General features: G+C 39.2%; 1 protein-coding gene and 2 long non-coding RNA genes across 7 annotated transcripts in view; 1 reads left to right on the forward strand and 2 right to left on the reverse strand.

Annotated features, from left to right (window-relative positions):
• The first annotated feature begins 4,995 nt into the window (after nt 1-4,995).
• LOC137617045 (uncharacterized) lies at nt 4,996-55,380 on the forward strand. Of its 4 annotated transcripts, XR_011039555.1 has the most exons (9): nt 4,996-5,116; nt 5,217-5,356; nt 10,825-10,941; nt 11,223-11,423; nt 23,762-23,932; nt 24,156-24,356; nt 50,564-50,783; nt 51,750-51,972; nt 55,244-55,380. It is a non-coding gene; the product is annotated as an uncharacterized lncRNA (long non-coding RNA). The 4 variants fall into 4 exon arrangements; XR_011039554.1 differs by lacking the exon at nt 5,217-5,356; XR_011039556.1 differs by lacking the exon at nt 5,217-5,356 and having other exon boundaries at nt 55,241-55,375.
• Nucleotides 55,381-55,528: 148 nt separating this feature from the next.
• Nucleotides 55,529-87,757, reverse strand: LOC137617336 (uncharacterized). 2 transcript variants are annotated; one of them, XR_011039622.1, is made up of 5 exons: nt 87,276-87,757; nt 79,877-80,119; nt 79,120-79,322; nt 63,911-64,059; nt 55,529-56,613 (listed from the first exon to the last, which is right to left on the reverse strand). It is a non-coding gene; the product is annotated as an uncharacterized lncRNA (long non-coding RNA). The 2 variants fall into 2 exon arrangements; XR_011039623.1 differs by having other exon boundaries at nt 63,964-64,059; nt 87,276-87,755.
• Nucleotides 87,758-95,739: 7,982 nt separating this feature from the next.
• LOC137617719 (paxillin-like) overlaps nt 95,740-113,149 on the reverse strand; it is a 204,877-nt gene continuing 187,467 nt past the window's right edge. Inside the window, exons 11-12 of the mRNA XM_068347716.1 lie at nt 101,837-101,957; nt 95,740-100,335 (exon numbers count right to left, since the gene is read on the reverse strand). Coding sequence (XP_068203817.1) covers nt 100,190-100,335; nt 101,837-101,957 — 267 coding nt within the window. The 3' untranslated portion in view covers nt 95,740-100,189. The remainder of the gene's footprint in view (nt 100,336-101,836; nt 101,958-113,149) is intronic.

Below are 113,149 nucleotides of genomic sequence, written 5' to 3' on the forward strand. Positions count from 1 at the left end.
TGTTCTACTTTAATAAACCCTTTTCAGTGTGATGAATATATTTCGATAGCTTTTGGATTTTGTTTATGTCCATCACTGTTTTATAATCCTTTCTATAACATCTGATTTCATTTTTTTCTTCTTTTTTCTATTCTTGGATATATTCACTTTTAGTTTATCAGCTTTGCAAACTGATTTCGATTTCATTAAATATTCCATATTTTAATGAATGATCATTAATTTCCCTTGCTTTTAAACTTTCTCACAAAATTGTTTAAATTTTTCTTAAATATGAATAGGTTAACATTTTTTTCTTGTTTCTAAATTTGGTTCAGTATTCAGATCTGTGGCTCTTTGAAGCATCATCACACCCTCCGGCTTATTTTCATGTTGCCATTTACAAAAACCTAAAAGCAGTCATAATTTTCTGGGTTTCAAAGCAGGTGCCAAAAAAAAAAAATAGTTCATGAAAGCATATTTATATTTGGATCAGATAAAACGTTAACCATAGCAACATTTCAAATTTTTTTTAATGAAATTCTCCTTTCATGATCAATTCAGCATTATATCTTTTGTTATTGTTTTCGTTATCATTGTTAATAATAAAAAAAATTACATAATTTCCTCACGTAACTATCTCGTTTTAATGTATTTTTTTTAATACAAGTCCAAACTAATATGATATACTATATGAAAATATACTTTCTATTATATTTTCTTTTTCCTCTATAATCTTCTTCTCTCATAAAAGCTTGTCTAATTTGGATGAACAAAGTCATAAAAGTCTACACCGGGCCTTTTATTCATTTTAATGCATTACCACTTTTCCAGACCTCTTCCGGGCAAGGTCCTATGTGAACAAAAGGCTGGATTATTCTAAAATATTCATAAAGTTATTTTCTTCAAAAAATAAATTAAAACAGAATCATTAAGCAAGCTTGTAGCCCTTCAGAATGCATTTAATGTTTTTTTTTTTTTTTTAATAATGATAATTATTAAGTAACCAGAAGGTAGTATTAACAAACTTAATATTATATTTTCATTAAAGAAAATTTAATTCCAATTACCCTTCATCAAAACTTGCCTGTTATTTCTCCTACATTAAAAACACTATTCATCTATAAATAGAAATGAAGTTGAAAAGAACAATTGTTAAATGGTGAATCGGGTGACAGGAGAGAGAGAGAGAGAGAGAGAGAGAGAGAGAGAGAGAGAGAGAGAGAGAGAGAGAGAGAGAGAGAGAGAGAGAGACTATGACTATGACTATGCATCATAGTCATATAAATAAACAGGAACATCACTTTGGTTTTTTCAACTCTAATATTATTCTTAATATCAATTGAAAGAAAGAATACCATTAAGAAAACACTAATTGCTTCCAAAAGCCTCTAAAAACCTTACTTTGGTGCAATGTTAATCCTTTTTCAATACAATTTCAACATTCGATTTAGATACATCTTTTCCAGAATCATAAATTATTTCAAATCCTACATCACACTTGAAATCTTCATTCTATTAATCTTTGGCACCGTCGTTTAACGAGTTTGTTATGCATATTGCATAAGATTTTTCATTATTCTGACCATCCTATACATTCAGATCCTCCTGGACAGTGCGAGTGTTCATAATACTAGGCAGGCAGTTAATTCTAATAGTCAGGCCTTCTCCATCATGAGGCTCAATACTTCACAGTATTCTAGAAGTTTTGTTCCAGCTGTAACCAAGTTGTGGAATGATATTCCTAATCGGGCTGTTGAATCGGTAGAACTTCAAAATTTCAAACTTGCTGCAAATCCTTGTATGGTGAACAAGCTGACATAAGTCTTTTTATTGTCTATATATGAATTATCTGTTTTAATGTTTTCAATGGTTATTTTTCTTAATATTCTATTATAATTTTTCTTTACTTATATCGTTTATTTCCTTGTTTCCTTTCCTCACTGGGCTATTTTTCCCTGTTGGAGCCTTGGGCTTACAGCATCTTGCTTTTCCAACTAGGGTTGTAGCTCGACTAGTCATAATAATAATTATAATAATAATAATAATAATAATAATAATATAGACTGTAAACCAGTAAAAATCTATACCATATTTTTTTTATTAATATAACTGCTTTAATCGTAAATATCATCCCATATACCAAACAACATTGGGTTATACGTCTTATTGCTAACTATTCAACCATATTCAACAATTCTAAAATCAAATACTCCCAAAATAGTGGATGAAAATTAAGCAAATTGCAATAAAATTAGTCAGAACAAAACAAAATATGTGAAGGGAATATCCACTTTAGTTTACCTTCCAAAAATAGTGATACCATTTTCTATGAAGCAAATACAATACTTAGAGAAAGGGAAGGTTAAGTTATTTTGAGAGTACAACAAAGTCAAGGTTGCTTTCAAGTCTGATTTATCGTAACGAAATTCTCTCTCTCTCTCTCTCTCTCTCTCTCTCTCTCTCTCTCTCTCTCTCTCTCTCTCTCTCTCTCTCTCTCTCTCTCTCTCTCTCTCTCTCTCTAAATAGATCAATTACAAAACGAAGGCCATATTCACCTTTCATGATTTTCTAACTTTTATTTGATATCTTTCGAATTGTTCACTTTTGTATGTCCCTCCCATTTGTGGTGGCCTATTGGAAACGCTCTTGCCTGGTGATCTGCCAGACTGGGGTTCAAGTCGCGCTCAAGCTCGATGGTTTCTTGTATTGTCTGCAACCTCACCATCCTTGTGAGCTAATGATGTGGCTTTTGGGGGTGCCTATAGATGTACCTGCTAAGCCATCAGCAGCCATTTCCTGGCCCTCCTTGGTCCTAGCTTTGGGGAAGAGGGGCTCGGGCACTGATCATACGAGTATATATGTATGGTTAGTCTCTAGGGTATTGTCTTGCTAGGGCATTGTCACTGTCTTCTACATCTGCTATTCATGAGCGACCTTTAAACCTTTAACACCAAGTTCACTAAATAGACTACTTCAGGAGATTTTTTCATCATGTGGAAATAAATTAATCTTCAAAAATAAATTAATATTACTCTACATATTTCTATGCAACCTACTTTAAAAAATAAAGAAAAAAAAGAAAAAAATATATACCTCATCTTAAAAACAAGACAATAACTTTTGACTTGAAAATGAGTCATCACGTGTAGCCTACCAGTGAGTTATTTCTATCAAGATTTTATATCATTTTCGGTTTTATTACGTCACTGATATTTATTCTCGTGTTTAGAGAATGTGTATTTATTTTCCAATTATTTTCTCGTATTGCAACAATACACAATTGCGTATCTGCCATGGAATTACAAGATTGTCCTGTTCGTATTAAATTAAGATTTACCAGTTACTATTGCCATTAATTTTGTCCTTTTTTTCACTCCATACATATCCTAGGCTGTCAATATTGTCTTCCATTACAAAGACAACTTCAAAGTCTTTGTAAAATACAATTTCTAGTTTTCTTGAATTATTGTCTTTGTTTTATGTCTGTCTTGGAGTAAATAAATTGATAAGTATGGGCTATATTCATGTTTACTCATTTTCATTTGATTTTAAAATTATTTGACGTTATCAATATTGTTTATTTTGTATTCCCCCAGTCATATAGTTACCAAAACTATTTTGCCAAAAACCCCAGGAAATGTAATAATTCTCAGTAAATCACTAAGTAATTTTCTAAATTTAATTTTAATATGGTTATACTTATATAAATGTACATCACTTGAGTGGAAAGATATTTTTCCTTATTTAGTAACAAAATTAAAACAATAGACTTTTAAGGAGGATGATGTCATGTACCAAATATGCCAGTTACTATTTAATATATTTTTATATATATTTATGTAGCATTTTTTATATTATTTTTATATCCGATAAAACATTATATATTTCTGATAATATTCGAAATAATGTAAAATCACTCGCTTTTCTAAGGATTGTGAGATTGTCACCCTCGAAGTAAATGTAAAGTTGCCAGTTTCTATTTTTTGTTTAGTTGTCAGATTTACCAATAGATGTCCTCAGCTTGTACTTTTTTGTCTTTATTAAGCAGAGTTCCTTTTAGTATTTAATAGGTAAGATATCCATCTACCTTGAGTGATTATCTCTTTGATATAGCTTTCATTGGATATAGAAACTAACGGTTATATAAGATATTCATATTTACCTATATTTTTATGTATTGTTTACTTTTTAACGTCATTCAAATAGTTATCTTTTGTATTTCCCTCCATTTTGTATACCAGAAGTATTCAACCAAAAACCCTATAAGATATATTAACTATCTTCTTATTACAAAGCAATTTGCCAAATCTTATTTTGATATATCAATATTAATACACATGTAAAACGTGTGGAAGAGTAGAGAAATATTGTTTGCCTATTTGAAAAATTAAGACAATAGGTTTCTAGTAAAGACGATGTTTATTTAATAAATGTGCCAATTATTATCATAGATTTAGGTTTTTAGTAAGTTTTTGTCAATTTCTGTATAGACAGTAAACCCAGATTTATTTTTTTATTAATTTGTTATATGTAAATCGTATAAATTTACTATTATCAAGGAGTTATGAAAAGGGTGTTCATTCTGAAATGGTCACCTTTATCGTCCTTGTTGTAGAATGAAAAGTTACCAGTTACCCATTTGTTTGTAGTTGTCTCAATCCTCCACAGATGTCCTCAGCTGTAGCTTTTGGTTTTTAATATGCATATAAATTCAAGGTATTTTGTTCAATATCTAGTTTAAGCGAATAACTACTTTTATATTAGGTCCATCATTAAATAGAACATTGGTCCTTAAGGTTATTTTCCATAATAATATGCTTTGTTTGATATACCAGACGTCTTTGAAATTGGTCCTTTTTTGTATAATTTTTCATCCTTTTTGTATATAAAAACTATTTCCTTATTAATCCTCTAATAGATTATTTTATTTTCAATATAATACAAAGTTATTTTTTTAGTAAATTGATTCGAATATGTAAATTTTTCTTTCGAATTCTTATACATCTGGCAGATCGCCAGGCAGCTGACTGTCAAGTTTTCTATGATTGTCACACTCCTTTCCCTTCGAGGCAACGATTCCCATTCTCCTTTACATCAGCAACAAGGACGATTGTGGAAGATTTATCTGATTGATCGGGTAATTTACATTGCTTAACTTTCTGTAATTATGTTACCAACATTGTGTTTGTTGCTTCTTTCGTGGTAGGTTGAAATTTTACCAAAATATAACCTTTTAGTGTAAGATGTGTCTGCCTGTCTGGCCTACAAGTGTCATGGCTACCGTGTTCACGTCTGCAAGTTCTTCACCCAGAATTGTGCCCTTAGATGCTGTTTAAAGTAAACGAAGACTCCAAGTTACTCGGGAAATATGAATAAGGTAAATTATAGGCTATGTGCTTTTAGAATTTTATTAGGGTCTGCAGTCCCATAACCAATTCTCTCGCCATCTTGAAAGTATGGTAGGCTACCACAGTCCAAGTATTTTCGGTATTTTCTTCGCCTGTCCCACATTGACTTAAATATCTGAACATTGGTTGAGTATGGATATTTGTGTGTGTTTAATCTTGAGACTTCATTTTGGAGAGAAGACCTATCATTTGTTGATTGAGTGACGTAAATTTATTCTACTGGTGAAGTTAGTAAAGTAACCTAATCATGGTATAAAGTATGTAGACTTTTTAGGTTGTATTATACGAAGTTAGTTTGTCTGGAGCCTTGCTTGGAAGTTAACAAGGTCTAAGTCTAGAATAATGAAACTTAAACCCGATTAGGAAGGTCAAGGATGATGAGCGAGTTATAACTTTACCTGTGCACCATACAAAAACCTTGGTTCAATGATTACGAACCCCTTTTTATATGGTAAGTTTTAGGACATAAACCCAGATGTAACTATTATGGTACAGTACTGTAAACCCGGTAGGACGTTAGTTTATTTTCCAGTATTAAAAGGACTTTAATGTAGATATAGATGTACTAGAATTTATCTGAAATCAGTAGTCTATTTGCTACCAATTATTAAAGTTTCCTATATCTGATTGGTGTCACTAGGTTAGGGTCCCTATTGGATTCTTTTTATATAAGCCATGAATTGTGAACATGAAATCCAGAATCTTTTTGGGATTTCCACATTGATTTGTAAGAACAAGGATACTGCTGTTATTTTTGTTGTAAGGTTTACCAATTGGCTTGAGTTTTGGAACTTCGATTTTATTCAATAAAGCTGGCTTCAAGAAATAACTTTAAATATTACGGTCAATTTGTGCATTGTTGACTCTTCCTGTAGGCCCTATTTGTAGATTTAATTCATTGAAGTCCCTTGTTTGGTTTTGCGACAACTAGCTTCAAATGATTTTTTTTTTTTTTTTCCCCTATTTAGTCAACTGATAGGAATGACCGTTAGCATTTTATGCCTCCCAATGCAAGTGGAAGATTTAATCCTCACCTAAAATTTAATCTCCATCACCAGCCTCCTTTTCTGAATGTTAGGGTATCAACCCAAGCCTAAGACCCCGTGTGGTTTATTGAATTGTTTATATATGTTGTAGGTTAGGATACGGAACAGTGTGGAGTAGATAAAGTAAGGAGGAATACACCTAAGTTAGGATATCCTGCATCCATGTGTTTAATTTACTGTCTTTTTTCCTCCACCCAATACTCTAATTTCTTACTGTTGGTATGTCCCCTCCCCCCCTCCACTAATTTTGTTCATGTGGTCATGTATCTCAAACTATTCCTTAACGGTAAATATTTGTCGTAATTTAAACCCCAACTATTTTGTCAGCAGAAATTATTTTAATGTCGGAAACTCATCCTTGTTCTAAACTGCAAATTTACCGACGCCACTAACCTCACTAAAGAGTAAGGAGACAACGACCGTGGGTGTGGTGAGGGAAATTTGTTTGTCATGCTTACAAATGGCATTTCAATGAAGAGGATGTATTTACTTGAATTTCTATCGGAGTACTTGCACCAAATATCCCTTTCTGACCATGAATGTATGGGTAAACCACTCGTTTGAGCTTTCTGACTCCCACCCATATAAGGAAGATTATGAAGGATACCAGGGTTTCTAGCTGAGAAAACACAAAGTTAATTTGCTGTAGCATTAGTGGTCAGAAATGCATAATAAACTAAAGATATCCAGTTGGAAAAATGTGGTTCATGCACTTGACATTAAAGACCTGTATCATGATTTCTGGTAATTTATATCGCGCCCCTCAAATGGATTTTGTATTGTAATTAAACATTTTCTTCCTTTTTTTTATGTTCTGGCGAAAGGTACATGAATATGCTATGCATGCTGACCACGTGAGTCATTATTTTGGTTATGATTTTTTGTTATTGGGAGAACAACAGTGGCTTTATACTGAACAGAATGTTTTAAATGTTATAGATTATTGAAATGGATGAAATTTCACTAAATATCAAAAGTAGATTGAACTCCCCTTTTGGAGATGTCTAATTGTGACAGTAGTCATTCTGAAAATGAAGGACTATTTTAAAACAACCAGGAACTTTTTTCCTAAATACTTCAACTCCTAATTGGTTAAAAAATAGTTGCTGGTTACATCATACAAAAAACAGAACAGCTGCCTAATGTAAATGCAAAAACGCAAAAAATACATGCGCAGTAAGTAACAAATTTTATTCATTATGTATGTTGTTATGCCCCGGTCCTTTTTAACCACACTGAGAAAAATGCCAAAATATCTAGGACTTTGTTTTCAAGTAAACCAATTCAAGTGTCTGTTTTGGGCCGAGTACTCAAACTTCAGAATATTGTATTTGGTCATGTTCTCTTATCCGAAGAATAGAAGAATTCTTCCTTGTCCGAATCCGGGAGCTGTTATTTGCTAAAAGTTTTCAGTATCCCCGAAAGTATTGGATATGTTCCTGTTCACCAAATTGAGAAAAATCGTCCTTTCAAATCAGTTTCGTGAGCCACCCGTTGAGATACTACCGCCAGAGAGTTATTGGATTTTTTGAATGGCCAGACAGTACTACATTGGATCCCTCTCTCTGGTTACAGCTCATTTTCCCCTTGCCTACACACACACACACACACACACTAAATAGTCTGGTCTATTCTTTACATATTCTCATCTGTCCTCATACACCTAACACAGATTACCAAACAATTCTTTACTTAGGGGGTTACTGCCCTGTGATTGTTCAGTGACCAATTTTTTCTTGGTAAGGGTAGAAGAGACTCGTTAGCTAAGGTAAGCAGCTCTTCTAGGAGAAGGACACTCCAAAATCAAACCATTGTTCTCTAGTCTTGGGTTGTGCCATAACCTCTGTACCATGGTCTTTCACTGTCTTGGGTTAGAGTTCTCTTGCTTGAGGGTACACTCAAGCACACCATTCTATCTTATTTCTCATCCTCTTGCTTTGTTAAAGATTTTATAGTTTATATAGGAGATATTTATTTTAATGTTACTCTTCTTAAAATATTTTTTCTTTCCTTACTGGGATTTTTTCTCTGTTGGAGCCCCTGGGCTTATAGCATCCTGCTTTTTCAACTAGGGTTGTAGCTTAGCAAGTAATAATAATAATAATAGTAACTTGTCCATTTCTTATGGTGAATTCCAGATTTGCTGAAATTAAGGTATATGCTGTGTTATCCCGGATGAATGGTTACCCTCCTATGTATGTTGTGAACTTGTATACTTAATTCTTCAATGCTAATTAGGAGTATTTTATATATTCAAATCTATGCTTTTTGGGTGCTACCTTGCGAGTTCATTTCTGGCTGTCTACGTTGTGATGCAATAAAGGCTTTACTTGTACATAAGTGAAAGCTTATATGGTGTACTTTTGGTCCCTATGTCTGCTCGCTTGTTTGCTTTCAGCTATACTTATGTTCTTAACCTTACTTCCATCTTGCTATTCAACCTCTTGACAGTACTGTACTTCAAACTCAACATCAAGGTTTTCCCCCCCAGTTTCAAATAGGTGCTAAATGGCTTCACTCTACCCAATGCTAGGTATTGACCAAAATTCTCATTTAATCCAATCCAATCTTTCTTGATGCTGGAGTTTAAAGCAGCCATTAGTGGCTACAAAGTGAAGATGCCCATGTGTTTCCTTTAGGCTACCTTAACCTATGTTTAGGAAATCAGAAACACTACCCTAGGGCAGGTAAAATCTGCGTACATTTCTTTTTGTCTGAAGGTTAATGACGACCGAGAAAATAGGTGCTAAGATTTCTAAATTCTGGGGGCTGTCCATCACGAGGCTCAATACTACACCGTAGTCTAGAAGTTTTATTCCAGCTGTGACCAAGTTATGGAATGATCTTCCTAATTGGGTAGTTGAATCAGAACTTCAAAAGTTGAAACTTGCAGCTTATGTTTCTATGCTGAATAGGCTGTCATAAGTCCTTTTATAGTTTATATATGAAATATGTTTTAATGTTAATGTTTTATAAATTTTGTTTTAATGGTTCTATACTTTTATCCGATGTTTCCTTATTTCCTTTCCTCACTGGGCTATTTTTCCCTGTTGGAGACCTTGGGGTTATAACATATTGCTTTTCCAACTAGGGTTGTAGCTTAGCTAGTGATAATAATAATTAGTCAAGAATGTATAGCGTGTTTGGGAAATCCTAGCACTGCAACTTTGGACATTGGCCCACAAAATGAGTGACTTATAACTATATGAAAATTAAAGTTACTGTATTTACGAGACTATCATTTAATATCAATGAATAGTGTTCATTTCATGGTGATTTTGAGTAATCTGAGAAGGTTGACTATTGGGTCAGATATGACAGTCTGTCTAATTGTTTTGGAAAAGATGTTGAACCCTTCCTATTTTGTTGATGTTTATCGCTTGAATTTTGCTTCAATTTAAGAAAAGATTGAAATTTCCTCATTAACATAGTCAAGCAGACCTCATAAGGTACAGAAATGCTTCATCAGCCTAGAAGAGAATTTATTTTCAGCCAAGTTATGTGAGAAATTTTATCAATCATTGAGCCAAGCATTTTTTGTTTTTCTTTTTTTTTGAAAGTCTGATGCATAAAGGTCAGGCAAGAGAAAATTATACAGAAATAATTTAGTGGCCTAAAATGTAAACCGATCTCCACTCAGTTTGTCTGGGTGTCCTATGTAACTCCTGTCCTGGTTATTATAAGCTTACAAGCTAAGACAGGATGTTGGTTTGTTTAAAATTACAAAGTTTTAACCTAGAACTTGTACTTTCTTATGCCGAGTGTCGGCTTATATTGATTTATAGCATATTATTATTAATTGTTAAGCTACAACCCTAGTTGGAAAAGCAGAATGCTATAAGCTCAGGGGCCCCAAAAGGGAAAATAGCCCGGGCCTTGATATTTTGTCAGCTCCCTTCACTTTATCACAATCTTATGCCAATTCCCTACACTAAGATCCACACAATTTATCACCATGTTTTAACCAAATATTTTTCATTATCAGGATTGTGCTATTGGGTTTCACAATTGCTTAGTCAACTTATTCTGGGTTTTCATGTTTTATCCACCCGTTTTAACATTTGAAGCTTGTGATGCTCTTATACAGGTTGCAAACTTGTGTAGCGCCTAATTTTATCCAAATAGCTCGGACTATCTTTAAAAAACCAAGGTCCCCATTTCTTATGATACTGTATACAGTATACTGTGTGTTTTTGTAATATGTACTTGTCATCTCTGTTTAAAGACACTTTCGGTGGATTTTCGCCAAATGAATGTTAACCGTTTTTTACTTTTTATCTGCCTCTCCTCGTATATTTTCTCAAATGTTTACAGTAAATTTAAAATAGTGTCGCTTTAGTTTTTTAAGTTTCATATAAAAAAAGATTTACTGTATTATTTGTATTTTTCAGATTACCACTCCAACCCAATTAGGCACTGCAGTGTTGTTTGGAAATCCTGCAAGTCACACAAGATTTGCTGCTGCCACCACCAAATGAGTAATATCTTTTAGTAGGTGGTACCAGAAGGTAATGTGGTGTTAGCACAGACTTGGGATTATATTTTGCTATTTATTCTAACTGATCAGGTAGGATAATTATGCATATATGTACAGTTGCATTATTGACACATTTATGTGTGGTGTATTATATTAGTTGAAAACTCTTCCCAACTTTAAACAAAATCTTTGGTTCACTCTTGTTATTATTTCATGCTTATACTTTGTTTCTAGGTTTGTGTCTCCAGACATTGAGGTATTACAATACTGTACTGAATAACAAAATGAAACTGAGTAAGTCCTTGCTTTTAGGTAAATTGTGCATCCTCTTGGAGCAGGACACGTTCGCATGGGAGCATCAAATAAGAAGTACAATCACACCTGAAAAAAAGTCGGCGTAAAATGAGCGCAAACGGCAATGTTCGTCAATGTCTATGGCAATCGTGAGGAGGAAAGAGAGAAGGCAATTGCTCTCTACAAGCTTAAGAGACAAAGTGACTAGTTCACCATAACGTGAGTATACTGCACATACAGGTGGCTGGTACCCCTAGCCACCCTCACACTGGGTAAAGTTGCCACCTCGCACCGAAAAGTCTAATTGGCAAACCTTCGAGGTTTGCCAAAAGAATATCCGTTATAAGTAACGTAAGGTTTGTATTAGTTAGGGAAGAATACTAATTATCTACGAATCTGTCATTTTGCATACAGTTTTTAGGTAGGAACAAGTGAGAGAGCTCAGTCCATGGCTTGAAGGCAGGAAATTTAGACTTTGAGTTATACCAGTTTTGTTTATGTGCATTTTAAAAAGTTTATACAGTAGATTTGTAAAAAGAAAGGTGCTCTAAGAAAGTGGACTGATGTTTAAAGTGTGTGATTTTTGGCACTTGTCAACATGAGAAAATTATTTTAAACATTAAACTTACCCGCTGGTTATATAAAAATAGCTTTAGTCCTCTGACGTTCGGCAGAAATTCAAAACTCGCGGCAATCGCAGATAGAGTAGCCAGGTGTACACTAGCGCCCTCACGCGAGCTACACAGAACCATTCCATGAATCTCCAGATTTTCCATGCCGGTCACATCGGCAACATCATTGGAATTCACTCGTGATTAACCTGGATTTTAGCAGTTATCTTGATGTACTCCTAAATATGGTTATTAGCATTCGTTTATTTTGGTTTTGTTTGGTATTTGATTGCTATGTTATAGCTTAAAAGGTAGGATTAGAAGTATTTTCAACCTACTTTAAACTGACGAAAGCATGATGGCGGTAGGTAAACACCCTACTTAAATTATTGTAAGTAGGTCAAGGGCAGTAGCTTTTCAACGTCCAGATCTCAGCATTGATGATGATTCTTTAACTCTGTATGACTTTAAATTTTAGGTTCGAATCTCGACAAAATTGAGTTTTGAGAAACATTTTAGGTCTGTCTGTCTTCAATTGCACAAAAAAATTTGCTTCTTTAGAAAGTCTTTCAAGAATTTTGGTGATCAATCTATTCTGATAAAGTGTTTTAGTTCTTTCATTCTACCTTGTTTTGAGTATTGTTCCCTGTCTGGTCTCCAGCTGCTATTTCTCATCTTAAGTTGTTGGACAGGAACTTACGGTCTATTAAATTTCTTATCTCTGATCTAGATATTAATCTCTGGCACAGTTGTTCAATTAGTTCGTTGTGCATGTTGCATAAGATATTTCATAAATCTGATCATCCTTTAGATTTATATTTTCCTGGACAATTTCATCCTGTTTGTAATACTAGGCATGCAATTAATTCTAATAGTTGGGCCTTCACCATGAGGCTCGATATTACACAGTATTCCAGAAGTTTTATTCCAGCTGTGACCAAGTTGTGGAATGATCTTCCTAATCAGGTAGTTGAATCGGAAGAACTTCAAAGGTTTTGTTTTGTTAAACAGGCTGACATAAATCTTTTTGTAGTTTATGTACAAAATATGTTTTTATGTTACTGCTTTTAACACTTTATTTTAATTGTTCATTATTTTTCAATATTAATCTTACCCGATAATCATGTAGCTGTCAACTCTGTTGCCGACAGAAATCTACGGTCGGGATACGCCAGCGATCGCTATACAGGTGGGGGTGAACACCACAGCGCCATCTGTGGTCAGGTACTCCAGTACTTCTTGTCAACACCACCTCAATTTTTCCTCTGTCGTGCCTCCGGCTAGACCTACATGGATACGCTGTTGATTCTGGAGTTTTTGCTCACGATTTGGTGATGTATTTGCTCTAGAGTTTAGCTTTCGCTATTCAGGAAGTTTTATCATTAGCTTAGCTAGCTTTTGGAATTAATTTGATTAATTATGGCGACGAAGAGAGTATGAACTCTTTCACTTTTAAATGGCCGACCCTTCCCTTAGACGGAAGTGTTGGTGTCTAAGAGAGTATAGACTCTCTTTCTTAATTTTGCTTAACAAAAGTTATAGATTTATTTTATATCTCTCCGCCTTTTATAGGCCTCTTCGATTAACTTCCTTTTATTATAAACTTATTAAAATTAATTTTTATATTTGTTTATATTCGACCTTTCCTAATAGTAGGCGGTCTTTTCTTGGTACCGAAGTTAATTAACATTGAGCCCGTCATTTCGTTTTTACCTGTTAACATATTATGCTATTTTAATGTTTTTGAAAGAATTTCTTTGATAGTCTCGTACTGTTTTCAAAGTTGAACTAACGTTTTGTTTTGTCTCTGCAGTTGTTGACGTTCAGAACGTTCAACTTGCGCTCTATCGTTACGATAGAGAGAGAATTTTCACGGTGTCACGTTGCAGTAAGAGTAAACCGATTCTAGCGTTTTGTTCATTCTTTCTTAGCTTAATGGTTTAATTCTAATAAAGGAACTTTTTATTTGGGAAATCTTTCAGTTTTTTTCCTTTAACAATAATATGTTTTAACGATATATATAATTGGGCTCATCTCTCAGGTTCTAAGTCAAGAGAGAGAGAGAGAGAGATAGAGACGGAGGGAGAGAGAGGAGGATAAACGTTTCGTTCAAGCGAGTAACGTTGTTATCGTTTTTGCTCTTCTCCCTAGTCTCTTAAGGGGAAGAAGGTAAACGTTTCTAGAGTTTTATTCTTGTTCTCAAGCTTTATGCGGTGAGAGATTTTAAACGTAGTTTATTTGATCTAGTGTTTAGTCTCTTTCCAGCCACTGAATTATTTATCTTTCATTATATTTTTCTGTTACATTGTAATTCTGTTTTCGCAATTACTAACTTTTAAGGAAGGATAGAATTGAGTGTTTCAGGTACAAACCACTTAAAGTTTCGAGTTCAGTGAAATAAGTGCAAACAGAAAATCAAAAGTGATAAAGTGATAAGCGCAAAGTGTTACAGTGTTGCGTTCGAGGGTTCGTCTGTTCGTGCCAGTTGTTCGCCTAGTCTGGGACCTCTTACAAGCTCCCAAGCCCAGGGGAGAAGTAATGTCGAAGGACTTATGGGTTCAGCAGGCCTTGATCGACGAACAGACGTTTCCCTCCGTGGTTTCGGGTGTATCTACACACGTTGCCGACGTGATCACCCCACCCACACAAAGACGAGAGAGCCCTTTTATTCCTCGTCTGCGGAAGAGGTTTCTCGCAGAAACCATGGACCAAATCTTACAGCTTTTAAGTGCAAGTCGGTCCCTTCCGCGCAAGTCCAACTCCTAGGTGTAGCCATTAGCACTGGGTCAGTTCGGACTTGCTGCAGTACGACAACTGCACACCTCCCAGAGAGGCAAGGTGGTATCGCAACAGGCAGTAGCTCCGTCTGTTGCCGCACCAGCTGTTTTAGACCCTCAGTCTCAACGGACAGTAGCTCCGTTTGTTGTTGTCTTTCTTAAACTCTAGTGGTCTATGCTGCAGACAATGCAGTCTCAGCTTGCGGTGTTGATGCAGGAGTTTCAGGCAGAGAAGGTTAACACACCTCCTCCTGCGAGCGCTCCTCCACCTCTACGCAGTCCAGCCTGCCAGACGTATGATGTTGAGGTTCCTCAAGCTACCTCCATGCGTGAGCTGCCGCATTGGGAGTTGCCAGATACCAGCTCTGTGCAGCAACCTCCACTTTCCTTGAGGCAGGAGCCTCTTGCCACGCGGCAACCTCCTCAACACTTGAGGCAGGAGCCTTATGCTTTGCAGCAACCTCCTCTACCCTTGAGGTAGGAGCCTCATGCGTTGCGACTACCTCCTCCATCCTCGAGGCAACAACCTCTTGCGGTGCGACAACCTCCACCATCCTCGAGGCAGCAACCTCAACTCCACCTCTGCGCAGTCCACCCTGCCAGACGTATGATGTTGAGGTTCCTCAACCTACCTCCACGCGTGAGCTGCCGCATTGGGAGTTGCCAGATACCAACGCTATGCAGCAACCTCTTGCGTTGCGGCAACCTCCACCATCCTTGAGGCAGCAACCTCGACTCTTGCGGCAGCCACCTCCACTCTTGAGGCAAGAACCTCAACTCTTGAGGCAAGAACCTCAACTCTTGAGGCAAGAACCTCAACTCTTGAGGCAAGAACCTCAACTCTTGAGGCAAGAACCTCATGCTTTGAGGCAGCCGCCTCAACGCATGCAGCAACCGCATTCTTCACAGCATGAGCCTCTCTCTGCGCAGCTACCTCCTCAACCCTTGAGGCAGACGCAACTCTTGAGGCAGGAACCTCACAGGAGCCTCATGCTATGCGGCATCCTCCTCAAACCATGAGGCAGGAGCCTCATGCTATGCGGCATCCTCCTCAACCCATGAGGCAGGAGCCTCATGCTATGCGACATCCTCCTCTACCCATGAGGCAGCCTCATGCTATGCGGCATCCTCCTCAACCCATGAGGCAGGAGCCTCATGCTATGCGGCATACTCCTCAACCCATGAGGCAGGAGTCTCATGCTATGAGGAGCCTCATGCTATGCGGCATCCTCCTCAAACCATGAGGCAGGAGCCTCATGCTATGCGGCAACCGCCTCAACCCATGAGGCAGGAGCATCATACTATGCGGCATCCTCCTCAACGCATGCGGCATAAGCCTCTTCCCTTGCAGCTTGAGCCTCATCCCATGCAGCATGAGCCTCATCCCATGCAGCATGAGCCTCATACCATGCAGCATGAGCCTCATCCCATGCAGCATGAGCCTCATCCCATGCAGCATAAGCCGCACGCCATGCAACATGCTCTGCTTACCTTACAGCATGCTCTACATACAGCATGCTCTGCATACAGCATGCTCTGCATACCTTACCGCATGCTTCTCAGTCACACATCTTTGGTTGTTGCCAACTCACTAGACTGTCAAGCAGTTTCATAACGTTGCCTTCTAGTCTGCTGCTTTTGCACCAGTGAACCCCTCACTGAGAGAACTTAGCTTTTCTCGGATATGGTTCCTGTAGATGAGAAAGTGCTATTCTCCCTCCTTCTGATATTCCCTTGAGGACTCTGTCATTTGGAGAGGAGCCTTTAGCTGCGTAGCCTCCTATGGACTTTTATTTAAGCATAACATGCTTCCAGGGAAGGTAATGGTTCCACTTCAGTCGCTAACCCCGTCTGTTACCACACCTGCTCCCATAGACCTTGAGCTGTGTTGCAAGATATGCAGTCCAAGCTTAGTCCTTGTTAGAGGATTTTTTGTTTACGGAGTCAGTGTGTCACTGGGAAGACGTTCAACAACCAGCAGAAGTGACTTGTTGTGACGCAGTGCGGCAACCTCAGCAACCCGATAAGGAGTTGTCTGTACGACCCAGACAGTCTAGACAGCTTCGGGTTGTCACTGTACTTCCTCGCTTCCCCATGGTTGACAGTTCACAGACTGTGCATCAGTACCATGATCTTGTGTCCGGCTCCGTCAGACGACTAGCTTTTAAGAGCTCCCACAAGTCGTCGCTGTCTGGAGATTCTCAGATGGACTATGGATCTGACCAAGGAACTGGGCCTCCTGGTCAATTTTGAGGAGTCCCAGCTCGTCCCATCCCAGACCATTGTCTACCTGGGTATGGATCTTCAGAGTCGAGCTTTTCGGGCTTTTCCGTCGGCCCCAAAGATCTACTAAGCCCTAGTTTGCATCCAGAGCATGCTGAGAAGGAACCGATGCTCAGTCAGGTAGTGGATGAGTCTAACAGGGACACTTTCATCGCTGGCCCTGTTCATCGAGTTAGGGAGACCCCACCTCCGCCCCCTTCAGTATCATCTAGCGGCTCACTGGATTAAGGACATGACGCTAGAGACGATCTCGGTTCCTGTTTCCGAAGAGAGGAGGTCTACTCTCACGTGGTGAAAGAACAGCTTTCTTCTCAAGGAAGTCTACCTTTGGCTGTTCAGAAACCTGACCGCCGTCTCTTCTCTGACGCATCAGACACGGGCTGGGGTGCGACTTTGGACGGACAGGAATGCTCGGGAACATGGAATCAGGAGCTAAGGACACTTCACATCTTTTGCAAGGAGCTGTTGGCGGTTCATCTGGCCTTGATAAACTTCAAGTCCCTCCAGCTTAACAAGGTGGTGGAGGTGGACTCTGACAACACCACAGCCTTTGCTTACATCTCCAAGCAGGGAGGGACTCATTCGTGGAAGCTGTTCTAGATCGCAAGGGACCTCCTCATCTGGTTAAAAGATCGAAAGCTCACGCTGGTAACGAGGTTCATTCAGGGCGATATGAATGTCATGGCAGATCGCCTTAGCCGGAAGGGTCAGGTCATCCCCACAGAGTGGACCCTTCACAAGAATGTTTGCAGCAGACTTTGGGCCCTGTGGGGTCAGCCAACCATAGATCTGTTCGCTACCTCGATAACCTAGAGGCTCCCGTTGTATTGTTCTCCGATTCCAGACCCAGCAGCAGTTCACGTGGATGCTTTTCTGCTGGATTGGTCCCATCTCGACCTGTATGCATTCCTGCCGTTCAAGATTGTCAACAGGGTACTTCAGAAGTTCGCCTCTCGCAAAGGGACACGGCTGACGTTGGTTGGCTCCGCTCTGGCCCGCGAGAGAATGGTTCACAGAGGTACTGCAATGGCCGGTCGACATTCCCAGGACTCTTCCTCTAGGAGTGGACCTTCTACGAATACCTCACGTAAAGAAGGTACATCCAAACCTCCACGCTCTTCGTCTGACTGCCTTCAGTCTTTCGAAAGACTCTCAAGAGCTAGGGGCTTTTCGAAGGAGGCAGCCAGAGCGATTGCCAGAGCAAGGAGGACATCCACTCTCAGAGTTTATCAGTCTAAAGGGGAAGTCTTCCGAAGCTGGTACAAGGCCAATGCAGTTTCCTCATCCAGTACCACTGTAACCCAGATTGCTGACTTCCTGTTACATCTAAGGAACGTAAGATCCCTTTCAGCTCCTACGATTAAGGGTTACAGAAGTATGTTGGCAGCGGTTTTCCGCCACAGAGGCTTGGATCTTTCCACCAACAAAGATCTACAGGACCTCCTTAGGTCTTTTAAGACCTCAAAGGAACGTCGGTTGTCCACTCCAGGCTGGAATCTAGACGTGGTCCTAAGGTTCCTTATGTCATCAAGATTTGAACCTCTCCAATCAGCCTCTTTTAAGGACCTCACATTGAAAACTCTTTTCCTCGTGTGCTTGACAACAGCTAAAAGAGTAAGTGAGATCCACGCCTTCAGCAGGAACATAGTTTTCACATCTGAAACGGCTTCATGTTCCTTGCAGCTCGGTTTTTTGCTAAAAACGAGCTTCCTTCACGTCCTTGGCCTAAGTCGTTTGAGATCCCAAGCCTGTCCAACTTGGTGGGGGACGAACTGGAGAGAGTACTTTGCCCAGTTAGAGCTCTTAGGTACTATCTAAAAAGGTCATAACCTTTACGAGGACAATCAGAAGCCTTTTGGTGTGCTATCAAGAAGCCTTCTCTTCCAAGGTCTAAGAACTCAGTTTCTTACCTATTCAGGCTCCTGATTAGGGAAGCACATTCTCATCTGAAGGAAGAAGACCTTGCTTTGCTGAAGGTAAGGACACATGAAGTGAGAGCTGTGGCTACTTCAGTGGCCCTCAAACAGAACCGTTCTCTGCAGAGTGTTATGGATGCAACCTATTGGAGAAGCAAGTCAGTGTTCGCATCATTCTATCTCAAAGATGTTCAGTCTCTTTACGAGAACTGCTACACCCTGGGACCATTCGTAGCAACGAATGCAGTAGTAGGCGGGGGCTCAGCCACTACATTCCCATAATCCCATAACCTTTTTAACCTTTCTCTTGAATACTTTTTATGGGTTGTACGGTCGGCTAAGAAGCCTTCCACATCCTTGTTGATTTGGCGGGTGGTCAATTCTTTCTTGAGAAGCGCCGAGGTTAAAGGTTGTGATGAGGTCCTTTAGTATGGGTTGCAGCCCTTTATACTTCAGCACCTAAGAGTCGTTCAGCATCCTAAGAGGACCGCTACGCTCAGTAAGGAAGACGTACTTAATAAAGGCAGAGTAATGGTTCAAGTCGTCTTCCTTACCAGGTACTTATTTATTTTGTTATTTTTGAATAACTAATAAAATAAAATACGGGATACTTAGCTTCTTTGTTAACATATATGCTGGTCTCCACCCACCACCCTGGGTGTGAATCAGCTACATGATTATCGGGTAAGATTAATATTGAAAAATGTTATTTTCATTAGTAAAATAAATTTTTGAATATACTTACCCGATAATCATGATTTAATTGACCCACCCTTCCTCCCCATAGAGAACCAGTGGACCGAGGAAAAAATTGAGGTGGTGTTGACAAGAAGTACTGGAGTACCTGACCACAGATGGCGCTGTGGTGTTCACCCCCACCTGTATAGCGATCGCTGGCATATCCCGACCGTAGATTTCTGTCGGCAACAGAGTTGACAGCTACATGATTATCGGGTAAGTATATTCAAAAATTTATTTTACTAATGAAAATAACATTTTTCATCGTTTTTCCTGTTTCCGTTCCTCACTTGGCTATTTTTCCCTGTTGGAGCCCTTGTGCTTATAGTATCCTGTTTTAACAACTAGGGTTGCAGCTTGGCAAGTAATAATAATGATAATATACTGTATTCTAGAAGTTTTATTCCGTCTTGAACCAATTGGGAATTGAGGTTCCTGATTTGGCTGTAGAATTGGTGGAACTTCGAAGTTCAAACTTGTTGCAAACGCTTTTCTGTTGGGAATGTTTTTTAACATTTTATGCTTCCTAATGCAAAATGTCGGAAGATTTAATCCTCGCAAGAAATTTAATCTCCATCATCCTCATTTTCTGAATGTTAGGGTATCAACCCAAGCATAAGGACCCATGCGGTTTGTTGAAGAGTTTATATATGTTGTTGGTTTGGTTAGGGAACAGTGTAGGGTAGATAAAGTAAGGAGGAATACGCCTAAGTTAGGATATGCTGCTCTATGTGTTTTATTTACTGTCTTTTTTTTCCTTCCGCCCAATAATCTAATTTCCTACTGTTGGCATGCCCCCTTCCTCTAATTCTGTTCATGTGGTCTTTTATCTCTGAAGCTACAGTACTATCCATTAAAATTTAGATCAGAAATGTTTGAAACCCCCAGCTCTTTTGTAAGCAGGAGTTATTTTAATGTTGGAAACTCATATCCCTGGTCTAAATAGCAAATTTACTGACGCCACTAACCTCGCCAAAGAGTAAGGAAATGGCGACCTTGGTTGTGGTGAGGGGAATTTGCTTGTCATGTTTACAAATGCCATTTCACCTAAGAGGATATATTTGCTTTAATTTCTTTTGGAGTACTTGCACCAAACATTTTTCCTACTTTTTACATTTTCTATCCATTTCTGACCATGAATACACGGGTAAACCGCCCTTTTATGAGCTCTCTGATCCCCACCTATATAAGGGAAATTATGAAGGATACCAGGGTTTTTGGCTGGGGGAATGCCAAAAATTAATTATTTGTAGTAGTGTTAGTGTTCAGAAATGCATAATAAACTAAAGATATCCAATTGGAAAAATGTTTCATGCACTTGGCATTAAAGTTTCATCATTGTAGGTAATTTATATTGCGTCTGTCAAATGGATTTTGCATTGCTCGTTATTAAACATTCTTGCTTGTTTTTCTGTTCTGACAAGAGGTACATATGCTACGTATGCTAACTGCCCGAGTCTTTTTTTTTTTTTTTTTTTTTTTTTTTTTTTTTTTTTTTTTTTTTTTTTTTTTTTTTTTTGAGAGCAACAGTGGCTGTATACTGAACGGAATATGTTTTAAATATAATCGGTTATTGAAATGGATGAAATTTCACTAAAATCTAAGTATATTGAACTCCCCTTTGGGAGATGTCTAATTGTGACTGTAGTCATTCTGAAAATGGAGTGTTGTAAAACATCTAGGAACTATTTGCATAAATACTTAGCTCTAAATTGGTTAAAAAGTAGTTATTGGTTACATCATACAAAAAACAGAACAGCTGCCAAATGCAAATGCAAAATACGCATATGCAGTAATCCACAACTAGTCTCCCAAAAGTAGAAAATGCATTTAGACAAGGAAATGGTGTTAAAATTTTATTCATTTGATATGTATGTTATTATGCCCCGGTCTCTTTTAGTCATCCAAAGGAAAATTCCAAAATATCTAGCACTTGTCCATTTCTTATAGTGAATTCCAGATTTGCTGGAAATTAAGGTATCGTATACCGTGTTATCCTGGATGAATGTTTACCCTCCTATGTATGTTGTGAACTGATATACTTTATTCTTCAAGGCTAATTAGGAGTATTTTTATGTATTCAAGTCTTTGCTTTTTGGGTGCTACCTTGAGAGTTAATTTTCTGGCTGCCCTCGTCTTGATGCAATAAAGGTGTTACTTGTACATAATTGAAACCCTAAATGGTGTATTTTTGGTCCCTTGATATATTTACTTTTTAGCTTTTAGCTATACTTCTGTTCTTAATTCCTTACTTCCATCTTGCTATTAAGCCTCTTAATAGTACTGTACTTCAAACTCAACATTAAGGTTTTCCCTAGTTACAAGTAGGTGCCAAATGGCTTCACTTTACCCATTGGTGGGATTGACCCAGATTCTCAAATTTAATTCAATCCAATCCTTCTTGATGCTGGAGTTGAAAACAGCCATTAATGGTGATGAAGTGAAGATGCCCATATGTTTCCTTCACTCATAGACATAAAGCAGTACTTTAGGCTACCTTAACCTATATTTGGCAAACCAGAAACACCACCTTAGGGCAGATAAAATCTGCGTACTTTCTTTCTGGCTGAAGGTTAATGACCACCGGGAATATAGGTGCTATGATTTCTAAATTCTGGGAGCCGTCCATCATGAGCTTCAATACTACACAGTACTCTATAAGTTTTATTCCAGCTGTGACCAAGTTGTGGAATGATCTTCCTAATCGGAAAGTTCAATTAAACTTCAAAAGTTAAAACTTGCTGCTCATGATTATATGTTGATCAGGCCGTCATAAGTCCTTTTATAGTTTATATATGAAATTTGTTTTAATGTTGTTAATGTTCTGTAAATTTTATTTTAATTGTTCATTACTTATATCCTTTATTTCCTTATTTCCTTACCTCACTGGGCTAGTTTTCCCTGTTGGATCCCTTGGGCTTATAGCATATTGCTTTTCCAACTAGGGTTGTAGCTTAACTAGTAATAATAATAATGTCAAGAATGTATAGTGTTTTTGGGAAACCTAGCACCGCAACTTTGGACATTGGCCCACTTATAATTATATGAAAATTGAAGTTACTGTATATACAAGAGACGGTCATTTAATATCAATCAATAGTGGTCATTTCACGGTGATTTTGAGTAATCTGAGAAGGATGACTATTGGGTCAGATATGACAGTCTCAGTCTAATTGTTTGGGAAAAGATGTTGAATCCTTCCTATTTTGTTGATGTATATCACTTTAATGTTGCTTCATTTTAAAGAAAAGATTAAAGTTTCCTCGGAAACATAGTCAAACAGACCTCGTAAGGTACAGAAATGCTTCATTAGCCTAGAAAAGAATTTATTTTCAGCCAGTTATGGGAGAAATTTTATCAATTATTGAGCCAAGCATTTTTTTTTTTTTTTTACGAAAGTCTGATGCATAAAGGTCAGGCAAGAGAAAGTTATACAGAAATAATTTAGTGGCCTAAAATTTAACCCAATCTCCAGTCAGTTTGTCTGGGTGTCCAGAGTAACTCCTGTCCTGGTTATTTTAAGCTTACAAGCTAAGACGGGATGTTGGTTTGTATAAAATTACAAAGTTTTAACCTAGAACTTTTACTTTCTTATGCCGAGTGTCGGCTTATATTGATTTATAGCATATTATTGTTATTAATTGCTAGGCTACAACCCTAGTTGGAAAAGCAGAATGCTATAAGCCCAGGGGCCCCAAAAGGGAAAAAGGGCCAGGCCTTGATATTTTGTCAGCTCCCTTCATTTCATCACAATCTTAAGCCAATTCCCCACACTCTAAAGATCTACACAATTTATCACCATATTTTAACCAAATATTTTTTATCAGGATTGTGTTATTGGGTATCACAATTGCTTAGTCAATTTATTCTGGGTTTTCATGATTTATTCTATCCATTTAAACATTTGAAGCTTGTGATGCTCTTATGCCGGCTGCGAAGTTGTTTAGAGCCTGATTTTATCCAAATGGCTTGGGGTATCTTTAAAAAAAAAAAAAAACCAAGGTCCCCATTACTTATGATACTGTATACAGTGTATTTTTGTAATATGTACTTGTCATCTCTGTTTAAAGACTGTTACAGTTGATTTTTGCCAAATTAATGTTAACCGTTTTTGACACTTTTTATCTGCCTCATGTATATTTTCTCAAATGTTTACAGTAAATTAAAACTGTGTCACTTCAGTTTTTCAAGTTCCATAGACAAAAAGATTTACTGTATTTTGTATTTTTCAGATTACCACTGCAACCCAATTGGGCACTAGAGTTTGGAAATCCTGCAAGTCACACAAGATTTGCTGCTGCCACCACCAAATGAGTAATATCTTTTAGTAGGTGGTACTAGAAGGTAATGTGGTGTTAGCACAGACCTGGGACTATATTTTGCTATTTATTCTAACTGAGCAGGTAGGATAATTATGCATATATGTAAAGTTGCATTATTGACACATTTATGTGCAGTATTTTATTAGTTGAAAACTCTTCCAAGCTTAAAACAAAATCTTTGGTTCACTATTATTGATATTATTTCATGCTTATACTTTTTGTTTGAGCTAATGTCTCCAGACATTGAGGTATTACAATACTGTACTTTATAACAAAATGAAACTGAGTAAGTCCTTACTTTTAGGTAAGTTATGCATCCTCTTGGACCAGGGCATGTTCGCATGGGAGTGTCGATGAAGAAGCACAATCACACCTGAAAAAAGTGTCGGCGTAAAATGAGCGCAAACAACAATGTTCGTCAATGTCTGTGGCAACCTGGAGGAGGAGAGAGGAGAGATAATTGCTCTCTACAAGCTGAAGAGAAAAGTAACTAGTTCACCACTCAGTAAGTGTATATATACAGGTGCTGGTACCCCTAGCTACTGCCAAACTGGGTAGGGTTGCTACCTCGCACCAAAAAGTCTAATTGGCTTCCTTCCAGATTTCCTGAAAGAATATCCATTGTAAGTAACGTAAGGTTTGTATTAGCTAGAGAAAAATACAAATTCTTTGCGAATTTGTCATTTTGCGTCAGTCTTTAGGTAGGGACAAGTGGTGAGAGAGTCTAGCCCACAGCTTGATGGCCAGAAATTTAGACTGAATTATACCAGTTTTATTTATGTGCACTTAAAAAAGTTTATACAAAAAGTTTGTGAAAAGAAAGGTGCTCTAAATTGTGGACTGATGTTAAAAGTGTGATTTTTTGCACTTGTCAACATGAGAAAATGCACATAAATGGTTTTGTTAGAATATCACTCGATAGCAATTATGCTTTGTATTTTTATTAAGAATGGCAGTTGATTTGAGTTATAATTTACACTAAAGCAGCATCAGGTAATTGCTAATATTGGTTTGGTTCGTAGCTGGAATACAAACCACGCTATTTATTAGGGGTTATACTTTCGGCGGAGCTGAAATGACGAGCCATTAAAATTTAGCGAGGGTTAACTACCCACACTGCTAGTTAGCGATGGGTAGCGGGGTAGCTTGCTACCACTCCCGTTCACACACCTGTGATTTACCCCACTTTACTTTTGGCTTGGATAGAGAGCGGTTGTTTCTGCTCTCCCTCCTCACCTATTCTAGACTGACATTAATTTTTGTCTTTTAACTTACTTTTTCTTATACATGTATGTATATGAAAACATTCTTAATGTTTATGCATATGTGTATATAAATGTGATAAGTTAACTTTTCAGTGTTTGTGCTGTGCGTGCGATACATATACGACAACGACACTTGCGTACATTACCACCGGAACAAGGCCAGCTCAGTTCCACGTCGTGGGGAACGACCTCTCCCCCTCTGGTCCATCGGTCTACCTGTCGGCACAACCGTTAACTCGGCCTCCGCAAGGGAATAGTCATCACCTGGACCCTTTTCATTCTACTTTTGTTTTTGCCTTTTCCATTATCCTATGGGAAACATGGATTGCTGAATGAAGGGAATGTGGCCTCTCAGAGATTGACTACGGTCTTTCTCTTCTTAAGGTCGTTCACCTTCCAACAACAGTGTACTATTGGGAAAAGCTCCTTTCCCGTTCGCGGGTTAGGTTGCGCTTCCGATTGTTTGTCTCGATTATTTTTAGGGAGATTATGATTGTAATTTTATCTTTTCAGCTTATGTCCGTAGAGAATATTTCCCTTCACTATAAGTGAATATTCTTAGCTGATTTAAATAATTGTAATTCTGTTTTTTAAATATTAAACTTAGCCGGTGAATATATAATAGCTGACATCTCCGACGGCTCGACAGATTCCAAAAACTCGCGAGCGATCGCCGTGAAGGTTGCGGGTGTGACCACCAGCGCCGACTATCGGCCAGATACCGCATATACTTGTCAATTTCTCCAGTTCTTCTCTGTCGGTCTTGTCGACAAGTTGTTTCCGCTCGCTTTATGACCTCGAGTTTTCGACCGAATTGGTGAAGTACTTGGTTTTGGTTTTATTGCTTTCGCCGTGTTGGATTATTCAATACTATCTTCAAAAGAAATGCTTTTGAAAGGAGAGGAAAAGTGTTTTGCCCTTGCTTTTTTTTTTTAATCTCTGGTTTTTCCATAGAGAAAAGATGGCCGACCCTTCCCTCAGTGTACGGAAGTGTGTTAAAGGCTTTTAGTAATTATTTTATCACTTTATAAATTATTGTTGATATTTATAGATTTACCTCTATATATTTTATATTTTATATCTCACCCGCCTTTATTAGGCCTCTTCGATTAGCTATCCATTTATACTAAACATCAAGATAAATTTTATGTTTTTGTTTATATGCGGCCGTTACCTATTCTTGGTAGGCGGTCCTAACTTGGAAAACTAAGTTAAACAACGTTGAGCCCATTCAACTTTTATTTTTGTTTAGTTTAAAACAGTTGTTCTGTAAGAGTGATGAAATGAATATTTTTTAGAAAATATTTTAAGAAATATAATCTTTGAATAGTCTTCGTGCTGTTATTTCAAAGATGAACTAACGTTTGGTTTATTTATGCTACGCAGTTTGCGCTCTATCGTTACTATAGAGAAAGAGAGAATCACGGTTTCACTTTGCAGAAAGAGTAAATCGATTTTGACGTTTTGTTCATTCTTCTTTCAAACTGAAGTGTTTTAGATACTAATTTAAAGGAACTTGTTAATTTTCAATTTCTTAATCCTTTCAGTTTTTTCCTTTAGTCAAATAACCTGTTATTGACGAAGGGTGAGTGGGCCATTCTCTTGTGAGTGACAAGAGAGAGAGAGAGAGAGAACGATCCGATCTTTATTCTCGTCCCAAGTCTCTGTACAAGGAGTTTGGGAGCGAGTAACGTTGTTCTCGATTCAGTTTTTTTTTACTCTCGTCCCAAGTCTCTGTACGGGGAGAGAGGAATGAATGAATGATTTAAAGTTTTCAGGCATCCTGACATCTAGGGAGAGAGGATAAAACGTTTTAGTTTTTATTCTCGTCCCAAGGCACTGTACGGTGAGAGATTGAAAACGTAGTCCTTAGTGAACTAGTGTTTAGTCTCCTCCCCAGTCACTGATCTTTTTAACTTTATATATTTCCGTTTTATTCAATATATATATGTTTATTGATTTTTGCATGTGTTTCATTTTGTACTAATGTGCTTACATTATACGACTCGTTTCGCAATTCTAACCTTTTGATGTAAGGGAGAATTGCGTGCTTCAGGTAGAAATCAGTTTTATTCATGTCTAATGTGAAATTATTGAAAAATACGATATCAGTGAAGTAAGTGCAAAAAAAAAAAAAAAAAAAATGTTGTGTTGCGGAGGGTTCGTTTGTTCGTGCTTGTCACTTGCCTAGTCCGAGACCTCTTTCAGGCTCCCCTGCACCAGGGAGAAGGAATGTCGTAGGACCTAAGGGAGTGAGGAGTGTAAACCAACGAACAGACGTTCCCTCAAAGGTATCAGACGTTGCTCGGCAAGCACGTCCTTGCAATAAGACAGGAGAGACGAAGTTTCTGGAGAGGGAGGTCTCAACCTTCCGGACTCACCAGTGGTAGCTTATACACCCCCCCCTGGAACCCCCCCAAGCGGCGGCGCGAGCCCCAAACCACGCCCCCTTGGGCGGAGTTACCAGGGACGAGCGGGTTGACTCGGCAATGGAAGTCACATTTCTGAAGTTGACTTCGGCACAGAACGTTCTCCTCTTTTTCCCTCCCGCTGCTCCCAACATTTGCTGATTTTCATTATTCTGCACTCAGCAACCAGAGTAATATCTCAGCCCACGGCTTAATTATGTCTAGGCAAATTCTTACCTCCGCGGAGGTGCATCGGCTTAGCGAAGACTCCAGCGGAGAGGAGAACGTAATCAGTAACGAAAAAAGCAGCTGATTTAGACTAATGACGTCACAAATGCAAATGGCGGCCCCCATACGTAAGCTTGTTATGATTTGAATACTTAGAGCAGGCACTTCCGAACATAGCGTAAGTAGCTTAAGCAAAGCATGTGCATGATTACTACACGATTAATTGGTATAAACAAACCAAATACTCCAATTTTTATATGTTACAAAATTATAATTAAGCACTCAAAACAAATTGCTTGCCTGACACATCAAAAGCACGCAGCTTAATAGGTAGTAAGCTAGACCACAGGTAAGTTCGAGCTTACATTTCTTGCTTTAAACCTATCGACACTAGCCTAGGCCCTGGGGGGCTATCTGATAAGGGTTACATATGAGGCAGGTCTAGTTTATTAATAATAACAGATTTAAACTTATCATTCACTTAAATATGGCACTGAATTAACCTAAGAGGGCTATTTGAGTCGTGAACCCCATTGCCTGACTTCAGCCTTCTAGGTCCGCTGCTGTCCATATTTACTATACCTGTTGAACAAAATTTCAATTAATCTATGGTAAATAAATCACTGATATTAAACATTCATCTCGGCAGAAGTGGTTCACCTGCTAAGAAGAATGAGGCTCCCCCTCCTACTAAGCGCTCAAGACGATCACCTGAATTACCTGAAAGTGCAAATTTAGACCTCTTTTCCTTTTATAATAATGGAGATGAAAGTGATTACGAAGATTTCAACCTTCTTACCTTCAATAAACCCATTCCTTCATATATTTCCACCAATTTCAAAGCTGAACCATCTTTTCATAGAGAAGGGAAAATTCAATTGAATAATTCACTAGTAGCATTAACTTTCAGTGAAGGCCATAGTGATAACCGGGATAAATTCTTTGTTAGTAGTCAAAATAAGGAGTTCTCAGACTTTTAAATTAATTAATACTCCAAAGTTGAATTTCTGGCCTGAAGGTAAGGTATTTGATGACAGTTATAAGAGAAAAATTTTTTATGACATTGAAAATATTAAAATGAGTATTTCTGCCTTTCAAGGGCATGCAGCACTGGCACACATTGTATACCCCTCCAAAGTAAATGACATTGATTTTTTGTCCAAAATTATTATTGGTCCCCTAAGGAGGAGCATAGACCTCATACAAAATTTGATAAGAAATTTCAGAAGCAGAGCACTTCCTAGATACCTCAAGGAAGAAATAAGAGATCTTATAATCAAAGCAGACATTAAAGAAGTTTGGAATTTAACTGAAGACCAAAAATCAGCCATTGCTGCCTGCTTTCACAAAGGTCCCCTCCTCAGAGGAGGGGCAGCAAACTTCAGGGGTAGGAAATTCAACTTCGGGGGCAGATTACAGGGGGGGGAGGTCACAAAATGGACAAGCTAATAGTTCAGGAGCCAGAGAAAAGAAAGACCCTAGAAATTGAGCCATGCTCCGCACCAGTTCAAAGAGATTTTTTCAGCACCAGTATTCTATGCACCAGTTGATAACGATGTTTACTCTGCACCAGTTAATAATGAGCTTTGCTCAGCACCAGTTAATGAGCTTTGCTCAGCACCAGTTAATAACGAGCTTTGCTCAGCACCAGTGGTTAATGAGCTTTGCTCAGCACCAGATAATAACGAGCTTTGCTCCGCACCAGACCATCATGACATTGGGCCAAATGCTATAAATCAAGATAGAAGTAGAGAGACCTTGCCTTTGGCCTCAAAACCAATGAATAACTCCTCCCAGAGCCCCCCAGAGAATAGGATAGGCAAGTCATTATTGATGAATATTGATAGTTGGAGAAAGCTTCCTAATGCCTCTTTTGCTTGTAAAATTATCAATGAAGGGGTGAGAATTCCGTTTAATAATAAACTTAAAGCCCAGAGGTCATTAAAAAGAACAGGTAAAGATAGATTTTATTCAATTAACAAGCGTAAAATATTGGAAAGTGAATGTGACAGACTGCTAAAACTAGGTGTCATAGAGCAGATCCCCAGAACTTCCTTTTACTACTCCAACCACATATTTTATAAATTCAAACCAGATGGAACAGTACGACTAATCTTTGACATGAAGGTGCTCAACACCATGATTAAAAAACCTTCTTTTACCATGCTCAAGGCCAATACTATATTTCCCTATCTACATCTAAACTCTTGGGCCTGCAAACTAGATTTAAAAGATGCTTATTGGCACATTCCATTACATGCAAGTAGCCAGAAATTTCTAACCTTCAAACTAGGTAAAAGGAAGTTCAAATGGACTGTGATACCCTTTGGACTAAAGACAGCACCTTATATTTTTTCAAAGATAATGTACACAGTGATCAAGTATATTAGAACTTCATATAACATCTTAATATTCAATTATCTTGATGACATTCTTATATTAGCAAAAGATTATGTAAAATCTAAAAATCACATTCAGCTAGTCATTAAGATCTTGTCAGACTTAGGATGGAATATCTCACTTAAAAAATCTACAATTGAACCGACTCAAAGAATTGAATTTTTAGGAGTGCATTACAATATGATTAAGAAAACTATGAATCCCAGTGGGAAAAACATAGAGAAGTGTGTCGAATTGGCCAAAGCTTTCTCCAACTCTGTTAAATCCGACCTGCATTCCTATCAAATGTTAATCGGAGCTTTAAATTTTAGTGCATCCTATACAAGCTTGAGAAGATTCCATCTTAAATATCTCCACAGATACCACAGTTATTTTAATTCAGGGTACAAAATCATTCCCCACACCTTCTAAAAATACCTAAAGCCATGGGAACAGAGACAAATGTACAGAGAGATTAACATTCCAAAACCACAGATAGATGCAGAACTTTTCACTGACGCTTCCAACCAGGGTTGGGGAGGTGCATTAGTAATAGCGGGTAATATGCTCTCAATAAATAGAACTTGGACAAATGAAGAATCCTCCCTTCACATCAATGTAAGAGAGTTATTAGCTTGCTTCTATTCTTTGGAACACTTCATCACAAGGTTATACAACAAGGTAGTCTTAATACATGTTGATTCAAAGGTTACTAATTGTTGGCTAAGGAAACAGGGTAGTATCAGAAACAAGTTAGCCCATGAACTAGTCAGGAAAATACTTAGTACCATGAAGGATCACAACATACAGATAAATTCCAGATGGATCAGGGGAGTAAGTAACACCATCGCTGACTCACTTTCCAGGGATCTGGGTTCCATTCACACAGAAACTTCCCTCAGTGACAGTCTATTCTCCTTAATCTGCTCTGACTTCAATTTCACCCCGGAAATAGATCTGTTCTCAAATGGCTTCAATACTAAGTGCAAAAAGTTTTGTTCATCTCTTCCAAACCAAAAAGCCATCAGCAATAATGCACTTACGATTAGCTGGAAGGTATCAACACCTCTCTATGCCTTTCCACCAGGATTCTTACTACACAAAGTAGCTTTTTAAATCAATAAAGAATGCAATAATAATATGCTTTTCTGCACCATATCGCAGGGGGCGGAACCATGGATTCCATTAGTGAAGTCAGTCGCGAAGCAGCACAAACGATATATTGTGAAGATCGAAGACTACCAGATAGTTCTCAAGGATTGTATCTCACCCTCAGCAAAGCTCCAATCAACTTTGATCGCCTTCAAAATTTAAAGGATCAGCTCCCTAACGTCTTTCCTCCTGAGGTTTGCTCCAAAATTGCTGTCAGCTTGAGGGACAGCTCCTTGCACAAGTATGAAAACCTATACAACATTTTTAAAAGTTTCATTCACAAGGAGTATGGAAGAGACAACAAATTCCCCCTGTTAGCAATTATTTTATTTTTCAATCACCTTATAGACAAGGGTCTGTCTTACAACACCCTGAAGAGCTACAGAGCAGCTTTAGGTCCTATCTTGTCAGGCTATTTCCCAGGTTACTGTCTTGCAGAGGACAAATATGTCAAAGCAATGATATCGGGAGTTAATAGAAGGAAACCTAGAAATTCTCACCAGTTCCCTGGCTGGGATCTAGACAAAGTAATTTCATTTCTCAACACCACGAGAGATAACTCTACCTTACTACTGACACAGAAAACCTTGTTCCTAGTAGCCTTAGCTTGCCCTTTAAGAGCTAATCAATTTAACAATCTCAGCATTTCCAGGAGCACCTTCACCCCAGAACACATTGTCTTACGGAACCACCCTTCCTTCATGGCCAAAAACCAAAAGAACAACTACACGCCAATAGAGATCAGCTTTAGGAAGCTTCCTAACAGACCAAAAATACGTCCAGTCAGACAATTGAACTTCTATTTGGAATACACAAACAAAGTCTGTATGGAAAGAAACATAGACAGGAAAGACCACATATGGCTAGATGAACACTTCAAGATAATGTGTCTACAAAAAATGAGACAACTTTTTAGGGAGTGCATTTTCAGAGCCGACCCAAATGCAACTAAACAGTCAACGAATTTTCACTCTATAAGGGGTCAAGCTTCATCAAGACTGCTATACAATGGAGTATCTATACAAGAAATCATGTCCAGAATGAATTGGAGAAGCGACTCTGTCTTCAACTCTTACTATGCTCTCGGCTTACAGGGAGCTTTCGATGCTGTGGTCGCTGGACTTCATCTTCAAGCCCCCTGAAGCATCTGCCTAGCTACCACTGGTGAGTCCGGAAGGTTGAGACCTCCCTCTCCAGAACTGTAAGTTTACTTGTGAACGAAGGTTCTGGAGTGGGAGGTGAGACCTTCCGGACTCAAAGTCTGGGTCACCCTCCAACCCTTCCCCCGTGAGCCGAGGAGACCATGTACAGTACTTAGGAGGGAATATTCTAACAACTTCATAATTCAACAGAGTAGGCTATATACAAGAACACATACATACAATCACTATTATTCCACAGAAAACAAACTAACTGGAATCTTTCAATATTCATATCAACCAAGAGAGCACAAGAAGATTGAATTTACTAGTAAAAAGACCTTTATGTCCAACAATTTGCACCTTCACAGTAATACCTTCATAACTTGCACTACCAAGGTAAGCTCAACCACTTCTGTGTTATTTTTTGTTCTATTACAACTTCAAAAATGTGACTTCCATTGCCGAGTCAACCCGCTCGTCCCTGGTAACTCCGCCCAAGGGGGCGTGGTTTGGGGCTCGCGCCGCCGCTTGGGGGTGTTCCAGGGGGGGGTGTATAAGCTACCACTGGTGAGTCCGGAAGGTCTCACCTCCCACTCCAGAACCTTCGTTCACAAGTAAACTTACAGTTCTCCTCGTCTTCCGATGATTCATCTCTTTAAAAGCCTGGGCGTAAAGTTTCGAGACGGTTGAAACGTTTATTAGTTCCTTCAGAACAAGTTCAACGTCCTAGCTGTAGTCATAATAAGAGTCCCGTTCATAGCGATGACGTTCATGTACAGACGTTTCTGCCACAGACTCGACGTGACGTTGAGCGGTAGACACCGTAGACACAACGTGACATCGAGTGTCAGTCACCGTAGTCTCGATATAGCATCGATCAGCAGTCACTGCTGTTCACTACGTGACGTTTGAACGTCAGCCACTGCAGTCACAGGTTGATCCGAAGTTAGATATGCTGTTAAAGCTTTCTTCTTCAATAAAAGCTTTCGATCCTGTTCCTGTGCGAAAGGATCCTTTGCTTTTTGTACGTCACGGTTCTGGGATACGTGATTTGGGTCTTCAACCTTCTAGACGAGCTTTGTTACGCCACGCTGACGTTATCTCTAGTGACAGCTTTGCTGTTAAGCGAGATGCGGAGCATAAATCTCGATGTAACTTTGATCGCTTTGAACGTCAGCCACCGCAGTCACAGCGTGACGTTGAGATGTAGACACCGCAGACACGACGTGACGTTGAGCGGTAGACACCGTAGACATGACGTGACGTCGAGGGTCAGTCATCGTAGTCACGATATAGCATCGAACAGCAGTCACCGCTGTTACTACGGGACGTTTGAACGTCGGTTACTTCTGTCACGACGTGTAGTAGAATAACATTCTCTGCAGTCACAACGTGACATCGACCCTCCAACTTTAACTTCTGTTCATATACAAGTTGATGTAGCCTGTCAGGCTTTTCCTTCACGTCATTCTGAATATAAATCTCCTTCTCGCAAGACTTTAGATTTATCAGATGATGTGCCTTCTGAAGAAGTGGATGACCCCCTTTCAACTAATGTTCCTTTGGGGAGTCATTCAGAAGAGGAGTAACCTAGGGTGGTCCAACAATCCCTTGTATTTTAATTATGAATTTCTTTAGTGAAATTTTGTCCTAGACTTTCCTCGACGCCTACTTTTACGAAGTCAGTTCTCTCTTGTTCTTCCAAGAGGGCCATGCTCTTACTGGGAGACTGGTTGGAATCCAGGAGAAGTTTAGGAAAGTCTGCTTTTGCTTTTCCTCCTTCTTAATTAGCTTCTCGCTCGGGCATCTGGTGTGACACAGGAGAAGCTCGAGGAGAAGTTCTCGGCTTGGGAGTACCTGCCTCTGCCCAGGGAGACTTCTTAAGCCTTGTGGACTCTCCTCGTCGTCTAGCCATGAGACGCTCCAAGATTTTATGGTCGGCTTCAGAGCTAGACCATCTCCTGTTAGGAGTTTTTTCGAGCGTTTGAAGTTTTTATTTGTTGGATTGGTCCCTGGGAGCCTTAAGTAAGAAGGTCTCTCCAGCTGTCAATGTATTGCTGTACAATTATGTCATGCATGAACAAGGCTATCAGGGATGGCTCCAATGATCTGGCAGCCACGTTCACTGCAGGAACAAGGCTATCAGGGATGGCTCCAATGATCTGGCAGCCACGTTCACTGCAGGAGTACTTAAGATGTAAGTGCGCTCAATGTGTTCATTGTCAAGACAAACTTCACGATGAAGACTACCAAATCTGTCTTGGCAGCAGTAAGGGAAGGCGACTGGATGGTCTCTCTCGACCTTCAGGATGCATACTTCCACATCCCGATTCATCCAAACTTTCAACAACATCTGAGGTTTGTGGACGGGAAAGTAATGTACCAATTTCGAGCACTGTACTTCGGCCTCATTCCTGCTCCTCTTGTTTTTACAAGGCCCTTGCAAAATGTAGCAAGCTTTCTACATTTTTTGAAGATTCAGAGCCTCCCTTTATTTTGACGACTGGCTAATCAGGGCGTCGTCATTATATCGCTGTCTGGAGAGCCTCTAATGGACATTAGACCTAACCAAGGAGCTAGGTTTCATAGTGAACGTAGAGAAGTCGTAACTCACAGTACCCCATCCCAGACTATGCTTTATTTGGGAATGGAGATACAGTGTCTGATTTTTCGGGCCTTTTCGTCTCCCACAAGAATGGAACAAGCTCTGTTAAAAGTCCTTCACTTGCAAGGAAAAACAGTTGCTCTGTAAGAGTTTGAACTAGCCTCATGGGAACTCTTTCATCGCTGGAGTAGTTTATCTCTCTGGGGAGACTCAACCTTTGCCCTCTTCAATTTCACCTAAACCATTGGAACAAGGAGAAGGGCTTAGAGAGTATCTCTTTCCCAATCTCCAACTCAGTCTAGACATGTCTGACTTGGTGGGACAGCAACATTAGACTTCGAGAAGGTCTTTCTCTTGCGATCAAGAACCCAAACCATGTGTTGTATTCAGATGCATCGGATTTGGGTTAGGGAGCTCCACTGGACAGTCTGGAATGCTCGGGTCTTTGGTCCACGGATCAGAAGGAACTCCATTTAAGGCAAGTAACATCCCTCCTTTGGCGAGATTTGTGCAAGGAAAAATGAATGTCTTGGCGGACTGCCTCAGCAGAAGAGGACAAGTCATCTCCATGGTGTGGACGTTGCACAAGACTGTGTGCGAGAAGCTATGGATGACATGGGGTCAACCCACCATAGATCTTTTTGCGACTTCACTGACAAAGAGGCTCTCGACTTACTGCTTTCCAGTTCCGGATCCAGAGGCAGCCCACATAGACGCTTTCCTGCTGGACTGGTCTCACCTGGACGTTTATGCCTTTCCACCTTTCAAGATCCTAAACAAGGTGCTGCAGAAGTTCACCTCTCACGAAGGGACTAGGTTGATGTTGGTTGCTCCACGCTGGCCCGCGAGAGAGTGGTTCACAGAGGTACTTCTATGGCTGGTAGACGTTCCAAGAAGTCTGCCGTTGCGGATGGATCTCTTGCGACAGCCTCACGTAAAGAGATTTCATCAAACCCTCCCCACGCTTCGTCTAACTGCCTTCAGACTATCGAAAGACACTCTTGAGCTCGAGGGTTTTTGAAGGAGGCAGCTAGAGCGATCGCAAGGGCTAGAAGATCCTCTACCATCAGGATCTATCAGTCGAAATGGGAGGTATTTAGAGACTGGTGCAAGTCCTCCTCTATTTCCTCTTCCAAGTGCCTCTGTAGCGCAGATTGCAGATTTTCTGCTTTATCTGAGAAACGGTCGCTCCCTCTCTGCATCCACCATCAAAGGCTACAGAAGCATGTTAGCTTCTGTTTTCAGGCATAGGGGTTTGGATCTTTCTAATAACAAAGATCTCCAAGACCTGCTTAAGTCTTTCGAGACTTCCAAGGAACGTCATATTTCGACTCCTGCTTGGAACTTGGACGTGGTCCTACGGTTCCTTATGTCAAACAGGTTTGAACCATTAAATTCAGCCTCCCTGAAGGATCTTGCCCTCAAGACACTTTTTTTTGGTGTGCTTGGCTTCGGCTAAAAGGGTTAGTGAGATACATGCTTTTAGCAAGAACATCGGCTTCTCCACTAATGGACTTCCGTCTCGTCCTTGGCCTAAATAATTTGATATCCCCAGTCTTTCCGAGATTGTGGGGAATGAAGTTGAAAGAGTGCTGTGCCCCGTTAGAGCTCTTAAATTTTATTTATCCAGAGCTAAACCGCTGCAAGGTTGTTCAGAGGCTTTATGGTGCTCCGTTAAAAAGCCCTCTTTGCCCATGTCTAAGAATGCGTGGTCTTATTTTATTAGACTTTTGATTCGGGAGGCACACACTCATTTAAGTGAGAAGGATCGTAATTTACTTAGTCAAGGCTCATGAAGTCAGAGCGATAGCAACTTCAGTAGCCTTTAAGCAAAATAGATCCATTAAAAGTATTATGGACGCGACCTTTTGGAGAGGCAAGTCGGTATTCGCTTCATATTACTTGAAAGATGTCCAGACTCTTTATGAGGACTGCTACACACTGGGACCATTCGTAGCACCGAGTGCAGTAGTGGGTGAAGGCTCTACCACTACATTCCCTTAATCCCAATATCCTTTTAATCTACTCTTGAAATTTTTATTCTTATTTTGGGTTGTACGGGAGACTAAGAAGTCTTTCGCAATCTTTTTGATTTGGCGGGTGGTCAAAATGTTGTTTCTTGAGAGCGCCCAGATTAAGGGTATTGATGAGGTCCTGTTATAGGGGTGTTCGCCCTGGATATAACAGCTCCTAGGAGTCTTTCAGTATCCTGAGAGGATGGCTGGGCTTCGTGAGGAAAGCAGACTAATGAGGCAAAGTAATCATCAGAGTCAGCTTCCTTACCAGGTACCTATACTTAAGTTGGTTTTTTATGAAATATTGTCAAAAAACTCTTGAGCATATACGCCTTTATTGTATTAATACTGGTCTCTACCCACCACCATGGGTGTGAATCAGCTATTATATATTCACCGGCTAAGTTTAATATTTAAAAATGATATTTTGATTATAAAATAAATTTTTGAATATACTTACCCGGTGAATATATAAATTAAAGGCCCTCCCTTCCTCCCCGATAGAGACCCAGCGGACTGAGAAGAACTGGAGAAATTGACAAGTATATGCGGTATCTGGCCGATAGTCGGCGCTGGTGGTCACACCCGCAACCTTCACGGTGATCGCTCGCGAGTTTTTGGAATCTGTCGAGCCGTCGGAGACGTCAGCTATTATATATTCACCGGGTAAGTATATTCAAAAATTTATTTTATAATCAAAATATCATTTTTTTACAGTTATTTCGCTCCTCCCTTCTCCCGTGGATGTTGACTGGGGAAGGAAGGGTGCAATACTTATTTTTTTGTTCCCTCGGGTTTCCTCTTCGGAGTTTCTCCTTAGGGAATATTTCTGTTAAATAATTAATTTTATTTTTTCCCAGTTAACTATGCAGTTTTCTTCGTTCGACTAAGAGTACCTACGAAGCAAAGCTGTTCTGCTCATGCCTGGGGAATCTGCTGGCACTGCAGTCCCTCAGAGGACGTCGTCATGGGCGTCATCCCTTCTCTTATAAGTATTCCCGTGACAACATGACCAGCACTTCAGATCATCTTAGAATGCTAACCAGGAGGTTCGCCTCCAGGTGTTGGACAACTTCCCTTCCGAGTGAAAGTTTCCTCTCCAGGTGTGAGGTTGTTTCTCCCTTCCGAGAGAGAACTTCCCACATCTTAATAAATTCATCGTCTCCGACTGCTGTTGCTGCCTTCGCCCAGACTTCTCTCCCCCCCTTACTGAGTCTCTCTTCTTTCAGGGGCAGAGCACAGTCTTGGCAAGTCTCTTCTGTGAATTGTTTACCCCTCTGGTTCGCGAGGGAGGCCACTCGTAGAGACTCCACTTTGGAGGATCGCTACTGTTGAAGGTCAGCTTGCTGATCAACCGGCCCTCACGGGCATCATCATGGGCATCATCAAGTCTCTTCTATGAAGTGTTCACCTCTCTCGTTCACGAGAGAGGCCACTCATAAAGCCATCTCTTTGGAGGATCACTCTGCTCATCAGTTCCTGATCATCCTACCAGCGCAACTTTGCACTGCAACTTAGTCCGTGGACTTCGGTCCTGGACTCCTCCTAAGGCCAGCTTGCTGGTCCACCGGCCCTCATGGGCTTCATCAATTCCTGATCATCCTACCAGCAGACCTACCTGCGCAACCTTGCGCTGCAACTTATTCCGTGGACTTCGGTCCTAGACTCTTTTATTGACCTTTCACGGTTGCCATCAGTGGAAGTTCGCCCTTCCAAAGGGCACATCTCAGTTCCTGATTGTCCTGCCAGCTGACCTACCGATCTACCAACACAACCTTACGCCGCTGTTAGTCCTTAGACTTTGGTCCTGGACTCTTCTGAGGATCACCAGCTCCCTCCTGCAAGCATTATCATGCTCACCATTGCTTCTGCACGCGCTAATGGCCTTGGGTGCGCGCACCAGCGGTCTTCCGCACGCACTCTCCAAATGTCTTCCGCACGGCGCGCCAATGGTTTTCCTGCAACAACAATGGTCTTCCGTGCCTGCACGCAGCGCGCCAAGCAGTCTTGTACGCGCACCAGCAGTCTTCCGCGCGCACACCCCAATGCACCCACCCTTGCGCAACCAGTCACACGCTTCGGCGCATTCTAGGGAGACTGCACAAAACTACACAGTGCCTTACTGCGCGCCAGCGCTCTCCTGCGCTCTCATATCCAGCACCCTCCTGCTCACTTGCGCTCGCCAATACGCCAACTTCTGAAAGAACCAGCGCTTGCCTGTTAGCGCTCTTCTGCGCATACAACGGAAACTGCACTTCAGCAGAAACTGAGCACCAGCATCCTATGTGCCATCGCACCAGTACTCTCCTGCACACTGGCTCAATAGGCAGAAAAAAAGGAATAAAACTTTTTGGACAGGTCACCATTGCCCCATTCCTCTCCCCGCAAATGCATAACATGGCCTCCGGGAAAAGAGGAAAGAGGCTTAACAGAGGGATTCAAGATCCCGAAGATTCCATCTTCTAAGGCGAATCAAAACAGGGAATCCTTGGTCCTTGTCTCTTCTGAAGTTTCTTTTTCCTTGACACACCACCATCAGCAAACAAGAAAGCATCAACAGACTGATCTTTAGATCATTGTGTGTTAAGGGCTAGTTCACGGTTTGCTGATCGCTAGCTCGCCGATCACCAGATCGCCAATTTCTAGCTCAGCTTGATGATTGACCTCTAGTCCCCCCAATGACTAACGATCTCCGATTGCTTGCGTTCCAATTACCGATTGCTAGTCAATAACCAGTCATCAGCTTGCTGATCAGGTAGCTCGTCTTTCATCGATCATTGAACTCTGCTCGCTGATCTCTGACCAGCTCACCGGCAGCTTGCTGATCTCTGACCAACCAGGAGGGACCATAGTCAGCTTGCTGATGTCTAGCTCACCGATCACCGGTCCACGATCGATCGCTGATCATCAATGGCTTACCATCACCAACTGACTACAGTATCATTAAACCATTCTGCTGTCTCTCAGGGCTCTCAAAGCAGATTACCAACTCATTGGCTGACTGACTAGACCTTCATCTGCCTGTCAGTTACCATCCTCGGCTCAGACCGCCGATTCACCGATCATCGGCAATTCGCCAGCAGTTAGTAGAACACATCAAAAGAAGAGAGGAGGGACCATAATGATGTACCACACGACCTCAACCCTCTGGACAGAGTCCGAAAGTACCTTCACTTAAATCTCTTAAGAGATGAAGGTCAACTTTCCGGTCCTTCAGCAGCCTCATCGGTTCCTAACAGACCACTGAGTGATGTGATGGACGACACTACCTCGCACCAAATAGAGGCTCATATCGGCAAGCAAGAAGCAACTTCCAAAGTCCATTCGGTGCCACTATCAGCCCGCTTCATTCTAGAGTAGAGGAATGTGCTCGCCGACAATCTGTACACAGCATCTCGGATAAGGTAAACCGAATGGTCTTTGGATCGCCTTGTAGCCAACAAAGTCGCGACTTTACGGGGTCCTCCAACTAGGGATCTGTTTGCAACGCTCCTGAACCTCAGGCTGCCGTTGCTCCCCAGCCCTAGACCCCAAGGCTCTCTGGCAAAAAAAAAAACAGGCCAACAACGGTGGGTACAGCAATGACGTTTACGTCTCGTCCCTGTTTTGTCTGGAGAAGGACACTCAAGAAGGCTAGAACATCAGTCAGCCTCTCAAGGACTCGCCTAGCTCCGCTATGTCATTACGCAGAACGGTTTCCAAACCTTTTGCAGCTCATGATAGTCTCTCCAAGAGAACCCTCTCCACATCAGACAACCCACTTCGACACTTACCACAAGTTATAGCTTTACTATGATTGTACGCCTGGAGACTACCCAGTACCTCTTTTGCAAAAAGGTTGTCTAGATATCTGAGGAATTCCTCAGCATCAGTCTACCAGGCAGTATAACATCTTGTGTGGTTGGTGTCATGTGAAAGTGTCCTCCACTCAATACCTCTATTCCAGCAATAACGTAATCCTCGAGTATATACAAGAGGAAAAGACCCCCTATTCAGTATCGACAGGTAAAGATGATCACTCAACCTTGATCCTTCACTTTAAACTGAAAGGAAGGGACATCCTCTCATCGATAGACCTTTCCTAACTCATACGGACTTACAACTTGGCTTTCTCCAGTCTGAATTGAGACCTTCCTCTCAGAACATGGCTCAAGTTCTCCATCTCTAAAGAGACCTCCTTATGTTCCACTTCACCAGGAAACAAATTTTCTCCTGATTTAAGAAGAAAATGTTCCTTCACACTCTGACAGCAACCATACGAGTCAAGGAACTTCATGGTCTCTTTCCACATCGCCCATTAATGAGAAGGGCAAAAGGTAATGTTCAGTTTCGTCCCTGAGTATGTCGCCAGACACAGTCCCCAGAGGTGACGGATCCTACACAAGTCTCCACTCGGTAACGGACGATCCAGATCATCCGTTACTATACCCAGGGTAAGATATGAGACTCTACCTCAAGAAAACGGCAACACCCCACCCTGGTCCCTTCTCTTGTCATCAGGACTGGGAGAGACTAGAGGAGGATCACCAAAACATCATCTCAACATTATGACTCACGATATCAGGGGCATAGCTATGCCCTTGGTCGTCCTTAGCAGATTACTCTGTGACGCAGGTGTTACAAGAAAGGATGTGAATGCTTCATGTGACTTTCACAACTTTTCTCCTGCAAGACGTGACCCACAGGAAGTCGATACAATCTCTTTCGGTCCAGTGGTGGCTGCACAACAGCTGGTTGTATACCTCAAGTTCCTTATTGGACAAGTAGCAGAAGGTTGAGGGCACTGTTACCCAGTTTTAGTCTGTGTGAATGAAAAGATTTGACTGGCTCTTTTCTTCATCCTACCTTCTCGTGGGGAAAGCAGCATCCTGGGTTCTCTGCATAAGCTGACCTCAAACCACTACAGGTAAACCATGCTCCCTTGTGTACCTAGTATTAAGCTAATACTGTTGCGTCCCTATACCCTGGCGAGGTGGTATTGGGAAAGTCTTGGTTACATCAGGTTTTTCCTACAATAGACTCTGAATAACTTTACCTAGACAGTCACACTTCTGCATGGCTCAACACACAGCTTGCGTAGGCCGCGGACCTTGCATAGCAAGGTTTTAGCGAGGGCAGGGACTCCTTATTTTTTAGTACTAATATACTCGGGTAAGGAGCCCCCGGGTAAGGCCAAAGGCCAGATTGGCAGGGATGTCCACCCTTCCTAATGGGTGAGTCACCCCTAATAAATAGTGTGGTTTGTATTCCAGTTACGGAACAAATGACAAATTTGTAGATAATTTATATTTGTTCGTACACTTGATACATACCCTCATTGTTTACTATAGGAGATATTCTAGCACGAGCTGGAAAATACGGCAGAAAAACCTCAAGGTCGTTAACGACCAGGCAGGTAGTTACCTACCTGTTAGTGGTGGTAGGACTGCCAGTCTGTAGCTGCTGTTTACCTTCAATAGAATTCTGGCCGTCGCAGAGGTAACACCGCTGCTCCTGCTTTTATTTGACTGGCAGACTAGACTTTCTTTTTTGGATTTTGGATTAATTCTTTTTTCTTTTTCTTTGTTAGATGTGATGTCTTCTATTATGAGGAAGTTTTTCGGGCACCTTTATGTTGCCGCTGGTTGTGGATCCTCTTTCCCTATGCCCTGGGTACAGAGGTCATAGGTGTTCTGAAGGCTCCCCTGCCAAGTATGTAGAATTGGTCGCCCTCTCAGTGGGAGAAGTTCGAGAGGGGTAGAATAGAAATCCAAGAAGGACACTACCTCCAGGAGCGCCGTCGAAGGTAAGGAGTCGTGGACCTCTTCTTTGGCCTCTCGATCTCTCCCTTAAGACTCTTCCTCGCCTGCCTCCCTCCGGGGGGAAGTAGAGGAAGAGTGGCACCATTCCCATTCCTCTTGGTCAGGCGGATCACGTTGCCTCCCCCTGTGGGGCAATACTTTCTGCCACCGGGAATGACTCTGTTACTGCTTCCATTCCAGATCATGTATGAGCGGTATGGGCTGCCCTTGGACTTCCTGGTTCTCCTTCGGAGGAAGTTTGGAACCAGTTCCTCGCGGGCAAGGTAGTGCCTCAGCAGTTCCCTTCTGTTTTGGAACCCTCGGGAGTTCCAGACCTTGCCTACCTCCCATCAACTCAGTCGGCGCCCACATAAGTTTTAGTGGATATAGTAACTTAAGCTCCTGCGGCGCCTACTTCGCAATCCGTTGCGCATCTACAAATTACAATGTCGCAAGCGCAAACATCGCAGTACCTCCTACTCCTCCTCCTCCTCCTCCTCCTCCTCCTCCTCCTCCTCCTCCTCCTCCTTGGAGGCTAGGAGGGAGAGAGAGAAGAGGAAAAGGAGAGCTCGCTCTCCTTCGCCCAGACGTTCTCGCCGGAGAGACACAGGCGACATAGGAAGAGACATCATCGTTCTCGCTCTTCCTCGCCTTCTATCTCTTCACGAGACGTCTCACCGCAAGACTATAAGGGCTCTCGTTACAAACATTAGAAGAGCGCTTCCTCCTCGTCACCGCCCTCTTCGGAGGTCAGGAGGGAGAGAGAGAAGAGGAAAAGGAGAGCTAGCGCGCCTCACCTAGATGTTCTCGCCAAAGAAACAGGCGATATAGGAAGAGACTTCATCGTTCTTGCTCTTCCTCGCCTTCTGTCTCACCTCGAGACTATAAGCGCTCTTGGCGCAAACCTAAGGAGCGCTCCCTCTCGTCATCGTTCTGCCTCGCAGGTAGTCTTTTTTTCTTGCGGGGGATCATCTAAGAAGCCAGGAGCGCGGCCAGGGGCAAAGCACGTCCTGACCTCGAACCATCTTCTTCGCATAATAGTTTGAGGGTCTCTGTTCGCTCTAGAAAAGTCAGAAAGAGCGCTTCTCCTCGCTTTCACTCCTTATCTTCAGAGAAAATCGCTCTCGCCTTCGACTTCTTGACCTCTGACCCTTTGAGGTCTCGTGACAAGGAAACTTCAGTTTCCCAGTGTGCTATCCCTTTGTTTTCTCGCAACTCAAGTTGCTTAAACCTCGGGCTCTCGTGCATTTAGTCACGCTGACACTTCGGTGTCTTGTGACAAGGGAAACTTCTGTTTCCCGTTGCTGTGGCCCTTCGGGTTCTCGCAACACAACCTCTAGGGGCACACACGATCACGCTGAACCTTCTGGTTCTCGTGAAACAAGTCACCAAGAGTTTTGCTCTTATGACAGTGTGTCTTCGGACTCTTGTCGCGTGGAGTGTTCGCGTGCGCTCAACCAACACTGCGCCCGTGACCATCAAGAGTTTTACTCTTATGGCTGAGTCTTTAGACTCTCGTCACGCAAGGTGTTCGCACGCAATTAGCGCTACACACGCAAATCTCCGGTCATACACTCACGGGGTCAATCCCAAGCTCCCGTGTTTCAGACAGGATAACCTCCCCAGTTCCTTTGCTCCCCTATGAGTTAAGGATTAAAAGTCTCGAAAACCTCAGAAGATGATGCAGGGGTTCGGCCCTTTTTCTCTTCGGTTGAGAGCAGAAGGAAAAGGGGAAACGTGTTAGAGAGCCTAAAAGAAAACACCCAGATAGCAGCGACGTAGAACACAATGCCGATGGCTTCAGCCGCTCTGTTCGTTATCCTGCGCTTCATGTGGCAGCTCATGAGCTGCCCATGTTACGAGGTAGCACTCGTTGTCAACCTGCAACTTGATCAACTTGTTGGGAAGCATAGATTGCTGCCAGGAGGTTCGCCTCCAGGGGTTGGAAAACCTCGGAATTGGGCTGCGTGAGAGAACCACCCCCCTTCCGAGGGAGAGCTTCCCCACTTCAGCCATCCAGCAACCTGCCCTCCTTCGTGAAGAGTTGCGGACAGCTCGACGAGTTTTGCCTCTACTATCTCGTCCCCGAAGACTGCGCTTTCTCCCCTTGAGCTGGGGAAAAGTAAGTCTAAGGCTTGTTCCTCCTTTAAGGGAAACTTCTCCCTCGTTCGCGAGAGATTATTATGTCTACACTTTTTTCCTATAAGATCTGGGAGAAAGCTTGGCTCAGGCGATGTCCTCCTTCGGGAGGACTTCTCTCTCGTTCACGAGAGGGAGATTATTACGCCTACGTTTTTCCCATAGAACTGGGAGAAAACTTGTCTTAGGTAATGTCCTCCTTCGGGAGAACTTCTCTCTCGTTCGCGAGAGAGAGAGATTATTACGCCTATGCTTTTTCCCATAGAACAAGGAGAAAGCTTGTCTTAGGCGATGCCCTCATTCGGGAGGACTTCACCCTCGTTCGCGAGAGAAATTATTACGCCTACACTTTCCTATAGAGCGGGGAGAAAGCTTGCCTTAGGCGATATCCTCCTTCGGGAGGACTTCACCCTCGTTCTCGAGAGAGAGAGTATTACGCCTACACTTTTCCCCCATAGAGCAGGGAGAAAGCTTGTTTTAGGCAATCTCCTTTGTGAGAACCTTCCTCCCATTCACGAGAGAAAACTTTTGGGAGTTTGCTTATCCACTCTCCTCCCCCTTACGCTTTTGGTTCTCCTCCAGGGGCGGAGCGCGAGCCTTGTCTTAAGCAACGTTCTCCTTCGGGAGAACAAACCTTTCCTGTGGAGGAATTTTCTTCATTCCTGACGTCCTCCCCCTCGTGCTGTAAGGAGACGTCTTTTTGAACCTACTGGTTCTTCTCACGTTGACCCCTCGAGGTCTCGTGACGATCACCTTTTTGGCGGGCGTGATTGGGAGCCTTTGAACTCTCGTCATTTTGATCCTATGGGTTCTCATGACCTTAGGAGTCCTTCAGGCCTCTGTCGCGCTAGACTTTCGAGTCGTGTGAACCTTCGAGTTTGTTACGATGAGTCATCGGGCTCTCGTAACAATTAGCACAGATTGTCCGCGCACGCACGCAATTAGCGCTATGCGTGCGACCATCATCATCAAGAGTTTTATGACAGTGTCTTCCGACTCTCGTCAACGGTCTTTGCCATTACCTCCAGACACTCAGACTTCTACCGTTCTTCCCCTTTCGATAAGTAAGATGTGAGGGGTAAGACATAAGGTTTGTCTGCTATTTGCTTCTCCACTTTACCTGTAATAACACGCGAGGAATTAGCGCAGCCTAAGGATTCTTTGGAAGAGCTGCTGTCGAAGGACTTAGAATCCTCCTATTTAAGGACTCTAAGAACGATGTGTTATATCTCTTGCCTTGGCGATTTGCATCTGTCTCCTCAACCTCTTGACGCTCCAGCCTTAGACAGGCTATGTCGTCCACCCCAAACCCTAAGACCAGAATTGATCTTCTGGCTCTGGCGTGATTGGTAACATCTCTGACTGGTGTTTGACAGTCTGGGGTTCGAGTCCTGCTCAGACTCGTTAGTGCCATTAGTGTTTGCAACCTTACCATCCTTGTGAGCTAAGGTTAGGGGGTTTGGGGGAGCCTATAGGTCTATCTGCCGATCATCAGCAGCCACTGCCGGACCCTCCCTGGTCCTAGCTCGGATGGAGAGGACGCTTGGTCGTTGACCATATAATATATGGTCAGTCTCTAGGGCATTGTCCTAACTGCTAGTGCAATGTCACTGTCCCTTGCCTTTGCCATTCATGAGCGACCTTTAAACCTGGTCTGTTCGCCCTGCAGGCGGTCACGGGAGAAACGGGTTCCCTGAAGTCTCAGGAATCCAATAAATTCCCGTTTAAGAGACAAAAGCCCTTTACGAGATCAGAGACGTCAACCCTTCTCCTCTGATCTTGGATCCCCTCACGGCGAGGCTCACACCGGGCTAATCCTCGAAGAGACACTCTACTCTTCCAGGCTCTTCTCAGTCACAGAAGCCTCGGCAATGGAAGCGGCTTCAATGTCCATTCTGAAGGCTCCTTCTTGGCTTGACACGTGGTCTGGTACAGTCGGCTACCTCGCGAGCCATGAGGACTTGTCAAACCAAGACTCCATGCAGTCCCTACTGGAAGTCCTAACTGCTGGGGCCAAGACAAAGGACTTCTTAACTGCTACAACAGTGACCATGTGGAGCAATTGGGTTCTCAAAAGGAAGGAATCTTAGTTCCCAGACTTCCTTTTGTACCTCAGTGAGGAAAAGCTCCTCTCAGTCTCGGCGATTAAGGGCTATCGCTCAGCCTTGAGCCTCTTCTATAGACTGAGAAGGGATTGGCCTCTCCGCCTCAGAAGACATCACCTTGGTTGATTCGGGGTTTTGCGTGATCTTGCCCCCCAGTTGAGATTAGACCATCACCGTGAGACGTGTCTAACGTTCCCTGAAGGGGCTGCCCTTAAGGGCCTCAGGCTACTTAATGAACCTTAAGACAGTCATCCTCATACCTCTGTCCTCTGCTAAAAGGGTCAGTGAGCTACATGGTTTGTCTTACGTCGTCACCTATTTAAGGGGATGGGGGGGAAGTGTCTCACAACTTCGTACCGGGCATGGTGGCTAAACTCATAATCCTTCATCTACCGATGAGAGATTTCGAGAATTTCAGTTTTCCAGCCTCAATAAGGTAACACAGGATACAGACCAGTTGTTACTATGCCCAGTCAGGGCACTAAAGAAAATACCTGAAGCGCACCAGACCTTTCAGACCACGTCTCAGTCATCTCTTCCTTAGTACCAACAAGGTAAAGAAGAGAACCTCTTTCAACACCATCCTTTGCTGGCTCAAGAAAGTTATTGCGAGGTCATTTCACGGAGACCAGAGGCCGCACAACCCAGAGCCCATCAAGTTAGGGGAGTGGCTGCCTCACTGGCGTTTTAAGAGAAATTTCTCAGTCTCCCAAGTCTTAATTGCTGGGGTCTGAATATAGATATGTGATTGCTGAATCCTTTAGTAGAGATCTAGCTAGAATTAGTATGTGGTGTAAATTAAGGTACAGTTGGCTTCATTAATTCTGCTACACAGACTTCTCCTTTGCTTCCTATGTAATGTATCAGAATTATTGAAGACAACTGTACATGAAGCTGATTACTGAACCCTAATTATTATAGTAAGGAGTTCAAGGAAAGTTGCTCCTCAACATCCTAATCTTTTCATTGACAATATCTCTCTTAACTACAGTATATAAAAAGCCATAAAATTCTAAGTCATCTTTGCTTGCAAAATATTTATCTAAATACCAAGGCACTTCCCCAAATTTTGGGTGGTAGCAGAGATTAAAAAAAAAAAAAATTTCTATGCTCCTCCCACCTTGACGAGGAATTCAGTCAAGTTTGGTTGGTACTGCTATGGTGCCACAGCCCACCTTCCCCTGTTATCCACCACAATGAAACTTCATGTGTTGAATCCCCTACTGCTGCTACCTCAGCGGTCACCAAGGCGACTGGAGGAAGCGGCAGAGCCTGTCCGACAGAGTCACAATCGCTCTCCATTCATTTTCATTTCTAGCACCCTCTTTTACTTCTTTCACATCTATCCTCCTATCACTGATAGCTTTTTTGACTCCATCCATCCACCCAAATATAGGCCTTCGTCTTGTACTTCTCCCATCAACTTGCATTAATCACCTTCTTCAGCAGACAGCCATTTTCCATTCTCTCTACATGGTCAAACCACCTCAACACAGTCATATCCACTCTCGCTGCTAATTCTTTTCTTAAACTTGTTCTCACGCTCACTACTTCGTTCCTAATCCTATCCAATAGATACACACCAGTTTGCAATTTGGTTTTTGTAAAGGCCTTGGAGCATGTGATGCCCTCCTTACAATCTCCAATGCTGTACAGAAATCCTTTGATTGTGGTCAGGAAGTTCATAAGATTGGCCTTGATTTTAGTGCTGCCTTTGACCTTGTGAATCATGAGGCCCTTGTTTTAAAACTCAAACAGTTGGGAGTGGGTGGGTCATTTCTTTAGCATTATTATTGAATGCTTAATAGATCGCAGAGTAGTTGTTAATGGGCTTCATAGTGAATATAGGACTGAGATAAATGGTGTTGCGCAGCAAAAGTGTTCTTGGCCCATTACTTTTCATGCTATATACATATGACATGTGGTTTGGCCTAGAAAACAAGCTTGTTACATATGCAGAGGATGCTAAACTCTTGCATCAATTCCATCTCCTGAAAGTAGATTTTGGGTTGCTGGATCCCTTAACAGAGATCTAGCTAAAATTAGTTCATGGTGCAAATTATGGAGCATGAAGTTGAATCCTAACAAAACTCAAATGATTGTAAGTAGGTCAAGGGCAGTAGCTCCTCAACGTCCAGATCTCAGCATTGATAATGTTTCTTTAATTCTGTATGACTTTAAAAATTTTCGGTGCGATTCTCAACAGCAAATTTATTTTTGAGAAATATTTTAGGTCTCTCTTCTTCAATTGCAGAAAAATTTGGCTTATTGAGAAAGTCCTTCAAGATTTATGGTGATCAATCTATTTTGAAGAAGTGTTTTAGTTCTTTCAGTCTACCTTGTTTCGAGTATTGTTCCCCGTTTGGTCTTCAGTTGCTGATTCTCATCTTAATTTGTTGGACAGGAACTTACAGTCTATTAAATTTCTTATCTCTGATCTAGATATTAATCTCTGGCACAGTCGTTCAATTAGTTCGTTGTGCATGTTGCATAAAATTTTTCATAAATCTGATCATCTTTTAGATTTGGATCTTCCCAGACAATTTAGTCCTGCTTGTAATACTTGGCATGCAGTTAATTCTAATAGTCGGCCCTTCACCATGAGGCTCGATATTACACATATTACACAGTATTCTAGAAGTTTTATTCCAGCTGTGACCAAGTTGTGGAATGATCTTCCTAATCAGGTAGTTGAATCGGTAGAACTTCAAAATTCAAACTTGCATCCAAAGTTTTTTTGTTGAACAGGCTGACATAAGTCTTTTCATAGTTTATGGTCAAGATATCTGTTTATTACTGCTTTTAACATTTTATTTGAACTTTTCATTATTTCTCATAGTTTATTTTATTTCCATTCCTCACTGGGGTATTTTTCCCTGTTGGAGACCTTGTGCTTATAGCATCCTGCTTTTCCAACTAGGGTTGCAGCTTGTCAAGTAATAATAATAATAATAATACACCGTATTCAAGAAGTTTTATTCCAGCTTGACCCAATTGGGGAATGAGCTTCCTGATTTGGCTGTAGAATTGGTGGAACTTCAAAGTTCAAACTTGTTGCAAACGCCTTTCTGTTGAACAGGTTGATAGGAGTCTCACTTCATAGTTTATATGACTGATTATTTTGTTACTGATTCTTTGAATATTGTATTTTTATATAGTATCCTGCTTCCAAATATAGTTCTTGCTTGGCGAGTAATAAATAATAATGGTGGTGATTAAGATTTTGAAGGTTTAATTTTCAGGTTTCATGTTTTGTCTGAAATGTTAGATTGATAATCTAAGGAAGAATTTTATTGGCAATTGAATGGCGACTTTTATATTTGTGGACAGTTATTTTAGCTTGTAAAAGTTCCAATATTTTCCCCTTTAATGTACACGTATCTGTCTCTTTGTAAATAGTTAAATTCTAGATACTAAAAATATTCCATCATATAAAATATCTAAAGAGTATTATCATGTCAGTTAGTAAAGTAACATGAAATTATATCTTTCAGATTTTATTTATGAATTTAGACCATATGCTTGGCAGTGGAGCCTGTTAAGCAATTCGGCACCCAAAGTCCCCCGAAGAAAAATGTCCCTGTTGCATTGTGAAGGAAAATTTAGTGCGAGGAAAGCTAACTTGATGAAAGGAAATTAACCAAGGAAGAGAGGGCCAAAATTTTAGTGGAGTAGGCATTGAAGGAAAGTCAGACATGTCTACAGAATCTTGAGGTAAGGTTCACTGACAAATACAGTACTCCCGTTTCAGTAAATTTCTAATTATTGGCCATTCGCAAAACCTACTAATGCAAAGGAAAACTTACATTCATTTTTAGAGTAACATTATCTACTCTTCCTTTAAAGGTCCTTTAACTTTAATAAATATTGTCCTGAGGACAATGAAAATGTCTAACAAAATCGGTGCTATTGATTCAAATTGATTCATTTAGTCTGTGTAGCATGCTCACCTCTCTTTGGTTACAGCTCATTTTTCCTTTGCCTTCACATCACCAAATAGTGGCTTATTCTGTATACATTTCTTGTTTGTTCATACACCTGACAACACTGAGATTACAAAACAATTCTTCACTTAAGAGGTTAACTACTGCACTGTAATTGTTCAGTGGCTAATTTCCTCTTTGCAACGATAGAAGACAAACTTAGCTATTGGTAAGCAGCTCTTCTAGGAGAAGAAATTCCAAAATTAAACCGTTGTTCTCTTAAGTCTTGCAGGGCCATAGCCGCTGTACCATGGCCTTCCACTTTCTTGGAACAGGTTCACGAGAGTCTCACTTCATAGTTTATATGATGTTATTTTGTTACTGGTTCTTTAAATATTGTATCTTTAAATGGTATCCTGCTTCCAAATATAGTTCTTGCTTGGCAAGTAATAAATAATTAATGGTGATGATTAAGATTTTGAAGGTTTTATTTTCAAGTTTTATGTTTTGTCTGAAATGTTGGATTGATAATCTGAGGAAGAATTTTTTTGGCAATTGAATGGTGGCTTTTTGTTTTTTTGTGGACAGTTATTTTAGCTTGTAAAAGTTCCAATATTTTCCCTTTAATGTACACGTAACTGTGTCTTTTTAAATAAAGTTAGATTCTAGATACTAAAAACATTCAACCATACAGAATGTCTAAAGAGTAATATCATATGTCAATTAGTTTAAAGTAACATGAAATTATATCTTTCAGATTTGATTTATGAATTTAGACCATATGGCTTGGCAGTGAAGCCTGTTAAGCAATTCGGCACCCAAAGTCACCTGGAGATAAATGTCCCTGTTGCATTGTGAAGGAAAAGTTAGTGTGAGGAAAGCTAACTTGATGAAAGAAAATTAACCAAGGAAAAGAGGGCCAAAATTTTAGTGGAGTAGGCATTAAAGGAAAGTCAGACATGTCTACAGAATCTTGTGAGGTAAGGTTCACTGGCAACTACTCCTGTTTCAGTAAATTTCTAATTATTGGCCATTCACAAAACCTACTTATGCAAAGGAAAGTTTACATTCATTTTTAGAGTAACATTATCTACTCTTCCTTTAAAGGTCCTTTAACTTTGATAAATATTATCCTGAGGACAATGAAAATGTCTTTAACAAAATCGGTGCTATTGATTTAAATTGATTCATTTAGTCTGTGCAGCATGCCCACCTCTCTTTGGTTACAGCTCATTTCTCTTTTGCCTACACATCACCAAATAGGGGTTTATTCTGTATACATTTCCTGTTTGTTCATACACCTGACAACACTGAGAAATTCTTCACTTAAGAGGTTTACTACTGCACTGTAATTGTTCAGTGGCTAATTTCCTCTTTGCAACGGTTGAAGACACACTCCTAGCTATTGGTAAGCAGCTCTTCTAGGAGAAGAAACTCCAAAATTAAACAGTTGTTCTCTTAAGTCTTGCAGGGCCATAGCCGCTGTACCATTGCCTTCCACCGTCTTGGATTAGAGTTCTCTTCCTTAATTCAATCTTGTTTCTCTTCTTGTTTTTTTGAAATGGTGTTAAGGGCAGGTTTAATAGATAGTCATGGATGCATGGCAGTTTATCAAGAGGTTGCCGTTTGTTTATCGATAGCTTTATCTTCCTCAAAAGTATTCATTTTCAAAACAATCGTTACTGACTTCCCTTCAGTTGAATTGGCTATCCTGCAGGGTACTTAGCCGTGAATGGTATGTCGGTTTTGCCATGTAGACTAATTTTGTCTGAGTTGTCAGTCACTATATATATTTTGCTAAATGTTTTTTATCATTATTGGTAAGTTTGCTTTTCGTTCTTATCCTGTCTAGAGACATTGAGCAAAGCCAAGACCAATAAGTCCTTCACTTTGCCAGTATCCTCTCCTGTTGTGCAACATACATGGACTTCATGCCAATATTAAGAGACCTTACAGTTGCCTGCAGACAGTATATTCTTTCAAGTTTAGAAACTTTTTCTCAAATGAGGCAATCATCTGAGCTCCTTATTGCTGGATTTAAGAAACCAATATTCTGAAAAGTAATGCCATTTCTAGGGGAAGGGGATTGGTGGAGTATATTGGGACTGAGTTTCTGGCTTTTCACAAGTCCTGCTATGTATGTGGATGTTGTGAAGTTCTGGTAATAAAAGTTTGTGCCCGACATAACATCTATTTTTATTTGCTCTACTGGAATCCAGACTTAAAAGATTCCATCTTTGATTTTCTTCTTACCATTAAAGCTCGGATACAAGATGATGAGAGAAAGGAGTTTGTGCTGATGATTTCAACTTTCACCATAGGGAGTGGTGAAATTCTGTTTCTCCTATTGATCAACATGACTTGAGAGCTTTAGCCTTTGCCTCGGAATCAGGCTGTGAGCAAATCATAAGTGAAACTACTCTCAGGTCTGGTAACTGCTGGGACCTAGTTTACACTGACTCTCCTGCTATATAACAAGTAAGATTGGTTCTTCAGTTGGGACGTCTGTTAATGCCAAAATTCATTAGTAATGCGGATTGAGCAGCCTGGCCATGATGTGTTATATACTCTTGTAAGATTTATTTAAAATATCAAGCAGACTGCAATGGCATTTTGAGTGATCTTCTAAACCACAATTTCTCACAATTGTATTATAGTGTTGAATCAATTGTTCTTTTGATTGAGAATCTAGTCAACATAACTGACAGGCGTATTCCTTCTTGTTAGCTGAAGTACTTGGTGAAAAACAACCCCTGGTACAATTACAATTATAGATGAGCTTATTTGGAAAAGCATGAGGCCTATCATCTTTGGAAGGGTAACAGGTCACATATGAATTGGATTAAAGCTGTTGCTCAGTGTTTATGCTATAAGTGAAAAGGAATTTTATTTAACAATAAAAGAAACCCTTCTGTTGTCTCAGTAACATAGGTGTTGGTCTATCCTTGAATCTCCACTCTTTGGTAGACATAACAGCTCCCACTTTACTGAACTAATTGCTGCCAATCCTTGTCCAAAGGAAAGGGTAACCCTTTACGCTTATTTGTTTGACAGTAAGCAGAGTAATGAGAAACTTTCTCACCCCATTTTCCTGAGGCTAAAGGTTTAAAAGTCATTATTTCCTTCCAGTATTTGTAATTCGGTTTTTGCAAAGTTCTTGGAGCATGTGATGCCCTTCTTAAAGTGGCCAATGTTGTATAGAAATAATTTTATTGTAGTCAAGAAGTTTGTATGATTTGTATTGATATTTAGTGCTGTTCTTTAACCGTGTGAATCGTATGATTGCAGTTATTGGGTATGATAGAACTGGTTTTCCTAAGGGTGCTACATTCTCTGCATTAATTCCATTTTGCATATATCGGGTTGCCGAAGCCCTTTCTAGATTTTTTGTGAAATGCATTCGGTCCATTTCTTCTTCCGTTGCACAAAAAATGGCTTCTTGAAAGTCTTTGAGCACCAGTGCTCAATCGATTCAGATTTTTATTTGTTCAGCCTTGTTTTGCTGTCTAGTCTTTCGATTCATATTTTTATTTGTTCAGCCTTGTTTTTGTCTAGTCTTTAGTGAGTAGGATAAGAACTTAAGTTTTTAATAAAATTATCATCTCTAGCACTCTAGTTGCATGTGATTCTTTCAAAATTCTTGTGAATTCACATCATTTGCATTTAATCTTCCCAGGAAGTACCATCCACCTGGTAACATTTAAAACAGCTATGAACTCAGGATTGATTTTTCTAATCAGGCAGTTTAATTGAAGGAACTTCACAGCAAATAAATGTTTCATGCAGAGCAGGCTGGAATGTATATATTATTTAATTCATGACTTGTTGCATAAGCATTCATATATTTTCTTTCCTCAAGGCTATTTTTCCCTGTTGGAGGTCATCATTATTAGAGAGACCCAATGCTTATAGGTTCCTGCTTATTCCCCATTTTGTAATAATTTATAAAAATATTAAGCTCCTGCTTATTCCCCATTTTGTAATAATTTATAAAAATATTAAGCTTGCTTATTATATTGAGCTTATTGCTTAGTAACACTTATTGAGCATATTGTTCAGTAAAATTATAGACTCATTGCTTAGTAATAAGTTAACTGTACAATATAAAAATATTTTATGAGAATTCAGGTTTAGGTATAGGTTTATTTTAAGCAAGGAAAAGTGCAAGGTAAATTTGGAATTTAATGTTCAACTGTACAATATAAAAATACTATATGAGAATACAATTAACATAATTATTTCTTTCAGTAGAAACGAGTCCAGCACTTTTCTGCACAACTACTTTTAGGAAAAGCTCTGCATGACGATGTCTTGCATTGATATGATTACTTCTCTTCACATTAATGTGTGTTCTGCACGCCACATCAATGACCCTGCTTTTCAATGACTGGTCATGTCTTCATTGGCTTTCAACATCTCTGCTCTTCTCTGCCCTTCAGTCTCAGCTCGTTTCTTCATAAACATCTCTGCTCATCTCTTCATAAACATCTCTACTCTTCTCATCACTGTTGCTCTATGGTCATGTTTTTCTCTCCTCTTCAACGTCTCTTCTCTGCCCTCTAACGTCGCTAGTCTTCAACGTCTCTTCTCTGCCCTCTAACGTCGCTACTCATCTCTTCGTAAAAGTCTGCTCTTCATAAACGTCTCTCCTTTCAACGTCAAGCACTTATCTCTTTTTCTGGTCTTCAACGCCTCGTGCCCGTCTCTTCTGCTCTTCAACGCCTCGTGCTCATCTCTTCTCTGTTCTTCATTTCTTCTCTTCAACGTCTCTACTCTTCAACGTTTCTGCTCATCTCACCACTGTCCTTCAACATCTCTACTCTTCATAGACATCTCTGCTCGTCTCTTTTCTGCTCTTCATAGACATCTCTGTGGTCTCTGCTCGTCTCTTTTCTGCTCTTCATCAACGTCACTTGCACTTCTCTGCTCGTCTCTTCTCTGCCCTTTCAACGTCTCTGCTCGTCTCTTCTCTGCCCTTTCAACGTCTCTGCTCGTCTCTTCTCTGCCCTTTCAACGTCTCTGCTCGTCTCTTCTCTGCCCTTCAACGTCTCTGCTCGTCTCTTCTCTGCCCTTCAACGTCTCTGCTCGTCTCTTCTCTGCCCTTCAACGTCTCTGCTCGTCTCTTCTCTGCCCTTCAACATCTCTGCTCGTCTCTTCTCTGCCCTTCAACGTCTCTGCTCGTCTCTTCTCTGCCCTTCAACGTCTCTGCTCGTCTCTTCTCTGCCCTTCAACGTCTCTGCTCGTCTCTTCTCTGCCCTTCAACGTCTCTGCTCGTCTCTTCTCTGCCCTTCAACGTCTCTGCTCGTCTCTTCTCTGCCCTTCAACGTCTCTGCTCGTCTCTTCTCTGCCCTTCAACGTCTCTGCTCGTCTCTTCTCTGCCCTTCAACGTCTCTGCTCGTCTCTTCTCTGCCCTTCAACGTCTCTGCTCGTCTCTTCTCTGCCCTTCAACGTCTCTACACGATACAAGAGTGGTCAACTCCGCATCTCATTGGGCTCTGCTAGTGATGATGCAGTTCAGCACTTCTCTTATAGTTAAGACGGACTTAGGTGATTTTTGGTTCGTGATAGAGCCTGCTCTTCTGGCAAGGTGTCCACCAGGATATATGGTTCTCTATTTGGTCCTGCAAAATATTATTGGTAAATTTCTCAAACCTGTTGTAAAATCACCAAGGATCTTTCAATAAATTTTTACCATGAGAAAAGGCTTTCATTTAACTCCATAAATAAATGATCAACAACATTGCTACACAAGTTATCATAAAATGTACATATTTTTCTTTAAGGTAGGAGAACCTAATTAGTAAATATTTAATATGCAATACTTCAACTTTATTCATTGGCAAAATATTAAGATATCTTGGACAAAAAAGAAAAAGGATGAAACAATGCTATATATCGCTACTATTCACAAAACCAGCAATTCAATTAACCTGTGCATCTGGATACCAGTACATGTAGCCCAGATGGTGAAGTTAAAGAAAAGCCCCTCTTGAGACTTGGCAAGCAAGTAAACAAAACTTGCTCATTCCATTGAAAACTATTGAATAAGTAAGGTCTTCATTCTTGAGCTAAAATTGTCTTACTTTAAAAGTAAATTATTATGGAATTTAAAGTAGTTTTGGAGTAAGATCATTCACCAAGACACTCGTGTAAATTATCAGGCTTAAATAAGCTTACATACAATAATGCCCAAGATGATCAGCACTTATTCAAAGTAAAACTAAATATACTGCGTCATTAAATATTCAATTTTCATTCATTTGACTCTTGCTTTTCAAGCTAATAAAGTTTGTGTGTAATAGCTTAATAATTTCCAATAGTGTTTAATCAAATAGCACAACCACCAAGGTAAAAGGTATAAATATTGCTCTTCAAGTCCCCTTCCATGTTAACTGTACCACAAACAGTGCTCTTCAAATCCCCTTCCATGTCATAAACAGTACCACAATGCAAAATAAAGTAGAAGGAACAGACTAATAATGCCAACAATCAAATAAGAAAAGAAATACAGCTTAACCTGCGTACATGAAATTGGCATCCTGTATCCTTAGTTCATTCTTCAACAGATTAGAAGAAAATCTAGCTTCTTTCAACTGTCAAAGGTTATGATGCTTAACTGCCTGTAAACCAAGGTGTGACAAAATGCACCATCCTGACTACAGCAACAAATTATACCAAGTCTAATTTTAAAATCAAAAGCAATGGTAATCAAATTATTTGCCACCCAACACTACTCAAATGGATAGAAAATTACTTCTAGGCTAAAAAAAAAAGACAGAATTCAGCTTAACAAGAATGGCAATAACAAAAAGTTTAAAAGAAAAGAATCAAACCATATGATTTTTAATTTAAAATAAAAGACCAGACAAAAAATCATTCAATCCTTAAAAGAGGAGCAAACCAATCATTTCATCAATTTACTATACGACCTAACATGTGAGACAATGTGTACTACAGTAATTTCATGTACTATAGTATGAATAAAATAAGATCCCAAGTAGAATACACAGAGTATCAACAAACAAAAATAATGCAACTATTGAGAACAATCGCTGAAACAGAACTCTTAAGTGCATAAGAAATGCTATACAATATTGCAGGAGAGGCACCCCACTCCTGAAATAAGTTCAAGGCCTGTAACAAGTTTTCCTGAAATATTGGATGCAGGAATCATGGGATGGAGTGAATTGCAAGAAATTTTGCTATTCTACCCGAGGACATTCCATTCATGATAGTATGTGAAAGGGAGCCACTTCCTTACTAATCAACAAACTATATTCCTAGTAAACAGAATTTTTTTAAAAATATAAACAACAGTAGAATGTAAAATTAAAGCTGTCAATTCCATTAACCTTGATATCTTGGTACCTCTCAATGCAGTGCAATACAGTACATATAGCCCAGAGGGTGAAGTTCATGAAGTTTTTGAGAACTAGAAAAACCAGAAGGCCAAAAGGTTACTTCAAATAAGGAAACTTCACTTGCAAACTACAAGATCTGCTTTTCATTCCATTGAAAACTATCTTGAATAAGGTCTTCAGTGTTAAATTACCTACCTCTACCTACCTCTATTTATGAAGTTTAAAGAACAGACTAATAACCATTTAATAAGTTTCATGTGACGAGGAAAAAACTCTTGTCCCACTGGAATGGGGTCCACTCCCCAGAGTAGTTACATGTTGATTCTCTTGATCTCTTGTCAAGGCAAGAAGGGAACAGAGTGTACGTCTTCGTACGCCAGGCTCACAAGACTGCCACAACAGTCGCTATCCCGTCCTGGGCAAAAACCTAAACGCCAAGATTTACTGGACATAAGCACTCATTCGTAACTCACAGTTAATGGATAGTCACTCAAATGACTGAATTAAGAAAAAACAATGTCAAGACAGTTAAATACTAAATTATTATTATTATTATTACTAGCCAAGCTACAACCCTAGTTGGAAAAGCAAGATGCTATAAGCCCAAGGGCTCCAACAGGGAAAAATAGTCCAGTGAGGACAGGAAATAAATAAATGATGAGAACAGATTAACAATACATCATTCTAAAAACAGTAACAGTGTCAAAACAGATATGTCCTATATAAACTATTAACGTCAAAAACAGATATGTCATATATAAACAATAAAAACTCATGTCAGCCTGGTCAACATAAAAAAATTTGTTCCAACTTTGAACTTTTGAAGTTCTACTGATTCAACTACCCGATTAGGAAGATCATTCCACAACTTGGTAACAGCTGGAATAAAACTTTTAGAATACTGTGTTGTATTGAGCCTCATAATGGAGAAGGCCTGGCTATTAGAATTAACTGCCTGCCTAGTATTACGAACAGGATAGAATTATCCAGGGAGATCTGAATGTAAAGGATGGTCAGAGTTATGAAAAATCTTATGCATAATGAACTAATTGAACGACAGTGCCAGAGATTAATATCCAGGTCAGGAATAAGAAATTTAATAGACCCTAAGTTTCTGTCCAACAAATTAAGATGAGAATCAGCAGGTGAACACCTGACAGGAGAACAATACTCAACAAGAAGAATGCAAAAGCTCAATCGTAGAGAGGAAGTGAGAGAACAACTTATTCACTTCCCAATCTGTAGTGTTGTGAGGAGACCTAACCGAAGTACAACCACCAATATGCATTTGAACCTCTGGTATAAGAACTTATTTCTTTCACATTATCAAAGAAGGAATTACCAGAGATGACCATACAGTGAACCCTCGCTACTTCGCGGTTCGACAATCGCGGATTCACCACTTCGCGGGGTTTTCCCATAACCCATATATATATACATATCGCGGATTTTCCGGAAAATTCGAAAATACCGCGAAATCTGAAGATAACCAAATACGATATTTTGTTACCTGTAATTCCATTAATACTGTAATTATAGTAATATCTGCTCTTACTGATTGTTCATTGCATTACATATGATATATAATTCAGCACAGAAAGAAATAAAACACGAAAAGAGAATGTGATCATACGATAATTCAGTACGTAGTAAAATTAAATCGAACATGAAACGCAAATCAGATGCAGTCATACCATATTAGAATGGTGTGTACTGTAATGGATGTGCTTCTTTTCCATGAATCTTTTGTATGTATACGTACGTAGTACAGTACTGCATCCAATAATATTCTTTGTTGCAAAAATCACATTTCGAATAAGTACTGTAAGCGTACGAGAGAGAGAGAGAGAGAGAGAGAGAGAGAGAGAGAGAGAGAGAGAGAGCGTAAAATAGCGTACGTACGTAAATTTTTATTATTATTGTTATTATTATTATTATTGTTGTTGTTGTTAATAAAATTATTATTGTTATTATTATTAATCATTATTATTATTATTATTACTGTACAGTATTATTATCATTATTTATTATTATTACGGTATTGTACTTAATCTACGTACGTTCAGTGTGCGCGGGACATCTTCTATGAGTAACCAACGCACCATAGTACTGTATAAGACGGGTTGTGATTGGTTCAAGCGCTGATAGATGACGAATCAAAACTCAAGTTTTGTTATCTAGCCTGTGATTGGTGTTTGGCCCGCATCTCCAACCCGCAGCATCAGAGTTCTCGCGGGACTGCATCGTTCACTTTCTCTTTCCGCGTATTGCTGAGTAGACGTTCTTAAGTTTGTGAAGTTGAATCTGTGCTGTGTGCGACTGTTTTAAGTTGAACTTTTTGTTGAACTTTCTGTTACAATGGCTCCCAAGCGTTCTGCTTCTAGTAAGGCTGGTAGTGAGCCTAAACGCCACCGAAGAATGATGACGATAGCTGAGAAGGTTACGCTTCTCGACATGTTAAAAGATGGTAGAAGTTACGCGGCCGCCGGCCGCCATTTTGGCATCAACGAATCCACCGTTCGCTACATCAGGAAGGACGAGGCGAACATTAGAAAGACTGCTGCAATCACCTTTAGCAGATCAGCGAAGCGAGTCGTTACAACGCGTAATAAAACGATCGTACGCATGGAAGGTGCTTTAGCTGTGTGGATTGCCGACTGTCGGAAGAAGAACATAGCGTTGGATACGAACACCATCCGAACAAAGGCTTTGAGCTTGTATGAGAATTTTGCGGCAAAGGAACCTCATGACGACGATGGCGACCATGCTGAAGAAGATGATGATGTAGATGATCCTCAACCAGGGACCTCCACTGATTCCCAGCGTCAGAAACAACGTTTTTCCGCCAGCAAAGGATGGTTCGCGAAGTTTCAGAAACGCTTCGCCCTGAATAAGCGTTTCCCTGCATGGGGAGTCTGCTTCCGCTGACACTGCCGCTGCTGAAACTTACGTGAACCAGACTTTCAAGAACATTATCGCTGAAGGTGGATACAAGCCGGAACAAGTGTTTAATATGGATGAAACCGGCTTGTTTTGGAAGAGAATGCCGTCGCGAACTTTCCTGTTCAAAGAGGAAGCCAAAGCCTCTGGCTTTAAGGCATTCAAGGATCGCGTTACCCTCGTGATGTGTGGCAATGCTGCTGGATTTTTGTTAAAGCCGGGGCTTATTTATAAGTCGAAAAATCCTCGCGCTTTGAAAAACAAAAATAAGAATCTCCTTCCCGTGTACTGGATGCATAATCAAAAGGCATGGATTACGAAGATGCTGACCTCCAACTGGTTCCACCAGTGTTTCATCCCGCAAGTCCATGAATATCTCTTAGAGAAGGGCTTGCCATTCAAGATCCTTCTCCTTATGGATAACGCTGGTGGACACGCAACTGACCTGTCGCGTGAGGGCGTTCAGGTTGAGTTCCTGCCACCCAACACCACGTCATTAATTCAACCAATGGACCAGGGGGTTATCAGGGCGTTCAAGGCCCTCTACACGAAGAATACCTTGGCGGACCTCGTTGCGTGTGTGGATGCTGCCCAAGATGACGAGGATGAAGACTTCAACTTGAAGGCGTACTGGCGGCAGTACACCATAGCCACGTGCCTGCAGAATATTCAAAAGGCACTTCAAGAGATGAAACCTGCAACTGTAAATGCGAGCTGGAAGAAGCTGTGGCCTGATATTGTTTACGACGACAAGGGATTTACTCCGTCGGAAATCCAACACTCTGCAATACGGAAATCTGTGCAGTTGGCTGCCATAATTGGGGGTGACGGGTTTGGCGACATGACGACTGAAGACGTCGACGAGTTGTTGGACTGCCATTCCCAGCCCCTAACTGACGCAGATCTCGAAGACCTGACGAAATCGGCAAGTGAGGAAGAGAGTGAGGGTACCCAGGAAGAGACCCAAGAAAATGTAGAAGAAACGGGCTTAACATTAGAACGGCTCGCCAAGTTCTGCAACCATATGAAGGAGGCGAAAGAAATGTTGCAAGAGTGGGACGAGGATATGGTTCGCGCGATGCAATTCTGCAACAAGGTCGATGACATCACGACTCCCTACAGGATGCTCTTGGATTGAAAAAAGAAGCAGCGGCAACAACTTCCGATCACAATGTTTTTTCAGCCTCGCAAAAAAGAGCCAGTTCCTCCTGCTAGTACGCCTTCGGAAGAAATTGAAGAAGTTGAAGAGGTGTCCCAGGAAAAGACACCTCCGTCTGAAGAGACGTAAAATACTATCATTGACTGCACAGTAGAACACATCATCAGCTTCATCATCATCATTTCTACTGTGCAGCAAATTCATCGCCATCGTCATTCAAGTTTTTCTGGAACTTCTTTCGTGGTGAGTACAGTAACAATCTTTATTTTTTACTTTAACCTGTTTTATAGTTTAGTACTGTACGTACTGTATGCATTAAGTTAAAGGGAAGGTTTTAAAAGTCTACATGTTGTAACCTATCATATTTTTTTTGTTTAAAATTTACATTTACGTACGTAAAACAATCTCTCTCTCTCTCTCTCTCTCTCTCTCTCTCTCTCTCTCTCTCTCTCTCTCTCTCTCTCTCTCTCTCAAATTGTTTTCCTGCTTTGCTACGTACAAGTACTGTATAATTTATATTTGTAAGGTAACATATTTTGTAAATGCTTTGTACTGTAAATACTGTATGTACTGTATCATTATTTATCACTATCATCATGCGTGTTAAATGCCTTGTTTGTTCTGAGCGTGGTTGTTTACTGAGCGTACACGCCGTCGTTTCAGAAAAATACGTAAACTAAAACATTGGTAATAAAAAAATCAACATACAGTACTGTATAATCAATATAATCGATGCAAAAACTAACCATACGTACATATATGTGTACACTAAATGAGTTTGTTTCTTCATTATGATCAGAGATGAACGTAAACAAAACATTGGTTGCCATTTTTTATCGTGCTTTTTAGGTGTTTAGGAAACACATGATATAAAATCGCCTTTAATATTTGTGCCTGTTTTAGTTTAGGGTGCTGTAGTACATGCATTAAGTGTTCTGTACATTACAGGGTGTAAAGGGTGGTTTGTTAACAGTACTACGTACAAGGGAAGGTTTTAAAAGTCCGAATATACATGTTAAATAAATAGGTAAATATGCTGTCACTACTTCGCGGATTTTCACCTATCGCGCCCGCGTCTGGAACCTATCTACCGCGATAAACGAGGGTTCACTGTATAGCCTTACATACAGACCTGAAAATTAAATCCTAATAACACCTAAACAAAATTTCCCCAAAAATGCACACTTTCTTCCTGACTATTGAAATTACTTGACCCCTTAACTCAAACACTTTTCATTTAACTATCCAATTGATTACCATGCGGACACACACACGCTTTTCACTTAACTATTCAAATGATATCTAATTAAAGTACTGTAGCCTGAGGAAATTTACTCAATATGCTAGCATCTGCATATACAACTGGAACTTTCCTATTTAAATGATAATGAATCATTCTGGTGTCAAATTCACTAAATTATCTACAATACATCCAACCATACACACATCACACTTAACTGTAAAAGTTGCATAAAAAGATATTCTGTAGTAGTAGTAGTTCTGCCAATTACCTGGAGGTTTTCTCCGGACAGGGCCTTTTGAACAAAGTGACGTAGCCCCAAAATCTGAAGTTCAATTTATGACTATTTCCCACAAATGGCAATAACCTGAAAAAGGAAAAAAATTATTAGTTATGGAATTAACGACAAATAAAACAAAGTGGTTGTGTAAAACTGTTACAAGCACCTCATAGTACTGCATTGTTATAGCTAAAAAAAAACTAGCTTTTAGATTACCATTCTTCAAATTTGCACATCTATTAACTAACAAAGAATGGCTATTCAAACTTGCACATCTATTAACTAACAAAGAATGGCTATTCAAACTTGCACATCTATTAACTAACAAAGAATGGCTATGTTATAGATTTAACTGAATCCTCCCATTTCAAACTATTGACAAAGTTGCTTCACCTGGATGAATAAAATTTTTGAGACAGTAGTCAATGACACAGTACTGACCCAATTATGAACTGTTGACTAATAGCCTCATACATGAACACTTAAATATAAAATTTCATTGTAAATTACTGTACATTAAAAATCATTATTATTAAGCCTCTGTGGCTCGGTGGTTCAACTTAGCCTTGCAACAAGAAAACGTTAAATTTTACTGAAAAATCCACTAAGGAAATGACCCACAAAATTATTCATGCTTTAGGTGGTTAGTCAACTGTGGCAAGTTGCAACCAGGATGAAAAAGAACTAAGGAATACAAACCTCAGTACAAAATAATTGCTCAGAATTGTTAGGTTAACAATTTACTCATCCAATGTATAGAAAAAAGGCATACAGCTGAAAAATTATCAATATTATTGCAATTGTTTTATTAATTCCCTTGTAGCCTCCACCATTGCTATGATAAAAGGGAATGAATCTTAACACTGATCTTTACATTATTCACATTATTGTATCTATCTTAATACCTGAAATGAAATCAATGGTTTTCAAAGTCATCTACCCTTGCTTGCATCATTTTCTTTGAACCTCTTTCGAACAATAATTTCTAGTTTCATTCATTGGTCACACCTTATGCCGCTTCATCTTCATGCAACCTGCGTATGTGTGTCACTACCAAATATTCTGAGACTGCTTCTTTATCTTTTATTTCTCCCTCACAACAAACAATTGTACAAGTTATTTTTTTGGGCTACTACCTCCATCACCTCTTTATTTGTTCCTACTTTTGATCCAGCATTTATTGTGCTAAGATTTATTAAGTTTCCCTTAATTCTATTTCTCCTAGAATTCTGGGTATCCCTTAGCCCCTCAAATTCTACTTGAAACCATTTTCTCTTGAGCAAACCATCTGCGGCTAGGGTCATTTATGAACACGAGAGATCAATCGATACTTTAATAACTACTAAAACCAGAAACAACAAACCTATGACATTCTGGAAAGAGTAACAGACATGCTGCAGTTTAAACAAAATCACCTTGATTCAAACTGCAGTAACTAAAGGGGCTGAGACTGCTAGAGGTCGGGTGTCACAATCACTAGGGCACTCCGAAGAGCTAAAACATGGCAGTGACAGAGTCGCATACCTGCTTACAAAGGACTCTAGGGGAGACCAATCAAGAGAGGAAGCTCTCTCCCGCTGACAAGTTCAGCTTGCACAATCGCCCCGAGGGGATCATAACCAAGGCTGGAACTCCGAGGAGAACCTGCCTTCAGCTACTCTGATGGGAAAGGAACTGCAAAGGAAGCGTTGACTTGGGCACAAGACCTGCTGGCAGGATCCCCTTCCAGAGGATAGGGGAGAATGTCGTGACCAACCCGTGGAGGCAGTAGTGCAATCCTGTAATGCTCCAAGATTCAACACCTCCAAAAGCCCTTTGTGGGGGAACCCAAAAGCCCCAAGGAAGGCCACAAATAACACAAGGCAACAAGGGAGCTGGACTCCCCACGAGTGGTGTGCGCCACCGCTTTGATAGGGAACGCAACATAGTCCTCCGAAGCCAAAGGCTATCAGGGGTCAAATGGACATAGCTCTTGCTTGATCGCCCAACAGAGGCGGCCGAATGCGCAGTCAATGGGGATGATACGAGACACCAGAGAAAAACGTCAGGACTTCTTTGACCTCGTAGAAGAACCATAGGAAGAAGAATCCCTTTTAGACTACTTCTGTCGCCTACTGTATTGCTCCCAATGGGAGGATGGCCACTCTCAACACTCATGGCAAAGAGAAGGCTGTATGCAGGAGTCGTGTCTGCTCACAGGGCAATGACGGTGAGGATTCGTCTCCTCAACAGGCAAATAATACGAGGACAAACCTGCATTGTTGCACTCCCCAGCAAACCAGAAACACCTGTCAGAGACAATTTACAGCCAGGTACGAATGTAGATTAGGGTTAACGGGAGAGCAAGACAGCATGTCTACACTCTACCGAGCCACAAAATTATATTTTCATAATAAAATAAATTTTTGAACATACTTACCCGCTGGTTATATAAAAATGGCTATAGTCCCTAGATGCCAGGTAGAAATGAAAAAACTTGTAGCAATCGCAGATATGCCAGGTGTACACTAGCGCCCTGGCGGTAGACAGGCCAAACTATTCTAATCACTTCAGACCTTCCATGCTCTTTGGTCTCTAAAGGGGAGGAGGGTGGGATTATAACTTATATAACCAGCAGATAAGTATGTTCAAAAAAGGGATTTTGACTAAGGAAAAATCTATTTCTGGGGAGAGACCTGTGACGGCCGGTGAAAAGTCCTTCTTTTCTAATATAAATCTTCCAAATATACTAGAGAAAGATAAAAGCATGGAATGCAGAGGTTACAACCCTCGCTCGAGCACCTTGTTGGTGTCGTATATCTAACAAGGGCGTGTGTAAACCACTATTCACAGGCTGTCTTCCATTTAGATAATCCCTTCATCAAAATATTTTTAAACATAAAACTTACCAGCTGGTTATATAAGAATGGCTGATTGACACCCTTGGTGACGGGTCAGAGACGGCAACATAATTGGAAATTCACTTAAAGAGTTAAATATAATCACTTAAGAGGTTCGTACCTGATAAGGAAGCTGACTTCAATGGTTCTGTCTCATTCTGTCTGCTATCCTTATGAGATCCAGCGGTCCACCCAGGGGGCTGAAGATCTCTAGGAGCTGTCAAACGGTTCAATAACCTATAACACGACAGGATCTCAACTAATACCCTTGTTCCGGGCGCTCTCCAGGAACAAAATGACCACCTGACTAAATCAAAGATAGCGGAAGATTGCCGACCAATCTTCACGTACAATCATAAAACATATATAAAAGATCCAAGAGGAGAACAGGGGTACTAGGAATTTAGGGAAATGAAGTGGTGGATGTTTCACCTACTACTGCACTCATTGTTACGAATGATCCCAAAACGTAACAGTCCTCACAAAGAGACATAGGTAGCGCAGGTTTCTTGGCTGCGCACCAAAGAGCCTCTGAATAGTCTCATAACTCCTTTAGTCCTGTCTTGATAAAACTTCGTTTTAATCGGACAAAAAACTCTCCTCAACTCTTCACTAACCAAATCAGAGAGAATAGTGATCTCGAAAGATTTAGGCCATGGATGAGAAGAACATTTGTTTATGACCAAGAAATAAAGTTGCAAGGAGCATATGGCTTATCCGTTTCTGAAATCCATGTTCTTGCTAAAAGAGTGAACTTCACTTTCTCTCAGCTGTTGCTAGACTTACTAAGAACAGTCTTCAAAGTCAGATCTTACAAAAGAAGCCGAGTGTAAAGGCTCGAATCTGTCACTACCGCGGAATTTTTAAAACAACCACTAAATTCCAGGCTGACGAATCTTGCCGACGCTTCTAATTCATCTCAAACAATCTGAGAAGATCTAGAAGGTGTTTATTTGATAGATCCAATTTCCTGCGTCTGAAGACAGCTGCCCGCATATACTCCTGTACCCCTTGATGGTCGAGGAGGAAAAAATGTGCTTTCTTCTAAGTTCTTAAGAAGAAATAGACCACTTGCATCTTAAGAGTTACTAAATGAAGAGACTGATTAGCTCTACACTACTCCCTAAAACCTCCTATTTAGGTTGTAAAACCTTGAGGTAAAAGTCCTTTGTACAAGCGATAGCCTCAGCTGCCTCCTTCGAACCACCCTCTAGATCTTAGGGGTTTTCAGCAATACTGAAGGCAGCCAGACCTAAAGCTGGATAGTTTAAAATAGACGTTCGCAATCCTGACGCGGGGAAACGGCCCGAAGGCATGCATCCAGCATGGGCCCAGCATGAGTGCAGTATGGTTCCAGCATGCTGCCTATGATCAACATGTCGTGAGGGAGAGTCAAGATCTATACCGCCACCCGAAACGCGTTCAGATCGGTCGCAAGGAACCGATATCGAAGCTAGGCTTGTTTAAAGTGGCATCAACAACGTGAACCTCATGCTGTGAGGTTAAGACCTGATCGCATGTAACCAGAGAGTGTTCAACATACATTAAGCCAAAAGCTTGACACGAGGGAGCGTTAGTTGCGTGGCCAGAGAGTTGCGAAGGAGAGAGAACAATCTGCCTATACTGCTATGAGAAACAGACTTGACTGTATGCGTCTAGCATGCGACCAGATTGCCGCATGCATTTGCATTGTCGTAAGGTGTTAGCATGCTGTATGCGTTCAACTTGTCGTGAGGATACAGCGCGCTGACTGCTTCCCGCCTGTTGCCAATCTACAGCTTGTCGCGAGGAGGCGACAGTATCGTGTCCAGTCAGAGGTGCAAAGAAGCAACTGTTTGTCTATCATGACGCGGGGAAAAAACCTGACTGACCTTAACCAGCAGATGTCCAGGCTGACACATGCGTCTAGGTTGCCGTGGGATTTCAGATTGATCAGCTTGCCGAGAGCCGTCCGCGTGTAGCATGCGTCCCCATGAGCGGTAGTCGCGTGTCCTGCAGAACGCGAAGGTGAGGCAACTTGTTGAAAAGATCAACCTTGACTGTTAGAGTCCAACATACGACCAGACTGGCGTCTGCGACTGCGTGAGGGAGAGACCAGACTGGCGTCTGCGTCTGCATGAGGGCGAGACCAGACTGGCGTCTGCGTCTCCCGTAAGTGAGAGACCTGATTGCCCCATACATCCGCCCTAGTGCTTTCCGTAACGCGAGTTGGTTGTTGCGAGGAAGCGTTGCTGAGTATCGGAGAACTATGCTGTCTGATACTAACGGGAGACCGTATTCTTGGTCTATGCCTATTCTTAGATTCTTTTAGGTGAAATTCTTCCGCCCGAGAATCGTAAGCGCCAAAAAGTGATGAAATTGACCTCTTTAGCTCGGACATGACATACACTTGCGGGGCACCGTGTGCTCTAACTCAAACGTGAGCAATCGCTGTGAGAGATCAACAACCGTAGTCCCGTGACCGACCTGGGAATGTCCTTATGACATTTCCAGCGCGCCTTGTGCGCGACCTGAACGTACCTAATACTGCGAGATATTGTCAACAATAGTCAATGCCCCCCAAAAGGAAAGTACTAGACATTCTCCCAATTTATGGGAGGGGAAGAAGCAAGAACAGAAGAAAACTGAGCACCCTATACCCCCAGGAACTAAGTGTCTTACGCGATTTTTGGTGCCGACGCGTCGTCACCTTCCGAAAAGAAAACCTCCGGCGAACATCAGTTACTGCAGGATAGGTTAGGGAGCATACAACTCATGACCGGTCTTGGACGTATTGGTTGGTGTCAACCAAGGCTAGGAATTGCGTCCTTCGACGAGGACGAACGCTTTCTTCCCAGAAAGAGCGTAAGATTCCAGAGGAAGAGTTAGGTTTCTATTTGTCTAACTTCCCCCTCTCTCGTGGAAGGAAACACTCGATTGCTTCCAGCTTAAGCATCGCGACACGCCTGCTGCGAGGATAAGTCCTGATCGCGTGCATTCATGACGAGTCACTTTCTAGTCTAGTAGAAAAGGAAATCTTGAAACTCTATCCTCGTCAGGAAACTGCGTCCTATTACACAGAAAAAATTTTACAAGACCCGTGATGCCATAGCGATGATGAACTGATCGCTTCAAGACATTCAAATTTTGCTCTGCTTAAGAGAATAAGTCACATGGTTGTGACGTCATAATTCATCAATCGAAGGCGAAGAAAACACCTTTACTTAGTGATTCCAAAGCGGAGAGCAAACGTCTTGGAATGCATTGACAGGATCGCTCGGTGGAACATAAGTTCAGCGCATAAGGTCCGCGATATGCCTCAGCCTTACGACATTCCTTCTCCCAGGGGTTGGGAAGTCAAAACCGGAATCGTGACACCCAACCGCACTGCCAACGGCAGGCTGATAAGACCGTATAAACGAAGATAGTTTCCGTTTCATGTCTAACAGCAAAGACCAATTGGGATTAATCTTAGTTGACAAGCGTGCAGCATTTTCAAACACGAATCCGCTTTCATCGTCGATTCCACGCTTGCATGAATCGTAACACGAAGAATGATCCTAATTTTGTTTACAGCTTAGCGCCTGATGCGCGTCATTGCCTAATGTAAGAAACCACTTTTACCTCGCTTTTCCTATAGCGAGGGTGAGCGTTCTGAGGATCGACAGAAAACGCTCGAGGGGACTTCTGTTCTGGTCTTAAAAGACTGTAACGCCCGGCTACGCCTCTCGATTCCTTTCGCCGTTCGACTCAACTTCTACCCCTGGGTCCAGGAGCTTGAAAGAGGTCTAAGGCTAGGATAACAACAGGTCCGAACAGAAGCACCCTCCACTGAATAAAATTCACTGCACTAATTTAGCACTAAAATTCTAGCAATTTACTCTTTGGTAAAAATGTTATTTTTATTAATAAAATAAATTTTTGAATATACTTACCCGATAATCATGTAGCTGTCAACTCCGTTGCCCGACAGAATTCTATGGAGGGATACGCCAGCTATCACAATACTAGAAGGGGGTGTACTTACCAGCGCCACCTGTGGCCAGGTACTCAATCATTTGTTGTTGACACCTCCTCAATTATTCCTCGGTCCACTGGTTCTCTCTGGGGAGGAAAGGGAGGGTCGATTAAATCATGATTATCGGGTAAGTATATTCAAAAATTTATTTTATTAATAAAAATAACATTTTTCAATATTAAACTTACCCGATAATCATGTAGCTGATTCACACCCAGGGAGGTGGGTGAAAACCAGTGTACATGATTAAAGGATAGCTAAGTATCCCAAATTTCATATAACAGTTATCTCAAATAACAATGAAATAATAAGTACCTGGTAAGGAAGTCGAATAGAACCGTTACTCTGCCTTTTATTTAAAGTTCGTCTTCCTTACTGAGCGCAGCGTTCCTCTTGGAGGCTGAATCAACCCAAAGGTGCCAAAGTACAAGGGGTTGCAACCCTACTAAAGGACCTCTACCAAACCTTTAACCCAGGCGCTTCTCAAGAATGAATAGACCACCCGCCAAATCCAAGGATGCGGAAGGCTTCTTAGCCTACCGTAACAACCATAAAAACAACAATAAAAGTATTCAAGAGAAAGGTTAAAAAGGTTATGGGATTATGGGAATGTAGTGGCTGAGCCCTCACCTACTACTGCACTCGCTGCTACGAATGGTCCCAGGGTGTAGCAGTTCTCGTAAAGAGACTGGACATCTTTCAGATAAAATGATGCAAACACTGACTTGCTCCTCCAATAGGTTGCATCCATAATGCTCTGCAGAGAACGGTTTTTATTAAAGGCCAACGAAGTAGCTACAGCTCTTACTTCGTGGGTCCTTACCTTCAGCAATGCAAGGTCTTCCTCCTTTAAGTGAGAATGTGCTTCTCTGATCAGAAGCCTTATATAGTACGAAAGCCCATTCTTGGACATGGGTCTCGAGGGTTTCTTGATGGCACACCATAAGGCTTCTGACTGTCCTCGAATAGGTTTAGACCTCTTCAGATAATATTTGAGAGCTCTGACAGGGCAAAGAACTCTCTCTAGTTCGTTACCTACCATGTTGGAGAGGCTAGGTATTTCGAACCATCTAGGCCAAGGACGTGAAGGAAGCTCGTTCTTTGCTAGGAATCCAAGCTGAAAAGAGCATGTAGCTGATTCGGTTGTGAAACCAATGTTCTTGCTGAAGGCATGAACCTCACTGACTCTCTTAGCTGTTGCAAGGCAAACGAGAAAAGCAGTCTTGAGGGTAAGATCCTTGAAGGAAGCTGACTGGAGAGGTTCGAACCTAGATGTCATAAGGAACCTTAAGACTACGTCCAGATTCCAGCCTGGAGTGGAAAGACGACGTTCTTTAGACGTCTCAAAAGACTTGAGAATGTCTTGAAGGTCCTTGTTGGAAGACAGGTCCAAACCCCTGTGGCGGAGGACTGAGGCCAACATGCTCCTATACCCTTTAATCGTAGATGTTGAAAGGGATCTCTCATTCCTAAGATGAAGAAGGAAGTCAGCTATTTGGATCACAGAGGTATTGGTAGAGGATATTGAATTGGCTCTACACCAGCTTCGGAAGACCTCCCACTTAGACTGGTAGACTCTACGAGTGGAAATTCTTCTAGCTCTGGCAATCGCACTGGCTGCCTCCTTCGAAAAGCCTCTAGCTCTAGCGAATCTTTCGACAGTCTGAAGGCAGTCAGTCGAAGAGCGTGGAGGTTTGGGTGCAACCTGTCTACGTGTGGTTGACGTAGAAGGTCCACTCTTAGAGGTAGAGTCCTGGGGAAGTCGACTAGCCATTGACGTACCTCTGTGTACCATTCTCTTGCAGGCCAAAGGGGAGCAACCAGCGTCAGCCGTGTCCCTTCGTGCGAGACGAATTTCTGCAGAACTTTGTTTATAATCTTGAACGGAGGGAATGCGTACAGGTCGAGATGGGACCAGTTCAGAAGAAAAGCATCTACATGAACCGCTGCAGGGTCTGGAACAGGGGAACAATAAAGCGGAAGTCTCTTGGTGATGGAGGTGGCAAACAGGTCTATGGTAGGTTGACCCCACAACGTCCAAAGTCTGTTGCACACACTCTTGTGGAGGGTCCATTCCGTGGGAATGACCTGATTCCTTCTGCTGAGGCGATCCGCTGAAACATTCATATCGCCCTGGATGAACCTCGTGACCAGAGTGAGGTTTAGACCTCTTGACCAAATGAGGAGGTCCCTTGCGATCTCGTAAAGGCTCCTCGAATGGGTCCCTCCTTGCTTGGAGATGTAAGCCAAGGCTGTGGTGTTGTCTGAATTCACCTCCACCACTTTGCCTAGCAGGAGGGACTTGAAGTTCAACAGGGCAAGATGGACTGCTAACAGTTCCTTGCAGTTGATGTGGAGTAATCCTTGTTCCTTGTTCCATACTCCTGAGCATTCCCGTCCGTCCAAGGTCGCACCCCAGCCCGAGTCCGATGCATCCGAGAAGAGATGAAGATGGGGGGTCTGGATGGCCAATGATAGACCCTCCTTGAGAAGAAGATTGTGCTTCCACCACCGGAGAGTGGTCTTCATCTCTTGGTTGATAGGGATAGAGACTGCTTCTAGAGTCGAGCCCTTGTCCCAATGAGCTGCAAGATGGAATTGAAGAGGGCGGAGGTGGAGTCTCCCTAGCTCGACAAACAGGGCCAGAGATGAGAGGGTCCCTGTGAGACTCATCCACTGTCTCACTGAGCAATTGCTCCTCTTCAGCATGCTCATGATGCACTGTAGGGCTTGGTTTATCCTGGGGGCCGATGGAAAAGCCCGAAAATCCCGACTCTGAATCTCCATTCCCAGGTACACAATGGATTGGGAGGGAATGAGTTGAGATTTCTCTATATTGACTAATAGACCTAGGTCTCTGATTAGATCTAAAGTCCAAGAGAGGTTCTCCAGACAACGACGACTCGTGGAGGCTCTCAACAGCCAGTCGTCTAGGTAGAGGGAGGCTCTGATGTTCGATAAGTGCAGGAATTTCGCTACATTCCTCATCAGATGAGTAAAGACCATAGGAGCTGTGCTTAGGCCAAAACACAGGGCTTGGAACTGATAGACAACCTTTCCGAAAACGAATCTCAGGAAAGGTTGGGAGTCTGGATGAATGGGAACGTGAAAGTATGCATCTTTCAAGTCCAACGAGACCATCCAGTCCTCCTGTCTGACCGCTGCTAAGACCGACTTGGTCGTCTCCATTGTGAACGTCTGCTTGGTGACATACTCGTTGAGAGAGCTGACGTCCAGCACCGGTCTCCAACCTCCTGTCTTTTTGGCCACAAGAAAGAGACGGTTGTAGAAGCCCGGGGATTGATGGTCCCGGACTATAACCACTGCCTTCTTCTGCACAAGTAGCGACACCTCATGTTGCAATGCTAGCCTCTTGTCCTCTTCTTTGTAGTTGGGAGAGAGGTTGATGGGCGATGTGGTCAGAGGCGGTTTGAGGCAGAATGGAATCCTGTAACCGTACCTCAGCCAACTGACAGACTGTGCGTCTGCACCTCTCTTCTCCCAGGCTTGCCAGAAGATCTTGAGCCTGGCTCCTACTGTTGTCTGGAGAATCTGAGAGTCAGTGCTTTCCCTTAGATGTCCTGGGTCCTTTCTTAGACTTGCCCCTGTGAGAGTCTGGACGGGAGCTTCCTCGGCTGGGGGCTCTACCACGAAAGGGCGGTATGAACCTAGTGGCCGGGGTATCAGCCACTGGAGAGCGATAAGTCTTGGGGACAGAGGTGGTAACCTTAGACTTACGAGCCGAAGAGGCTACAAGATCGTGCGTGTCCTTCTGTATCAGGGCAGCCGACAAGTCCTTAACTAGCTCCTCGGGAAAGAGGAACTTTGAGAGTGGAGCAAAAAGGAGCTGTGACCGCTGGCACGGTGTAATGCTGGCTGAGAGGAAGGTACACAGTTGTTCCCTTTTCTTCAACACCCCTGATACAAATAACGACGCTAGCTCACCCGATCCATCCCTGATAGCCTTATCCATGCAGGACATAATTAACATGGCAGAGTCTTTGTCCGCAGGAGATGTTTTCTTGCTGAGGGCTCCCAGGCACCAGTCGAGAAAGTTGAACATTTCGAAAGCTCTGAACAACCCTTTCAGAAGATGATCCAGGTCTGAGAAGGTCCAACAAACCTTCGAGCGTCTCATCGCAGTCCTCCTAGGCGAGTCCACCAGACTTGAGAAGTCAGCCTGGGCAGAGGCAGGAACTCCCAAGCCTGGTGCTTCCCCTGTGGCATACCAAACGCAACCTTTCGATGCGAGCTTCGTTGGAGGGAACATGAAGGAAGTCTTGCCCAGGTGTTGTTTAGACTGAAGCCACTCCCCTAAGGTCCTTAAGGCCCTCTTGGAGGATCTAGCTAGGACAAGCTTAGTATAGCTCGACTTAGCTTGTTGCACGCCTAGCGAAAACTCAGATGGAGGAGAGCGGGGAACAGCAGAGACGAAGTGGTCAGGGTAAAGCTCCCTGAGTAGAGCCAAGACCTTTCTAAAATCAACAGACAATGGAGAAAGCTTAGACTCCTCCACGTCTGATGAGGGATCAAGATGTGCCTCCTCATCATCCGACACTTCATCAGCAGAAGGTAGCGAAGCAAAAGGACCAGAATGCTGAACCGCAGAGTCAGAACGGGTAGGAACAACAACAGAGGTTTCCTCAACTTGAGGGAAAACCTGAGGTTCAGACTGCATAGGCTGAACAACAGTCGGAGCAGAAGGCAGGTGCAAGGGTGAAGGAGGTTGACTCCTAGCAAGAGTTGCACCCAAGGATTGCACCAGCTGAGCGGAGGACGGAGGCGGAGTAGTCCGTTCCTGTTCCTGAGAGATGAGTGGAGCATGAGAAGGTTGAGGCTGCGCAGAACAAGGTAAAGTTCTAGCAAGCTGAGGCTCCTGAGGCGCAAGTGCATGGTGAAGATGAGCTTGCCTAGATGAGGGTTGAACTCGGTGCAGCGCTGGTTGAGCAGACAGACTCACGGAGGGGAGAGGTTGTTGTACCCCAACCGAGAGTTGCACCACTGGTGGAGCAGCAAGGGGAGGAGGAGGAAGAGTGTAACTCTCCTGATCCCAAAGCAAGGGTTGCCTTAAAGAAGGCTGAGGCTGAACAACACTGTGAACAGCAAACTCCGAAAGTGGTTCAACATCGTACGCCTGGCAGATGGTGCTGCGACCAGGCGGAGCAGGTGCAGGCTGGGCGAGCACAGGCGGAGCAGGTGCAGGCTGGGCGAGCACAGGTGCAGCGAGAACAGGTGGAGGGAGTGCAGGAGGTGCAACACTCTCAGCCCGACACTCACGCATCAAGTCCGAAAGCTGAACTTGCATGGACTGAAGCAGGGTCCACTTGGGGTCGGCAGAAACGATAACAGACTGAGGTAAAGTCACAGTCGGGGTCTGTATAGGCAGAACCTTACTCCTCTTGGGCGGAGTACAGTCGACCGATGACAGAGGCGAGTCGGAGCTGAGCCAATGACTGCAACCTGGCTGAGCACTCGCTGACTGAACTCTACGTTTAAGCGGTCTCGAGACCTGAGACCAACGTTTCTTCCCTGCATGAAGATCAGCGGACGAGAAGACGGGCTCAATCGTCTGCAGGTGGGAGTGACGGTCTAAGGAAGACACGCCCGCAACCACCGAGGATAATTCTGTGCGCCTAACAAGGCCTGTCGAACCCTTAAGCCCTTCGACATTGCTTCTCCCCTGGGCATGGGAGCTTGCAAGAGGTCCCGGACTGGGAGGACGACTGGCTCGCACAGAAAAATCCTCACGCACCACACTGGCACCACTAGCACTTGGCACTGCACAGACACTAGCACTCGTCACAGCACTGGCACTATTTCCACCCACTGCACTCTTGACCTTCAGTTCTTTAACCTCGGCCATCAGAGACTTATGGTCACTTACCACTGATTCTACTTTATCTCCTAAAGCCTGAATAGCACGCAAAACAGTTGACATATCAGGCGGAGGGCATACAGTAGGTTCGGGGGTAGCCACTACAGGGGTAGGAAAAGGTAGGGGATCATGAGGTGAGGAAAACATAGAAGAGTGAGAAGAACTTCTCCTAGCTCTAGTTCTCTCTAACTTGGATGAATATTTTAAAAGACGTACAAAATCCAATTCCGAAAGTCCGGCGCACTCCTCACACCGATTTTCTAATAGACAGGGCCTGTCCCTACAGTCAGAACAAGCGGTGTGAGGATCTACCGAGACCTTCGGAATACGCCTATTGCAAGACCTACATCGTCTATGGGAGGGAGCTTGCGAAACGTCAGACATCTTGTTTCAAAGAGTAAGTCAAAGGGTGATCCAAAAACAAGCAAAAATTCATTAACTGTTAATCAGAGTTTATATAAAAGCTAACTAGCTAATATAAAAAGGATTCCAGTATGCGACAGCCGTTAATCTAAGAGAATACTTCACCAAATATCCATGAATAAACTCGAAGACCATGAGCGTATCCCAGAACGTCTAGCCGGAAGCACGACAGAGGAATAATTGAGGAGGTGTCAACAACAAATGATTGAGTACCTGGCCACAGGTGGCGCTGGTAAGTACACCCCCTTCTAGTATTGTGATAGCTGGCGTATCCCTCCATAGAATTCTGTCGGGCAACGGAGTTGACAGCTACATGATTATCGGGTAAGTTTAATATTGAAAAATGATATTTCCACAATTGTTTTAAAAACCAAACTATACACGCTTGTCAATGATTTGAAAGGGAATGCAAAAAACACTGAATCCCATATAAATGCAACAAAAAAATGTAAAATATAAAATATATTACTTGAATAGATATAGTAAAAGAATATATCTATAAACTAACCCTCAAATTAAGGGGTTCCAATAAAAGGCGAATCACACCCGTAACAATTGGATCATCTACAACAATATATGACAAATTTTTAGTATTCCAAAACCCAAAAAGCAAACAACGATACACAGAATCGTGAGCTACATTGATTGTCAAGAATACTAAGTCATATAAACAATAACTGAATCGTAACTTTCTTTAATCTTTGAATAAAGAAAAATACTAAATGGAGCAATTAACTGTAAAATAACATGTTCCTTTTGTCCAGTACAACTTAAAAACTTGAGTTTGTAAAAAGAATGTACACTACTATACGTAAAAATCGATACAAAGAGAAAACGTAATATTGTGACGATAGACTGAAAACTGCGTAGCATAAACAAACTGAACACTAGTTACTCTTTGAAAACAGATCGGAGATTATCCAAAGAAAACCTATTAAAAGGACAAAAAAATTTTCTAAATAATATAATCCTTTAAATTTATAACTAAATACTTCGTAAAAAAGTTTTCACTTATCTTTGAAAAAAGCAAAGCAGACTTAAGCTTACATCATATGGCTGTGACGTCATAGACAATGGCAAGATATTTACATACCACCATAAGTTATCGATATGTTTAAAAAAGGTTGAAAAAATTCCCAATTCTACCTTTAAAGTTATAAACACGTGATCACAGATCAAACAAACAAGCGAATGCTAGAACCCCAAAAATAGGAGTACATCACCAAAATACTGCTAAAAATCCAGGTTAATAACGAGAGAATTCCAATACTTGTGCCTGCGAGAGCCGGCAGGAAAGGTCTGAAGTGATTGGAATAGTTCGGCCTGTCTACCGCCAGGGCACTATTGTACACCTGGCATATCTGCGATTGCGATTACTACGAGTTTTTGAATTTCTGCTGGGCGTCTAGGGACTATAGCCATTCTTATATAACCAGCGGGTAAGTTTTATGTTTAAAAAAGTAATGTAATACAATGTGTGAGAGTGGGGTAGCTGGTATAACGCCCGCTAACAAGGGGAGTGTCGTCGATACCTAGCGTAAAAGTTTATGGCTATATGACAGCTACGCTCCAAACAATCATAGTAAAGAGTGAATGGTTTGTATTCATGTAGGAACAAATGCAGTTTTAAATGCCTTTGCCATTACTTATGTTTAATCAGGTTAGGTGTTATTTAATAAATTAGGGCCATCTCTAATAAACCCACATTTTCAAATTAAAAATGTGGGGGTCGTCTTACATGACTAATAACCTTACATGCCACATATGCAGTAATAGAAGCCTTTTACAGCAAACCCATGGATAATGACAGACTGCAAATAACTAGCTCCTTAATTTCCAGTCAAGCAAGAAATAAACACTAAAATAAAATACCACTTAACATTAAATATGAATCCATTCCTTTCTTACATCTTGATTCTACATTTCATGATACAATATGATGGTCTCCAAGCATTAGAAAAGTAGTTACATACCTAATTTGCAAACGCACCTTGCTCCGCAGTTTGAGCCAAGGAAAACTCTTTCAGCATCCTTGATTTTCAGTTGCTACCTGGATACCACGAAGGACATCGGCGAATTATCTAATACTAAAACCAATGCTTTTGGTCCCCATAACTTCACTGGATCAAGACATTGATAATCCACTAACAATTGGGAGTAGTGCACTCCACTGACTCTGGTGGAATAAACATGAGTCATATGAGAAAAATTATATGAACAAAATAAACAGCTAATAATAAACATCAAGAATGTTTTCCAGGCTCTGAAAATTTATTCATTATTCCAATGTCCTATACCTAAAACAGATGAATTGTTTTACAATTAAACAATAACAAAATATGTTAAAATATGAAATAGATATGAATACCTCTTATTATTATTACTAGCTAAGCTACAACCCTGGTTGTAATAGAATGCTACAATCCCAAGGGCTACAACAAGGAGAGTAGTCCAAGAGAAAAGGAAATCAGGGAATAGCAAACTATATACGTATAAGTAATTAATATATATACCGTAAATATTTTAAGATCAGTTACAACGTTAAGATAAAAGTCATATACAGTATAAACTACTAAACAAAACATGTCAACCTGCCAAACAAAAAGGCAATTACAAAAGGTTTGCACTTCTGAAGATCTACTGATTAAACAACAGTCTGAAGGTCGACGAAACTCATGGAGTCATTAAGTATTTTGTCTTGGAACATATACGGGATCAAGCGGAATTTACCTGTTCTTAATGAGTTCTGCAATGATTTCCGTGGCATTATTGCACTGCAAGAAACCTTACTCCTCCCCCATGACCTGGGTATCAGTGATTCAGTTCATGTTGATTGTAACAGCTCTGTCTCGTAGATGGATACTCACAACTACATCATTCAAGGTCGTCCGAAAGGAGGTCTCTCATTTCTATGGCATAGATCTTTGGATAAGTGCGTGAAACCAGTGACATCAAACTGAAAGACTTCTCGGCCTGCAAGTAACGATCAAAGGTAAAAACATATTAGTGATTAATGCATACTTCCCCTGGGAGTGCCAGTCAAACTTTGATCAGTATTGTATATTGCTAGGAAAAGTTCAAGGTATTATTCCAGCATGCCTAATAGGAGATTTTAATGTGCACCCAACTAGACCATTTTATAATGAATTACAGCACCTCTGTCTTCAACAGTCTCTTTAAATTAGCAATGTTGCCATCCTGCCTCCTTCCTCCCTTACTTGTATACAAAACAGAAATAATATGTCCAACATATCCTGGCTTGATCATTGTATTACCACTGACCGCCTGCAGACCTCTATCACTGAATGTATTATACGATACGACCCCTACAGATCACATTTCATACACCCTCCCTCCCGGCGGTACCCATCCAAAGGGAGAGGCTACCATCCATCTCATGGGATTTCTCCACCCTCCAAAAATCCACTGCATTCAAACGCTTATCTGAAAGTAATCTCCGCTCAATAACTCAACCTGCTGAAGCCCTGCTCTGCAATAATCCTAAGTGCTGCAACGAACAGCATAAAACACAACTAAAGGAATTCTACGTAAACATAATAAATGGCTTACGGAGCTCGGGAAGAGACATGTTTAGACTCTCTAGAGGTAACCATCGAAACATACCTGGTTAGAATGATTAAGTTAAAGACCTCTAAGCACACTCTCGAGAAATGTTCCTTCTTTGGAGGAATGATGGTAGCCAGAGAGAAGGTCCCCTTGCTCTACAGATGAGACAAGCGAGAGCACAGTTCAAACTTGCTCTTCGTCAATGTCGTAGCAACGAAAATCAGCTACTTCCCCCATCTTTGGAAAGATATTAATTCACTAAACCCAAAGTCAAACAAATTATTCCAAAGAGTAGGGTATGCAATTGGCGAAGAATCCATCGCAAGAATGTGGGGGGATCACTTTAGTACCATCCTAAATTGTATAAATGACCAAGATACCCGAAACGAAGTGGACACACTCATCAATGTCAATATGGATTTTCAATATAGTGACCGTATCTCCCCGAGTGACATGTGCGAGGCTATCAAGAAATTACCTAGTAACAAGGCACCCGGCTGCGATGGCCTTCCTGCAGAGGCTTTCAAATTCTGCCACCCTATAATTTATATCCTATTTTCTGCACTATTTAATGCCTGTATATTACACCAATATCTCCCCGAAACCCTTCTACTTGTCCACTTAATACCTCTCATAAAAAACAAACTGAAGGATGCCAGTGACCCAGGAAACTACCACCCCATCACCATCACAACAATTTCATAGAAAATATTTGAATCTCTTCTGTTCCGTCGCTTTGCACCCTTTCTCCACACCGCAGACAATCAATTTGGTTTTAAGGCTAACCCCTCGACTGACACCTGTATATATATTTTAAAGGAGATATTGAATTTCTATATATCTTCGGCCTCCCGTCTACTTATGTTTTGTAGACGTGCGGAAGGCATTTGACAGAGTAAACTATCTGAAACTCTTTTTGAAACTACGCAAAAGGGGACCTCCTCTATATCTCATCGGCATATTATACCGTTGGTTCTCAACACAACAGTTCTGTGTCAAATGGGGCAATGTCCTTTCCCAGCCATTCGATTCATCTAACGGTCTCAGGAAAGGAGGCATCCTCTCACCATATTTATTTAATGTTTACACAGACAATTTGAATATCAGACTGAATTCACTTCCCATTGGTTGTACGGCTAATGGCTTTACCATAAATAACCTTTGCTACGCTGACGATATGGTCCTCATCTCCCCCTCTGCCCAAGGCCTACATCGTCTTATCGACACCTGCAACGCATACGCTAATGAACATGACATAATCTATAACGAATCGACAGTGCATGTCTGTCCTTCCTAGAGCGCTCCGATTCATAGAAGACACATATTTTCCTCCAATACCATCAGCTAGCATTTGTCAATGATTTTCCTTACCTAGGTCACATCATTACGAAAGATTTAAAGGACACATCTGACATTGAAAACAGGTGATGTAAATTGTGTTGTCTAGGGAACATGGTAACGAGAAGATTTCCCTTTTGCCGCCAGGATATCAGCGATGTTTGTTGAAAATAGACTGGATATCCTAAAAACCATCATTCGACGCTCTATAGTAAGTCTCGCCTCCCGCCTACAATCTAGTGAAAATCCCCTAATTCAAAATGTGGTTGCAAGTGCAGCGAGAACAAAATCCAAAATGTGGGAAACCTAGAATAAGGAAGCATCAGTACAATGAATTGTATTCACTAATCTTGAGTGTGGGGCTATGCCAAATCTTTACAGTATCACTAAATAACTTAGGTATAATACTCAGTAATGTTATGACAACGTGTTTTATTATGTTATATCTTTGTGGTCTGGAAGTCCTGTATTTCCTTCACACCACCTGCTCTGTGACTAGATCCCCCCCCCACCAGAGTTCTATCATTGTTCAAGCAATTGTCATTGCCATTTTTTTTTCCCCCCTCTCTCTGTTTGCTGATATGCATGTTATCATAATCAAGCATTAATTCTACTGTGATTTTATTACCCAGACCTTAGAACTCTGTGGTCAACCTGCCAATTGATGTTTGTAATGTATCACTGATATTATTGCATATCTCATCTTTTTTTAACGATGTCAAAAGTATAAGATCACTGAACCCTTATTGTAACTCTGTACATGGCTTTTGCTGAAATGAAGATTATTATTATTATTACTATTATTATGAAAATCATTCCACAATCTGGTTACAGCTGGGCCAAAACTTCTGCAATACTGCGTGGTATTGAGCCTTATGATGGAGAAGGCATGGTGGTTAGAATTAACTAAGAGTATATACAGTAATGAATACTACGTACAGAATGGTACAATCTGCGAACATCTTTACTTTACCTTTAGGGCTGCTTATCTGGTCCATTACAGCAGGAGAACCCTACTCTCTACGAGACCTCCACGGTCGTTTTATAATGTTCATTCGGGAGCATTTAACATTTCACAATGCGTACTGTTCGCTTATTGATTGATCATCACTGTCAAAACACACTCTGAATAAGAAAGTCTTCAGTTTCCTATTGAAAGCCTTACTACAATTATTTGGATCTCTCGTGGGACCCTATTGTATAGTCTAGGGGCAGCATATTTAAAAGCTCTAGAGTCTACAGTAGACATGTATCTAGAATCTAGTAGTTTGAAACCATCTGTAACTATTCTCGTGTCAAGACGATTTGTTGGCTGCACAACACGTAGCAATTCTCTTAGATATTTTGGACGACCGGTTCTGATAACTTGGTGGGTTATTGTATATATTCTAAATTCAATTCTTGCTTTAATCAGCAGCCAATGTAGATCAATTAGTATAGGGGTGCAATGGATGAACTGAATTACAAAAAATCTTGTGCAACAAACTGAAAGATGATGCAGAGATTAATAGGCATATCCAGATCAGGAATACCAAAACTAAATAGACCGCAATTTTCTATACAACAACTTAAGAGACTTAGCAGCTGAAGACCAGACATGCAAACAATAATTGAAACAAGGCAGAATGTATGAATTAAAAATTTCATAAAAATATAGTGATCAAAAAATTTGAAGAACTTTCTCACTAAGCCAATTCTTTATGGATCTGAAGAAACAGACCAAATGTGTTTCACAAAAGTACATTAGCAATCAAGAATATAACCTAAATTTTAAAAGAATTGTATAGGCCTACACCAGTAGAGATATTATCAATGCAAAGATCTGTTGGGAAACCACTATCCTCAACCTACTTACAATCAGTTTTAGTTTTGTTAAGTTTCTATCAGAAATTGGTAGTTTCAAAGATACAAGTCCACTTGATGAACAATGACTAATGGGGTATCATAGAGGGAAACCAGTTTTTGTTGAGGAAAACACAGAACAAGTAAAAGACGTTAAACCTAACCACACCCACCTATCCTAGGCAGCCAAGTCCTACTCCCTTACCAAGGGAGAGGGGGAACCCTTGTGCTTCTACCTGACAAGTCATATCACTTCAAAAACTTTCAATAAACCCCTAAGCACTATGCCTTGGCTTTTTACCTTTACTTTATTCGGAATAAGATGCTGCAGGTGGTGATTTTGTCTTTATTTTCTGTACTAATAAGCTGAACTCGGTCGAGTCCCTTGTCAGGCTGGGATTAACGTAGAGAGGAGAGGTCCCCTTTTTTGTTTCATTTGTTTCATGTCGGCTAGCCCCCAAAATTGAGGGAAGTGCCTTGGTATATGTATGTATGTACTAATAACCAAAATTAGTCAGCATAATATACTCTTAAATTTATCAACGCCGCAATGAAAAAAAATAAGGTTAGTTTCTCCTAAAAGAAACTTGACATTAGACTTGTTTGTTACACACTGTAAATTTAACCAAAAAGTCAACAGAGAACACATCACATGTGCACATCAAACAAGTCATCACTATCAACTCTAATTGGTTTTCTGAAATTAAACTAAAATTCCAAGTACTGTACAAACAAAGTTAATTGTATATGTTTAGAAAAGGAGAGCCAATCAGGTTTCATCATTAGTGCAAATATCACACCTCGATATGAAAAAAAAACTAAATATGATCCAATTTTTTACTCACAATGCTTAGCAAAAAAAAAAAAAAAAACAGAAAACTATTAGGAGCCCCATTACACGATACTCTACAGATCTCTTGGGAACATAGAAAAAAAATCCCCTATCATTAACATTACACAATAGTAAATACATTAGCAACTAGCAGTTTCCAATAATCCTTTGTTTTGTTTTTAACATTCTGATTAAGAAGCTTCAGAAACAAAGAAAATATAATTCATTCTCGCAGTTTAAACAGTGGTAAAACGTTTAAAAGTACCGTAGTTGGTTCCAGATATACAAAACGGGCTGCACTTCCAGTGTATATGTGCCAATTTGTCTGAAAATGGATAGGCATGGTCTTCACTCAATACACCTCTGCTGACAGCTTTGGGTCAATTTTAGTAGAGAGATGTAATGCCCCACTTCTAGGATGAGGCTAGTATAAGTGTACTTTTGACAAGTGAACATGAAGACCACTTCATCTAAATATTCAAAGCTTTGACCTCTTAACACTATTTTCTAAACCTAAACCTATATATCATACATGGATCCAAGGAGGTTTTACACACAAATGGTACTTCGACCATTTAGCATACCACTAATTTTAATGGTCTACAATTAGCAGAATTATAACTAAAAGACTGTAGACTAAACTCTCACCTTAAAGCAACAGCCTGTGCAAAACTGTGCCAGATAATGAGCACCTCAGAAGCAGCATACCTGCATCCATGAATCCCTTAGCAACTCAACCGTATTTGCTCCATGTAATTTGGGCCATTACTGGGGACATCCAGCAAGGTGAAACTAGGTAAAAAGCCTACAATTGGATGGATTTATGAATTAAGCTATGCAGCCCAGCACCAGGGTCCAATAGGCCATTCAAAAGACTGGACAGCAGAATTAAAGAAAAATAGGAAAATATAAAGGCAACTGCACAGAGATGTTGCCTAAACATTAACCCTTTTACCCCCAAACTATTTGGAACTTTCCAACCCTTAAACCCCCCGTGTTTTTTTTTTTTCTTTTTCAAGCAAATTTTGCAATATATATTTTTTTTAAATTGCTCCAACAGCCTTAGTTTTTGTCATAGAGAGGACAGGTTGGTCTCATTCTTTTGGAAAATGCCTGAAGTTTCTCATAATTTTATCAAAAATATGCAAAAACTTTTAAATAGCAGTTTTTTGCAAAGACGTACCGGTACGTTCATGGGGGTAAAGGGATGAGTTTTGTGAAACGTACCAGTATGTCCATTGGGGGTCAAAGGGTTATAAGAGGCTGAAGACAAAATCAATAGAAGTACAGTAGATGGTTAAAAAGTTTAGGCACCTTAGACTGAGAGAATACTGTAAAAACCCTTTGGCGATTCTTTTTGTGCATCTTGGCCCTATCCTTTCAACCAAGAGATAACTATCCCAGGGGATACTTTGCAATATCTGATGGTACAACACGGAATTGGATCGTAGCTAAGAATATAGGGCAAAAGGATAAGCACTGGGGCATATAATGTTATTCAGTATCCCTGTCCAACAAGAGTTAATACCCACAGCTGACCTATGATGGAAAAGTTACGGAATAAAGAAAGCACGGACGGAGATAAGGTTGAAGGCTAAATAAGGAGTAACTTATGGGGGTTGAAAAGAATGCTGCAAAAACTCAATACTATGCAGTCCACAAATGGAATTAAGCCCTATGGACATGGGACAACACTGTTTAAGACAGGGAGGGGTTTACCCTCCCTTTAGGCTAGTCCGCTTTCTTTAACCCGTTTTAACTGGATCACTTATTCCTAACCTAGGCTTTTATTAGGGCCTAGTATTATTAATTTTCATGCGATACACGTTAGCCATGGTATTGCTTCTCCAATAATGTATTAGCCTTAACTTTCATAGAAGCAAATACCTACCCCAAATGCCTATTTTTCAAAACATTGCCTACCAGTGTTGAGAAAATAGGTTCAAGCAAAGCTATGACAAGACAGTGGCCTGCTATGGAGAAAATATTTTTAGCATGTAGATTAACCTAACAAAGGTGGAATCATAATCTCAGACAGCCCATAAAAATGTGATCAATTTCATAATTTTCTCTCTAAAAGAAAACTACAGTAGGACTTCAGGCACTGGAATTACATAGTAAAAAAATTAACTAACCTAATTCTCGCTGATATTCGCCTAATGCAGACAGTAAATAAACTAACGTCAATCAATAACTAGCGGTAATATAACTAACGATATAGAAGCTAACTTCTCCTTACATGCAAATGTAAAATAACTGTCAGAAATTATCCCAACACAGACAATGACTGGTGCCTATAGCCTACACTTGGCCTACGGTATACTTTACCATATATCTTTACATACCTCTCATAAATTGGGCATCCTAATAAATCCAATGGTACTGTAGGTAAAAAATATGATAACGATATGCATCGCTTTGTTACGTGTCCTTTAAAAACTTGATAACTGAAAATCCAAGGAAACTACAAAAATGGCGGCTATCAGATTACACTAACAACTAATAAACACTTACAAATTCCACATCATACGACAGATGTAAAATACTTACATAGTGGTAAATGGAGATGAATTAGTATTTGGCATTGTGCTTAGATAATTTGGTCTTATAATACACCTAAGCACACGAAAATACAGGAAGGACGAATTCTCCTTGGAAACCTTTTGAGAAAATGGGAAACAGGAAAGACACGGGCGAAAATGACAGTTGACGACACCTATTGAGCAATGAAGCAACTATTGTTGCTGGAAAATAGCTAGAAAAATGAAAACTGGCAACTTTTCATTGCTTACGTGGCATGTAATATCATAGTTTAAAGTAAAATACGAGTTTGTTTACTAATTCTATATGATAGGATTCTCTTTACTCTAATTAAAATTCTATAAATAACTGGCAGTGGTGACGTAAACTAATGATAAAAAATAAAATATAAAATACTAAGTGACACCTATAGTATTAGGGCCATTTTTTAACAAGAAACTATTGTCTTAATTTCAAAATTAGGTCTAAATTTATTTTTTTCTTATCACAAAATGTTCATTTGTATATTTCTATGGTTAAAAATAAATATTTTGTGAAACAAATATGCGATTTTCTAAATAGAGAGGAATCGCTTAAGGTTTTTGAAAAATCTGTTTTGGTATACAAAAGGGTGGGAAATACAAAATTATTTTTTTAAAGCCGTCAAAAAGATTTAAAACTTCAAGAAGAATAAGTAAATATTGGTATTGTTTAACCCCGATAAATCAACACTTCACTATTGCAAGGCATTACTATTTCTATACTTTGTAACTCATTAATTCATCTATTCTACGAAAGCAAAAGCATACGGATATTTATTCTGAAAACTATGAATTACAACTAACAATTATCATATCGTTGTTATTTTAAGAATTTTAAACCACACACGTAACCAGAAATATAGTTAATGGGAACTTTTTATTGAATATGGAGGAGATAGTCCCATAATTCTCAGTAGATTGCAAGATTTTGTATAATATCAATATGAAAAAAAAATACTTGGAGACACCCACACTTAGTTTATATGTAGCAGCAAGAGATAAATATCCGAAATTAATAATTAACAGTATTTTATTAACACCGTCTTCATTAAAAACCTACTATCCTAATTTCAAACTAAGGTGTAAATATTAGACTACGTATGCTATATATAAATGTACAAAAATAAAAGTAATGTCTTACAAAATTAATTTGTACAATCAAAGGTTCTCATGTTTTAGAAACTGCAGTTTGGATATGATAAAAGCTGCATGAAAGGCAAAAGTGAATAGTCCTAAATTTACATGGTCAAGTAAAATGTATAAAAAAAATATGAGTAAATATGAATATGAACTTCACAAATTGATTAATCTATTCGATGACAGCTATAGTCTGAAGATATTTGTTCTAGGTTTAAAGAATTAAATGCCACCCGTGAATGGCAGAGGCAAGGGACAGTGACATTGGCCTAGCAAGAGGAGACTATAAACTATAGCCAACAAATACAAGGCTAAAGGACACTAACGAAAAAGAGACCACATGCATATTTTCATAAGTTACCATCACCTTCATTAATTTCTTGTCTTCGTTGAAAACGAGGTATATATTTTTTTTTATTTATCTCCATGCCATTCATGTGCATGGCTATAAGAATGCCAATAAATTAATATTACGCAAAACTAAAAGTTTTTCCTTTCTGAAAACACATAAATTAATATAGTTTCAGTGATTTTGTTTTGATATACATAATTGTGGAAATACATAAGTTTTACTTTTAAAACCTACAAACAGAATTAAAGTTTCACGAGGAATGAGTCAATGGGAATATTAAGTTCACTTATTGAGTCACCTATCAGTGACAAAAAAGTACACATATTTACTCTAGAAAACTATAAATCATAGCTGACAAATACTACAAGGCTTGTACTTTGAAAGACAGTTGAGGACATCAATCAAGAATTGAATTAAATACAATTGTAATCAGAAATATACTATCATTTTTATAAAATATGAGGTTTCAGAATTTTAAGTAAAGTTAGGAATTATTAATTATATCAATATGATAAAATATCTGGAAAGTATATAAATACTTCTAGGTTGTAAATAATATGTAGAAGTAGCGAGGGAACTGATAAATTATGAATACGGTAGGCTTGTGTCATATCTAAAATACTGTAGGCCTACAATAATAACTGATATATTTATGAATCCTTAGGTAAAAATCGTATTACCTTGATTCTCGAATGGCAAGTAATTTTAATATATATTCCCAATATGTATAATATAAATGTAGCCTAAATTAAACAGCAGATTTATTTGAAAATAATTTCGTAATTTTTTTACAGTCAAACCTCATAGGATTCTGCTTGTGTTTTAGGACACTAAATTACGAAAGATACAAAAAAATGAATCATCCAAGAGACGAAAATTTAAATATATCAATGAAAAATACATATTATGTTTACCTTTAACTTCACAATTCACTTACTCTGTGACAGCCAAAGCAAAGGTGTGGTAACTCTTGGAAGATAATCATGTTGACTGACTACTACTACTACTACTACTACTACTACTACTACTACTACTACTACTATAAACCACTAGTGAAGAGTAACAGCTGAGAACATCTATTGAGGATTGGACGAACTATTAAATACAAAGAAAAATAATAACTGGCAACTATCATTGAACTACGAAGAAGAAAATCTAAATAAATGAGTGAAATATTTTCGTTTCAATTTGACCAAAGAATTTTTAAATAATCATAGATTTTCTAGTTATAAAGAATATGTAGAAGTATCAAAAGGAACTTATGAAAAAATTAAATAAAAACCACTAACTGGCAGTATTGGTATATCAAGAGCATCGTTAAAAACTTTGTTTTATATATTCAAAATATAATAAAATATATATGTTTTATCTGTTTCCATATAAACAATCAAAATTATACTAGATATAAAATATTTTGTAGAAATAAATTCAGACTTTTTTGAGATTCAAGAATTTTTTGAAGGTTTGTTATATACTAATTCTGGTAACGAAAAGGGTGGGAAATACAAAAGAGAGGAATTTGACAGCGAACAAAATTAAACATTGAATAAGAATGAGGTACTATTTTTTCCAAGGGAAATTTTCAAATTAAAAAATACACTAAAATGTAGAAAATGAAAAAAAATAACTAAAGGAATCTCAGCCTGGTCATATTTTGCAACTCCTAAATATCATGGTTTAAGTTGTCCAATTCTTAAGACAGTTTTGTTTCTCACGGCCAGGAATAATTAGATCTCTGACATCTTGGTATTTTTTAACTTTGAATTATTTCTGCATTTAATGGCAAGAAATAAAATGAAAAGATAAAAAGGCAACTTAATCGGTTATGTCTTCTGAATAAATTATATTCTGGGCATTGATAGGTAAAGTAGAGGGTAGATTATATTACACTGTAGGCCTAGATAGAAACTCTCACCTTTAAGTTCACTAAAGGCAGATGATAAAACAGAAGGGTTCTTTCAATGTAGTCCTACACTTTATCTTCCTTTCACATGCCTTAAGCATGTCCTTACCAGAAGTATGCTTTTAAGAGTGGCATCACATTTAAACAAAAATTATTTCGTGAACATTGACTATTTCTATTTGTAAGTATTTTAATGTTTCGAAGAGAAATATTTAATATAAAATATCGAATAACTTTTGAGTGGGAATTATGTTTGTGTTGTTATCTGACATAAAAATTTTGTCATTGCAAAATTTACACTAAACCAGTATTATTTTGCGTTACTCTTTATACTTCCTGAATCATGAGTTCCCTACTATTTATCTCGTATTTTCTTATAAAGGCTATTTTTGGCATAAAAGTTTTTTTTCTTTGACCTCCATATACGAAATTATGATTTGCTCTTAGTGATAAAACAATGTTTTTACGATCAGAGAAAATCAGAAAATTGTAAATTGCAACAAGAATAGTTGTTTAAAATGTATAAACCACAAGATAAGCAGTCAGTAAAGTGCATTCATCTTTCCATTACCTTGCATAGGGCCTTCAGCCCACTTGAACCAGGGCCCCTTGCACTTAACTTGACTTAGCATAGACCACTATGAATCTTAAGAGAGAAATATAGATTCAACACAACCTAAGCTAGCACACCAAGTCCTCACTGGCAATGGGAATACAACTTGTATCCTCTTTAGTTTTTATAGTTTATATATGAAACATTTATTTTAATGTTGTTACTGTTCATGAAATATTTTATTTTGAGTTTTCATTACTTCTCTTATAGTTTATTTACTTCCTTATTTCCTTTTCTTCACTGGGCTATTTTTCCCTGATGGAGCCCTTGAGCTTATAGCATTCTGCTTTTCCAACTAAGGTTGTAGTTTAGCAATTAATAATAATAATAATAATAATAATAATAATAATAATAATACAAAGTATCACTTACCTTAGGTTTAGGATGTAGCCTATGGTGTGCTGAGTTAAAAGGCATGTTGATGTACCTTTATCCCCTATATCAGTAACTGAATTCAGCTAAACAAGCAATGGCTGTATCATGTACAAAGAGGACAGTTACCAGTGACTTAGTTTACTCTCTGTTATGTAAAATAAAACATTTCAAGTCTTGATTTTGTATATAAAATCTGTCCTGTGAAGGTCTCCATCAGCACTTCTTACACCCAAGACAGCTACTGTTAAACTGAATGTATGCCAAGAGTGTTAGGAATCTTAGGACCAGTTCGAAAATCTTTGGAAACTGTTCCAGAAGTTGTTTAGTTTCTAGTGACTAGGTTACCTAACTACTAGTTTATGAATGAAAAGTTTATCTTAATGTTATTACTGCTCTTAAAATATTTTATCTTAATTGTTCATTACTTCTCTTGTACTTATTTCCTTTCCTAACTGGGCAATTTTTCTGTATTGTAGCCCTTGGGCTCATGGCATCCTGCTTTTCAAATTAGGGTTGTGGCTTAACTATTAATGATAATATTTCACAGAAAAACTAGAATAAATTGTACAAGCTCTCATGTACAGTATAGTACTGTACATGCCTAAATTCCCCGAACACCAAAATGTAAGAAATAAAAAAAAAAAGCACTGCAATAGACTTTGAACTTGATCCAGTTCAAATATAGTATTACTCATTCACTTGGCCCTCCAACTCCCATGAAAAACACACCAAATTGACCATCATCTGATTATATCTGATACTATATTGATGAGGAATTATAGAATTATTTGTTTTAAAGTAAAGTACCTATCAAAGAAAAACATTATCTAAAGGAAGGATATGTTTCCAAGGTCATAATTTTCCTTAAATCTTTTCTGATAATCTATCATTCATGCAAAGCTAAAGACTTAAGTACATTCAAGTTTAAAGCCTATCGTTAGTCGTAAATAGTCCTGAAAAGTAATTTGGCCAAAGCACCAACCTACCACTTTGAGATATATCACTAGAGAGTTATTGGGTCCTTTGACTGGCCAGATAGTACTACATTGGATTCTTCTCTGGTTATGGCTCCTTTTTCCTTTCCTTACACATACACTGAATAGTTTGGCCTATTCTTTACACATTCTCCACTTTCCTCATACTGTACATCTGATGACACGAAGATAACAGAGAAATTCTTCTTTACTCAAAGGGTTAACTTCTACACTGTAATCGTTCAGTGGCTACTTCCCATTTGGTAAAGGTAGAAAAGACTAGCTGTGGTAAGTACCTCTTCTAGGAGAAGGACACTCCAAAATCAAAACCTTTGTTCTCTAGTTTTGGGTACTGCCAAAACCTCTGTACAATGGCCTTGCACTGTCTTGGGTTAGAGTTCTCTTGCTTGACGGTACACTCTGACACACTGTTCTGTTTCCTAATTTCCTTTCCTCATTGGGTTAGTTTCCTGGTAGGAGCCCTTAGGACTATAGGATCCTGCTTTTCCAACTTGGGTTTTAGCTTGGCAAGTAATAATGATAATGTACAGTATACTTACCAATGCAGAGATGTGGTCTAAATCAAATATAGTACTGTACAAGGTAGGGTATGTAGAAACATCCATCAAAACAAAGGCCAGTCCTCATGGGTTAGTTTCATACTTACTATCTATTTTTTTTTTACCAAAAGGTGACATGCTATCAGTGCTTCTTTATTTATTAGAGGTAATCATTTGTAATTGTTTTAGCATCTACTAGAAGTGGCATTCCATCATAGAACTTTTCTAGTGATTGATTAAGATATTAGGAATAAAGATTGGATATAGATGAGGGTAACAAATTCAATACATTGGGCACTAAATTAAGTTAACCTCCTAGCTGTAGTCAAGCTAGGCTAACATATTTAAATTGTGTCTGTATCAGCTAATAGATAGACCCAAAGAGTAGTTGAGCCATAGTCTATGTCAAAGGCTGAACATAAGAAAATATATCTTTGTATGTGTTGATGTAAAACTCTACAATATTTTAATGATATACTGTACTACCTTTACTCATATGGGGTGAGGAAATCCAGATTGCAGTACTGACTGCAAAAAGAGTACAGTACTGAACAGTATGCAGATCTAAATTTACGTTCCAATGGCCATATTTTGTAACATCTAAATCTACCTTTTAATATGGTAAAGTTTTGCATTCTCATCGATAATCAGTTGTGATGTTTACGTTGGGAATAGCTTCTCCCACTTACCAATGACTTGACATTCTAATAAGCCCAAGATTCAAAAAAAGTTTCATTTAGTCTGATGTCACAAAAAAAAACTTATAGGTACTAAGCAACTATGGTCAGAGTTTAAGGTAAATGATACATCAAACAAATATGTTTACCATTCATGTACAATATACCGTATAAGCTGGTCTGTACCCTTTTTATAGGTTTTCAAAATTGGATTTGTTAAAAAAAAAATAATAGGCCAGTTGTATTTACCAAAACTACACCTAACATTTATTTCTATGATAACAGGAGAGAAAAGCAATTACCTGTACAGGTTTTCACATTATACATAAATTTTTAAGCTTTTCTGGCTGGAAATGGACCTGAGCAAGGTCTCTATAGCTGTGCACAATGCCTAATTACTCTTTCATATTTCCCACTAATACAAAATCCTGTAACAGGTTTAAAAGACCAGAAATTTGTCAGTTGCAAATTAAATTCGCTGGGTATAAGGTGAATGGTTGACTGATGACAAATTCTATGAAATTAACTATGATTGCCTGTGAATGTTTAACTTGATAAAACAGGTTAGGTTTTAAAGAATTAAGTAATAATTCTTTAGCTTGAAGTTCTTGTCTCTGTTTCTACATCTAAATGTGATGACAATATTGTGTTCCATAATTGAACCTTTTAAGATTTCCTTAGTGTTACTGTTAAGAATAAGCATTTCAGGTAAATAGTGTGTAGCAAAGAAGTAAGCTATGGGTAAAATAAAAATGTTTGGGGATTGTATAAACACATTTGGTTAGTATAGTACTACTGTACACTATTCACACTATTCAAGAGATTACGCATCCTAAAATTCCGTTTCAAACTAAAAACCCTATAAAATATTTCCCAATGGATAGAATGTGTACATTGTCAACTTAAGCAATTAGGATATAACCAATTGAAAATTTATATTTCTTTCAAGGATATTTAGTATACAGTACTGTATACCTATAGCCCATTTAGACAGCTGATGTTCATTGCAAATTTTAATTTGTTCTTTAAATCTTTATAATCACCCCCATTTCTGATATATTTACTAATCTGAAAATTACTGTCAATTCTAATCATGCTATATTGCTTAATGTAGATCTCCTCACATTTAAATTATGACACAAATTAATGACTTACTTTGAATGTTTACAAGTCCAATAAATTTTAATTTCACGTGTATAATCATCCTCTATAAATATTGTTATTAAGTAAGTTTTAATTTATAAAAAAAAATAATCAAAATTAGGTAAAGTTAGATTTGTCCTCTTGTATTGACTCCTCCAAATAGAATTCGTAGCCACATAAGCTGTTAAGTATTATATGACATTTGTTTGTTACATTTCCTCAATTCAATAGAGGTATTTATGCTAGTACCTATAATCCTCTAAAGGTACTGGTTGTTATTGTCATTGTCATAGATAATTTGTTGTAGGATAAAATTCCGGACTCATGTACCATAAAACTGTTGTTTAAGGAGAAACAAAAACCCTTTATAAATTTTGGCTGGCCAAGACATGCAACAATTTCAACTCCTTTTGGGTCTTCAGTATACTTGAACCGGACCTAGCAATAGGGAACGAATTGGCATGAGACTTTCAGGTTGCTTGGTCAAATCAAATAAACTCTACTCGAATCCACAATCTGAGAGCAATCAAAATCATGTTCAGATCCTTGCAAAGTCATTAATAAATGATTCCTTCTGAAAATACACAAAAAATGGAATTAGGAAAGGAATAATTATTATGTTAATTCCCATCGAATAAAATCAACCACTTAAAAGTGATCCTTTGCCCTTCACCCACAAGAAGACCCAATATGTCGGGAGGGTGTAAAGAAACAGCGGCTATAATAAGACTGCTTTACTTAACTTAGCACATGGAAAGGACATGGTATTACAATACTGTCTAGGAGTAGTGGACGATAATGGTTAAGAGGGAAAACAGCTATAAGGATGTTTCCTGTGAGTTATAAAACATTAATCTAAAATACTTAGGACCACCTAAATATGAAGATTGTCACTACCTCTGTCTTGGCCAGAGATTTATCTTTTCGTAAAGGTAAAATTACCTAAAATCTTAAAAGTTTTCCTAAAATACATTGGTCCTGCATATTCTGCCATTTAAATGGTGATACGTAACTGATATATTATTCTGTCGAATTGGCAGAGTCTTTTATAGCATATGGCCTGTTTCCCACCATTTTGTTTGTGCACATAAGCAAAGGAACTAGGACAAAATCCTTAACTTTAACATATGTAAATGTAGTTTACATTGTCAAATGAGACATTATGAATAAATTACCTAATGTATTACAATACTGTATAGCCAAAAAATAAAACATAAATAATGAGAAAAGCTATCAGAAAATTTTCATTATGGAGACTTGAGTAAGAATTTAGCATTAAGTTCAATATTTAATTTCATACACAAGAACAATTACTGATGGCTCAAAAGATTAATGTTCTAATTAAAAACATGAGAAAGCTATATTGTTCCAATGATAATATAAATTAGAAGTGAACTGACATACAGTACTTAATTTGATATAATAAAGCAGACTGTAAAATTACATAATCCTAACTGAAACAATTCATATGATTTTCCCAAACACCTGAAATGCTACAAACATTCAAGCATTATCTGATAAACTTACTGCTAATAAGTTGGAAACCTCCTTTTGCTAAAAAAACACAGAAGTTTAGCACCCTGACAGTCTCAAGGATTTTAAAGTATACAGTATATATACAGGTCAAAACAAAAAGAGAATAATCAGCCTTCACATTTCCCATACAGGCAAAAGATTAAAAGCCTTCAGAACTTTGAACAGTTTGAAGAAAGAGACACAATGCCAGATTTTTATCACACAGCATACTATTCTACGAAAGAATTTTGCGTAAATAGTTCTTAAGAAAGCCTTCCCTGCACTTCTGATGAGCATTCATAACATTACGATAAAAAATCTTATCAAATACTAAACGTCTACAGTACTTGAGTTCTTCCAAGTGCCATTTTCTAATAGTTTCCTTTATCAGAACTCCGCACGTTTCAATTTTGCGATTACTATATTATAACGCTACTGTATATTAAGTAAACGAGAGAAGAAAAAAAGGGAATATATATGTAGATTTTAATTGTCTGCTTTAAAGGAGTACAACCAAACTACGATGTATCTTAAATGCACCAGCCTTCTAGCATGAATTATTCAGACATTTAGAAGACTCAAAGCTAGAACATTAAAAATATTTTGATTCAGTATGGGCAGTAATGCATTTTTTAGTTCTGTAGAAAACTCTAGCTTGGTGCAAAAGACGAAGTTAAGTTCCCCTTCTCGCAATTGAAGCAATAACATTCAAGTACATATCGTATTTGATAATTCAATGAGTGCTGCTAACCTGAAAAATATATAGGGGTTAGCAGCACTGAATTCTTTAAAATCATGTTAAGTCACATTACTATCAGTTATTTTAGTCGTTATTCTACGTAAACATTATGACTTAGACAATCTGAATTACCATATATTTTACATAGGCAATAAAAGGAATATAAAATTAGATATGATATTTTTGCATATCTTCGTCAAAGGTAATCTCCCTATAGAAAAGTTCGCAATTTTGAACACCTGAGTACTGTGCATGCTGTTATGACTGCTACTGAGGAGCAAACACAACTACAGAGAAGGCCTGAATTAGTAGCGTTACCTTCATAAAAGGAAACGGGACACTTTCATCGTTACTAAGCAATGAAATACAAAAACCCTAAACCTAATCACATCCAGAGTAGCTAACATTAAGTTGATCAGAATCAAAATGAAGCATCAATAAATAATTTTCCACAGTACGTAACAAAAATAAAACCCATAATACAAATTACATTCAAGGTTAATATACAGACAGATAATGCAGAATACAGAGTATAGTAAGAAATTACTAATATGCCAATTGAAACTAAAAGTAGGAATTAAACTAAAAGTGCCACCTCAAATTGTGCTTGTTATTTGATATAACCATACAATGAAAACTGTCATTACTCCATTTATGTCTTATAAACCTCTATAATCAAATAATTGAACTCCGTACAAAATCTACAACAATGATACTAATGCGTTAGTTTTTTTATGATGTGGTACAGTATATCTGAATAATACAAAGAAAAGTGCTATAACACCTGTAAAGTATTTTGGCATAAAGTATTAGAAACAATGTTATTGTGCAAGCAGGAAAAACTCCTAACTTTTTAAATTACTAAATACATTAAGAGCTAAATAATTTACATGAATCACTAAATAACTCTTCCCCACTAATCGATTTCCAAAAACTACAAGTCACTTAAAAATGGTTGACTTAGGACTTCAAAATCACCCTTTGCTACTGCGTAATTAAACAATAACAAAAACATTCCACGTCATGCAGAACTTATCACTCAAGGTACAGAAAGAAAATCATGACATTCTACGCAGGAAAGAAAGCATCCGACTCTAACGATTTCCGCTTCAACAGGAATGGATGCTCTTAAACTATCTGAGAAGAAATGTGATATGGTTTTGAGGATCATGGAAAATTACTTTCCCTTTTGTGGAGGATGGCAGGTCCAAAGGCATCTTGAAAGGGGAGACTCCCCTGCTACGAAAGGACAGACTTCCCTGCCCTTAATGTTAGTGACCAAAGTTCAGTTACAACAACAACTTGGAGTATAAGCGAGATAAAGCGGTCAGAAAAGGAATAGGGCATTCTACAATCAAAGTTTTGATATATACAAGCTCAAAATGCATTTTTGCAGATACGAATCAGAAACATCATTGACAGAGCATATAAATCTTCCAACACCTTGAAGGGTAAAACATTGCATTAAGTTATGTTATTCTCTTACCCCTTCATACCAAAATAGCTTCTATAGTATATGGTTAAGAGACAAAAAGAACACAGGAATAACAAAATATAATATTTAGGCACAGAACATATCATTTTGCTACTATAATAACCATATAACACAAAAATAGTCAAACATGAGCTTCCTTGAAAACTAGAAAAAGTGCAAATCGTCAAACCATTTACGACTGCAACTTCAATCAAATGATCAGTATTGCACTTTTGTCATTCACTTTGATGACAGCACGGTAGGAGAAAGCAGCATCATTGTTAACATTAGTATATCAGTTATTGAACTTGAGCATTCTATTCACAGAAATTCATTGTAACAAATTATAAACCTATGTCCTACTGGCAGAACCTATTTGTGCTTTCTTTGAGTACAATTTGCTACCATTTTTACTTCTGTGCAGCAAGTCAAAGAGCCTTAAGTGAATGCACCACTGTTGACCTGTATACAGTTGTGTGTTAAGCATCTCATTGTAAAGAGTTATTGCATAAAAAAACCATAAAAGACTAAGAAAAACATGAAGCGTAATTGTCAACATTGTAACTTATGAAGAGATTTTCAACAGAACTGAATATCAACACAATTTATGATAGTAATTCATTCTTGAATACATTTTCCTTTTTGGAATTGAGAAAGATTTAAAATCTCCACACACCTTCTACTCATTAATTAAAAGACCGATGTCATGCTATCCTACACATATAAAATGAGTTGTACTCCATTGACAAACAGGAGGGCAATTTCAACAATAAAATTTTAGTACAAAAAAATTCACTAAACTTGAGTAAGGTTCCTTTTGTAAAAAGTTCAGAAAAGTAATACAATAATGAATGACAGAATATGTCAAACCCTCTTTTTACCTTAATCTGAGGATTCATTCTACCGCTCATTATTTCACGCAAGTACCATAATAATTCACTCAAAGTCCACTCTCTATATTTACAATAAACATAAGCAAATTTAAATCTAATCACAATGCTGTATGAAACTAAAAAACCAACATACACAGCTGTTAGAGATTTTCTAATTGTTTCCTTTTTGTATCGGTATGAGCAATTTGGAACAATGAAGTTAAAGAAAGCATCATGTGTTGTTAATTCTGTGAAATCTTTTGTCACAAAATATGGGTAATAAGGTTTGTATTCACCTACATCTATAACCGTTTGTTTAATAGATGCGGATATAATATTACTATCTATCATGCAAGGAATAGTGACTATTAATGGTTGGATAAAATATTTCCTCTTTCTTTTCTTCCAGACACACCAGATCCTTTTCCAAAACCTTATCATCGCGTGGTTTCTCGTAAAGATTCCATAGTACTCTAAATATTTCCTGAAGTCTCTACTACATGTTAAAACACACCATTCACCATATTGTTCCTTTGCTTCCAACCTCGCTTCAGTGTCATGTAGGCAACTTAACCGAAGAGCTTGTCGAAGCATCCGTGGCAGTACGGCTTGTCGTTCTGTTCCTTGAAGGTGCCCTTGTTCAGTTGCTTCAGGCAAAACGAGCAGACAAAGTGTTCCGGGTGGAACTTGCGGAACATGGCAGTGATGCAGCGACCTGCGTGAGAGATTAAAAGGTGGTGCTAATTGTTTCTAATTTCATATTAAGATTAGGATAAATCCCTATGCAGTATTAATTCAATCAAATAAAAGCAAAAGACATTTTTGTTTTACTTATAATGGTTAATATCCTTTTATTTTTTTTATTTATGAAAATATGATTTTAATCAAGCTCATAATTCTGACATGTCACTAAAAAATCTATATTTTTATCAAAACTCTACTGATCTATCTTTCTATGATATGCAAGTCTACCATAGGCTAGTTCTTGTAATGTTTATAAGAAGTTTTATTATCATACTTAATTATATTTAAAAAGAAAGGGGTTAACTTTTCGCTTTGAAAATGAGATTCTGAGCTAACCACACCTAGTGCACTTGCAATCTTTAACCAAAATATGTCAATAAACAACAATAAAAAGAGACCTATTCAATTGAACTTATTTGGAAATAAGCAGAACATGAAAATAATAAAAAGAACTGTGATCCTGTGATATGATATGTTGGCAAGTAATAAAATCACATACTCCACAAATGACAATTTTTAGAAAACCAAAGCTTGCATCTCATCATTTATCCTCTTGACATGCAAGGGATGCTTTTGGTGTCAGTGAACTCACGAGACTAGACATCTATTCATCTCGATGCACTTTCTCTGCAAACCTCAGACACTTAAGTCATCCATTTACCTCATAGTGCCTTCTCAGTAAACCTTACAAGGCTACTAGACATCTGCTTATCTTGTGACCAAGTTGTGGAATGATCTTCCTAATCAGGTAGTTGAATCGGTGGAACTTCAAAAGTTCAAACTTGCAGCTAATGTTTTTATGTTGAACAGGCTGACAGAAGTCTCTCATATACTTTATATATATAAAATATCTGCTTTAATGTTGTTGTTTTTAAACTATTTTATTTTAATTGTTCATTATTTCTTAAATTATTTATTTCCTTATTTCCTGTCCTCGCAAGGCTATTTTTCCCTCTTGGAGCCCTTGGGCTTATAGCATCTTGCTTTACAAACTAGGGTTGTAGCTTAGCTAGTAATAATAATAATAATAATAATAATAATAATAATAATAATAATAATAATGTTTTTATGTTGAACAGGCTGACATAAGTCTTTTTTATAATTCCTATATGAAATATCTGTTTTAATGTTATTGTTTTTAAAATATTTGATTTCAATTGTTCATTACTTCTTATGTTGTTAATTTATTTCCTTATTTCCTTTCCTCACTAGGCTATTTTTCCCTGTTGGAGCCCTTGGGCTTATAGCATCTTGCTTTTCCAACTAGGGTTCTAGCTTAGCTTGTAATAATGATAATGATAATACCGTCTCTCCTAACCCTACGAGATTTAAGGCTTAAATACACGTTCAAAAAAAATCGTCAAAATTTTGCATCAAAATTTTGATGCAAAATTTTGACGATTTTTTTGAACGTGCATGGGCCCCTTTAGACATGTATTTTTACCTCGTCGTACCCTTCGTGCAAACCTCACCTGTAATGGGCTTGTGACAACCTGCGCAGAGCGATCCTCTTTTGGCATGGTAGTGGGTCTCGCAATATGGAAGACCTTCGTGGTCGAAGAACGATCCCCCGTTGAAGGGCTGTCGGCAATCCTGTCGAATAAATTCAATGGTTATTAAACGAATCTCATGTCAAATATCTCTGCAACATACAAAGTTGGATGTGAGATTCAACACATTCCTCTTAAATATACTTCAGCTACAAAGGGTTGAGACTTGGGATTAAAGATGGTGACATGTTTTATGCCAATTCTTTAATATTCATGGAAAAACTGTGACTTTGGTGTTTTTTTTTATATTTAAGAAAAATTGTGACTGGTGAATTTTTTTTTTTTTATATTTAAGAAAAATTATGACTATTTCGAGGATATTTTCTAAATCATAAAAATTGTGATAATTTGGTGGATAACTTTATAAATTTTTTGGAAAAATTGTGACAATTTTTTTTTTTTTGTGTGTGTGTGTGTGTGTGTGTGTGTGTGTGTGTGTAGTGTGTGTGTGTGTGTGTGGAGCAGCCATAAAGTCTGACCAGCTTAATCGGAAAATCTCAACTCGTTGTAACTAGAAAATAGACCTTTTTACTTTCTTACAAACATAAATTGCTTCCTTATGTTCTTCAAATAATAAAGCATGGTAGATATATATATATATATATATACTATATATATAATATATATATATATATATATATATATATATATATATATATATATATATATATATTATATATATATATATATATAAGGTAATACAGAATCTATAAGGCGACTGAGAACTTATAAACTCATTACCAGCTGTTAAACATTATGTATGGATGCATCTCTCTCTCTCTCTCTCTCTCTCTCTCTCTCTCTCTCTCTCTCTCTCTCTCTCTCTCATAAAATGAGCTAAAAACTACCCATTAAACAATCATTACAGATTGTGGCCGTTAATTAAAAATTGACATGCAATAAAGTAATCATACCACGAGAATGCTGCTCAAAATATGAATAAAATAACAATATTACATTCAAAACTCGTACTACACTTGCTTCAATACATGTTTCAATTTGGTACTGATACCACATAAAAGGTTAAATCTTGAATCAAAGATTACACCAATATTAAATTTAGCCGAGAAGAAAATAACTCCAGATCAAAATGAAACAATGTCTTGAATAACAACAATGTGGCCGATGTGGTAACGTCCCTGACTGGTGAACACCAGACTGAAGTTCGAGTCCGGCTCAAACTCGTTACTTGCTTAGGTCGCTGCAACCTCACCATCCTTGTGAGCTAAGGATGGGGTGGGAGGTGGTTTGGGGGAGCCTATAGGTCTATCTGCTGAGACATCAGCAGCCATTGCTTGGCCCTCCTTGGTCGTAGCTAGGATAGAGTGGGGGGGGCCTTGGGCGCTTTATCATATGTATATATGGTCAGTCTCTAGGGCATTGTCCTGCTTGATAGGGCAATGTCAGTGTCCCTTGTCACTGTCCTTTGCCTCTGCCATTCATGAGCGGCCTTTAAACCTTCAAACAACTGCATCTTAATAAATGCATTGGTCGTAGCTAGAATGGAGTGTGGGGTTGGGCGCTGATCATATGTATATATGGTCAGTCTCCAGGGCATTGTCCTGCTTGATAGGGCAATGTCCCTGTCCCTTGCCTCTGCCATTCATGAGGGGCCTTTAAACCTTCGAACAACTGCATCTTAATAAATGCAGTTCAGCCCGAGGTTGAAGGGTTGGCATAAATGCAAAGGTGACAAATGAAGGCAAACTGTGAGGATGGAGATGAACAGCCAACAGATGGGGGTACCTCTCTGCCAAAAAGGGAGGAGGGCGTTGTTCAATTTATTGCCTCGCCATATGGAGATCAAATAAGGCGAAATTTACTAAAAGGGATTTAGATTAGTAACACAATTTTTTTTTTCGAAGGTATTTATCAACTCAAAGGATTGTTGTATGTTTTTGCTATGCTTTTTGACATTGTTTTTCTTGTTCATTTATCATAATTGTTGTATAACAGGACACTCTCTCTCCTCTCTCTCTCTCTCTCTCTCTCTCTCTCTCTCTCCTCTCTCTCTCTCTCTCTCTCTCCTGGCAATGCAAATAAAAATCGACCAATAAGCGTGCTGGAATGTCAGGCAAACAAATACATAATTTGTAAATGACAAGCATTAATGAATCTTTCTTGGGCATGTTTGAGAGAGAGAGAGAGAGAGAGAGAGAGAGAGAGAGAGAGAGAGAGGAGAGAGAGAGAGAGAGAGAGAGAGAGAGAGAGAATGTTATACTGAAAATATAGGAAATGAAAAAAAAAAACATTGGCTAGCAAAGAAAGGGATAAGGTAGGAGAGAGAGAGAGAGAGAGAGAGAGGAGAGAGAGAGAGAGAGAGAGAGAGAGGAGGAGAGAGAGAGAGAGAGGATGAGAGAGAGAGAGAGAGAGAGAACTGTACTCTAATTATAAAAAAATTAACAATAAAAGAATGTAAAAATAAACAAAGCAAAAACAGGAAACATTCTTTTGGGTTGATAAATACCTTAAAAAAAAGTTCAGAAATGACAGGAATCAATGAATCTTTCTTGGGCATGTTTATTATCAACGTATGAGAGAGAGAGAGAGAGAGAGAGAGAGAGAGAGGAGAGAGAGAGAGAGAGAGAGAGAGAGAGAGAGAGAGAGAGAGGAGGAGAGAGTCTAAAACAGAATTAATGCAATTCCGTTTGTACCTCACAGCTCGATTTTTATTCTCCTCTTGCATCTGTTGATTAACTTTACCAGACACAGGTGTGTCAGTCACTAACCTTACACCTGTTGCTCTCGTTTAAAGAAAAAAAAAAAGAGAGAGAGAGAGAGAGAGAGAGACGAGAGAGAGAGAGAGAGAGAGAGAGAGAGAGAGAGAAGAGAAGAGAGAGAGAGAGAGAGAGAGAGAGAATTTAGTGGCTTTAAAAGATTTCTCGGTGTCTTGTGTTCTTCGCAAAATTCATTCCACGAATTTCTTACAATTTAGTGGTGTTCATTGTACATATTTGGTTAAATTTGTCTTTTCATAATAGAAAATATAATGGTAAATCAATTAATATATTCTATTGTTTGATTATCAATGCAGGATTTTGCCAACCCATCCTTAAAATTTTGCAATAAAAAACCGTAAAAATCCTGGAATAAATGTTGCCAGACATTTATCGTTTTAAAAACGGATATAATGACGTACAAGAGTGATATTACGGTCACCAACTCGTAATCTATAACAACAGTGTGGTAAAATTACGGTCGCCTGTATTTTACTGAAATATGACTGAGAACAGTACATTTTTTAAGGAGAATTTCCGATTAAAATTACGTTTAAGAGCATTATAAAATGACCTGTTATTAGAGATATATCCTATTACAAATAATACTTTATTTCTAACGGAAATATTCCATGTTATATTCATTGCTAAAAATAACAAAATGGTGTAATACTTCTTTAAAAATGCCTCATGGTATTGGAAATATTTGCGCTGATTTTCACAAGAAAAAAAAAAAAACGCATTTACTATTAAAATCGAATTAAAATTGTCCATCAGATTAAAGTGTTTCTTGTATTCAAAAAGGCTTCTGTTCCTTACATGCCTAAGGCTAAAAGACATCTATGCATAGCAAAATTATTTTTCTTCCATTTCATAATGCCCTTTTTAACAGTAAACTATTTACAACTGTCTCATTATAGTTAGAAAAAAGTCGTTACTTTCCAGCATAAAACAGAACCATTAAACTGAAATTAATATCGTTATGATAAAATATATCACGATTAATCCCATTTCAAATGACTAAGTTTATTTCAAATGACTTATAATCAAGAACCACTGTGTGACTTTCAGCACAAAATTATAATGACAATTAAAACATGCATGTAATGGAAAACTAAGATAATTCGATTTTTAAAATAAAAGCCAGTCATACTATTCATATTCTCACGCATGTTGGACGAAAAGAAAGGGTACTATGAAAAAAATACATAAATTCTTTACATAAACTTTTAAAAAACTAGAGGGGCACTCTGTAGAGTGCATACCTTCACCACGGGTAGCTTATTTCTCGAGGTTAGGGTTAATTCTGTCGACTTTGACCTTGACCTTTGACCTAGGACTTTTAAAATTTATTCGCTTCCACGTCTCAACATAGCATTTAATTCTTGAAAGTTGCATTACTCTATGAGTAAAATTGTGGGGAGGAACTTGTTCACAAACAAACAAGCAAACCGGGGCGAAAACATAACCTCCTCCCAACTTGTTTGGCAGAGGTAACAAAGAAAAATTTTAGACTGAATGGAAATCGATGCCCCCCCCCCATCAATGCCACAAAACACTAAAGATTTGAATGACAATCTGATCTGCTACCTAAATTTTCAGGATGCAGAATGAATAAATAAACACCATTTGCAGCTGACAGCAACTTGACAGATTTTCATTAGAGATCTTATGAATCAATAGAAGGTAATCGAGATAATTTGCCCTGATTAAGAAACACCGTCTCTGAGTCGTATATATCAAGAGAAAGACATATAGTATGAGAGAGAGAGAGAGAGAGAGAGAGAGAGAGAGAGAGAGAGAGAGAGAGAGGAGAGAGAGAGAGAGAGAGAGAGAGAGAGAGAGAGGGGGGGGGGGTTAATTACTCGATCATTAATTCTGTATCCATTCTGTCCTCCTTTCCATAATCTTTTAATATTTCATGAAACTGACTAGACTATTATTCTTCTGGACTTAGATCAATATGTCTAAGTATAAATATCAGTTGATTAGCATTACAGAGAACTCCCAATGTTGCATTTTTTGCTGCAAATTGTTGTTTATAGTTAGTAGCTAAAGACGCAAAGGTAACTCGTGAGCGGAAGAACACAAGAACTAGACATTGCATTTCGAACAATGTTCTATGGACTGAATATAAACATAAAATCAGTGTCCAAGACTTTTTTCAACTCATGCTAGGACCAGAGTGGACCAGGCAATGGTTACTGGTGGCTATTTGGCTCAGGAATGACTACTTACAAGAAAAATACGCAGTCATCTCTCTCTCTCTCTCCTCTCTCTCTCTCTCTCTCTCTCTCTCTCCTCTCTCTCTCTCTCTCTCTCTCCTATATGATTCCCTGATCTCCAAATATTTTTACAAACTACTTACAATACCAAAGGCTTCTATGTACAGTTGGACACAGGAATACCTGGTACACCCCACTCTGGGGATGTGCAATCTCCACACCCTTACTGAGCGGTGAGTTCCTGTTCTTCAGCTGACCACTAATGCCATCTCTCCCTACACGATCTGTTTGGTTACTCACTGAGCAGTAAGGGTGGGGCAGGGTGTATTTCCTACTGAGGTGTACCAAAGATTCCTGTGACCAACTGTACAGCCCCATCAATTATTCTACTCTATACTGACTTATTTTGGAAAAATAATACGCACACTAGAGCGTTTACACACACACATCTCCCCTTTATAATAAAGATAAAGTGTCTGACTATACATACATATATATATATATATATATATATATATATATATATATATATATATATATATATATATATATATATATATATTTCCTGTCACGCTCAGGGGGAAAGGAGGTAGTCATACCCTGGTGTGAGGGAGTAACCCCCGAGAGATACACTCGGAAATCATAATGACCCACAAAAATTGACGACCAAGTGGATTCAAAATTAGATAAGTGGGAGGGGTGGAAAGGGCGTAATCTCAGTGTGTGCATATCTATCTAAATATTTAGATGCCATTATAATGGCTTGGGTACACCCGGGTCATACCCACGGGTCAAAGTTCAGAAAGGATATTCACATTAGCTATAAGTTTTAAAATAAACGAGACAGGCTTTAACTTAACGAGGCTAATGTGTAGAGAGCAGATCATGGTCATAATTACAGGATAAAGGTCAAATATATTTTGACAACCATGAAAGGCCTTGTTTCACAAAAGCTGCTTGTTGCTTTCTTGTGTGAGAATGGCACACTGCATGGCCATAGGAGGCTCTTTGGATCTTTCGTTCTATTTGTCATGGTCTTATTGTGTTCTTTACTTGAAATTTCAACCTTGGAAATTTTCTTACTTATTCAGTATAAAAGTCAGAAAGAAAATTACAATAACTTTAGCAATGAAATCATTCCCCAAAAAGTAAACAGTGCCAATTACTGTGTTTCCAATACAAGCTGATTATAATCGATTAAAAAATGTTTGTTCTCAAGCAGAAGAAACTGTCAAGTTATTATTATTATCATTATTATTACTAGCCAAGCTACAACCCTAGTTGGAAAAGCAAGATGCTATAAGGCCAAGGGCTCCAATAGGGAAAAAACAGGTCATAGCTTTTACTTTATTTTCGTATTGTAATAATCGTAGTTTTCTCATGTGACGATATTAATCATGTTTCTATCTATAATAGAAAGATATGTATGGAATTTTAACCGGGGAGGCCCCTTCAGTTCTTAAAATTTTCTATATAACCAGTGAGGTGTAAATAAATAAAATACTGTGATTACTTTAATTTAGTAAATACTAATTCATTATGATTCTATAATCCGGGTTACATTAAATTCATGATTTCTGGCAGAGTTATCAACTCATGTTTACCTTCTCTTCTTTTAAATCAATTCTTGAGGAATCTGGGATGAAGTTGTCAATCTACTGGTTATCTAGATTACAAAATACAGTTTCCAGAAAGAAATAACTAATTCTATTGGCTTTTTATATGCATATGACTAGAATGATCTAATCTGGCTATTTTAATACTCTATTTACTTCTTGGAAAGTAATTATCGATACTAAAATAATGTAAAATTTAGGGGCTAAAGCTATTTCTTAAGACGTCCCCCTCTGCCAAGTTTCAAATCCACATGATTCTTTAAACAAATGATACATTAAGACCAACAAATTTTTCAAATTTGGAGTAAAATCGTCCTACATATCACCTGGCATGGAATAACTGGAAGGATTTCATATGACTTTTTTTATTTAGCTATGAACTTAATAATATTCAGTCCTATATTGGAAAATGCATTTGACATTTTTGTACTTAACTACCGAGTTAGAAAAAATAAAAATCTACAGTTCTGTTTTTAAAGAATGTTTCGGGTGAACTCGGTCGATATTTACTCTTATTTACGAGGTCTCCGGTTTATCCGAGACTTTTAATACTTAAGTGAACTTTTGCACTAGTAAACAGTTTTGTCTTTAGCTTTGTGCTTTGGGAGGTTAAACCTAGGTCATATCACATTAATGGCCAATTTAATTTTGACAAGTCAATCACACCCATATGGACTTGGGATGTTTAATTTTCTAGGTTTAAGTTGTAATATCATACTTCAAATAGTCTAAGGCTATTTTTGTATTAATAATATAGGTCTTGTTCTTTATATCATCGAGAGAGAGAGAGAGAGAGAGAGAGAGAGAGAGAGAGACGAGAGAGAGAGGAGATGAGAGAGAGAGAGGAGAGAGAGAGAGAGAGAGAGATTATTTCAACTTTTTTCTCGAGAGGCTTTAGAAACTCTAGATCATAATATAAAAGGATAAAAGTAAATTATACTTTGAAACGCAAATGTTGCAAATAAACATAAAATTTTTTTATCAATTCCAAAGTTATCTAAAATGTTTCAATCCATTGTTATGTGAAAACACAAGTTCCACATTGCTTCTTTTTCTTCTTCTTCTTCTTCTTCTTCTTCATCTTCTTAAAAAAAAATTAAAAAAAATCTAACATCATCAAAGTATACATAATTCTCAAAATCAAACATCCACAAAAAAAGTCAAAAGGAATAACAACACTAAGAAAGAATTTCCCTTTTGGAAATAATAAAGGAAACTTTTTATTTTTCATCAACAATACAAAATAGCATCTTGAGGAATTTATAAATCGATGGGTATTTCCATAGATACAACAAGTACATCACCCATCAGAACGATACAAATTGAAATTAAGTAAACAAATATAAATACAACTCGTAGTTGAGGCTTTGTTTTTTTTTAAGGAGAATAATTTAACACCCCAAAAGGGGCTTAAGGTAAACAACAATCCTGAGAAGAGAGATTGAGAATACGAGAATTAAAAAATAAAGTTGGTATCATGTGTGGGAACGTGTCCTGATAAGTATTCAAGTTTGTCAACAAATTATGAGTGGAGAAGAATGGTAGGCGTAGTAGTTGGAAGAGTAGGTGTATGGACATATGGTGAAATAAGAAAAATGGCAGGCATAGTACTTGGAAGAGTGGGTAATTGGACGTATAGTGTAATAAGAAGAATGGCAGGCGTAGTAGTTGGAGGGGTGGGTGTATGGACGTATAGTGAAATAAGAAGAATGGCAGGCTTAGTATTTGGAAGGGGTGTATGAATGTATAAAGAAATAAGAATGGCAGGCGTTAGTATTTAGGAGGGTGGGTGTATGTACGTATAGTGAAACAAGAAGAATGGCAGGTGTAGTAGTTAGAAGGGTGGGTGTCTCGACGTATGATGAAATAAGAATGGCAGGCGTAGTATTTGGAAGGGTGGGTGTATGGACGTATAGTGAAATAAGAAGAATGGTAGGCGTAGTAGTAGTAGGAAGGGTGGGTGTCTCAACGTATGATGAAATAAGAATGGCAGGCGTAGTACTTAGAAGAGTAGGTGTATGGACGTATGGTGAAACAAGAAGAATGGCAGGTTGTAGTAGTAGGAAGGGTGGGTGTATGGACTTATAGTTAAATAAGAAGAATGGCAGGCATAGTAGTTGGAGGGCTGGGTGTCTCGACGTATGATGAAATAAGAAGAATGGCAGGCGTAGTACTTGAAAGAGTAAGTGTATGGACGTATGGTGAAACAAGAAGAATGGCAGGCGTTGTAGTTGAAAGGTGGGTTGTCTCGACGTATGATGAAATACGAAGAATGGCAGGCATAGTAAAGAATACAGAGGTGATAAGAGTGTCACAACTGAGATGGTGAGGTCACGTGCTGAAGATGGATGGTGGGGAGGGAGTGAGGAGGGAGGAGGGCTAGGGAGGAACCGGTTAGGAGGGGGAAAAGATAAAAAAAGATAAAAAGGGAGGCAGAAAATTAGATGGCAAAGATGAGGTGAAGGATGCTATGGAGAGAAGAGGTATGGTTGGAGAGGATGGATTTGATAGAAGGTACTGAAGAGGTCGCATCAGGCAACCGACCCCTTAACGTAGGGATAACGTGGGGAAGAAGAAGATTTATGGACGTATAATGAGGAAGAGGAAAGATAGGTTTCAAGGTTTCAAATGTTCATTGAGAAGAGTAAAACCAAAGAGTATTTTTGAAAAATTAGAATTTTGAGAAAAAAAAAATACTTTTGCTCTAGATGGATATTATATTTCCGGGTTGGAGGTGGCATCAGAGGAGCAAGACTGTATGTAAAGTTACAGAGGCTATTCTTCAGGGGGAGGAACATAGGCAGAGAAGGTTCAATGGATGGAATGATTGCAGTTTTCAAGAGGAACGATGCGATCGTCCACGAAAATGGTCTGAAGTTAAGCAGGAGACGAAACATGTGAAGTGGAGATTGACGTGCTATTAATGAGTCTTTTGTGGGTGATAGTGGAGTTAAAAAGGTCACGGTTATTACGAGAAATGGGTTTTTAATCTTAATTCCTGAATATGAAAGACGCAAATATTGTTTTTTGGTGTTTTCAGATCATTTTTTGAGTTTGTTCATCTTGGGATGTCGGTTCATATTAAAGAGGTACCTCTAAAGAGATAACTCGAAAGAGGCACTTTTAACGAGGTACCCCTGAGTACAGACAGAGTATAATCTTTAATAAAATTACTTTAAAATTACATGACTAATAAACACCTTCAGGTCTTACAAGAAAATAACAAATATAATTTTCAACATCTAAAATTATAGATAGTGATACAGTCGAAGAAAAAATTACAATAAAAACACCATTAGATAGACCATTTATGAAGCAAACATTTTCAGCTAAAATTATTTAGACAATTTGAACGGTCCACTGAATTTCCTAATTTCAGAAGGGGAAAAATATTAAATGTTTTGGGGTAAATCTACTAAAAATCAAAAGTTTTTGAGAACAATTTGACTATATTCTTGAATCTCTCTTCCCACAGGCTTGATGTTAGTTTATTTAACAGTGAGAAAAAATTTAAAAGAATTGTATTAAATGTGAGATTAACTTATCCAACTATTAAAGTGTTTCCTTCAGAGGGGAGTTCACAACCTAATTAATTCATTTTTTAGAAAGCACAAGGTTGATAAGAGACTGTTGATAAGATGATCATATTACAGTTAGGAGAGAAATATAATAAAGAAAACATTGGCCAAATCTATTTAAGTCACCAAATGGCGATAAAAAATATTAATGTAACTTTCGGATAATAGGAGAGAGAGAGAGAGAGAGAGAGAGAGAGAGAGAGAGAGAGAGAGAGAGAGAGAGAGAGAGAGAGAGAGAGAGAGAGAGAGAGTCAAACTTACTAACTTTGTGCTTCCTTGTGATTTTATATATGGGTAAATATTTTGAATTTTATGAAATAAACAAACAAAATGGTTTAACAATTAGGCAAAACAATTGACATGAGACTACTTATACACATTCTATCCTCTTCATAGTGACATGTCTATTGATCTGAGGTTTAGTTAAATCCAGTTCAGATGTACGTGGAACTTCAAGTATATTCAATTATGACGATCTTGCGACGTGAATCCACTGCATTCAACTCTTTGGATGAGCTCTTCTGTTGAATAATCATCAGCTGTGATGAATCTTGCTAAAAAACAGACATGGTTTGACCCGATGCGATCCATAGAAGTTCAGATATGTGGGCAAGATTTCTGAATAGGATTGAATTACAGTTGGCTTTAAAGATACGACATTCTAGGTGGCAAGGAAGAATCTTGTTCACTTTTTAAGGATTTAAATTACATCCTTTGGTTAACCTTGGTATTTAGTTCAATCCTTCGAAAACTTGATGGGCTGGAAAGAGTGATCTCGAAACTCTCCAACTTTTATCCCTTTCTGAAGTCTTGTCCTGTTATAAACTCTTGAAGGAGGACCTGTTATAAACAGGATTATCCTCGGCCAATGTTCTCTTAATCCTGCGTGAACAAAAATGAAGCATTTAAGTATTATAATGTAATGATTTATTCAATACTAACGTCCGCGATGATGAAAGTTTTTACGATCATATAATCCAGAAGGATATATCTTTAGTGATGCTGGCCACATAAACAGTCAATAATCCATGCGATGTTCTTCATAGCTCCCTTCCAGGAGAGAAAGTTATTGGGTGTTCTTCTTGTCTCAGTAAATGTT

This window comes from Palaemon carinicauda, chromosome 23 (assembly GCF_036898095.1).
Source record: "Palaemon carinicauda isolate YSFRI2023 chromosome 23, ASM3689809v2, whole genome shotgun sequence".
In the NCBI taxonomy this organism is placed as follows: domain Eukaryota; kingdom Metazoa; phylum Arthropoda; class Malacostraca; order Decapoda; family Palaemonidae; genus Palaemon; species Palaemon carinicauda.